Source organism: Hemiscyllium ocellatum, unplaced genomic scaffold (assembly GCF_020745735.1).
Source record: "Hemiscyllium ocellatum isolate sHemOce1 unplaced genomic scaffold, sHemOce1.pat.X.cur. scaffold_1181_pat_ctg1, whole genome shotgun sequence".
Classification (NCBI taxonomy): domain Eukaryota; kingdom Metazoa; phylum Chordata; class Chondrichthyes; order Orectolobiformes; family Hemiscylliidae; genus Hemiscyllium; species Hemiscyllium ocellatum.
In genome coordinates this window covers 1,349-125,338 of record NW_026867696.1, presented here as the reverse complement: position 1 = coordinate 125,338, position 123,990 = coordinate 1,349, and the positions used below count along the sequence as shown (strand labels likewise).

General features: G+C 49.0%; 3 protein-coding genes, 4 long non-coding RNA genes and 2 pseudogenes across 18 annotated transcripts; 6 read left to right on the top strand and 3 right to left on the bottom strand.

The window, feature by feature from the left end:
• Positions 1-3,129: 3,129 nt before the first annotated feature.
• On the bottom strand, positions 3,130-66,351 carry LOC132809410 (zinc finger protein 850-like; annotated as a pseudogene).
• Positions 26,107-30,540, top strand: LOC132809407 (gastrula zinc finger protein XlCGF26.1-like; annotated as a pseudogene).
• On the top strand, positions 34,100-40,707 carry LOC132809413 (uncharacterized). Its single transcript, XR_009642304.1, has 2 exons — positions 34,100-34,387; positions 39,869-40,707. It is a non-coding gene; the product is annotated as an uncharacterized LOC132809413 (long non-coding RNA).
• On the bottom strand, positions 43,944-47,645 carry LOC132809411 (uncharacterized). Its single transcript, XR_009642302.1, has 3 exons — positions 47,470-47,645; positions 44,369-44,473; positions 43,944-44,256 (listed from the first exon to the last, which is right to left on the bottom strand). It is a non-coding gene; the product is annotated as an uncharacterized LOC132809411 (long non-coding RNA).
• Positions 47,966-56,916, top strand: LOC132809414 (uncharacterized). The gene is made up of 3 exons (XR_009642305.1): positions 47,966-48,054; positions 55,006-55,134; positions 55,513-56,916. It is a non-coding gene; the product is annotated as an uncharacterized LOC132809414 (long non-coding RNA).
• A 5,242-nt stretch (positions 66,352-71,593) lies between the features above and the next one.
• Positions 71,594-78,491, top strand: LOC132809412 (uncharacterized). Its single transcript, XR_009642303.1, has 2 exons — positions 71,594-71,888; positions 77,653-78,491. It is a non-coding gene; the product is annotated as an uncharacterized LOC132809412 (long non-coding RNA).
• On the bottom strand, positions 72,327-91,645 carry LOC132809408 (gastrula zinc finger protein XlCGF49.1-like). 9 transcript variants are annotated; one of them, XR_009642299.1, is made up of 4 exons: positions 85,267-85,553; positions 82,127-82,231; positions 80,375-80,663; positions 72,327-73,349 (listed from the first exon to the last, which is right to left on the bottom strand). XR_009642299.1 is itself a non-coding variant. In XM_060822553.1 (2 exons), exon 2 carries the CDS (start codon positions 90,527-90,529, stop codon positions 89,762-89,764), a length of 768 nt encoding a protein of 255 aa, XP_060678536.1. In that variant the 5' UTR covers positions 90,530-90,779; positions 91,559-91,645; the 3' UTR covers positions 87,011-89,761. The 9 variants fall into 9 exon arrangements, 2 of the variants coding, with proteins under 2 accessions (XP_060678536.1, XP_060678537.1); XR_009642300.1 differs by lacking the exon at positions 72,327-73,349 and adding an exon at positions 76,657-76,931; XR_009642297.1 differs by lacking the exon at positions 80,375-80,663.
• Positions 91,646-91,887: 242 nt separating this feature from the next.
• On the top strand, positions 91,888-95,990 carry LOC132809406 (zinc finger protein 722-like). Its single transcript, XM_060822552.1, has 2 exons — positions 91,888-91,961; positions 95,335-95,990. Exon 2 carries the CDS (start codon positions 95,658-95,660, stop codon positions 95,949-95,951), a length of 294 nt encoding a protein of 97 aa, XP_060678535.1. The 5' UTR covers positions 91,888-91,961; positions 95,335-95,657; the 3' UTR covers positions 95,952-95,990.
• A 10,845-nt stretch (positions 95,991-106,835) lies between these two features.
• On the top strand, positions 106,836-117,302 carry LOC132809404 (zinc finger protein 239-like). Of its 4 annotated transcripts, none has more exons than XR_009642292.1 (3): positions 106,842-106,945; positions 117,025-117,129; positions 117,240-117,302. XR_009642292.1 is itself a non-coding variant. In XM_060822551.1 (2 exons), the coding sequence occupies exon 2, from the start codon at positions 107,993-107,995 to the stop codon at positions 108,758-108,760; it is 768 nt and encodes a 255-aa protein (XP_060678534.1). In that variant the 5' UTR covers positions 106,836-106,945; positions 107,743-107,992; the 3' UTR covers positions 108,761-111,516. The 4 variants fall into 4 exon arrangements, 1 of the variants encoding a protein (XP_060678534.1); XR_009642294.1 differs by lacking the exon at positions 106,842-106,945 and adding an exon at positions 112,207-112,818; XR_009642293.1 differs by lacking the exon at positions 106,842-106,945 and adding an exon at positions 113,719-114,023.
• The last annotated feature ends 6,688 nt before the right edge of the window (positions 117,303-123,990 follow it).

Below are 123,990 nucleotides of genomic sequence, written 5' to 3'. Positions count from 1 at the left end.
GGGGATCGAGACGTATTGGGAGAAAGCAGGTGAATGGGGTTGACAAACCGATCAGCCACGATTGAATGGTATGAGCAGACCGACCCGATGTGGTGAATGGCCCAAATATCTGCTCCTGTCTTATGGTCTCTTATCTTCCTGGACAAAGTGAGAGAGTTGGGAGCAGGAGTAGGTCATTTGGTTTTTCGAGCCTGCACCAGCTTTGAACAGATCATAACTGGAATTAATCTACCTACATCTAGGTGGATAGGCTGGGATGTTTTCAATGGAACACAGGAAGTGGAGATGCGACATTATAGGAGAATTATAAAATCATGAGGGCATAGATGAGGTGAAATGGCAGGTGTTGTTTCAAGATTAGGAGCAAATTTTAAAGGTGCGAGGGTGAAAAGATTTTAAAAGAGATATATGAGGAGCACCTTTTTCCTTGAGAGAGTGGTTTGTGTGTGGAATGAATGTCCAGAGGAAATGGTGGATGCAGGTACAGTAACAGCGTTTAAAGATGTTTGGATAAGGACATGAATAGGAAAGGTTCAGAGGGAGGTAAAAACAATGACTGCAGATGCTGGAAACCAGATTCTGGATTCGTGGTGCTGGAAGAGCACAGCAGTTCAGGCAGCATCCAAGGAGCAGCAAAAGCCGGAAGGTTCGGAGGGATATGGACCAAACACAGGCAGGTGGAATGAGTTTAGTTTGTAAACATAGTCAGCACGGACTAGTTGGACTGAAGGGTCTGTTTCTGTGCCGTCCGACTTGTAATTGTTCTATACTGGCCTTGAAACCATTTTCTTGTGTTCCCCCAGAAACATCCACCTCTTTGTTGTTCAAAAATCAGATGAGTTCAGCCTTGAATATATTTAATGACCCCCGAACTGCAGGAAGACATCCCCACTTCTGAACTTAATTCCTCTTGCTAATATACCACTTGCCTTGCTGATTGCTTGCTGCACCTGTCTGACAACAGGCAGTGACTGGTGTAGGAGGACGCTGAGGCCCCTTTGTCCATCCACACATCATTCCTGATGAAGGGCTCGGGCCTGAAACTTCAACTCTCCTGCTCCTTGGAAGCTGCCTGAATGCTGTGCTTTTCCAGTGCTACACTTTTTGACTCTGATCTTCAACACCTGCAGTCCTCCCCTTCCCCACATTCCCATATATCACCAATTAAACAATGCACTTCCTTTCTGCTGTTTTCTTCCCCACAGCAAAGGCTATAACTTCACACTGTGGGACTGTTTGCCAATTGAGACGCAGACCTGGATCAACATTTCCTGAGACTGCTCCTCCCTGGATTCACTGCCTTTACATTCAGTTGCTGCGAGTCAACAATTGAAGCCCACAATGAAATAAGAAATTGAAAAGAGAGTGCCGTACTCCCAGATGTTAAACAGAGGAAGGAGGTTGCACTCTGGAGTGAAGCTCAATCTTCATTCAAAGAGAGAGGTGCAGCAGCAGCTTCAGAAGCTCATGGGACAACTTCCGCATTCAGACAATAGGGGATGTTCTCATTGGCAGGAGGACTACTCTCCGTTCGGTCCTCCAAGGCTCCCCATTGGCTTCTAAAGAAGATCGCCCCCGTTGCAGCGGACAGCTAGGAGCATGCGCCGTTCTTGCTGACACCGAGGAGCATGCGCCGTACACTCGGTGGCAATGCTGCGATTACTGACAAATTTAAGTCTCCAAATGCCAATAGGAGAAAAAGAAACGGTAGAACCAATATTTCTTTTCCCCCGTGACTCGACCTAACCAAACATGCTCCTCACTATTTTTGCTAGTCACCTTGCCTGCACCCCTCATTATTTTACAAATCTCAATAAGGTCACCCCTCAACCTCCTCCACTCCAGAGAATAAAGTCTCAGCCTCTCCTTATAACTCAAACCCTTCAGTCCTGGCAACATCCTGGTAACTCTTTACCGAACCCTCTCTAATAGTATTCTTCCCAGAACAGAGCCACCAGAACTGTACTCTGTTGTAAAAGTGGCCTCACCAACATCCTGTACAATTTCAAAACGATGTCCCAACTCCAACATTCAACGGTGTGTACAATGAAGGCAAGTGGGCTAAACAACTCTTAACCACTTAGTCTACCAGTGATGCAACTTTCAAAGAACTATGTACCTGAACCATACCTCCATGTCTCTGTTCTACAACATAACCCAGGGCCCTGCCAGTAACTGCAATTCCTCCCCTTCTTTTTTTAAGCAAAATACAATTCCTCACTTTTATCTATACCTCTCTCCCGTACACATGCTCTCTCTCAAACACAGACACACACCACTCAACACTCTCACAGGTTTATACTCCTCATACATTACCATGCATGCACACAGGCAAACATATACTCTTAGGCAAACTCTCACACACAAAGTCACACACACACACACACTCTGATGCATGCACAGACACACACAGGTCAATGGGGTAAATTTGCATTTGCAGATACATTCAATTTTGATCAAAAAAAGCACACAATCGGCAGGCAGTCAATCCATGTAATATTTTGTACATTCCTACTTTGGAAATTCAAGATTGGGATACAGACAGAGTCAAACCTCACATTCTTCATTTACTGAGCTGAGATGTCACTGATTTTTATAAAACCTTAAGTCATCTCAAGAATGTGACTCAAAAGTACTTCTGAGCTTTACATATTAATTACAAAACCCACAACCCATTCTAGAAGATGAAAGACTAAACCACAATCTTGATTTGTTCAATATATCCTATCAGTAGTATGACACTGATCGGTTGCGATATGTTCCTGCTCCATAGCTACCCGATGAAAGAGCAGCACTAGGAAAGCTACTGCTTCCAAATAAATCTGTTGGATGATAATCTGGTGCTGTGTAATTTTTTCCACTTTATCCACTCCAGTCCAACACCGGCACTTCCACATCGTTCCCAGTGAATACAGCCCACAGCTCCTGGTGCTGCCAGGAAACCTTACAATGCCGATGACACGGTGCACTCTGTACTCCTGAAAAAATTCTAACGATACTGGCTCCTCATTCACTGCTCCATCTGATACACGACATTGGAAACTCTGCATGAGGCTGAAAGAAATGAGCAGCTTTAAAACCAAAACCTCTTGGAGCTCAAAGCCTTCAATGAGAGTCTGAGCCAGGGGGTAAGTTCAGGTAACCCTTTATTGTGACCCAACTTTGTTACAGCTTCAGATTCTCTCCAGCAAAAAGGCAGAGAAAGCATAGCAGATTTTTAAAAAACAAAACACCTTAAGATCAAAGTGCACACAGACCCCCGCCTCCCCTTTCTTTAATATTGGCCAGCACGAAATTGTCTCTTTGTAATTGGATCCTCATTACAACCATAACCCGGAGGAAGTATTGCCTCACTCAGCAATTTCAACCCATATCCTGTGTCCAAGTAAGTTTCTCCTCGCCCATTTGCCAGGGGCTTTGGGGGGGGGCGGGGGGGGGGGGGAATAAGCCACACTGCTGTGGGTCTGGAGTCACATACAGGCCAGACCGGGTAAAGGGTGCAGCTGGGGCGACTGAGTGAATCAGATGGGGGTTTCTCCACCCCCACACCCCTAAAATGGTTTCACCGTTAGATTCTGAACTCCAGATTTCTGACCAAATTCCAATTCCACCATCTGTCGCGGTGGGAATTGAACCCGGAATCCCTGGAACTGGGTTGATCATCCAGTCGATAATGGCACTTGGCCGTCACTCCTTCAATCCCCCTGCGATGGCACGTGAACTCGCTGGTGGCTCCGGAGGTGGGAAGAGCGGGTGAAGCCTTTCCCGCATTCGAGGCAACTGAAGGGCCTCTCCCCCGTGTGGATCCGCCGGTGGGTCAGCAGGTTGGAGGACCGGGCAAAGCTTTTCCCGCACTCGGGGCAGTCGAAGGGCCTTTCCCCCGTGTGGACTCGCCGATGCTTCACCAGGGCAGAGGAATCGCTGAAGGCCTTCCCGCACTCGGGGCAGCTGAAGGGCTTCTGCCCTGTGTGGACCCTTTGGTGCTTCAGCAGGTCGGAGGAATCGCTGAAGCCTTTCCCGCACTCGGGGCAACTGAAGGGCCTCTCCCCGGTGTGGACGCGCTGATGCTTCAGCAGGTCGGAGGAATAGCTGAAGGCCTTCCCACATTCGGGGCAGCTGAAGGGCTTCTCCCCAGTGTGGACCCTCTGGTGCGTACGCAAGTTGCCCACCTGACTGAATCCCTTCCCACACTCGGGGCAGGAGAACGGCCTCTCCCCAGTGTGGATCCGCCGGTGGGTCAGCAGGATGGACGCCTGTGTAAAGGCCTTCCCGCACTCAGGGCAGCTGAAGGGCCTCTCCCCCGTGTGGACCCGCCGGTGCTTCAGCAGGATGGAGGAATTGCTAAAGATCTTGCCGCACTCAGTGCAGGGGAACGGCCTCTCCCCTGTGTGGACCTGCTGGTGGGCCTGCAGGGCGGAGGAATTGCTGAAGGCCTTCCTGCACTCAGGGCAGAAGAACGGCCTCTCTCCGGTGTGACTGCGCCGATGAATCTCCAGGGCAGACGGAGCACGGAAGCCTTTCCCACAGTCACCACACTTCCATGGTTTCTCCAAGGGGCGGGATTCCTCGGGTTTCTCCATGGCCAAAGCTTCAGTCGCGCACAAACACGTCGAGAATTCCTCTTTCCAGGCCGTATAGCTGCTACACACTCCTCATTCAGTGCGCTGCAACAGTTGGGTCTCTCATCCAATCCCACTGATGCTGAAAATGTACTCAAATGGGAACCAAAAAGCTTTCCTCCTTCTCACAGACTCATAGTTGAAAACTGTTGCGTTCCTGATGGACTGAGTGACTGTCAGACAGTGACATCAAAGTGAAAACTGTAGATGCTGGAGAGTCAGAGTCGAAAAGTCAGGCAGCATCCGAGGAGCAGGAGAGTCAACGTTTCGGGCATAAGCCCTTCATCTGTTGATCTTGAAACTTCCCGTCTTCAAATCTTCAAATACTCTGTAAAAAGAAAGAGATTACAAAGGTAGAAATTCTAAACAAGCAATTCTACTTTCTGCAGAATACTTTTTTTTATTCCACAAAACTGAAAGCACCATCTCACTCCGCTCTAACTAATTCTCCTGAAGGATCTTCCAGGGGCTGAAAAGCAAAAAAGCCAAGACTGACATCTCCGCATTTTGGATAACTCCACCTGGAAGTTAATATCTTTCACAACACTGGGATATTGCTGAGAGTGAGCAGGTCTGATTTTGGGAAGCAAAAAAAAGTGCCAATTCAGGGTGAACCTGCAATGCAGCTTCTTGAGGAAGGACCAGACACAAAATGGTTAACGACCCCGGGAAGGGGGGAACAAAATGAGACATCGAGGCATTAACACTGACACCAGAGAAAAACTGAACATACAGACGTGGCAAACTTCGTTGGAAAGCCAGGGTCATAGAGACATAGAGACATACAGCACAGAAACACCCTGTGGTCCAACACGCCTGTACCAAACAGTAAAAAGACATCTGGGTGTTGTTGTACACCAGTCAATGAAGGTAAGCATGCAGGTACAGCAGGTAGTAAAGAAGGCTAATAGCATGCTGGCCTTCATAACAAGAGGGATTGAGTATAGAAGCAAAGAGGTTCTTCTGCAGCTGTACAGGGCCCTGGTGAGACCACACCTGGAGTACTGTGTGCAGTTCTGGTCTCCAAATTTGAGGAAAGACATTCTGGCTATTGAGGAAGTGCAGCATAGGTTCACGAGGTCAATTCCTGGAATGGCGGGACTACCTTACGCTGAAAGACTGGAGCGACTGAGCTTGTATACCCTAGAGTTTAGAAAACTGAGAGGGGATCTGATTGAGACATATAAGAATATTAAAGGATTGGACACGCTAGAGCCAGGAAACATGCTTCCGCTGATGGGTGAGTGCCAAACCAGAGGACATAGCTTAAAAATACAGTGTAGACCATTTAGGACAGAGATGAGGAGAAACTTCTTCAGCAGGGAGTGGTGGCTGTGTGGAATGCTCTGCCCTAGAGGGCAGTGGAGGTCCAGTCTTTGGATTCATTTGAGAAAGAGTTGGATAGAGCTCTCAAGGATAGTGGAATCAAGGGTTATTGAGATAAGGCAGGAACAGGATACTGATTAAGGATGATCAGCCATGATCATATTGAATGGTGGTGCAGGCTCAAAGGGCAGAATGGCCTACTCCTGCACCTATTGTCTATGTTCCAAATCATTCAAATCCCATTTGCCAGCATTAGCCATTTTCCATTTAAACCCTTCCTATTCATATCCCCATTCAGATGCCTTTTTAAATGTTGTAATTGTACTTTCCTCCACCACTTGTGCCATCCTCTGGGTTAATAAATTGCCCTTTTGGTCAGTTTTACACCTGCCCCTCTCCCCCACCCTGAACCAATTACCCTCCCATTCTGGACTCCCCCACCCCAGGGAAAAGACCTTGCCTATTTACCCTATCCATGCTCTTCATGATTTTATAAACCTCTATAAGGTCACACTTCAGCCTCCGACGCTCCAGGGAAAACAGCCCCAGCCTGTTGAGCCTCTTTCTATAGCACAAATCCTCCAACCCTGGCAACATCCTAGCAAATCGTTTCTGAACCCTTTCATGTTTACAACATCCTTCCAATAGGAGGGAGACACAATATTGCAGAAGTGGCTGTGGTTCTGTTGGATAATGGTGGTTTAATTCCAAAGTGTTAATTCCTCCATGAGAAGGGAATAATCAGCAATGTAGCTGTGAGAGGCCCCTTGTAGAAGAGTGAAGAACTGAGTGAGAGAACATTCCATTCAGATGAAGAGGAACAGAGTTGATTCAGAGACTGGGGACTTCAATCTAAAGCAATGGCAGAAACAAGAACAGGCTGCAACAAATGAGGGAACATTATTGAAAGAAATGACAAACATTTAAATAGCACCAGAAGGAACAGTTGTTCCATCCTGTCTGACAAAATAAAACACGATAAGTGGCCTAGCCACAGCTTACAAGGGACATTAAGGATCGCATTTAGAGGGCGGCACGGTGGCACAGTGGTTAGCACTGCTGCCTCACAGCGCCTGTAGACCCGGGTTCAATTCCGACTCAGGCGACTGACTGTGTGGAGTTTGCACGTTCTCCCCGTGTCTGCGTGGGTTTCCTCCGGGTGCTCCGGTTTCCTCCCACAGTCACAAAGATGTGTGGGTCAGGTGAATTGGCCAAGCTAAATTGCCCGTAGTGTTAGGTAAGGGGTAAATGTAGGGGTAAGGGTGGGTTGCGCTTCGGCGGGTCGGTGTGGACTTGTTGGGCCGAAGGGCCTGTTTCCACACTGTAAGTCTAATCTAATCTAATCTAATCAAAGAAGTGGCGTACGAATTGGCTAAAAATAAAGTAGCAGATCTGAAGACTGGGAGCAGTTCAGGTTTCAGCAAAAGGATTGATGAGAAGGGGAAATGGGGTAAGTGAAGAGGCAAAAAAAGCATTAGTGAAAACAATTACACTTAGAAACAGGCAAAGGTCTCATGTGGAATAAAGAGATGGCAGACCAATTCACCACATACGTTGCTCTGATCCTCACAAAGGAGGACACAAGTAACATCCCCAAAATGTTGGGGAACACATGGTCCATTGAGAGCAGAACTGAAGGAAATGAGCAGTTGTGTATAAATGGTGTTGGGGGAAATTGATGGGATTAAAAGTTTACAAATCCCCAGCATCTGGTGATCCAAACGCCAGACTATGGCCCAAGTCATCCAATTGTCAAATCTTGAGCTGACCTTAGCAGGACTTATACACTTAATGGTAAGGTCCCAGGGAGTGTTGCTGAACAAAGTGACCTTGGAGTGCAGGTGTATAGCTCCTTGAAAGTGGAGTTGCAGGTAGATAGGATAGTGAAGGTGTTTGACATGCTTTCCTTTATTAGTTGGAGTATTAATTAATGGAGTTAGGATGTCAGGTTGTGGCTGTACAGGACATTGGTTAGGCCACTTTTGGAATATTGCATGCAATTCTGGTCTCCTTCCTATCGGAAGGATGTTGTGAAACTTGAAAGGGTTCAGAAAAGGTTTACAAAAATGTTGCTACGTTTGGAGGATTTGAGCTATAGGGTGAAGTTGAATAGGCTGGGGCTGTTTTCCCTGAAGCATTGGAGACTGACCTTATAGAGAGGTTTATAAAATCATAATCATGGATAGGATAAATAGACAAAGTCTTTTCCCTGGGGTGGGGACATCCAGAACTAAAGGGCATAGGCTTAGGGTGAGAGGGGAAAGATATAAAAGAGACCCAAGGGACAACTTTTTCACTCAGAGGATGGTGCATGTGTGGAATGAGCTGCCAGAGGAAGTGGTAGAGGCTAGTACAATTGCAACATGTAAAAGGCATCTGGATGGGTATATGACTAGGAAGGGTTCAGAGGGATATGGGCTAGCTGCTGGCAAGTGGATTTAGATTAGGTTGGGATATATGGTTAGCATGGATGAGTTGGACTGAAGGGTCTGTTTCCATGCTATGATGTTTGTCTTGAGTTTCCCATCTGAAACTTGCATCATCCTATAAAAGAAATGTCCAAAAGACATCACTGTGCGCACAAGATGGAAAAAAGACTGAGGGGACAGTTCAACTTTCTACAGAACACTTTTCCTATCCACTTGCTAAATGTATTAAATTCGAATCCTACATATTATCCCTCCCCCTGCATTGAAATTCAAATCCATCCTCATGTCTTTCCTCCACTCCTGGTGTTCGCCCTTTTCTCTTGTCTACAAACTGAAACTAACACCAACACGTCAATGCCCTCCTGGTCATTGCCATCTCGGAAACACCCACATCCTGTTCCAGTGGCACAAATTATCACATTAATTCACCTCAAATTCACAACCCATCTAAGTATTGTTTTTTTCTGGACCTGTCTCCCACTTCCTTTTCCTGTTTTAAGGGCACACAGACCGAGCTCAGGGCCAGGTCTCCCAGAGAGTGAGATGAGGAAATTCTCATTGACACAAAGGATGCCCGAGGTTGGAATTACCTCCCGGAAATGACGGCGAACGGTGCCTTCACCAAGATGGCCGCCCGCCAGCCCGGCCCAAAGACAACTTCCGCCTGACCCTCACAAAGATGGCCGTCGGTTGCCCGGGCAACCCGAGGGGTCCTTCGCCGGTGAAGTAAACAGTGGGCCTGGGCGGCTTTTATTGGAGACCCGAGGAGTTTATAAATCCCACCCCCCTCCCCCGGTTCCCAATCCTACCCTGTCTCACCATCTCTCCCCGGGGGCAGGAGCCAGGTCTTGGCGCTTGGGCCTGGTGACCTCCCCCGGGATGTCTCTGAGACCTGTCCGTGTTCTGAAGAAGGATCCCCGGACCCGGAACGCGCTGCTGGACCCAGCGGTTTCGGTCCTTGTTCCTTCGGCCGCCGTCCGGCTGCGGGAGCTACACTGCACATGCGCCAGCTCGTATAGGGGCGGGGTCATAAAGAGTGACGTCTTCGCCAGTTTAGGGGGCGTGGTTGGAGGAGTCCTCCAAGAATTCGGACACAATAGGGGGCGGGGCGATAGTTGTGCCCGCCCCCGCCCCTAAAAGTTGGGTTTCTTTTGGGTTCGAAGGTAGTTTTTTTTATTCAATTTTCAGCCTGTTCAGAAGTGAGCAGAATGGATTCTTTCTTGATTACAATGTTTTATTAAAATGCCTATTAAATTTTAAAATTTATTAAAAGTGATAAGTGCTAACTTAGCCTGGAGTGCGTCTTTTTAAGAGCAAAAAGAAATTGTTGTTATCTGGGTCTGCAGATTTTGGATGAGCAAAAATGGCCTTTAGTATAGCGATATATTCTTCCTGTCGGAAATGAGAGATTAGGGAGAGTTTCCATGTTACTGAGGATTGTCTGCAGCAAGTGTCCTTGGTCACGAATCCTATCAGATCGACTGGATCTGTTGGAGCAAAAGTTCGAGGCAATGAGGAATTCACAAGAGCTAGGGGGTGTAATAGATACTTATAGGAAGTGAGAAAAGCTGCAGATACAGTCAGATAGATGGAGTAACACCAGGAAAGGTAGGAGAGGTAAACAGTTAGTGCAGGAATCTTCTGTGGCTATACCCGTTTCAAACAAGTATACTGGTTTGGAAAATGTATGGGGTGATGGACTCCCAGCGGAACGTGGCATGAACAGCCAAGTTTCTGGTATTGAGACAGGCTCTAATGTAATGAGGGGCATGCTGGGGTCCAAGTGTTCGATTGTGACAGGGGACCCTCTAGTCAGATGCACAGACAGACATTTCTGCAGCCAGCAGCGAATAATCGAATGGTGTGTTGCCTCCCTCGTGCCAGGATCAAGGATGTCTCGGAGAGGGTGCAGAATATTCCAAAAGGGGAGAGGGACAAGCAGGTCGTCATTGTACACACTGGAACCAATGACATCGGAAGGGAAAAAGATGAGATTCTGAAGGGTCAAAGAAAATTAGGCAGGAATTGAAATAAGAAGGTCCTCGAGGGTCGTAATACCTGGGTTACTCTCGGTGCTATAAGCTAGTGAGGGTAGGAATAGGAGAATAGAGAAGATGAATATATGATTGAGGACCTTGTTCAGGGGAGAAGGGCTCACATTTTTGGATTGTTGGATTCTCTTCTGGGGTAGAAGTGATGTGTACAAGAAGGACAGATTGCACCTGAATTGGAAGGGGACTAATATACTGACAGGGAGATTTGTGAGAGCTGCTCATGAGGTTTTAAACTAGTTAGGTGGGAATAGTGAGGAAAGAGATCAATCTGAGACTGGTACAATTGGGAAAAGGAGTGAGTCAAGCAGTCAGGGTAGGTAGGGACAAAGCAGAGAACAAGTTAGGATTGGTAAATTGAACTGAATTTACTTCAATGCAAGAGGCCTAACATGAAATGCAGATGAAGTCAGGGCATGGGATATGACAGCAATCACAGAAACGTGGCTCAGTGATGGACAGGACTGGCAGCTTAATGTTCCACAATACAAATGCTATAGGAAGGGTAGAAAAGGGGGCAAGCGAGGTGGGGAGTGGTGTTTTTGATAAGGGTTGGTATTACAGCTGTATTTAAGCAGAATATTCTTGGGAATACATCCAGGAAAGTTATTTGGGTGGAACTGAAATGAGAGGGATAATCACCTTATTGGGATGGTATTATATACCCCCCTAAGAGTCAGCGGGAAATTGAGAAACAGATTTGTAAGGAGATTTCAGTTATCAGTAAGAATAATACGGTGGTTATGGTGGGGGACTTTACATCTTTGTCCCCTCACATTAAACTAATGTCCTCTAGTTCTTGACTCCCCCGCCCCAGGAAAATACTTTGTCTAATTTACCCTGTCCATGATTTTATAAACTTCTACACAGTTACCCCTTAGCCTCTGATGCTCCAGAGAAAATAGCTCCATCCTCTTCAGCCTCTCCCTATAGCTCAAACCTTGTTCATCTTTTCTGAACCCTTTCAAGTTTCACAACATCCTTCCAAAAGGAAGGAGACCAGAATTGCATGCAATATTCCACAAGTGACTTAACCGAGGTGTGATACAGCTGAAACATGACCTCCCAACTCCTATACTCAACACTCTGACCAATAAAGGAAAGCATACCTTCTTCACTATCCTATCTACCTGCAACTCCACTTTTAAGGAGCTATGAACCTGCACTCCAAGATCTCTTTGTTCAGTAACACTCCCCTGAACCTTACCATTAAATGTATAAGTCCTGCTCTGATTTGCTTTTCCAAAAATGCAGCCCCTCACATTTATCTAAATTGAACTCCATCTGCCACTCCTCAGCCATTGGCCCATCTGATCAAGATCCCGTTGTAAATTTGAGGTAACCTTGCTCGCTGTCCACTATACCTCCAATTTTGGTGTCATCTGCAAACTCACTAACTATACCTCCTATGTTCACATCAAAATAATTTACGTAAATTATGAAAAGTAGTGAATCCAGCACCGATCCTTGTGGCACTCCACTGGTCACAGTCCTCAAGTCTGAAAACCTACCCTCCACCACCACCCTCTGCCTTTTACCTTTGAGCAAGTTCTCCTTGTGTTCCATGAGATCTAACCTCGAACACCTTACTGAAGTCCACATAGATCACATCCACCACTCTATCCTCATCAATCCTCTTTGTTACTTCTTCAAAAAACTCAATCAAGTTCATGAGACATGATTTCCCATGCACAAAGCCATGTTGACTATCCCTAATCAGTCCTTGCCTTTCCAAATGTGTAAATACTGTCCCTCAGGATTCCTTCCAACAACTTGTCCACCACCGACATCAGTCTTATTGGTCTATAGTTCCCTGGCTTGTCCTTACTGCCCTTCTTAAACAGTGGCACCATGTTAGCCAACCTAAGTCTTCTGGCACCTCACCTGTGACTATCAATGATACAAATATCTCAGCAACTTCCCTCGCTTCCCACAGAGTTCTCGGGTACACATGATCAGGTCCTGGGGATTTATGCATTTCAAGACATCCAGCACCACATCCTTTCTAATATGAACATTTTTCAAGATGTCACCATCTATTTGACTACATTCTATATCTTCCATGTCCTTCTCCACAGTAAACACTGATGCAAAATACTCATTTATTATCTCCCCCATCTCCTGCGGATCCACAGAAAGGCCACCTTGCTGATCTTGGAGGGGGCCTATTCTCTCCCTAGTTACCCTTTTGCCCTTAATGTATTTGTAAAACCCTTTGGATTCTCCTTCACCATATGCGCCAAAGCTGTGTCTTTTTGCCCTCCAGGAGTACAGGAGTTGGGAGATTGTGTTTCTGCTCCTATGTCTGATGGTCTCTTGCTGTCCTGGACACAGAGTGAGAATTGGGAGCAGTAGTAGGCTATTTGGTCTTTCAAGCCTGCACCAGCATTGAACAGATGATAAATGGATATGGATCTCCCTACATAGCGGTGCAGAGGCTGGGACTACTTTCACTTGAGCACAGGTAACCTTACAGAGGTTTATAAAATCATGAGGGGTGTAGATGAGGTGAACATTTAAAAGATATTTGGATAAGTACATGAATAGGAAAGGTTCAGAAGGGATACGGGTCAAACACAGGCAGCTGGGACTAGTTTAGTTTGTGAATATAGTCAGCATGGACTAGTTGGGCTGAAGGGGTCTGTTTCTGTGCTCGGCGAAAGTGAGGACTGCAGATGTGGGAGATCAGAGCCATGATTAGAGTGGTGCTGGAAAAGCACAACAAGTCAGGCAGCATCCGAGGAGCAGGAAAATCAACATTTCGGGCAGGAGGGGCTGCCTCATTGAATGACCCCCTAACGTGGGTGGCAAGGTGGCACAGTGGTTTGCACTGCTGCCTCACAGCGCCAGAGAGCTGGGTTCAATTCCTGCCTCAGGTGACTCTCTATGTGGAGTTTGCACGTTCTCCCCGTGTCTGCGTGGGTTTCTTCGCACAATCCAAAAATGTGCTGGTTAGGTGAATTGGCCATGCCTGAAGAAGGGCTCGTGGCTGAAACATCAACTCTCTTGCTCCTCGGATGCTGCCTGACCTGCTGTACTTTTCCAGCACCACTCTTTTCGACTGAACTGCACTGGGAAACATTGGGCGAGATAGAAGGATATTGTATGGAGGAAAAAAGTTGAGAGAAAGAGAGAGAGAAGGAAAGAGAGAGACTCAAGGTCCAACTTTCGCATTCAGACAATAAGGCGACTCTGATTGGCAGGAGGACCCATCCCCTTCCGGTCCTCCAGGTCGTCCTATTGGTTCGTCAAAAGAAGGTCGCGCGCCCTTTCTGCGGTCAGCGAGAAGCATGTGCAGTGCTTGCTGACACCGAAGATCATGCGCAGTATTCCCTGTGGAGATGCTAGTGTTACTGACAGATTTTAAGTGTCCAAATGCTAATAGGAGTTCAAAAGTCATTTTTTTTTATTCCCCCATTGGCTCAACATTGTATTCTTTTCGCATTTTAATGGCTACTCAACTTTTGTATGTCTTTTCCCCAGGGTAGGGAGAGTTCAGAACTAGAGGGCATAGATTTAGGGTGAGACCAGAAAGATTTATGAGACACCTAAGGGACAACCTTTTAACACAGAGGGTTTACTTCTGTTGATGTAAATATTGTTGTAAATCTTAGCTGGGTAATTTAACCTGAAGTTTATCTATTCAAAATGCTATTTATTTTTATTTTGAAACTTATTTTACAATTCCAAACCTATTTTAATATTCTAAAAGGAAGCCCAGCCAGTTCTGAAGAGGAGTAACACTGGACTCAAACTCTCTCTCTCCCCACAGAACAGTTCTTCCTAGCCCTATCAGAGATTAAAGACAGTAAGTACCAAAAACTTTCATGTACTTACCCCCACACTCGTGGCCCCTCAACTATTCCAGAATCTTCCACAGGCCTGTCGGACGCCATTACACATGTGGCCTCCACAGCGCCCGCGGCACCAAAGGCCGCCGCCGACCGTGATGTCACTTCCGCCCCCACCGACCTCGGAGCCCCGCGATCGCCGCCCCTACAACTGCCCCGGTGACCACCACACACACAACCGCTTCCACGATCGCCGACGGACCCGCGACCCACGCGGCCACCGGGAATGACCACCACTCCTCCGTCGCCGCAACCATTTCCGCCCCTCCGGTTGCCGTCGACGCAGCCACTTCCGCCCCCACTGACATCACTAACCTGCAGGAGCACAAATCCTCAGGTTTCCCCGCCCCCACGCCGTCTTTCGTCACTACGCATAACCCCGCCCCCACGCCATCTCCCGTCGCTTCACGTAACCCCGCCCCCACGCTTATTTCCGTCACGACGCATGACCCCGCCCCCACGTCGAGCAACGTCACCACGTCCAACTCCGCCCCTACTTCGATCTCTGTCCCCGCCCCTAACCCCGCCCCCAGCTCCAGCTCCAGCTCCAGTCCCACACCAGGTCCTAGCTCCCAGCCTTGCCGGATTTTCACCATCCCTCCAGATCTCCCCCTCTCTGAGGATGAAAGATCAGTCCTCAGCAGGGGCCTCACCTTCGTTCCCCTACGCCCTCGGATTAATGAGTTCAACACGCGGCGAGATATTGAACAATTCTTCCGCCGCCTTCGCCTCCGTGCCTACTTTCACAACCAAGACTCCCGCCCACCCTCTGACGACCCCTTCTCCCGCCTCCAACACACCCCATCCACCTGGACACCCCGTGCAGGCCTCCTACCCGCCCTCGACCTCTTTATAGCCAACTGCCGCCGTGACATCAACCGACTCAACCTGTCCACCCCTCTCACCCACTCCAACCTCTCACCCTCAGAACGTGCAGCCCTCCACTCCCTCCGCTCCAATCCCAACCTCACCATCAAACCCGCAGACAAGGGAGGCGCGGTGGTAGTTTGGCGCACTGACCTGTATACCGCTGAAGCCAAACGCCAGCTCGCGGACACCTCCTCTTATCGCCCCCCTTGACCATGACCCCACCTCCCACCACCAAACCATCATCTCCCAGACCATCCAGGACCTCATCACCTCAGGGGATCTCCCATCCACCGCCTCCAACCTCATAGTCCCACAACCCCGCACCGCCCGTTTCTACCTCCTGCCCAAAATCCACAAACCTGCCTGCCCCGGCCGACCCATTGTCTCAGCCTGCTCCTGCCCCACCGAACTCATCTCCCAATACCTCGACACGGTCCTGTCCCCTTTAGTCCCAGAACTCCCCACCTACGTTCGGGACACCACCCACGCCCTCCACCTCCTCCAGGATTTTCGCTTCCCCGGTCCCCAACGCCTTATTTTCACTATGGACATCCAGTCCCTGTACACCTCCATCCCCCATCACGAAGGACTCAAAGCCCTCCGCTTCTTCCTTTCCCGCCGCACCAACCAGTACCCTTCCACTGACACCCTCCTTCGACTGACTGAACTGGTCCTCACCCTGAATAACTTCTCTTTTCAATCCTCCCACTTCCTCCAAACTAAAGGAGTTGCCATGGGCACCCGCATGGGCCCCAGCTATGCCTGCCTCTTCGTAGGATATGTGGAACAGTCCATCTTCCGCAACTACACTGGCACCACCCCCCCACCTTTTCCTCCGCTACATCGATGACTGTATCGGCGCTGCCTCGTGCTCCCACGAGGAGGTTGAACAGTTCATCAACTTTACTAACACCTTCCATCCCGACCTGAAATTCACCTGGACTGTCTCAGCCTCCTCCCTCCCCTTCCTAGACCTTTCCATTTCTATCTCGGGCGACCGACTCAACACAGACGTCTATTATAAACCGACTGACTCCCACAGCTACCTGGACTACACCTCCTCCCACCCTGCCCCCTGTAAAAACGCCATCCCATATTCCCAATTCCTTCGTCTCCGCCGCATCTGCTCCCAGGAGGACCAATTCCAACACCGCACAGCCCAGATGGCCTCCTTCTTCAAGGACCGCAGATTCCCCCCAGACGTGATCGACGATGCCCTCCACCGCATCTCCTCCACTTCCCGCTCCTCCGCCCTTGAGCCCCGCTCCTCCAACCGCCACCAAGACAGAACCCCACTGGTTCTCACCTACCACCCCACCAACCTGCGCATACAACGTATTATCCGCCGCCATTTCCGCCACCTCCAAACGGACCCCACCACCAAGGATATATTTCCCTCCCCTCCCCTATCAGCGTTCCGCAAGGACCACTCCCTTCGTGACTCCCTTGTCAGATCCACACCCCCCACCAACCCAACCTCCACCCCCGGCACCTTCCCCTGCAACCGCAGGAAATGTAAAACTTGCGCCCACACCTCCACACTCACTTCCCTCCAAGGCCCCAAGGGATCCTTCCATATCCGCCACAAGTTCACCTGTACCTCCACACACATCATCTATTGCATCCGCTGCACCCGATGTGGCCTCCTCTATATTGGTGAGACAGGCCGCTTACTTGCGGAACGCTTCAGAGAACACCTCTGGGCCGCCCGAACCAACCAACCCAATCACCCCGTGGCTCAACACTTTAACTCCCCCTCCCACTCCACCGAGGACATGCAGGTCCTTGGACTCCTCCACCGGCAGAACACAACTACACGACGGCTGGAGGAGGAGCGCCTCATCTTCCGCCTGGGAACCCTCCAACGACAAGGTATGAATTCAGATTTCTCCAGCTTCCTCATTTCCCCTCCCCCCACCTTGTCTCAGTCGGTTCCCTCAACTCAGCACCGCCCTCCTAACCTGCAATCCTCTTCCTGACCTCTCCGCCCCCACCCCACTCCGGCCTATCACCCTCACCTTGACCTCCTTCCACCTATCCCACCTCCATCGCCCCTCCCCCTAGTCCCTCCTCCCTACCTTTTATCTCAGCCTGCTTGGCTCTCTCTCTCTTATTCCTGATGAAGGGCTTATGCTCGAAACGTCGAATTCTCTATTCCTGAGATGCTGCCTAACCTGCTGTGCTTTGACCAGCAACACATTTGCAACTAATAGTTAGATGGCAGGGAGAGAGAATTCCTCAAGTAGGGCACCATAAGAATCCTGAGAGTGTCCTATTTCTGGTTTACTTCTTCATGAACAAACATTAAACACGAGCACCTATTTATTTTGAATTTGGTTTCATTTTTCTTGTTTGATTCCCTGCTATGACTACACTCTGTGTCTGGATGGTTGACAGGCTGGGAGATTGTGGGTTGGGTCTCAATGTTTTACTCTTCTGGAAGGTGTAAAAGGGGGGTCAAAACTTCAGCAGAGTTGAGAACAGACCAACATCATACTCCGGGGGAACAGGGAGGTCAACAGAGGACAAAGAAATCAGGACCTGAAACCTGAGCTGACACCAGACTATCCTGTGATCAGTGTTTGGATTTGCAATGCCAACCCTCTACCTTTACCTCGCTTCCCATTTGACTACCCCCTCGCTATTGAGGATCCAATCCTTGTCATCCTGAAGCCGTGTCTCTGTAAGGAGTCTCAGATCATAATTATTCACTTCAATGTGTGCAGACAATTTATTCACTTTTGTTACAATGCAGCACACATTCAGACACCATTTTTAGTTTCAATTTTGGTGATCTTTAAAGTCCAGTTTTGATTGCTGGTACATTTACTCTCCTTGTCCCTTTTCTATCACTCTCTGATGTTCATTTTCCACATCACCTCACTGCTCACCAGGCCTGATTTGGATTGGCCGTGCTAAATTGACCAGAGCGTCCAGGGATGTACAGGTTAGGTGGGTTAGCCATGGGAAATGCAGGGTTATAGTTTCATAGTAATAGAAGCAGGAGTAGGCCATTTGGCCCATCCAGCCTGCTCCGCCATTCATTAAGGTCATGGTTGATCGATCCATTGTCTAAGCTCCTCCTCCCTGCATTGTCCCAACCACCCTTCATTCCCCTACCATTGCAAATACCCATTCAACTGTGTCTTGAATATATTTAATGAAGCTGCCTCTACTGCTTCCTTGACCAGAGAATTCCATAGATTCACTACTCTCCGGGATAAGCAAATTGTCCTCATCTCTGTCCGAAATCCACTCCCTCTGACCTTGAGGCCTAGTTTCACCCACCAGCAGAAATGACTCGATAGGGTAGGGCTTCATCTCCACAGTGCAATCAATTCCCACTTTCCAACAAAATCCCAGATGTCCTCACTCACTCAGTTGCTGGCTCACAAATGAAAGATTTCATTTTAACTTCTTCTGATCCCATTAAAGGCAAAATATCCTTGAAAGCTGCTCTGCAAGTCCAGTCTTCACAACCACATTTCTGCTTTCACCAAAGATGATTAGAGTCATATGGCACAGAAACAGATCAGTCATCCCAACTCGTCTATGCCGACCAAATATCCTAAATTAATCGCGTCCCATTTGCCAGCATTTGGCCCACATCCCTCTTAACCCTTCCTAGTCACGGACCCAGCCAGGTGCCTTTTAAATGTTGTCATTGCACCAGCCTCCACCACTTCCTCTGGCAGCTTGTTCCATACATTCACCACCCTCTGTGTGAAGAAGTTGCCCCTCACTTCCCTTTCCCCATTTACCTTAAACCTGTGCCCATCTTAGTTCTGGACTCCCATAAGCTGGGGAAAAGACCTTGGGTGTTCACCCCATAAACCTGTTAGGTCACCATTCAGCCTCCGATGTGCCAAGAATATATCCTGGTCTATTCAGATTCTTCCTGTAGCTCAAACCCTCCTACTCTGGCAACAGACTCACAAATCTTTACCAATCCCTTTCAAAGTTGCACAACACATTTCCTGTAGCAGGGAGACCAGAACTGAATGCAGTATTCCAAAGATGGTCCAAATAATGACCTGTACAGCCGCAACATGAGCACCCAACTCATCTACTCAATGCTTTGACTAATAAAAGAAAGCATCCCAAATGCCTTCTTCACTATCCTGTCTACCTGTGACTCCACTCTCAAGGAACTATGAACCTGCACTCCAAGGTCTCTGTGTTCTGCCACACTCCCCTTAACGGTGTCAGTTCTGCCTGGATTGTTTGACCAAAATGCAAACCTGACATTTCTCCAAATTCAACTCCATCTGTCACTCCTTGGCCCATCAGCCCATCCAGTCAATTCTAATTTATAGTGAACTCACTTTCCTCTCTTATTCCCCAGAAGCTGAAAATCTCCATCCCACACACACTCCGTCCATTCTCACTTTGCTGACCCTAATCCCTGCTGTACCTCATCCTGAAGGGTCTGGTTCATGCTGATTAACAGGCCCACACTCAGGAGGGGGGAGGGTCTAATTGAAACATACAGAATCTTGAACAGCCTGGACAGAGTGGAAGTTGGGAAGATATTTCCATTGGTTGGAGGGACTAGAACCAGTGGGCACAGCCTTAGAGTAAAGGGAAGATCTTTCAGAATGGACGTAAGGAGAAACTTCTGCAGCCAGAGAGTGGTGAATCTATGGAATTCACTGCCACAGAAGGCTGTGGAGGCCAGGTCACTGAGGATATTTAAGACTGAGATAGAGATGTTCTTGAGTATCAAGGCAATGGAGGGTTACGGGGACAAAGTGGGAGAATGTGATTGAGAAACTTATCAGTCATGATTGAATGATGGAGCAGACCTGATGGGCTGAATGGCCTAAATTTCTGCTCCAATGTCTTATGTTCTCTTGCTGTTCTGGACAGTGAGAGAGAATTGGAAGCAGGAGTAGGCCATCTGGTCTTACAAATCTGCACCAACATTCAAAGGATTAGTTGTGATTCTGCCAACATCTATATGAATAGGTTGGGACTTGTTCAATGGACCACAGGAGGTTGAAAGGTGACCGTACAGAGGTTTATAAAATCATGAGGGGGATAGATGAGGTGACCGCCAGGTATTGTTTCCCTAGGGTGGGTGGTTCAAGATTAGGCAGCAGATTTGAAGGCGAGAGGAGAAAGATTTCAAAAAGGCAGGAGGGGCACCTTTTTTTCAACACAGAGAGTAGTTAGTGTGTGGAGTAAATGTCCAAAGGAAGTGGTGGATGCAGGTACAGTAACAATATTTAAAAGACATTTGGATAAGTACATGAATAGGAAAGGTTCAAAGGGAATTGGGCCAATCTAGGTGGGACTAGTTTAGTTTGTGAATAAGGTCAGCATTGGCTAGATGGGCTGAATGGTCTGTTTCTGTGCTGTATGACCCTATAACTGTTCTGTACTGGTCTTAAAATCATTTTAGATTAGATTAAGATTAATTACAGTGTGGAAACAGGCCGTTCGGCCCAACATGTCCACACCGACCCGCCAAAGCGCAACCCACCCATTCCCCTACATTTACCCCTTATCTAACACTACGGGCAATTTAGCATGGCCAATTCACCTGACCTGCACATTTTTGGACTGTGGGAGGAAACCGGAGCACCCGGAGGAAACCCACGCTGACACGGGGAGAATGTGCAAACTCCACACAGTCAGTCACCTGAGTCAGGAACTGAACCCGGGTCTCTGGCGCTGTGAGGCAGCAGTGCTAACCACTGTGCCACCATGCCGCCCACTTTTCTTGCTTTCCCCCATAAACATCCACTTCTTTGTTGTTCTAAAATCAGATGAATTCAGCCTTGAATATATTCAATGACCCCCAAACTGCAGAGAGACATTCTCACTTCTGAGCTCAAGTCCTTTTGCTAATATAACACTTGCCGTGCTGATTGCTTGCTGCACCTGTCTGACAACTGGCAGTGACTGGTGTAGGAGGACGCTGAGGCCCCTTGGTATGTCCACACATCATTCCTAATAAAGGGCTCGTGCCCGAAATGTCAACTCTGCTGCTCCTTGGATACTACCTGACCTACTGTGCTTTTCCAGTACCACACTTTGACTCTGGTCTCCACCATCTGCAGTTCTCACTTTCTCCACATCCCACTCCATCACCAATTAAACAATATACCGCCTTTCTGCTTTTATTTCCACAGAAAGGCTCTAACTTCACATTGTGGTACTGCATTTGCCATGTGTTTGTCAATGGTGGTCTTCTCTACATCGGGGAGACTGAGCATAAACTCGGGGAACGGTTCACCGAGCATCGCAGCTGGGTCCACAGAGTCCAACCGGACCTCCCAGTCACCATCCATTTTAATTCCCCTTCCCACTCCATTCCTGACATGACCATCTTTGGCCTCCTCCGTTGCCACACCAGACCAAACCACAACTTGGAGGAACAACACCTCATCTCCCGCCTGTGCAACCTACAGCTCGAAGGACTCAACATTGAGTTCTCCAATTTCAAATAACTTCACTTCCCATCCCCAACTACCTTCAAAGCCCCGACCCCTCATTTCCAATCCTCCCTGCCACCAACCAGTTTCCTTCATCCCCTTGACCAACCAGGTCATACCCTCGGCCTGTCTTCACCTATCCTCACTTCACCACACTGCCCCTTACACCCCCTTTATCTGCATCTCCCCCTACACCCATTCCCAGTCCTGAAGAAGGGTTACAGCCGAAACGTCGACTTCTCCATCTCCTGATGCTGCCTGGCTTGCTGTGTTCTTCCAGCCTCCTGCCTGTCTATTTTGCCAATTGAGTCACAGACTCAGACCAATGTTTCCAGACTCTGTCTCCTCCCGGTTTCACTCCCTTTGCTTTCAGTTGCTGCAAGTCAACAATTGAACACCACAGTGGAAAAAGAAATGGAAAAGGGGGCAAGAAAAGAGAGTGCCGTGCTCACAGATCTTGGACAGAGGAAGGAATTTACAGTCAGGGTGAAGCTCAATCTTCATTCAGAGACAGGAGCAGAAATAGCAGCTTCAGAAGCTCATGGTCCAACCTCCGCATTGAGACAATAGGAGGGCTCTGATTGGCAGGAAGACCAGGCTCCTTCCGGTCCTTCAGGGTTTCCCAAAGGTTCGTCTCCCTGTCCATCAGAGCGACGAGGGGCGGGGCCCCAAATCGATTTCACACATGCGCACCATCAACACTGCTCACGGCCAATAGAACGGTTTAATGATCGCATGGGATTGTGGGTGCTACATCAGCCATTAAAGAGATGAACTCAAGTGTCCCATATGCCCTCTTAACCGTCCTTTTTCGTATGTTGGTGACGTATACGTCAGGAACTAATCTTTAATCGATATTAGATTGATACACTGAGTGAAACACTGTAGGCATTCAACTCTAAACACTATTTCCAATTTGGTGTCAGTGCAGCACTCTTTATTTGTCCTCACATCAGGACAGAATCAAAGCCCTATATCTGTTCCACCTGAACCTCGATTTTTGTTTAGTTTGTGGGTTCCAAATCTCTGTTTCAATCATTTATTAAAAGTTACTCATGGTACATGTACATCGCTGGCTGGCCAGCATTTAGTTCCCTTGAGAAGGTGGTGGTGACCCGCCTTCTTCAACTGCTGTGATCCATAATGGAACGGTGAACCACAATGTCCTTGGGTGGGAATTCCAAGATATAGACCCAGGGACACTGAAGGAACAGCAATATGTTTCCCAAGTCAAGATGGTGAGTGGATTGGAGGGGTACTTGCAAGAGGTTGTGTTCCCAAGTATTTGTGGGCGGCACGGTGGTTAGCACTGCTGCCTCACAGCGTCAGAGACCCGCGTTCAATTCCCGCCTCAGGCGACCCACTCTGTGGAGTCTCCCCGTGTCTGCGTGGGTTTCCTTCGGGTGCTCCGGTTTCCTCTCACAGTCCAAAGATATGCTGGTCATGCTAAATTGCCCGTAGTGTTAGGTAAGGGGTAAACGTAGGAGTACGGGTGGGTTGCGCTTCGGTGTGGACTTGTTGGGCCAAAGGGCCTGTTTCCACCCTGTAAGTAATCTAATCTATCTGTTATCTGTTCTTTGGTGAATTTCCATGGTACATCTTGTACACCGTACATATTCCTGCTTCTTAACAGTGGGCAGAGGGAGTGGATGTATGTGGAGATGGTGCCAATCAAGCAGGAAACTTTGTTCTGGATGGTATCAAGCTTTTTGAATGTTGTTGAAGCTGCACCCATCCAAGCTGGTGGGAGAGTAGTCCATTACACTGCTGACTTGTGTTTTGTAGAAGATGGACAGGGTTTGGGGAGTCAGAAGGTGAGTGACTCGCCACAGTATTCCTGACCTGTTGCCTGTTCTTGTTGCCATTGTGTCTGTGATTAGTCTAGTTGAGTTTCTGGTCAATGGCAAACCCCAAGGATGTTGATAGTGGGGTGTTTAGTGACAGTAACACTGTTGAATATCACGGGGCAGTGGTCAGATTATCTCTTTTGGGGATGAGTCATTGTTTGGCATTGGGGTGGCATTCATGTTACTTGCCATTCATCAGCCCATTGGATATTGTTAAGATCTTGTTGCATTTCAAACTGAACTGCTTCAGTTTGTGAGGAGTTGTGAACTGTGCTGCACATTGTGCAATTATTGGCGAATATCTCCATCTCTGACCTTATGATGGAGGAAGGTCATTGATGAAGATGGTTGAGCCTAAGACACTACCCTATGAATTCCTGCAGAGTTGTCCTGGAACTGAGATGACTGACCTCCAACAACCAAAGCCATCTCTCTATATGCCAGATATACCTTAACACTTAAGATACACAATAATATCCCCCATTCTCTCTCCTATCCCCCATTCTCTCTCCCCTCCCCCATTCTCTCTCCCCTTCCCCATTCTCTCCCATTCCCCCATTCTCTCTCCCCTTCCCCATTCTCTCTCCCCTTCCCCCATTCTCCCTCCTCTTTCCCCCATTCTCTTTCCCTTTCCCCCATTCACTCTCCCCTCCCCATTCTCTCTCCCCTCCCCATTCTCTCCCCCTCTCCCCATTCTCTCTCCCCTCTCCCCATTCTCTCTCCCCTCCCCATTCTCTCTCCCCGTTCCCCATTCTCTCCACCCTCTCCCCCATTCTCTCTCCCCTCCCCCATTCTCTCCCCCTCTCCCCATTCTCTCTCCCCTCTCCCCATTCTCTCTCCCCTCCCCATTCTCACTCCCCTTTCCCCCATTCTCTGCACCCTCTCCCCCATTCTCTCTCCCCGCCCCCAATCTCTTTCCCTTTCCCCCATTCTCTCTCCCCTCTCCCCATTCTCTCTCAACATGGATAGGGTGAATACCCAAGTTACTTTCACCAAAGTAGAAAAGTCCAAAACTAGAAAGCACATGTTTGAGGTGAGGGGGAATTTTAAAAGGCATTTGGATGGGTACATGAAAAGGAAGGTTTTGAGAGACATGAGCCACATGCAGGCAAATTGGAAGTAGATTAATTTAGGATATCTGTTTGGCCGAACAACTTGGATCAAACAGTCTGTTACTGTGCTGTATGACTCTAATCTTCTTCGGTGAAAGCAGAGGTGTGATTGTGAAGGCTAGAGTTTCAGAGCAGCTTTCAAAGATGTTTTGCCCTTAATGGGAGCAGAAGACGTTACAATGAAATCCTGCATTTGGCGCGCATTTCTGCTTGATTGCAAAAGTGTCCGGTACTTGCAAGATTGTAATAAATTGTTCTTGTTTCCAAGGCTTTGTCTCAGGCTGATTGATTTGGGAGTGAGTTCTGTTTCTCACATTTTTACCTATGTCGTTGGTACCTATGTGGACCATGACTTGGAGCTGGAAACCCTCTCCCTTCAGGACCCCAAAGATACGATCCAAGACATCACGCACCCTGACACCTGGGAGGCAACACACCAACCGCGAGTCGTGTTCGTTCCCAACAAACCCTCTACCTGACCCTCTAACTATCAAGTCCCCAATGACTAACATTCTCCTCCTTTCCCTCCTTCCCTTCTGGTGCAACAGGGACAGGCTCTGTGCCAGAGCCCTGGGCCCCAGTGCATACCCCTGGTAGGTCGTTTTCCCCCCTCAACAGTACACACTGATTTATACAGCAGGAAGGAAATAAAAATAAGTCGTCCCTCCTCTCCCAGGAACCTCTGCTCTCCGACTACAAATTTAAAACCTCAAATCAGTGACTCCCCGCTCCTGGGTTGCTGCTGCTGCTGCCGCTGAAAAACAGAAAATGTCACCTTTTTTTGTGGTTAGCACTGCTGCCTCACAGCGCCAGAGATCCGGGTTCAATTCCCCTCCCACGTCCGTGTATGTTTCCACCCACAGTCCAAAGACCTGCAGGTTAGGGAGAATTGGCCACGCTAAGTTACCCCGTAGTGTTAGGTGACAGGGAATGGGGCTGGGTGTTTTGCTCTTCGGCGGGTCGGTGTGGACGTGTTGGGCCGAAGGGCCTGTTTCCACACTGTAGGGAATCTGATCTAAAGTTCTGGAATTGATATATTGATGAACTGAAACCCGCAACCATTCTAAAAGACTCAGCAGCGGTCCAGGTTTGTTCACAATATTGCAATTTGCAATTAATTCTGTGTCTTATGATCTTGCAGCACAGCTCCCGGCAGAAGGAGCAGCGCTGCAGGAGCTAGTGCTTCCAAATACACCTGGGGAGGCGGGGTTTACCAGGAGGGGCGGGGTTTAGCCTGGGTCGGTTTTTAGCGGGAGGGCGGGGCGTGTCTCGTGAGAGGGTCGCGCGCTAGTTGGCGGGGCGAGGCTCAGCGGGCAGTGCGGTGCGTGTAGCCTGAAGGTGCGTGACTTTGTGGGCGGTTGCGCGAGGGGGAAGGGGGCGTGGTTTTGACTCGCGGGGGGATCGCGGCGAAGTGGCGGGGTTTGGTGCTCGGAGGGAGAAAAAGGTTTGTTTCCATGAGGCGGGACTTTGTCCCGAAGGGGCGGGGCTTACGTGCAGCGTTTGGAAGGGGCGGGGCTTACGTGCCGCGTTAGGAAGGGGCGGGGTTTATGTGTCGCGGCGGAGGGGGCGTGGCCATCCCCGAAACCGGAAGTGTGCCCGCGGCCTGTTTCCTCAGCAAGTAAGGTAAAGCTTTATCAATATTTCCTTTTACAGAGTTGGTATTTAATAACCAGTAATGGCTACTCAATATCATCATAACGTCCCAAAATGCAATTCATTTCAATCCATTGCAGATAAGCACTAAGGGTTAATTTTCAATGGGATTCAACAGCCTCAGCACTAAAATGGTCTCACAAGGGAACGGCTGTGAATGTTATTACTTGGTGTCCTGTTCACACAGATTCACCGATGCTGAGGCAAACCTTCTTAATTACCTTACAGCATCCTGGTGTCCCTATCTTTAAGTTCTCTCCTCTTTCTGAGCCTTCCTGCCTGTTTATTTTCTGGTGCAGTAAATGTATTCAACAATTGAGCATTACATTTTAGTCTGAATGTTTAATGACAAGTTTTAAGGCTATAGACTTTATCACCCAGATACCCACACCCTCATTCCTCCCTTTGATTGCATCGTGATCACTTAAAGAGAAGGCTAGTCCAAACAAATGCCCTTCAAGGTGGTCCAGCCATCAACATCCTGTAGAGCGGCACCACCATCTTCGCAGCTAATCTGGTCATATTTATCATCGCCATCAACACATGTGGGTGAGCCATCGGATTGCAAAAGGAACATCTTCTGGGGCAAATCTATATCACTAAGGGACCTCATAATCTTAGCAATTAAACACCTAGCAAGAGCAATACCGACAAACAGAAGAAAAGTATTCTACCATACATAGCTAAATTGATCAGCCAATTGGACCATGAGCCCAACTGCAGTTTCCCCAACCGGTCCCTTCAGTAATTCTGTCAAGGAATACCTGGATCTCCTTCTTGTATCTTGTTGTGGTTCTGTTCGCCGAGCTGGGAATTTGTGTTGCAAACGTTTCGTCCCCTGTCTAGGTGACATCCTCAGTGCTTGGGAGCCTCCACATCGCTTCTGTGATGTTTCCTCCGGCATTTATAGTGGTTTGTCTCTGCTGCTTCCGGTTGTCAGTTCCAGCTGTCTGCTGCAGTGGCCGGTATATTGGGTCCAGGTCAATGTGTTTGTTGATAGAATCTGTGGATGAGTGGCATAAATGATATCTGGGCAGGTTGAGACAAAGGGTCTGTTTTCGTGCTGTGTGACTCTAATTGTCTTCAGTGAAAGCAGAAGTGTGGTTGTGAAGGCTGGACTTTCAGAGCATGTTTTGCCCTGACTGGTAGCAGAAGAGTTTGACTGAAGTGTGTTGGTGTTAATGCCTTGTTGTTTCATTTTGCTCCCACCTTCCTGGGGTCGTTAACCATTTTGTGTCTGGTCCTTCCTCAAGAAGCTACATTGCAGGTTTACCCTGAATTGACACACTTTTTTTTGCTTCTCAGAATCAGACCTGCTCACTCTCAGCAGGATCCCAGTGTTGTGGAAGATACTAACTTTCAGGTGGAGGTATCCAAAATTCAGAGAGTTGTCAGTTTTGATCTTTTTGCTTTTTCTGCCCCTGTAAGATCCTGAATCAGCACCTTCAGGGGAATTAGTTAGAGCGGAGTGAGAACAGAGGGAGAGAGAGAGGGATGGTGCTTTCAATTTTGTGGAACAACAAAAGAATATTCCACAGAAAATAGAGTTGCTTGTTCTGAATTTCTACCCTGCACTGATAGTGATGACTTTTGTAATCTCTTTTTGCAGAGTATTTGAAAATCTGAAGACTGAAGTTTCAAAATCAATGGATGAAGGGCTTATGCCCGAAACATTGACTCTCCTGCTCCTCGGATGCTGCCTGACCTGCTGTGCTTTGCCAGTGCCACATTTTTCGACTGACTCTCCAGTGTCTGCAGTCCTCACTTTGATGTCAATATCTGACAGTCACTCAATCCATCGGGACAGTAACGATTTTTGATTGTGATTTCTGTGAGAGGGATCAACGCTTTTTGGTATCTGTTTGAGGACATTTTCAGCATCAGTGGGACTGGACGAGAGACCCCACTTTTGCAGCGCACTGTGTGTGGAGCCTGAAACAGTTATACGGCCTGGAAAGGTGATTTCACGGCAGGGAGGGGCTCTACACATGTTTGTATGCAGCTGAAGCTGTAGCCATGGAGAAACCTGAGGATTCCCGCCCTGTGGAGGAACCGTGGAAACGTGGTGACTGTGGGAAAGGCTTCCGTGTCCCGTCTGCCCTGGAGATTCATCGGCGCAGTCACACCGGGGAGAGGCCATTCTCCTGTCCTGTCTGCGGGAAGGCCTTCAAACATTCCTCCCACCTGTTGGCCCACCAGCAGAACCACACGGGGGAAAGGCCCTTCAGCTGCCCAGAGTGCGGGAAGGCCTTCAGCACATCCTCCCATCTGCTGACCCACCAGCGGGTCCACATGGGGGAAGAGGCCCTTCAGCTGCCCCGAGTGCGGGAAGGCCTTTACCCAGGCTTCCACCCTGCTGACCCACCAGCGGGTCCACACGGGGGAGAGGCCCTTCAGCTGCCCCGAGTGCGGGAAGGCCTTTACCCAGGCTTCCTCCCTGCTGAGGCACCAGCGTGTCCACACGGGGGAAAGGCCCTTCAGCTGCCCTGAGTGTGGGAAGGGCTTCAGACATTCCTCCACCCTACTGACCCACCAACGGGTCCACACGGGGGAGAGGCCGTTTACTTGCTCTCAGTGCGGGAAGGGTTTCACCTGCTCCTCCCATCTGCTGACCCACCAGCAGGTCCACATGGGGGAGACGCCCTTCACCTGCTCTCAGTGCGGGAAGGGCTTCAGGTATTCCTCCCACCTGCTGAGGCACCAGCGAGTCCACACAGGGGAGAGACCATTCAGCTGCCCCGAGTGTGGGAAGGCCTTCAGCAATTTCTCCACCCTGTTGGCCCACCAGCGGGTCCAAATGGGGGAGAGACCATTCACCTGCTCTCAGTGCGGGAAAGGCTTCACCTGCTCCTCCGCCCTGCGGAGCCACCAGCATGTCCACACGGGGGAGAGACCCTTCAGCTGCCCAGAGTGTGGGAAGGCCTTCAGCAATTCCTCCCACCTGCTGACCCACCGACGGGTCCACACAGGGGAAAGGCCCTTAAGCTGCCCTGAGTGTGGGAGGGCTTTTAGCGATTCCTCCTCCCTGCGGAGGCACCAGCGGGTCCACATGGGGGAGAGGCCGTTCACCTGCTCTCAGTGTGGGAAGGCCTTCAGTGATTCCTCCCACCTGCTGACCCACCAGCGGGTCCACACCGGGGAGAGGCCCTTCAGCTGCCCTGAGTGTGGGAAGGCCTTCAGGAATTCCTCCACCCTGTTGACCCACCAGCAGATCCACACGGGGGAGAGGCCATTCACCTGCTCTCAGTGCGGGAAGGGCTTCACCTGCTCCTCCGCCCTGCTGAGGCACCAGCGGGTCCACACGGGGGAGAGGCCCTTCAGCTGCCCTGATTGTGGGAAGGCCTTTACACAGGCCTCCACCCTGCTGAGGCACCAGCGTATCCACATGGGGGAGAGGCAGTTCAGCTGCTCTCAATGCAGGAAGAGCTTCAACTGCTCCTCCCACCTGCTGACCCACCAGCAGGTCCACAAGGGGGAGAGGCCCTTCACCTGCTCTCAGTGCGGGAAGGACTTTAGGTATTCCTCCCATCTGCTGACCCACCGGCGGGTCCACACGGGAGAGAGGCCCTTCAGCTGCCCCGAGTGCGGGAAGGCCTTCAGGTATTCCTCCCATCTGCTGACCCATCAGCGGATCCACACGGGAGAGAGGCCCTTCAGCTGCCCCAAGTGCGGAAAGGGCTTCAGCACATCCTCCACCCTGCTGAGGCATCAATGGATCCACACCGGGGAGAGGCCGTTCACCTGCTCTCAGTGCGGGAAGGGCTTCACCTACTCCTCCCAGCTGCGGAAGCACCAGCGAGTTCACGTGCCATCGCAGGGGGATTGAAGGAGTGAAGGCTGAGTGCCATTATCGATTGGACTACCAACCCATTTCCGGGGACTCCCGGGTTTGAATCCCGCCATGACAGATGGCAGAATTGGTATTCAGTCAGAAATGTGGAGTTCGAAATTTAACAATGAGACCGTTTCAGGGAGGGGGTGGTGCAGGGGAGAAAGCCCCTGATTCCGTCTCTCCCTTGTTAGGGAAGGGAACCGCCATTGTGGGAAAGGATTCACTCAGTCGTTCCAGGGGAGAAACTTACTTGGAGACAGAGTATGCGTTGAAATTGCTGAGTGAGGCAATACTTCCTCCGGGTTACGGCGGTACCAAGGATCCAGTTACAAAGGGACAACTTGGTGCTGGCCAATATTAAAGACAGTGGGGGGACGGGGGAAACAGGGGAGGTGTGGTGTGTGCACTTTCACCTTGAGCTCAAAAAGCAACTTCTTTTTCTCTGCCTTTTTGCTGGGGGGATCCAAAGCTGTAACAAAGTTGGGTTGCAATAAAGGATACCTGAACTTACCACCGGGCTCAGACTCTCATTGGAAGCTTTGAGCTCCAAGAGGTTTTTGTTTTAAAGCTGCTTATTTCTTTCAGCCTCCTGCAGTAAGTTTAGAACATAGAACAATCCAGCGCAGAACAGGCCTTTCGGCCCTCGATGTTACGCCGACCTGTGAACTATTCTCAGCTCGTTCCCCTACACTATCCCAAAATCATCCATGCGCTTATCTAAGGATTGTTTAAATCTCCCTAATGTGGCTGAGTTGACTACCTTAGCAGGTAGGGCATTCCACTCCCTTACCACTCTCCGTGTAAAGAACTTGCCTCTGACATCTGTCTGAAAGCTATCACCCCTCAATTTGTAGTTATGCCCTCTCTTGAACAAGGGCACAACATTTGCAATCCTCCAGTTCTCAGGTACTAAACCCGTCGATAATGATGACTCAAATATCAAAGCCAAAGGCTCTGCTATCTCCTCCCTCACTTCCCAGAGAATCCTCGGATAAATCCCATCCAGCCCAGGGGACTTGTCTACTTTCACTCCTTCTCAAATTGATAACACCTGTGCGTAACTAACCTCAATCCTTTCGAGTCTAATGTCTCATATCTCATTCTTTTCCTGAGTGAACACCAATGAGAAATGTTCATTTAGCACCTCTCCGATCTCTACAGTGTCCACACTCAACTTCCCACTTCTGTCTTTGACTGGCCCTATTCCTACCCTAATCATCTGGGCAGCACGGTGGCACAGTGGTTAGCACTGCTGCCTCACAGCACCAGAGACCCGGGTTCAATTCCCGACTCAGGCGACTGACTGTGGAGTTTGCACGTTCTCCCCGTGTCTGCGTGGGTTTCCTCCGGGTGCTCCGGTTTCCTCCCACAGTCCAAAGATGTGCGGGTCAGGTGAATTGGCCATGCTAAATTGCTCGTAGTGTTAGCTAAGGGGTAAATGTAGGGGTATGGGTGGGTTGCGCTTCGGCGGGTCGGTGTGGACTTGTTGGGCCGAAGGGCCTGTTTCCACACTGTAAGTAATCTAATCTAATCTAATCCTTTTATTCCTCACAGACCTATAGAAAGCTTTAGGGTTCTCCTTTATTCTATTTGATAAAGACTGCTCGTGTCCTCTCTTTGCTCTTCTTAACTCTCTCTTTCAATCCTTCCTCGGTGATCTGTAATTCTCTTATCGCCTCATCTGTACCATCTTGCCTCATCAACACATAAGCCTCATGGAACAGCATCATAAGACACAGAACTTGTATCAAAAGATCAGTGTCATGCAACTGATCGAATATATTGAACAAACTGAGATAGTCTTCATCTCTTAGAATGGGTGCGGACTTTGGTTCATTAATATGTAACAGTGTTTTTGAGATGACTTAAGCTTTTATAAAAAACAGACATCTCTGCTCAGACAATGCAATGAAGGTGTGAGATTTGAGTCTGTCAGTATTCCAACCTTGAATCAGACTTGTTCTGTTTCCAAAGTCGGAATTTGTAAAATATTATATGCATTGACTGCCTGCAGTTTGTGTGCTTTTTGAATAAAATTGAATGTATCTGCAAATATAATTTTGCCAATACAATTTCACCCCATAAAGTAGTGTGTGTGTGTGCATGAAAGAGTGTGCATGTGAGTTTGTGTGTGTGTGCACAGAAGTGTGTGTGTGTATGCTTGGAAAGTGAGAGTGTGATGGAGTATGAGGCTGCGAGTGTGAGAGAGTGTTGAGGGGTGTGTGTCTGTGTCTGTCTGAGAGGTAGAGTATGTGTGTGAGGGAGAGGCTTAATCAAAGCAAGGGGTTGCATTTTTGCTAAAACAAGGACTTGTACAGTTGGGCCATGGGTCGTGTTAGAGAACAGACAGACATGGGGGGTGGGGGAGCAGAGGTGGGGGCTGTTCAGGTACATAGTTCTTTGGAAGTTGCATCATTGCTCGACAGGGTGGTTAAGGCGGCATTTCGCAACATTGCCTTCATTGTTCACACCATTGAGTATAGGAGTTGGGACATCATGTTGAGGTTGTACAGGATGTTGGTGAGGCCACTTTCAGAGTACTGAGTACAGTTCCGGTGGCCCTGTATTAGGAAGAATAATATTAGTGAGGGTTTAATAAAGATTTACCAGGATGTTGTAAGGACTGGAGGGTTTGAGTTATAAGGAGAGGCTGGGACTTTATTCATTGGAGCACAGGAGGTTGGGGGGGGGGGAGGTGACCTCATTGAGATTAATAAATTCATGAGGAGTGGAGGTAAGGTGAATAGCAAATGGCTCTTGCTTAGCGTAGGGGAACTCAAAACTAGGGGGCATTTTTTTAAATGTCAGGAGAGAGATTTAAAAGGAAGCGGAGGGGCAACATTTTGAAAGAGGGTGATTTGCATGTGGAATGAACTTGCTGAGGATGTGGTCGATGCAGGTACAGTTACAACATTGAAACAGCATTTGGATGGGTACATGAATAGAAAGGTTTAGAGGGATATGGGCCAAATGCAGGCAAGTGGGACTGGTTTGTATCGGGTTGTGAGTTCATGGAATGCCCTGCCCGTATCAGTGGTGAACTCTCCTTTATGGTCATTTAAGCGGGCATTGGATAGGCATTTGGAAGTTATTGGGCTAGTACAGGTTAGGGAGGATTCGGTCGGCGCAACATCGAGGGCCGAAGGGCCTGTACTGCACTGTATCCTTCTATGTTCTATGTTTAGTTTGGAATCCTGGTCGACATGGACGAATTGGACCGAAGTGTCTGTTTCTGTGCTGTATACCTCTATTGAAACTAATAGAATTCTGAAAGGGGCTTGACAGGATAGATGCAGATGAAATGCTCCTTTGTGGGGAGGGTCATCGAATTCCGACAATGTGGAAGCAGGCCATTCAGCCCATCTATTTCACTCTGGCCCTCTGAACAGTATCCCACCCATACCCAACCCCTTACTCCATATTTCCCATGGCCAAGCCACTCTAACCTGTACATCCCTGGTCACTATGGGTAACTTAGCACGGCCAATTCTCCCTAACCTACACTCTAATCTATAAATTACCTTCTCAAGAATGTAATTTAAGTGCAGAGCTTTTCTAAGAAAAATGTCAGTCAGACTCAACATTGGGACACAGACAGAATTCACACCTATTGTCTCTGCTTATAAACAGGGCAACGTCTCTTCGAAATGTAGATTCATTTAGGTATAACTGCGTCACTTTACATATGAAGATATCCCTTTGAATGTGCCACATCCCTTTGAAATGTAATCTCGTCCATTTGCATCTCTTTATTTGCAAAAATACCCCGTTAAAATGTCCATGTTACTTTAATGTCCATGCACATTACCCCCTTTAGATTATGAGGCCGTTCCGTTAGATGTCGGAATATCTGTTTAAATGGAGCCGTGAGCTTTCCCAATGTAGACAGGGCTCCTCGAAACGTGGCAGTGTCCCCCCCTGCAGCTGCAGAGCGAGACAGGAGAGTTTGTTTTTGTGAATGAGCAGTTGTAGCGCGAGGTGGCTGTTGCTTGGTGACGGTGAGGCTCCCCCGGCCCCGCCCATTCCCCCGTGCAGACGTCACGCGGGGGTGAAGGCGGTTGGGAGGAGAAGTCGCTCGAGCGGGGAAGCGGCGGTCGTTAGGAAAATGGCGCCGTGCGGCCCGGGGCAGACCCCCGTCACTGGTCACCGCCGCCTTCCTGGCGCAGCTGCTGTGTCACGGTCACACCGGCCGGCTGTACAGCAGGCAGGAGCCGGTGACCATTCTGGAGGCGGATGGGGTTAAGGGCCTGCTTGGGAACTGGTCGGCCGCCTGGGTGGTGGAGTTCTACTGGTCGTGGGGCGGCCCCTGTGTCAACTATGGGGCCACCTGGAAGGTACTGGGCCCGGGAGGTGAAAGGTGAGGCAGGTTGTGGGGGGGACGGAGGGGAAGGAATGTGGGGCCTGTCCTGTCATAGTCACATTTTACACTCACTTTCCATCTGCTTTTACTGGCGCTTGTGCTGTTTACCCCTCACTGTGTTTTAATCCTTGTGCTGTTTACCCCTCACTGTTACTTGTACAATTGTTGAGGGTAGTGTGTAAATACTAGTGAAGGATACTATGCACCAGCATGTATATGTTCCTCAGTTATTGAAGGGGCAGGACCTGTTGAGAATGGTTAGTAAAGTATGTGGTGCACTAAGCCTTGTTAACTTGGAGATAGTTTGGTATTTGTAAAAATATACTTTTTTATTATTTAGAATCATAAAGATGTACAGCACATGAACACACCCATTTGGTCCAACCTGTCCATGCCAACCAGATATCCTAAATTAATCTAGTCCCATTTGTCACCACTTGGTTCATATACCCATCCAGATGCCTTTTAAATGCTGTAATTATATCGGCCTCCACTACTTCCTCTCACAGCTCATTCCATACGTGCACCATCCTCTGCATGGAAAAGTTGCCCCTTAGGTACCTTTAATATCTTTCTGCTCTCACCCTAAACCTATGCCGTCTAGTTGTGAACCTCACCCCTATTCTGGGGAAAAGACATTTAAAAAAATGTTGAGCAGCCAGACAAAAGCGATAAAATGTTGAGCCACATGGGGAAAAAGAACTGTGGCTCTACCCTTTATTTCTCCTCTTGGCATTTGAACATTTAACATCTGTCAATAACACCAGCATCGCCACAGAGCACATTGTGTCTGCTCCTCGGTGTGAACAACAGCGCACCTGCTCGCTGGTGTCACCAGTACATTGTCCATGCTCCTCGCTGTCGGCAGAAAAGGAGACATCGCTTATCTCTGTTCCTAAAGGTCTTCCCTTTATTCTTAAAGCTGTGTCCTCTGGTCCTAGTCTCTCCTACCAATGAAAACATCTTCCCAATGTCATTGCACTGTGGGGATGAAGCCCTAGCCTGTCCAGTAATTTCTGGTGGGTGAGACGAGGCCTCAAGGTTAGAGGGAGTAGCTTTCAGACAGAGATGAGGAGGAACTGCTTTTCCCAGAGGGTCGTGAATCTATGGAATAGTCTAGATTAGAGTGGTGCTGGAAAAGCACAGCAGGTCAGGCAGCATCCAGAGAGCAGGAAAATCGATGTTTCGGGCAAAAGCCCTTCATCAAAATCTAGGGAATACTCTGGCTAAGGAAGCAATAGAGGCAGCTTCATTAAGTATATTCAAGATACAGTTGGGTGGGATTTGGCCTGGTTGGGGAATTAAGGGGTTCCTTGTGACAGTGCAGGGAGGAGAAGATGAAACGATGGATAGATCAGCCATGATCTTAATGAATGACGGAGCAGGCTCACTTGCAGCAACTGGAGTGAATCCAGCGAGGGAGCAGACTTTGGGACCTCAGGTATGTGTCTTGGTTACCCGGGTGAGGAGAGACAGAAGTTCAGGTTGGGACTTTTTTCCGTAGCTTGCCAGAGTCTGAGGAGTGACCTTATACACTTTTATATCATCATGAGGGGCATGGATAGGGTAAATAAACATGGTATTTTCCTTTGGATGGGGCAGTCCAGAAGTAGAGGGTAATAAGTTTAGGATCGAGCGTGTGGTGCAGCAACAAGTCAGGCAGCATCCGAGGAGCAGGAAAATTGACGTTTCAGGGAAACTCCCTTCAGGGAAGTGTGTGTGTGTGTGTGTGGGTGTGTGTGTGTTTGTGCGCTGTGAGTATGTTTTTGCATGTGTGCCTGCTTGATAAAGTGTGATTGTGATGGAGTATGAGTCTGCGAGAGGGTGAGAGTTTTGAGGGGGTGGTGTGTGTGTATGTCTGAGAGAGAGCGTGTGTGTATGAGAGGGATATGGATATAAGTGAGGGGTTGCATTTGCTAAAATAAAGGAGGGCAAGACTTGAACAGGTAATGGTAGGGCCCTGGGTCATGTTGTAGAACAGAGACATGGAGGTGTTCAGGTTCATTGTTCTTGAAAGTTACATCACTGGTAGAGGGGGGTGAAGAAGGTGTTCAACACACTAGCCTTCATGGTTCACATGCTGAGTACAGGAGTTGGGACATCATGTTGGAGATGCACACAGAAAGTACGTTACTCAGAGGGTGATAGGTGCCTGGAACGCATTGCCAGCAGAGGTAGGGACGGTAGATTCATTCAAGGTGCATCCGAGCAGTAGGACAGTCGAAGTTTCGGGCACAAGCCCTTCATCAGGAATGATACGTGGATGTTCAGAGGGGCATCAGTGTCCTTCTATGCCAGTTGTCAGACAGGTGCAGCAGGCAATGAGCAAGGCAAGTGGTGTGTTAGCAAGAGGAATTGAGTTCAGAGATGGGAATGTCATCCTGCAGTTAGGGGGTCATTTGAATAAATTCAAGGTTGAGTTAATCTGATTTTTGAACAAGAAAGAAGTGGATGTTTATTGCGGAAGGCAAGAAAATGGTTTTAAGCCCACTTTAGAACAGTTCGAGTCAGACAACACAGAAACAGACCCTTCAGTCCAACTAAACCGTGCTGACTGTGTTCACAAACTAAACTAGTCCCACCTGTGTGTATTTGGCCCATATCCCTCTGAACCTTTCCTATTCACGTACTTATCCAAATGTCTTTTAAACCTTGTTACTGTACCTACATCCACCACCGTGTCTGGACATTGATTCCACACACAAACTACTCTCAAAAAAAAGGCGCTACTCCAGTCTTTTGAAAATCTTTCTTCACTCACCTTCCTCATTTGCTCCCTAATCTTGAAACCCCCATCCTAGGGAAAGGACACCTGCGGTTCACCTCATCTACCCTCCATGATTTTATGAACCTCCTTTTAAGGTCACATCTCAACCTCATGTGTTCCAGTGAAAAAAGTCCCAGCCTATCCACCCAGCTGTAGGTATATTCATATCCAGTTATGAATTGTTCAATGCTGGTGCTGACTCGAAAGACCGAATGGCCTAGTCTTGCTCCCAACTCTCTCACTCTGTGTCCAGGACAGCAAGAGGCCCTAAGTCAGAGGAGCAGAAATTAGGCCATTCAGTCCATCAGGTCTAATCACCCCATTCAATCGTGGCTGCTAGGTTTCTCAACCCCATTCTCCTTTAACCCTTGATACTCAAGAACCTATCTGTCTCAGTTTTAAATATTCCCAGTGACCTGGCCTCCACAGCCTTCTATGGAAATAGATTCCACAGATTCACTGCTCTCTGGCTGAAGAAGTTTCTCCTTTCTAAAAGGACTTCCCTTTACTTGAAGCGCTGCCCTCTGGTCTGAGTCTGTCCTACCAATGGAAACATCTTAGCAACATCCACTCTGTCTGGGCTGTTCAGGATTATGTATGTTTCAATTAGAACCCCCTCCCCCCCCCCCCCCCGAGTGTGGGTCTTTTAATCAGCATGAACCAGACCATTCAGGATGAGGTACACCAGGGATTGGGGTCAGCAAAATGAGAATGGAGGGAGAGTGTGTGGATTGGAGATTTTCAGCTTGGGAATGAGAGAGAAAAGAGGGTTTGCTATAAATTAGAATTGATCGGATGGGCCAAAGTGTGGTAGATGGAATTAAATTTTGAGAAATTCGAGTTGTTGCATTTTGGTCAAGCAATTCAGGCAGGACTGACAGAGTTAAGGGGAGTGTTGCAGAACAAAGAGACCTTGGAGTGCAGGTTCCATAGTTCCTTGAAAGTGGAGTCTCAGGTAGACAGGATAATGAATGAGGCATTTGGTAGGATGGCCTTTATTGGTCAGAGCATCGAGTAGATGAGTTGGGAGGTCATGTTGTGGCTGTCCAGGATGTTGGTTAAGCCAATTTTGGAATACTGCGTTCAGTTCTGGTCTCCCTACTGTAGGAAAGATGTTATGAAACTTTGAAAGGGGTCAGAAAAGATTTGAGCTATAGGGAGAGGCTGAATAGGCCAGGGATATTTTCCATGGAGCATCAGAGGCTGAGGGGTAAACTTATAGACCTTTGTAATGGGCATGGATAGGGGAGGAAACCTAAGGTCTTTTCCCCAGGGTAGGGGAGTCCAAGAAAACTAGAAGACATATGTTTGAGGTGAGAGCAGAATGATTTAACAGGGGTCTGAGGGGCAATCTTTTCACATAGAGGGTGGTGCATGTATGGCACGAACTGCCAGAGGAAGTGGTGGAGACTGGCACAATTACAACATTTAAAAGGCATATGGATGTCAGTCTGTTCTCAGCTCTGCTGGATTTCTGTTGAAGCTTTGACACCCCCCCCAACAACTATCTTTACACCTTCTGGGACAATAAAACATTCAGTCAATCAAGTCCCAATGCACAATCTCCCAGCCTGTGAACCATCCAGGCACAGTGTAGTCACAGAAGGGAATCAAACAAGAAAAATGAAACAACATTAGAAATAAATAGGTGCTCGCGTTTAATGTTTATTCATTAGGAAGTAAACCAGAAATAAGGCTCTATTTGTATTTGCAGAATGATATTTGCAGATACATTGTGTATTTTGCTCAAAAAATACACAATCAGTAAGCAGTCAATCCATGTAATATTTTGTAAATTCCACTTTGGAAATAGAACCAGTCTGACTCAAGACTGGGACACAGACAGACTCTGACCTCACACCTTTAATGCATTATGTGAACTGAGATGTCACATTTTGCTATAAAACCTCGAGTTATCTTGATAAGGTGCCTTGCAAGAAGGTCTGGGATTTACATGTGAATGATAGCTGCAATCCAGTCTAAAAGATAAAAGACTTGACAGTCCAGGTTTGTTCAACATATCATTTCGGTGGCAGAACGCGATAATGTTTTTCTATAAGTTATGTCTTAAGATCTTATTCTCCACAACCACCTGAAGGATCAGCGCTCTGAAAGCGAGTCATTCCAAATAAACCTGTTGAACACTCACCTGGTGGTGTGATTTTTAACTTTGTCCAGGTTAGGATGGATTGACCATGCCCAGAGATGTGCAGGTTAGGTGCATTAATCAGGGAGTAAAAGTTGAGCAATAGGGGTAGGGGAATAGGTGTGGGTCTGTTACCCTTTAGGGGGTCGGTATGGATTTGTGGGGCTGAGTGGCCTGCTTTCACACTCTGGGGATTCTCTGAAGGGAAGGGATTGGCACAAACTCATTATTTTTTTTTGCTTCCCAAAATCAGACCTCCTCACCTCCCAGCAGTATCCCAATGTTGTGAAAGATATTAACTTTCAGGTGGAGTTATCCAAAATTCAGAGAGATGTCAGTCTTGACGTTTTTGCTTTTCTGCCCCTGGAAGATCCTGAATCAGCACCTTCAGGGGAATTAGTTAGATCAGAGTGAGAACAGAGGTGGGGAGAGAGAGTGGGATGGTGCTTTCAATTTTGTGAAATAACAAAAGAAAAGAACTTTCCGCAGAAAGTAGAATTGCTTGTTCAGAATTTCTACCCTGCACTGACAGTGATGACTTTTGTAATCTCTTTTTACATTTCAGGATCTGAAGATGGAAGTTTCAAAATCAACAGATGAAGGCCTAATGCCCAAAACGTTGACTCTCCTGCTCCTCGGATGCTGCCTGACCTGCTGTGCTTTTCCAGCGCCGCACTTTCTGACTCTGACTCTCCAGCGTCTGCAGTCCTTACTTTGACGTCCATGTCTGACAGTCATTCAATCCAATCCATCGGGACCGCAACAGTTTGCAACTATGATTCCGTGAGGAGCAAAGCTGTTTGGTTCCTGTTTGGGTATGTTTTCAGCATCAGTGGGACTGGATGAGAGACCCTACCATTGCAGTGCACTGAGTGAGGAGCGTGTAACAGCTATACGGTTTGGAAAGAGGAATTCACGGTGGAGAGAAGCTCCACATGCGTTTGTGCGGCTGAAGCTTCGGCCATGGAGAAACCCGAGGAATCCCGCCCCGTAGAGAAACCACGGAAGTGTGGTGACTGTTCGAAAGGCTTGTTTCCCGTCTGCCCTGGAGACTCATTGGCGCAGTCACACTGGGGAGAGGCCGTTCCCCTGCCCTGACTGCAGGAAGGACTTCAGCGATTCCTCCAACCTCCAGACCCACCAGTGGATCCACATGGGGGAGAGGCCCTTAAGCTGCCCCGAGTGCGGGAAGGCCGTTACCCAGGCTGCCTCCTTGCTGACCAACCAGCGGGATCACGTGGCATTGCAGGAGGATTGAAAGAAAGACGGCCGAGTGCCTTTACCAACTGGACTATCAACCCAGTTCCAGTGGCTCCCGAGTTCGATTCCCACAACAGATGGCGGAATTGGAATTTGGTCAGAAATCTGGAGTTCAGAATCTAACGGTGAAACTATTGTCGGTGGGGTGGGGGTGGAAAAAAAACCCCCTTCTGATTCACTCAGTTCTTTTTTAGGGAAGACTTGAGCAGTTATTAGAGCAGTCGTCCCAGCTGCATCCTTTACCCGCTCTGGCCTACACGTGACTCCAGACCCACAATAGTCTGGTTGACTCTATGCTGCTCATCCAACTTACTTGGATACAGGTTGAAATTGCTGAGTGAGGCAGTACTTCCTCCAGGTTAAGGCTACACCAAGGATCCAATTACAAAGGGACAACTCGGTGGTGACCAATAATGAAGAAAGTGAGGAGTTGCACTTTGACCTTGAGCTGTTTTTAAAAAATTGCTACTTTTTCTACACCTTTCTGCTGGGAGATTCTGAAGCTGTAACAAAGTTGGGTCACAATAAAGATTACCTGAACTTCACACTGAGCTCAAACTCTCAATGAGAGCTTTAAACTGCAACAGGTTTTTGGTTTAAAACTGCTGATTTCTTACAGGAGAAAGTTAGAACTGCAGATGCTGGAGATCAGGGTCAAGATTAGAGTGGTGCTGGCAAAGTACTGCAGGTCAGGCAGCGTCCGAGGAGCAGGAAAATCGACATTTCGGGTTTGCTCCAGACTCCACCCTCCTTACTGTGTCAACCATCTGTGAGTAGGGTACTCTCTTCACAACTCCTTTTCCATTTATTTCATTCTGGGCTTCAATTTATGACTTGCAGCAACTGAAAGGAAAGAGAATGAATCCATGGAATGGACAGAATTGGGAAAAGTTTGTTTATAACAGAGTGTTTCATGTATTGAGTGAATGTAAAGAGGAAGTGGTGGATACATGTTCAGATGCAACGTTTAAAAGATATGTGGATAAGTACATGAATAGGGAAGGTGTGGAGGTATATGGGCCAAACACTGGCAAGTGGCACTAGTTTAGTTTGAGAACATAGTCAGCATGGAATAGTTGGACTGAAGGGTCTGTTTCTGTGCTGTCTGACCATAACTGTTCTGTCGTGGTCTTAAAACCATTTTCTTGCCTTCCACTTTAAAAATGTCTACTCTTCCTGTATCCAAAACATAAACCACAAAAAAAACACACCTCATCCACACAACATAAAAATCCACACTTTGTTGTTCAAAAATCAGATGAACTCAGCCTTGAATAAATTCAATGACTCCCTAACTGCAGGAAGACATCCCCATTTCTAATCTCAGTTCAGCCTGCTAATATACCACTTGCCTTGCTGCACCTGTCTGACAACTGGCATTGACTGATGTAGAAGGATGCCTCTAATCAAAGCACTGATCACAGGGTGGTCTGGTTTCAGGACCTGATTTCTCTATCCTCTGTTGATCTCCCTGTTCCCACAGACTAAGATGTCGGTCTGTTCTCAGCTCTGCTGGATTTCTGCTAAAGCTTTGACCCCGCCTTTTATAACTTCTGGAACGATAAAATATTCAATCAAGACCCAAGCCACAATCTCCCAGCCTGTCAACTATCCTAATACAAGGTGTAGTCATAGCAGGGAATCAAACAAGAAAAATAAAACAAAATCGTAAATAAATAGGTACACGTGCTTAATGTTTGTTCATGAGGAAGTAAACCAGAAATAGGGGTCTCCCAGGAATCTTCCAGTGCCCTACTTGAGGAATTCTGTCACCCTTACACCTATGAGGATCCAGCTATGAATTACAACAACATTTACACCAACAGAAATAAAGCAACGGTTATCAAATAGAGATAAACAGCACGGAAATAGACTGTTTCTCTATCTCATGCACACACGAGATAGATCATCCATGGGGGTGGGTTTGTATTTGCAGCATGATGTTTGCAAATACATTCTACTTTGCAAGGTTTGTAGCTCAGGTTGAGGATTAGGGTGTAGGTTTGCTCGCTGAGCTGTAGGTTTGATATCCAGACGTTTCATTACCTGGCTCGGGAACGTCATCAGTGGCGACCTCCAAATGAAGCGACGCTGTTGTCTCCTGCTTTCGATTTATATGTTTGGCCTGGATAGGGTTCCTGGGGTTTGTGGTGATGTCATTTCCTGTTCATTTTCTGAGGGGTTGATAGATGGTATCTAGATCTATGTGTTTGTTTATGGTGTTGTGATTGGAGTGCCAGGCCTCTAGGAATTCTCTGGCATGTCGTTGCTTAGCCTGTCCCAGGATAGATGTCCCAGTCGAAGTGGTGTTTTTTTTTCATCCGTATGTTGGGCTACGAGGGATAGAAGGTCGTGTCTTTTTGTGGCTAGCTGGTGTTCGTGTATCCAGGTGGCTAACTTTCTTCCTGTTTGTCCTATGTAGTGTTTGTGGCAGTCCTTGCAAACTCCCGGAGTATGGGTCTGGGTGATATATGCGTTGGCAGGTCGGTGTGGACTTGTTGGGCCGAAGGGCCTGTTTCCACACTAAGTAATCTAATCTAATCTAATCTAAAAAGATTTACAAGGATGTCGCCAAGACTGGAGGATTTGAGCTATAGGGAGAGACAGAACAGGCTGCGGCTATTTTCCCTGGAGCGTCAGAGGCTGAGGGGTGACCTAATAGAGGTTTATAAAATCATGAGGGGCATGGATAGGATAGATAGACAAAGTCTTTTCTATGGGATGGGAGAGTCCAGAACTACAGGGCATAGGTTTTCGGGTGAGAGAGGAAAGATATGAAAGAGATCTAAGGGGCAACCTTCTCATTTAGAGGGTGGTACGTGTATGGAATGAGCTGCCAGAGGAAGTGGTGGAGGCTGATACAATTGCAACATTTAAAAGGCAACTGGGGGGATATGGGCCCTGTGCTGGCAGGTGGGACTAGATTGGGTTGGGATATCTGGTTGGCATATACGAGTTGTCCAGGTTCAGGTGGATTGACAGTACTGAAATACCCATAGTGCCCAGGGATGTGCAGGTTAGGTGCATTAGTCAGGGGTAAATGTTGAGCAATAGGGGTAGGGGAATTGCATGGTGGGTTACCCTTTGGAGGATCGGTGTGTAGTCTTTGGGTCGAGTGGCCAGCTTCCACACTGTGGGGAGTCTCTGAAGGGGAAGGGATATTTGTAAACTGTGCAAGGCAACGCAGGCGTAGTGCGGGGGCCTGCCGTTGGCCTTGCCCTGCCCCTTGCCCCTCCCCCTGTTGTTGAGCTGTCTAAAACACAGCTACTCTTTCTCTGCCCTTTTGCTGGGGGCATCTGCAGCTGTAACAATGTTGGGCCACAATAAAGGTAACCAGAACATACTGCTGGGCTCAGGCTCTCATTGAAAGCTCCAAGCGGTTTTTGTTTTAAAGCTGCTCATTTCTTGCAGCCTCCTGCACTAAGTTTCCAAAGTCGTGTATCAGGTGGAGCAGTGAATGAGTAGCTGGTTTCGTTAGAAATTATAAACTTTTCAGGAGTGCAGGCACTGCATCATTTCATCGGCAGTTTACTGGCAGCACTGGGAGGTATGGGCTGTGTTCATTAGAAAGGAGGTGGAGGTGCTGCTGTTGGACTAGGTGGGACAAGGTTGAAAAATCACAACAGTGGGTTATAGTCCAACAGATTTATTTGGAAGCACTAGCTTTCGGTGTGCTGCTCCTTCATCGGGTAGCTGCGGAGCAGGATCATAAGACGCAGAGTTAAGAGCAAAAGGTCACAGTGTCATGCAACTGATATGATATATTGACAAATGTAGATTGATGTTAAACATTCAGCACACTTACCTTAATTGTTCACACCATTGAATAAAGGAGTTGGGACATCATGTTGAAGGTGTACAGGATGTTGGTGAAGTCACTTGTAAAGTACTGAGAAGGCTTCTGGTGGCCCTGTAATAGGAAGAATACTATTACAGAGAGTTCAGTAAAGATTTACCAGGATGTTGCCAGGACTGGAGAGTTTGAGTTATAAGGAGAAGCTGAGACTGTCTTCACTGGAGCACAGGAGGTTGAGGGGTGACCTCATTGAGATTGATATGATCATGAGGGTTCTAAGTAACATGAACATCAAATAGCGAGGAACCTGCACGGTTATGTCAAGTGAGTGGGGGAGAAATTGTGGCATTTGGACATTTTAAATCCATCAAAAACAGCATCTCCATAGAGCATACTGTGCATGTCAGGTGAGGTGCCAGAAGACTGGAGGTTGGCTAACGTGGTGCCACTGTTTAAGAAGGGTGGTAAGGACAAGCCAGGGAACTATAGATCAGTGTGCCTGACATCAGTGGTGGGCACGTTGTTGGAGGGAATCCTAAGGGACAGGATTCTACCTTCATCTAGGTGGATGGGCTGGGACTTTTTCACTGGAGCATTGGAAGTGGAGATGTGACCTTATCAACGTTTATAAAATCATGAGGGGAGAGATGAGGTGAACAAAGGGTGTCCTTCCCCCTAGGGTTGGGGTTTCAAGATTAGGGAGCAAATTTTGACGGTGACAGGAGAAGGATTTTAAAAAGATTTGAAGGGCACAATTTTTTTTTACACAGTAGTTCACGTGAGGACTAAATGTCTAGAGGATGTGGTGGATGCAGGTACAGTAACGTCATGAATAGGAAAGGTTTGGAGGGATATGGGCCAAAACACTGCCAGGTGGGACTGGTTTAGTTTGAGAACATAGTCAGCATTGACTAGTTGTACTGAAGGGTCTGTTTCTGTGCTGTCTGACTCTGGAACTGTCTAAAAACTGGATACTGGTCTTACAACCATTTCTTTGCCTTCCCCCACAAGCATCCACATAAAAATCACGTGAACTCAGCCTTGAATATATTCTATGACCTCCTAACTGCTGGAAGACATTCCCACTTCTGAACTTAATTCCTCTTGCTAATATGCCACTTGCCTTGCTCATTGCCTGCTGCACCTGTCTGACAACTGGCACAGAAGGACGCTGATGCCCCTCTGAACATCCACGCATCATTCCTGATGAAGAGCTTGTGCCTCAAACTACGACTGTCCTACTGCTCGACCCACTGTGCTTTGCCAGTTATGGTCTTCTCTACGTCAGGAAGACCAACCGTAAACTTGGGGAATGGTTTGCCGAGCATCACAGCCGGGTCCGCAGAGGCTTTGCGGACTTCCCAGTCTCCACCCATTTTAATGCCCCTTCCCACTCCCCTTCTGACAAATTGGAGGAACAAAACCTCATCTTGTCTGAGCAGTCCACAGCCCGGAGGACTCGACACTGAGTTCTCCAATTTCAAATAATCTCCCATCCCATCCCCCAACTCACTTCCCAGCCCTTTCCACTCTTCCCTTCCAACTGGATTCCTTCCTCCCATTCACCAACCAGGTTGTGGGGATAATGCAGGAACAGGATACTGATTGAGGATGATCAGCCACGATCATAATGAATGGTGGTGCTGGCTCAAAGGGCAGAAGAGCTGACTCCTGCACCTATTGTCTATTGTACCTTCTACCTGTCTCCACCTATCCTCGCTTCATCACCCTGCCCCCAGCACACCCTTGTTCCACAGCTCTCCCTATACCCACCCCCAATCCTGAACAAGGGTTCCACCAGATACCTCAACTCTTCCACCTACTGATACTGCCTGGCTTGCTGCATTCTTCCAGTCTCCTGCCTGTCTATTTTGTCAATTGAGACAAAGGCTTGGACTATTTTTTCCAGAGTCTGTCCCCTCACTGGATTCACTCCCATTCCTTTCAGTTGCACCAAGTCAACAATTGAACCCCAGAATGAAACGTTAATGGAAAAGGGGGTGAGAAAAGAGAGTGCTGTACTCACAGATGTTGGACAGAGGAAGGAAGCTGCAGTCTGAGTGAAGCTCAATCTTCATTGAGAGAGGGGAGGGGCAGGAACTTCAGAACCTCATGGCCCAACTTCCGCATTCACCAATAGGGGAGCTCCGAATGGCAGGAGGACAAGTCTCCTTCTGGTCCTCCAGTGAGCCTTTTTGTCCATCAAAAGTAGGTTTCGCCCCTTTTCTGCTGACAGCGAGGAACACGCCCAATGTTTTGGTGACACTGGCAAACATGTGCCCTGCTTGTTGACACCGAGGAGTGTACACAATATGCTCTGTAGCAATGCTGGTGTTATTGACAGATTTTCAGTTTCCAAATGTCTATTGGAGATCAAAAATGGCAGAGCGATATTTTTTCCCCCATGTGGCTCGATATTTGAGCAGCCAAACAAATGCAAAAGCAATCAATATTTTTAAGACTTTTCCTCAGTGTTGGGGTGACCTTCACAACTAGAGGACATAGGTTTAGGGTGAGGCCACAAAGATATAAAAGATACCTGAAGGGCAATGTTTCCATGCAGAGGGTGGTGTGTGTATGGAATGAGCTGCCAGAGGAAGTGGTGGAGGCCGGTATAATTACAGCCTTTAAAAAGTATCTGGATGGGTATATGAATAGGAATGGTGTAGAGGGATATAGTGCTGGCAATGGGGACTAGATTAATGTAGGATATCTGGTTGGCGTGGACAGGTTGGACTGAGGGGATCTGTTTCCGTGCTGAAAATCTCTACGACTCTAAATAATAAAAAGTCAACTTTTCCAATGAACATATCCATGTTAACAAGACTTAGTGCACAACCTGCTTTACTAACCGTTCTCAACAGGTCCTGCCCCTTCAATGACTGAGGAACATATACATGCTGGTGCATAGTATCCTTCACTAGTATTTACACACTACCCTCAGCAATTGCACAAGTAACAGTGAGGGGTAAACAGCACAAGGACTAAAACAGTGAGGGGTAAACAGCACAAGCGCCAGTAAAAGCAGATGGAAAGTGAGTGTAAAATGTGACTATGACAGGACAGGCCCCACATTCCTTCCCCTCCGTCCCCCCCACAACCTGCCTCACCTTTCACCTCCCGGGCCCAGTACCTTCCAGGTGGCCCCATAGTTAACACAGGGGCCGCCCCACGACCAGTAGAACTCCACCACCCAGGCGGCCGACCAGTTCCCAAACAGGCCCTTAACCCCATCCGCCTCCAGAATGGTCACCGGCTCCTGCCTGCTGTACAGCCGGCCGGTGTGGCCGTGACACAGCAGCTGCACCAGGAAGGCGGCGGTGACCAGTGACGGGGGTCTGCCCCGGGCCGCACGGCGCCATTTTCCTAACGGCCGCCGCTTCCCCGCTCGAGCGACTTCTCCTCCCAACCGCCTTCACCCCCGCGTGACGTCTGCACGGGGGGATGGGCGGGGCCGGGGGAGCCTCACCGTCACCAAGCAACAGCCACCTCGCGCTACAACTGCTCATTCACAAAAACAAACTCTCCTGTCTCGCTCTGCAGCTGCAGGGGGGACACTGCCACGTTTCGAGGAGCCCTGTCTACATTGGGAAAGCTCACGGCTCCATTTAAACAGATATTCCGACATCTAACGGAACGGCCTCATATCTAAAGGGGGCAATCTGCATTTTAAAGGGACGTGGACATTTTAACAGGTATTTCCGCAAATACAGAGATGTAAATGGACGAGATTACATTTCAAAGGGATGTGGCACATTCAAAGGGATGTCTTAATATGTAAAGTGACGCAGTTATATCTAAATGAATCTACATTTCGAAGAGACGTTGCCCTATTTATAAGTAGAGACAATCGGTGTGAATTCTGTCTGTGTCCCAATGTTGAGTCAGACTGACATTTTTCTTAGAAAAGCTCTGCACTTAAATTACATTCTTGAGAAGGTAATTTATAGATTAGAGTGTAGGTTAGGGAGAATTGGCCGTGCTAAGTTACCCATAGTGACCAGGGATGTACAGGTTAGGGTGGATTGGCCATGGAAAATACGGAGTCAGGGGTTGGATATAGGTGGGATACTGTTCAGAGGCCAGAGTGAAATAGATGGGCTGAATGGCCTGCTTCCACATTGTCAGGATTCTGTGACCCTCCCCTCAAAGGGGCATTTTATCTGCATCTATCCTGTCAAGCCCCTTTCAGAATTCTACTGGTTTCAATAGAGGTATACAGCACAGAAACAGACACTTCGGTCCAATTCGTCCATGCCGACCAGGATTGCAAACTAATCTAGTCCCACTTGCCTGCATTTGGCCCATATCCCTCTACACCTTTCTATTCATGTACCCATCTAAATGCTGTTTCAATGTTGTAATTGTATCTGCATCTACCACATCCTCAGCAAGTTCATTCCACATGCAAATCACCCTCTTTCAAAATGTTGCCCCTCCGGTTCCTTTTAAATCTCTCTCCTCATATTAAAAAAAAGTCCCCCGAGTTTTGAGTTCCCCTACGCTAAACAAGAGCCATTTTCTATTCACTTACCTCCACTCCTCATGAATTTATCAATCTCAATGAGGTCACCCCCCAACTTCCTGTGCTCCAGTGAATAAAGTCTCCTTATAACTCAAACCCTCCAATCCTTACAACATCCTGGTAAATCTTTATTAAACCCTCTCTAATAGTATTCTCCTATTACAGGGCCACCAGAACTGTACTCAGTACTCTGAAAGTGACCTCACCAACATCCTGTACAACCTCAACATGATGTCCCAATCCCTATACTCAATGGTGTGAACAATGAAGGGAATGTTGCGAAATGCTGCCTTAACCACCCTGTCGAGCAGTGATGCAACTTCCACAGAACTATGTACCTGAACACCACGACCCCCCATCTCCCCCATGTCTGTCTGTTCTCTAACACAACTCATGGCCCGATCATTATCTGAAAACCACGACCCCCCACCTCCCCCATGTCTGTCTGTTCTCTAATACGATTCATGGCCCGATCATTATCTGTACAAGTCCTTGTTTTAACAAAAATGCAACCCCTTGCTTTGATTAAGGCTCTCTCTCACACACATACTCTATCTCTCAGATAGACACACACACACACACCCCTCAACACTCTCTCACACTCGCAGCCTCATACTCCATCACACTTCCCTTTCCCAAGCATGCACACGCACACTTCTGTGCACACTCACACACAAACTCACATGCACACACTCTCACTCTCTCATGCACACACACACACACACTCTTTGGGGTGAAATTGTATTGGCAGAATTATATTTGCAGATACATTCAATTTTGTTCAAAAAGCACACAATCTGCAGGCAGTCAATGCATCTAATATTTTACAAATTCCGACTTTGGAAACAGAACCAGTCTGATTCAAGATTGGAATACTGACAGGTTCAAATCTCACACCTTTAATGCATTGTCTGAGCGGAGATGTCTTTTTTTATAAAACCTTATGTCATCTCAAGAACATTGTTACATATTAATGAACCAAAGCCCGCACGCATTCTAAGAGATGAAGACTATCTCAGTTTGTTCAATATATTCTATTAATTGCATGACACTGATCTTTTGATATAAGTTCTGTGTTTTATGATGCTGTTCCATGAGGCTTATGTGTTGATGAGGCAAGATGGTACAGATGAGATGATAGAGAATTTCAGATCACCGAGGAAGGATTGAAAGAGAGAGTTAAGAAGAGCAAAGAGAGGACACGAGCAGTCTTTAGCAAATCGAATAAAGGAGAACCCTAAAGCTTCCCATTGGCATGTGAGGAATAAAAGGATGATTAGGGCAGGAATAGGGCCAGTCAAAGACAGAAGTGGGAAGTTGAGTGTGGACACTGTAGAGATCGGAGAGGTGCTAAATGAACATTTCTCATCAGTGTTCACTCAGGAAAAGAATGAGGTACGAGATATTAGACTCAAAAGTATCAAGGTTAGTTACACACAGGTGTTATCGATTCGAGAAGGAGTGAAAGTAGACAAGTCCCCTGGGCTGGATGGGATTTATCCGAGGATTCTCTGGGAAGCTAGGGAGGAGATAGCAGAGCCTTTGGCTTTGATATTTGAGTCGTCATTGTCAACGGATTTAGTATCTGAGGACTGGAGGATTGCAAATGTTGTCCCCTTATTCAAGAGAGGGCATAACTACAAACTGAGGGGTGATAGCTTTAAGACAGATGTCAGAGGCAAGTTCTTTACACAGAGAGTGGTAAGGGAGTGGAATGCCCTACCTGCTAAGGTAGTCAACTCAGCCACATTAGAGAGATTTAAACAATCCTTAGATAAGCGCATGGATGATTTTGGGATAGTGTAGGGGAACGAGCTGAGAATAGTTCACAGGTTGGCACAACATCGAGGGCCGAAAGGCCTGTTCTGAGCTGGATTGTTCTATGTTCTAAACTTAGTGCAGGAGGCTGAAAGAAATGAACAGCTTTAAAACAAAAACCTCTTGGAGCTCAAAGCTTTCAATGAGAGTCTGAGCCCGGTGGTAAGTTCAGGTAACCTTTATTGCAACCCAACTTTGTTACAGCTTCAGATCCCCCCAGCAAAAAGGCAGAGAAAAAGTAGTTGCTTTTTGAACAGCTCAAGGTGAAAGTGCACACACCACACCTCCCCTGTTTCCTCACCCCCCCCCCCCACCTCACTGTCTTTACTATTGGTCAGCACTAAGTTGTCCCTTTGTAACTGGATCCTTAGTACAGCCGTAACCTGGAGGAAGTATTGCCTCACTCAGCAATTTCAACCCATACTCTGTCTCCAAGTAAGTTTCTCCCCGCTCCTTTGCCAGTGGAGGGAGGGCAGTGTAGAGTCAACCAGACTGCTGTGGGTCTGGAGTCACGTGTAGGCCAGACCGGGTAAAGGATGCAGCAGGAACGACTGAGCGTATCCTTTCCCACAATGGCGGTTCCCTTCCCTAACGAGGGAGAGAGTGAATCAGATGATGGCTTTCTCCCCTGCACCACCCCCTCCCTGAAACAGTCTCATCGTTAGATTCCGAACTCCACATTTCTGACTGAATACCAATTCTGCCATCTGTCGTGGCGGGATTCAAACCCGGGAGTCCCCGGAACCGGGTTGATTGTCCAATCGATAATGGCACTCGGCCGTCACTCCTTCAATCCCCCTGCGATGGCACGTGAACTCGCTGGTGGCTCCGCAGGTTGGATGAATAGGTGAAGCCCTTCCCGCACTGAGAGCAGGTGTACGGCCTCTCCCCGGTGTGGATCCGCTGGTGGCTCCGCAGGTGGGAGGATGTGCTGAAGGCCTTCCCGCACTGAGAGCAGGTGTACGGTCTCTCCCTGGTGTGGACACGCTGGTGGATCAGCAGTGTGGAGGAACTGCTGAAGGCCTTCCCGCACTGAGAGCAGGTGTACGGTCTCTCCCCTGTGTGGATCCGCTGGTGGATCAGCAGGGTGGAGGAATAGCTGAAGGCCTTCCCGCACTCAGGGCAGGTGAAGGGCCTCTCCCCGGTGTGGACCCGCTGGTGGCTCCGCAAGGCAGAGACGTGGGTAAAGGCCTTCCCACACTCAGGGCAGCTGAAGGGCCTCTCCCCTGTGTGGATCCGCTGGTGGCTCCGCAGGTGGGGGGAGCAGTTGAAGCCCTTCCCGCATTCAGGGCAGCTGAAGGGCCTCTCCCCCGTGTGGATCCGCTGGTGGGTCAGCAGGGTGGAGGAATCGCGAAAGGCCTTCCCACACTCAGGGCAGCTGAAGGGCCTCTCCCCCGTGTGGATCCGCTGGTGGGTCTGGAGGTTGGAGGAGCTGGTGAAGCCCTTCCCGCACTGAGGGCAGGTGTACGGTCTCTCCCCGGTGTGGACCCGCTGATGGGTCAGCAGGGAGGAGGAATAGCTGAAGGCCTTCCCGCACTCGGGGCAGCTGAAGGGCCTCTCCCCCGTGTGGATCCGTTGGTGCCTCATCAGGGAGGAGATGTCAGTAAAGGTCTTCCCACATTCGGGGCAGCTAAAGGGCCTCTTCCCGGTGTGGACACGCTGGTGGCTCCGCAGGGCAGAGACGTGGGTAAAGGCCTTCCCACACTCGGAGCAGCTGAAGGGCCTCTCCCCTGTGTGGACACGCTGGTGTCTCCCCAGGGCGGAGAGGTCGGTAAAGGCCTTCTTGCACTCGGGGCAGCTGAAGGGCCTCTCCCCCGTGTGGACACGCCGGTGGCTCTGCAGGTTGTAGGAATTGCTGAAGGCCTTCCCACACTCAGGGCAGCTGAACGGCCTGTCTCCCGTGTGGACCCGCCGGTGGACCAACAGGACAGAGAAAAATATGAAGGCCTTCCCGCACTCGGGGCAGCTGAAGGGCCTCTCCCCCGTGTGGCCCCGCTGGTGGGCCAGCAGATGGGAGTAATCTCTGAAGGCCTTCCCGCAGTCGGAGCAGGGGAATGGCCTCTCCCCGGTGTGACTGCGCCGATGAGTCTCCAGGGCAGACGGGGAACGGAAGCCTTTCCCACAGTCCCCACACTTCCATCGTTTCTCCACAGGGCGGGATTCCTCACGTTTCTCCATGGCCACAGCTTCAGCTGCACACAAACATGTGTAGAGCCCCTCCCTGCCGTGAAATCCCCTTTCCAGGCCGTATAACTGTTTCAGGCTCCACACACAGTGAGCTCTAACAGTGGGGTCTCTCGTCCAGTCCCACTGATGCTGAAAACGTCCTCAAACAGGAACCAAAAGGTGTTGATCCCTCTCACAGAAATCACAGTCAAAAATTGTTTTGTCCCGATGGATTGAGTGACTGTCAGACATTGACATCAAAGTGAGGACTGCAGACGCTGGAGAGTCAGTCAAAAAATGTGGCGCTGGCAAAACAGCAGGTCAGGCAGCATCCGAGGAGCAGGAGAGTCAATGTTTCAGACATAAGTCCTTCATCCATTGATTTTGAAGCTTCAGTCTTCAGATTTTCAAATACTCTGCAAAAAGAGATTACAAAAGTCATCACTATCAGTGCAGGGTAGAAATTCAGAACAAGCAACTCTACTTTCTGTGGAATATTCTTTTGCTGTTCCACAAAATTGAAAGCACTATCCCACTCTCCCTTCCCCTCTGTTCTCACTCTGCTCTAACTAATTCCCCTGAAAGTGCTGATTCAGGATCTTACAGGGGCAGAAAAGCAAAAATGTCAAGACTGACATCTCTCTGAATTTTGGATACCTCCACCTGAAAGTTAATATCTTTCACAACACTGGGATCCTGCGGAGAGTGAGCAGGTCTGATTTTGGGAAGCAAAAAAAAAGTGTCAATTCAGGGTGAAAAAGCAATGCAGCTTCTTGAGGAAGGATCAGACACAAAATGGTTAACGACCCCAGGAAGGTGGGAGCAAAATGAGACATCAAGGCATTAACACCGATACACTTCAGTCAAACTCTTCTGCTCCCAGTCAGGGCAAAACATGCCCTGAAAGTCCAGCCTTCACAACCACACTTCTGCTTTCACTGAAGACAGTTAGTGTCACACAGCACGGAAACAGACCCTTTGGCCCAACCTGCCCAGATATCCTAAATTAATCTAGTCACGTTTGCCATCACTTGGCCCCTATATGGGCCGGGTGCTGGCAGCTGGGACTAAATTGGGTTGGCTATCTTGTCAGCAAGGACGAGTCGGACCGAAGGGTCTGTTTCTGTGCTGTACATCTCTATGACTCCAGTCGCATTTGCATTCACTTGGCCCTGACCCATCTGAACTCTTCATATTCAGATGCCCATCCAGGAGCCTTTTAACTTGTCATCGTACCAGCACCCACCACTGATAACACCCACTCCACAGCGACTCCACGTTGAAAGCGTCTGGTCTGGTGCACCAGATGACATCAGAATAATCTCAGATCGTTCCAGATCACATCGATAGTCAGTCAGTGGCTTTCCTGATCAGGATGTTGTACGTGATCAAACAGGTCTGTGGGTAGGCGATCCCCCACCTCTTAGTTCAAGTATCTCTACGAGAACTCCCTTGCTGGAGGGTCCCTTGGAGACACTTCAACTGGACTTCATTGAGTTGTAGAAATGAGTTGAGTTGCTATAAATATGTTTTGCTTATTGTTGATGTCTTTTCGAAGTGGACTGAAGCCTACCCTCCTCCTAACGCTACTGCTGAGACTGTGGTGAAGATTTTGTTGAAGGAAATAATTCCCCGCTTCAGTATACCTGCGTGCATTAGCTCGGACAATGGACCACACTTTGTAGGTAATATTAACAGAAAACTCTGTTCCCAGCTTTGTATTTGTCGGCAACTGCATGGTGCTTATCATCCTCAGGCGGTGAATGTTTTAACCAGAGTCAAGACGAAACTTGCCAAATTAATGGCTGAGTAAAAAGTGAGGTCTGCAGATGCTGGAGATCAGAGCTGAAAATGTGTAGCTGGTTAAAGCACAGCAGGTTAGGCAGCATCCAAGGAACAGGAAATTCGACGTTTCGGGCCAGAGCCCTTCATCAGGAATGAGGAGAGTGTGCCAGGCAGGCTAAGATAAAGGTAGGGAGGAGGGACTTGGGGGAGGGCGATGGAGATGTGATAGGTGGAAGGAGGTCAAGGTGAGGGTGATAGGCTGGAGTGGGGTGGGGGCAGAGAGGTCAGGAAGGAGATTGCAGGCTGAGTCTGGCCTTTCCTGGTTATGCTAATCCCTGTGGCCTTATTTCAGATGCGATCCATGTCTGCGGGCAGGACACGACTGTCTCCAGGAGAGAGTCTCTCTGGTCACCCCGTCCATACTCCTTGGAATGATTCGGCTCCCTACTCAGTCCACATCCACTACATGACCGAAGCAATGGTTGGTAATATTCTTGCTCTAATTAGTGTCACGTGTGCCTTTCAATCCCAGGAGCGTGCGGCCAACAGCGATGTTCCCTCCCTTTCAGCCTTGTCACGGGTAGAGCCTGGTTCATTGGTGCTCGTCAAGACCTGGACTGGCAAAGGTCTCCAACCTCGTTGGGATGGCCCCTTCCAGGTTTTACTTCCCACCCCTACGACAGTCAAAGTCGCTGGGCTCTCGGCTTGGGTCCAACTGCACCATTGTAATTTGATTGCTCGCACCAATCAAAATTGGGGAAAGAGGAGGAGAGAATACTGGAATCCCAACAAAAGGAGTGGACCATGTCTATTTGGGTTTTTGAATTTTGCTGTTGTTCTAATGTTAACCTTATTACAGATACTTGAACTAAGAGGAGGGACATGTGGGGGATCGCCTATCACTTCATCTTTCTGATCATGTACAACATCCTGATGGGGAAAGCCACTAAGTATGGATGCGACCAGGAATGATCAGAGATTATCCACCACCCATGCTGAGGAGATGTCGTCCAGTGCACCGGAACAGACGCCTTTGACGTGTGGGACGTGATGAAGATTGATTATTGCAATGGACTCTTACATCAGAAAGACCAGATGGTCCATCTGGACAGTAGAAATCAGTGGCAGTTACCATGTTGTTACCATTTTTAAAAATTTTACCTGCAGACACAAGCCTAGTGAGGATAAAAATGATCAACCCCGTTATTATGGTAAATATTTTAAGGGCGCCCAGGAATACCATCCCTTTTTGCAGGACGGGCCGACTCGAGAAAAGAGAAGCCTGATAGGGGAAACTCCACAATCCACAAACAACTGATTTATACAGGCCCACAGAACGCTCTTCACCCCAGAGGCAGTAGTATGTTACTCCTCTCTATCGGGAGATGACTTACTTGCCCTGTCCCCAGTCCCCGATTCCATTCTATTCGTCAGACTTGCTACTGCCGACCCTGTGAAGAGAAATATCACTTTCCAATAGCTCCGGTCTGTGTATACAAACAGCTGGTGTAACACTAGCTGGGGTACAGCAGGCCTTATGTGGCACATGGATCTGGAACAGACTGGGTGACAATACAGGACACCCAATAGGATGCAGAATCCAGAATACCTTGAGGTTGGAAGGTTCGGCAGGGGTGACAAGTCAAAAGAACCGCAATTCCCTCTTTTGTGGCCTGACCATTCGAGAAAATAAGACTAAAGAGGCTCTGGAACAGAGTAAAGTGGGATTATCAGACCTGTGTCTTTACTCTATGCAGAATCGGTATGCCTTAGACTATATACTCGCCCGGGAGGGTGAGGTCTGCACCATTGTCCAAGATAAATGCACTATGGGCATTCCTGATCTCACTGGCAATATTACTAAGATACAAGAAGAGATCTAGGTATTCCTTGACAGAATGACTGAAGAGACCAGTTGGGGAAACTGCAGATTGGGCTCATGGTACAATTGGCTTATCAATTTAGCCATGTATGGTAGAATACTTTTCCTCTGTTTGTCAGTATTGCTCTTGTTAGGTGTTTAATTGTTAAACTTATGAGGTCCCTTAGTGATATAGATTTGTCCCAGAAGATGCTCCTTTTGCGTTCCGATGGCTCACCCACACATGTCGATGGTGATGATAAATATGACCAGATGAGCTGCGAAGATGGTGGTGCCGCTCTACAGGATGTTGATGGCTGGACCACCTTGAAGGGCATTCATTTGGACTAGCCTTCTCTTTCAGTGATCGCGGTGCAATCAAATGCAGGAATGAGGGTGTGGGCATCTGGGTGATAAAGTCTCCAGCCTTAAAACTTGTCATTAAACATTCAGACTATAATGTAATGCTGAATTATTGAATACATTTACTGCACTAGAAAATAAACAGGCAGGAAGGCTCAGAAAGAGGAGAGAACTTAAAGATAGGGACACCTGGGCTCACCAAGTGATAACAGGATACTGTAAGGCAATTAAGAAGGTTTGTCTCAGCATCGGTGAATCTGTGTGAACAGGACACCAAGTAATAACATTCACAGCCGTTCCCTTGTGAGACCATTTTAGTGCTGAGGCTGTTGAATCCCGTAGAAAATTAACTCTTAGTGTTTATCTGCAATGGATTGAAATGAATGGCATTTTGGGACCTTATGATGATATTGAGTAGCCATTACTGGTTATTGAATACAAACTCTGTAAAAGGAAATATTGATAAAGCTTTACCTTACTTGCTGCAGCCGAGACTCCAGCGGAGGCAATAGGCCGCGGACACAGTTCCGTCTTCGGGATGGCCACGCCCCCTCCGGCGCCAATGAAACACGTAAACCCCACCCCTTCGGAAGGCTGCTCGTAAACCCCGCCCTTCCGAACAGTGGACGTAAACCCCGCCCCTTCGAGTAAAAAATGAGGTCTGCAGATGCTGGAGATCACAGCTGCAAATGTGTTGCTGGTCAAAGCACAGCAGGCCAGGCAGCATCTCAGGAATAGAGAATTCGACGTTTCGAGCATAAGCCCTTCATCAGGAATAAGAGAGAGAGAGCCAAGCCGGCTGAGATAAAAGGTAGGGAGGAGGGACTAGGGGGAGGGGCGATGGAGGTGGGATAGGTGGAAGGAGGTCAAGGTGAGGGTGATAGGCCGGAGTGGGGTGGGGGCGGAGAGGTCAGGAAGAGGATTGCAGGTTAGGAGGGCGGTGCTGAGTTGAGGGAACCGACTGAGACAAGGTGGGGGGAGGGGAAATGAGGAAGCTGGAGAAATCTGAATTCATACCTTGTGGTTGGAGGGTTCCCAGGCGGAAGATGAGGCGCTCCTCCAGCCGTCGTGTAGTTGTGTTCTGCCGGTGGAGGAGTCCAAGGACCTGCATGTCCTCGGTGGAGTGGGAGGGGGAGTTAAAGTGTTGAGCCACGGGGTGATTGGGTTGGTTGGTTCGGGCGGCCCAGAGGTGTTCTCTGAAGCGTTCCGCAAGTAAGCGGCCTGTCTCACCAATATAGAGGAGGCCACATCGGGTGCAGCGGATGCAATAGATGATGTGTGTGGAGGTACAGGTGAACTTGTGGCGGATATGGAAGGATCCCTTGGGGCCTTGGAGGGAAGTGAGTGTGGAGGTGTGGGCGCAAGTTTTACATTTCCTGCGGTTGCAGGGGAAGGTGCCGGGGGTGGAGGTTGGGTTGGTGGGGGGTGTGGATCTGACAAGGGAGTCACGAAGGGAGTGGTCCTTGCGGAACGCTGATAGGGGAGGGGAGGGAAATATATCCTTGGTGGTGGGGTCCGTTTGGAGGTGGCGGAAATGGCGGCGGATAATACGTTGTATGCGCAGGTTGGTGGGGTGGTAGGTGAGAACCAGTGGGGTTCTGTCTTGGTGGCGGTTGGAGGAGCGGGGCTCAAGGGCGGAGGAGCGGGAAGTGGAGGAGATGCGGTGGAGGGCATCGTCGATCACGTCTGGGGGGAATCTGCGGTCCTTGAAGAAGGAGGCCATCTGGGTTGTGCGGTGTTGGAATTGGTCCTCCTGGGAGCAGATGCGGCGGAGACGAAGGAATTGGGAATATGGGATGGCGTTTTTACAGGGGGCAGGGTGGGAGGAGGTGTAGTCCAGGTAGCTGTGGGAGTCAGTCGGTTTATAATAGATGTCTGTGTTGAGTCGGTCGCCCGAGATAGAAATGGAAAGGTCTAGGAAGGGGAGGGAGGAGTCTGAGACAGTCCAGGTGAATTTCAGGTCGGGATGGAAGGTGTTAGTAAAGTTGATGAACTGTTCAACCTCCTCGTGGGAGCACGAGGCAGCGCCGATACAGTCATCGATGTAGCGGAGGAAAAGGTGGGGGGTGGTGCCAGTGTAGTTGCGGAAGATGGACTGTTCCACATATCCTACAAAGAGGCAGGCATAGCTGGGGCCCATGCGGGTGCCCATGGCAACTCCTTTAGGTTGGAGGAAGTGGGAGGATTGAAAAGAGAAGTTATTCAGGGTGAGGACCAGTTCAGTCAGTCGAAGGAGGGTGTCAGTGGAAGGGTACTGGTTAGTGCGGCGGGAAAGGAAGAAGCGGAGGGCTTTGAGTCCTTCGTGATGGGGGATGGAGGTGTACAGGGACTGGATGTCCATAGTGAAAATAAGGCGTTGGGGACCGGGGAAGCGAAAATCCTGGAGGAGGTGGAGGGCGTGGGTGGTGTCCCGAACGTAGGTGGGGAGTTCTTGGACTAAAGGGGACAGGACCGTGTCGAGGTATTGGGAGATGAGTTCGGTGGGGCAGGAGCAGGCTGAGACAATGGGTCGGCCGGGGCAGGCAGGTTTGTGGATTTTGGGCAGGAGGTAGAAACGGGCGGTGCGGGGTTGTGGGACTATGAGGTTGGAGGCGGTGGATGGGAGATCCCCTGAGGTGATGAGGTCCTGGATGGTCTGTGAGATGATGGTTTGGTGGTGGGAGGTGGGGTCGTGGTCAAGGGGGCGATAAGAGGAGGCGTCCGCGAGCTGGCGTTTGGCTTCAGCGGTGTACAGGTCAGTGCGCCAAACTACCACCGCGCCTCCCTTGTCTGCGGGTTTGATGGTGAGGTTGGGATTGGAGCGGAGGGAGTGGAGGGCTGCACGTTCTGAGGGTGAGAGGTTGGAGTGGGTGAGAGGGGTGGACAGGTTGAGTCGGTTGATGTCACGGCGGCAGTTGGCTATAAAGAGGTCGAGGGCGGGTAGGAGGCCTGCACGGGGTGTCCAGGTGGATGGGGTGTGTTGGAGGCGGGAGAAGGGGTCGTCAGAGGGTGGGCGGGAGTCTTGGTTGTGAAAGTAGGCACGGAGGCGAAGGCGGCGGAAGAATTGTTCAATATCTCGCCGCGTGTTGAACTCATTAATCCGAGGGCGTAGGGGAACGAAGGTGAGGCCCCTGCTGAGGACTGATCTTTCATCCTCAGAGAGGGGGAGATCTGGAGGGATGGTGAAAATCCGGCAAGGCTGGGAGCTAGGACCTGGTGTGGGACTGGAGCTGGAGCTGGAGCTGGGGGCGGGGACAGAGATCGAAGTAGGGGCGGAGTTAGATGTGGTGACGTTGCTCGACGTGGGGGCGGGGTCATGCGTCGTGACGGAAATAAGCGTGGGGGCAAGTCCCGCCTCTTGGAACCAAACCTCTTTCCCCCTCGCACCAATCCCCGCCCCTTCGCCGCGTTCCACGCGCGATGTCTAAACCACGCCCTCTTCCCCCACGCGCAACCGCCCACAAAGCCGTCGCCTCCAGGATCGACGCGCCGCTCTACCGCTGAGCCTCGCCCCGCCTACTAACTCGCGACCCTCTCACGAGACATGCCCCGCCAATGAGCACGCCCTCCCGCTAAAACCCGCCTCTCCGTAAACCCCGCCCACCCAGGTGTATTTGGAAGCACTAGCTTCTGCAGCGCTGCTCCTTCTGCGGGGAGCTGTGCTGCAGGATCATAAGACACAGAATTAATAGCAAAAGATCACAGTGTCATGCAACCGATGCAATATTTCGAACAAACCTGGACTGCTACTGAGTCCTTCATCTTTTGGAATGGGTTGCAGGTTTCAGTTCATCAATATATAAATTCCAGAACTTTAGAGCAGATTCCCCACAGTGTGGAAACAGGCCCTTCGGCCCAACAGGTCCACACCGACCCGCCGAAGAGCAAAACACCCAGCCCCATTCCCTGTCACCTAACATTACGGGGCAATTTATCGTGGCCAATCACCCTAACCCGCACGTCTTTGGACTGTGGGAGGATACCCACGCAGATGTGGGGGAATGAATTGAACCCGGGGCTCTGGCGCTGTGAGGCAGCAGTGCTAACCACAAAAAAAGGTGACATTTTCTATTTTTCAGCAGCAGCAACCCAGGAGCGGGGAGTCACTGATTTGAGATTTTAAATTTGAAGTCAGAGAGCAGAAGTTCCTTGGAGAGGAGGGACGATTTATTTTTATTTCCTTCCTGCTGTATAAGTCAGTGGGTACTGTTGAGGGGGGAAAACGACCTACCGGGGGTATGCACTGGGACTGAGGTCGCTGGCACAGAGCCTGTCCCTGTTGCACCAGAAGGGAAGGAGGTAAAGGAGAAAAGTGTTAGTCATTGGGGACTTGATAGTTAGAGGGTCAGGTAGAGGGTTTGTTGGGAACGAACAAGACTCACGGTTGGTGTGTTGCCTCCCAGGTGGCAGGGTGCATGATGTCTCAGATCATTTCTTTGGGGTCCTGAAGGGAGAGAGTGTCCAACCCCAAGACATGGTCCATGTAGGTACCAACGACATAGGGTAGAAAGCGGGATAGGGATGTAAGGCAGGATTTCAGGGAGGTAGGGTGGAAGCTGAGGGCTAAAACAAACAGATTGGTTATCTCTGGTTTGTTAACCGTGCCACGTGATAGCGAGTCAAGGAATAGGGAGAGATATCAGCTGAACACGTGGCTGCAAGGATGGTGCAGGAGGGAGGGTTTCAAACTTTTGGATAATTGGGGCTCATTCTGGGGAGGGTGGGTCTTGTACAAACAGGACAGTCTTCACTTAAACCAGAGGGGTACTAATATCCTGGGTGGGAAATTTGCTGGTGCTATTCGGGTGGGTTTAAACTAGCTCAGCAGGGGGATGGGAACCGGGGGTGTAGCTGCAGTGCCCAGGAGGATGAGAGTAGGGAGGACAGGGACAGGATTTCAGGGTCACAGGAATGTGCTGGCAGACAGCGAAGTGGTTTGAAGTGTGTCTACTTCAACGCCAGAGTATCTGCAATAAGGTCGGTGAGCTTACAGCACGGCTAAGTACCTGGGACTTGGATGTTGTGGCCATTTCGGAGACACGGATAGAGCAGGGTGAGGAATGGATGTTGCAGGTACCAGGGTTTTGATCTTTCATTAAGAACAGGCAAGGCAGTAAAAGAGGGAGAGGCATGGCCTTGTTAGTCAAGGATAGTATAACGGTGGCTGACAGAACTTTTGATGAGGACTCGTCTACTGAGGTAATGTGGGCTGAGGTTAGAAACAGGAGAGGAGAGGTCACACTGCTTGGAGTTTTTTTTTTAAAATAGGCCTCCGTAGAGTTCCAGGGAGGTGGAAGAGAGGATTAGCAAAAGTATTCTGGGTAGGAATGAAAGGAACAGGGTGGTCATTTTGGGGGACTTTAACTTCCCAAACATTGACTGGAAATGCTTTCACTCTAGTACGTCATACGGATCAGTTTTTGTCCAGTGTGTGCAGGAGGGTTTTCTGACACAGTATGTCGAAGGGCCGACAAGAGGGGAGGTCACACTGGATCTGGTGCTTGGTAATGAACCAGGCCAGGTGTTTGATTTAGTGGTAGGTGAGCACTTTGGAGAGAGTGACAATAATTCAGTTAGGTTTCATTTAGCGATGTAAAGGGATACGACCATGCCAAAGGTCAAGAGTTATCGATGGGGCAGGGGCAATTATAATGCAATTAGGCAAGACTTAGGATGCATAGAATAAGGTAGCAAAATGCAGGGAATGGGGACAATTGAAATGTGGAGCTGGTTTAAGGAACAGATATTGCGTGTCCTTGATCGGTATGTCCCTGTCAGGCAGGGAGGAAGTGATAAGGTAAGGGAACCGTGGTTTACAACAGAAATTGCATCTCTTGTTACAAAGAAGAAGGAGGCTGATGTGTTGATGAGGCAAGATGGTTCAGATGAGACGATGGAGAGTTCCAGATCACCGAGGAGGGATTTAAAGAGAGAGTTAAGAGCAAAGAGAGGACATGAGCAGTCTTTAACACATAGAATAAAGGAGAACCCTAAAGCTTGCTCTAGGTATCTGAGGAATAAAAGGATGATTAGGGTAGGAATAGGGTCAATCAAAGACAGAAGTGGGAAAGTGAATGTGGGCCCTGTGGAGCTTGGAGAGGTGCTAATGAATATCTCTCATCGGTCTTCACTCAGGAAAAGGAGAATATTGGAGAGGAAAAGAATGAGGTACAAGATATTAGACTGAAAAGGATCGAGGTTAGTTGCACACAGGTATTATCAATTCTAGAAGGAGTGAAAGTAGACAAGTGCTCTGGGCCGGATGGGATTTATCCGAGGATTCTCTGGGAAGCGAGGGAGGAGATAGCAGAGCCTTTGGCTTTGGTATTTGAGTCGTCATTGTCTACGGGTTTAGTACCAGAGTGGAGGATTGCAAATGTTGTGCCCTTGTTCAAGAAGGGCAGCAGAGATGACCCAGGTAAGTATAGACCAGTGAGCCTTACTTCGGTTGAAGGAAAGCTTTTGGAAAGGAATATTAGAGATAGGATTTATAATCATCTAGCAAGCAACAATTTGATTTCAGATAGTCAACATGGTTTCATCAATGGCAGGTCATGTCTCACAAACCCCTGAGTTTTTTGAGAAGGTGACCAAGCATGTAGATGAGGGTAGGGCAGTTGACGTGGTTTACATGGACCTCAGTAAAGCCTTTGATTAGGTTGCACATGGCAGGCTGTTGGAGAAAATGCAGAGGCATGGGATTGAGGGTGATTTAGCAGTTTGTATTAGAAACTGGCTTTCTGAAAGAAGGCAGCGAGTGGTGGTTTATGGAAAATATTCAGCCTGGAGTCCGGTTACTCGTGGTGTGCCACAAGGATCTGTTTTGGGACTACTGCGGTTTGTCATTTTTATAAATGACTTAGACGCAGGCATAGGTGGATGGATTAGTAAATTTGCAGACAACACTAAAGTCGGTGGAGTACTGGACAGTTTGGAAGAATGTTACAGGTTGCACGGGGACTTGGATAAACTGCAGAATTGGGCTGAGAGGTGGCAAATGGAGTTCAATGCAGCTATATGTGAGGTGATTCATTTTGGGAATAATAACAGGAAGGCAGTGATCTTGGAGTCCACATGCATAGATTCCTGAAAATTGCCACCCAGGTGGATAGTGCTGTTAAGAACGCATACGGTATGTTAGGTTTCATTCGTAGAGGGATTGAGTTCCGGAACCGCAATATCATGCTGCAACTATACAAAACACTGGTGCAGCCACCCTTGGAATATTGTGCATAGTTCTGGTCCCCATATTTCAGGAAGGATGTGGGAAGCATTGGAAAAAGTGCAGTGGAGATTTACCAGGTTGTTGCCTGGTCTGGAGGGAGGGTCTTATGAGGAAAGGCTGAGACACTTGTATCTGTTCTTATTGGAAAGAAGAAGGCTAAGGGGGGATTTGATAGAGACATTAAAGATGATCAGAGGATTAGATAGGGTAGACAGAGAAAGGCTTTTTCCTAGGATGATGATGTCAGCTTGTACGAGAGGGCATAACTACAAATTGAGGGGCGAGAGCTTTAAGACAGATGTCACAGGCAAGTTCTTTACCCAGAGAGTGGTAAGGGCGTGGAATGCCCTACCTGCTAAGGTAGTCAACTCAGTCACATTAGGGAGATTTAAACAATCCTTAGATAATGCGCATGGATGATTTTGGGATAGTGTCGGGGAATGAGCTGAGAATAGTTCACAGGTCAACGCAACATCGAGGGTCGAAGGGCCTGTTCTGCGCTGGATTGTTCTATGTTCTAAACTTAGTGCAAGAGGCTGAAAGAAATGAGCAGCTTTAAAACAAAAACCTCTTGGAGCTCAAAGCTTTCAATGAGAGTCTGAGCCTGGTGGTAAGTTCAGGTAACCTTTATTGCAACCCAACTTTGTTACAGCTTCAGATCCCCCCAGCAAAAAGTAGTTGCTTTTTTAACAGCTCAAGGTGAAAGTCCACACACCACACCTCCCCTGTGCCCCCCCTCACTGTCTTTACTATTGATCAGCACCAAGTTGTCCCTTTGTAATTGAATCCTTGGTACAGCCATAACCCGAAGGAAGTATTGCCTCACTCAGCAATTTCAACCCATACCCTGTCTCCAAGTAAGTTTCTCCCCGCTCCTTTGCCAGGAAGGGGCAGTGTAGAGTCAACCAGACTGCTGTGGGTCTGGAGTCACGTGTAGGCCAGACCGGGTAAAGGATGCAGCTGGAACGACTGAGTGTATCCTTTCCCACAATGGCGGTTCCCTTCCCTAACAAGGGAGAGAGGGAATCAGATGGGGGCTTTCTCCCCTGCACCACCCCCTCCCTGAAACGGTCTCATCGTTAGATTCCGAACTCCACATTTCTGACCGAATACCAATTCTGCCATCTGTCGTGGCGGGATTCAAACCCGGGAGTCCCCGGAACCGGGTTGATAGTCCAATCGATAATGGGTCTCGCTGTCACTCCTTCAATCCCCCTGTGAAGGCACGTGAACTCGCTGGTGCCTCCGCAGTTGGGAGGAGTAGGTGAAGCCCTTCCCGCACTGAGAGCAGATGAACGGCCTCTCCCTGGTGTGGATCCGCTGGTGCCTCAGCAGGATGGAGGAATCGCGAAAGGCCTTCCCACACTCGGGGCAGCTGAAGGGCCTCTCCCCCGTGTGGATCCGCTGGTGGCTGTGAGGTTGGAGGAGCAGGTGAAGCTCTTCCCACACTGAGAGCAGGTGTACGGTCTCTCCCCCGTGTGGACCCGCTGGTGGGTCAGCAGGTGGGAGGAATCGCTGAAGGCCTTCCCGCACTGAGAGCAGCTAAAGGGCCTCTCCCCGGTGTGGACACGCTGGTGGCACCGCAGGGCAGAGACGTGGGTAAAGGCCTTCCCACACTCGGGGCAACTGAAGGGTCTCTCCCCTGTATGGATCCGCTGGTGGCACCGCAGGGCAGAGACGTGGGTAAACGCCATCCCACACTCGGGGCAGCTGAAGGGCCTCTGCCCTGTGTGGACGCGCCGGTGGCTCTGCAGGTTGGAGGAATACCTGAAGGCCTTCCCGCACTCGGGGCAGCTGATGGGCTTTTCCCCAGTGTGGATCCGCTCGTGCCTCATCAGGGAGGAGGTGTTGGTAAAGGCCTTTCCGCACTCTGGGCAGCTGAAGGGCCTTTCCCCAGTGTGGACCCGCTGGTGGGCCAGCAGGTGGGAGGAATGTCTGAAGGCCTTCCCGCACTCGGTGCAGGGGAATGGCCTCTCCCCGGTGCGACTGCGCCGATGAGTCTCCGGGGCAGAGGGGACACGGAAGCCTTTCCCACAGTCACCACACTTCCACGGTTTCTCCACAGGGCGGGATTCCTCAGCTTTCTCCATGGCAACAGCTTCAGCTGCACACAAACACGTGTAGAGCCCCTCCCTGCCGTGAAATCCCCTTCCCAGGCCGTATAACTGTTTCAGGCTCCACACACACTGCGCTGCAACAGTGGGGTCTCTCGCCCAGTCCCACCTGATGCTGAAAACGTCCTCAAAACAGGAACCAAAAAGCGTTGATCCCTCTCACAGAAATCACACAGTCAAAAATTGTTGTGGTCCCGATGGATTGAGTGACTGTCAGACATTGACATCAAAGTGAGGACTGCAGACGCTGGAGAATCAGTCAAAAAATGTGGCGCTGGAAAAACAGCAGGTCAGGCAGCATCCGAGGAGCAGGAGAGTCAACGTTTCAGACATAAGCCCTTCATCTGCTGATTTTGAAACTTCAGGTCTTCAGATTTTCAAATACTCTGCAAAAAGATTACAAAAGTCATCACTATCAGTGCAGGGTAGAAATTCAGAACAAGCAATTCTACTTTCTGTGGAATATTCTTTTGCTGTTCCACAAAATTGAAAGCACCATCCCACTCTCTCCCTCTGTTCTCACTCCGCTCTAACTAATTCCCCTGAAGGTGCTGATTCAGGATCTTACAGGGACAGAAAAAGCAAAAACTTCAAGACTGACATCTCTCTGAATTTTTGATGCCTCCACCTGAAAGTTAATATCTTTCACCACACTGGGATACTGTTAAGAGTGAGCAGGTCTGATTTTGGGAAGCAAAAAAAAGTCAATTCAGGGTGAACCTGCAATGCAGCTTCTTGAGGAAGGACCAGACACAAAATGGTTAACGACCCCAGGAAGGTGGGAGCAAAATGAGACATCAAGGCATTAACACCAATACACTTCAGTCAAACTCTTCTGCTCCCAGTCAGGAGAAAGGGAGGACTGCAGGGCTCACGCTTGAAATGTCGATTCTCCTGCTCCTTGGATGCTGCCTGACCTCCTGCACTTTTCCAGCAACACATTTTCAGCTGCTTCCAGTCAGGGCAAAACATGCTCTGAAAGTCCAGCCTTCACAACCACACTTCTGCTTTCACTGAAGACAATTAGAGTCACACAGCACAGAATCAGACCCTTTAGCTCAATCTGTCCGAGTTGACCAGATATCCTAAATTAATCTAGTCACGTTTGCCATCACTTGGCCCCTATATGGGCCGGGTGCTGGCAGCTGGGACTAAATTGGGTTGGCTATCATGTGCAATAGAGCTAAGGGAGAGCCTAATGGGAACAGAATTTTGAGGACCATTGTCTACCAGATGTACAGCACAGAAATCGTCCCTTCGGTCCAACTCATCCATGCCAATCAGATATCCTAAATCAATCTAGTCCCATTTGACAGCACATGGCCCACATCCCTCTAAACCCTTTCTATTCATATACCCAGCGAGATGCCTTTTAAATGCTGTAATTGTACCAGCCTCCACCACTTCCTCTGGCACCTCATTCCTTACATACACCACCCTCTGAATATAAGAGTAGCCCCTTAGGGCCCTTTTAAATCTCCCCCAACCCTAAACCTATTACCCTCTAGTTCTGGACTCCCCCATTCCAGGGAAATGCCTTGTCTATTTATCCTATCCATGCCACTCATGATTTTATAGTAATCTGTAGGGTCACCCCTCAGCCTCTGGTACTCAAGGGAAAACAGCCCCATCCTGTTCAGCTCAAACCCTGACAACATTCTTGCCAATCTTTTCTGAACCCTTTCAAGTTTCACAACATCCATGACATCCTTCCTACAGCAGAGAGACCAGTACTGCACACAATATTCCAAATGTGGCCTAACCAATGTCGTGTAAAAAATGAGGTCTGCAGATGCTGGAGATCACAGCTGCAAATGTGTTGCTGGTCAAAGCACAGCAGGCCAGGCAGCATCTCAGGAATAGAGAATTCGACGTTTCGAGCATAAGCCCTTCATCAGGAATAAGAGAGAGAGAGCCAAGCAGGCTAAGATAAAAGGTAGGGAGGAGGGACTAGGGGGAGGGGCGATGGAGGTGGGATCCTTCCATATCCGCCACAAGTTCACCTGTACCTCCACACACATCATCTATTGCATCCGCTGCACCCGATGTGGCCTCCTCTATATTGGTGAGACAGGCCGCTTACTTGCGGAACGCTTCAGAGCACACCTCCGGGCCGCCCGAACCAACCAACCAACCCAATCACCCCGTGGCTCAACACTTTAACTCTCCCTCCCACTCCACCGAGGACATGCAGGTCCTTGGACTCCTCCACCGGCAGAACACAACTACACGACGGCTGGAGGAGGAGCGCCTCATCTTCCGCCTGGGAACCCTCCAACCACAAGGTATGAATTCAGATTTCTCCAGTTTCCTCATTTCCCCTCCCCCCACCTTGTCTCAGTCGGTTCCCTCAACTCAGCACCGCCCTCCTAACCTGCAATCCTCTTCCTGACCTCTCCGCCCCCACCCCACTCCGGCCTATCACCCTCACCTTGACCTCCTTCCACCTATCCCACCTCCATCGCCCCTCCCCCTAGTCCCTCCTCCCTACCTTTTATCTTAGCCTGCTTGGCTCTCTCTCTCTTATTCCTGATGAAGGGCTTATGCTCGAAACGTCGAATTCTCTATTCCTGAGATGCTGCCTGGCCTGCTGTGCTTTGACCAGCAACACATTTGTAACCAATGTCGTGGACAGCTACAACGTAATCTCCCAAATTCTGTACTCAGACGATTGGGAAAGTTTTCAAAACCCACAAACGACAACCGGGAAAACATTGAGGTATCAACACCGGGGGGCAGTGGAGAAGGGAAAGGAAGCCAAAAGTGCTGGAGCCAAGGCAGAAGAAGAACACAGGATGCACAGCCAGCTTGAAGCTGCATGTGCTGTTGCATTTACTTGTGGAAATCGGGTGCATTTTGAAAAGGAAAACAGAAAAGATATGTACTCCTCCCAATCTGTCCTCCTCACCTGGTAATTAAGTCCTATACCTGAGTTGACAGGATCTGCTCCCTCGCTGGATTCACTCCCGTTGCTACAAGTGAACAGATTTTCCCAGACGGAGGGATTTTCATTCATTGTCACTTCCGCGTTGTGACGTCACGAAAGGAGCGGGTGGGCGTGGCCAAGCCGGGCGCACGCACTGCGCCTGCGTTGTCCTGCACCGTTTGCTCATATCCATTCGCTTCAGAGAATCCCCACAGAGTGGGAGCAGACCACTCGGCCCATCGAGTCCACACTCTCTTTAAATCCTTCCTCGGTGATCTATAATTCTCCATCGCCTCATCTGTACCATCTTGCCTCGTCAACACATAAGCCTCATGGAACAGCATCATAAGACACAGAACTTGTATCAAAAGATCAAGTGTCATGCAACTGATAGAATAATCGAACAAACTCAGATTGTCTTCATCTCTTAGAATGGGTGCGGGTTTTGGTTCATTAATATGTAACAATGTTCTTGAGATGACTTAAGGTTTTATATTAAAAAAAACTCCGCTCAGACAATGCATTAAAGGTGTGAGATTTGAGTCTGTCAGTATTACAATCTTGAATCAGACCGGTTCTGTTTCCAAAGTCGGAATTTGTAGAATATTACATGCATTGACTGCCTGCAGATTGTGTGCTTTTTGAACAAAATTGAATGTATCTGCAAATATAATTCTGCCAATACAATTTCACCCCAAAGAGTAGTGTGTGCATGAGAAAGTGAGTGTGTGTGCATTTGAGTTTGTGTGTGAGAGTGCACAGAAGCTTGTGTGTGCATGCTTGGGAAAGTGAGAGTGTGATGGAGTATGAGGCTGCGAGTGTGAGAGAGTGTTGAGGGGTGTGTGTCTGTCTGTCTGAGATAGAGTATGTGTGTGAGAGAGACGCTTAATAAAGGCAAGGGTTTGTACAGATAATGGTTGGGCCATGAGTCGTGTTGTAGAACAGACAGACATGTTTGTGGGGGGGTGTTCAGATACATAGTTCTTTGGAAGTTGCATCACTGCTAGACAGAATGGTTTTCAGACGGCATCTCGCAACATTGCCTTCATTGTTCACACCACTGAGTATAGGGGTTGGGACATCATGTTGAGGTTGTACAGGATGTTGGTGAGGCCACTTTCAGAGTACTGAGTACAGTTCTGGTGGCACTGTAATAGGAAGAATACTATTAGTGAGTGTTTAATAAAGATTTACCAGGATGTTGTAAGGACTGGAAGGTTTGAGTTACAAGGAGAGGCTGGGACTTTATTCACTGGAGCAGAGGAGGTTGGTGGGGTGACCTCATTGAGATTGATAAAATCATGAATGGAGGTAAGATGAATAGCAAATGGCTCTTGCTTCGCGGCGGGGAGCTCAAAACTCGGGGGGCATTTTTTTTAAATGTGAGGAGAGAGATTTAAAAGGAACTGGAGGGGCAACATTTTGAAAAAGGGTGATTTGCATGTGGAATGAACTTACTGAGGATGTGGTAGTTGCAGGTACAGTTACAACATTGTGATAGATGCAGGTAGAGTTACAACATTGAAACAGCATTTGGATGGGTAGATGAATAGAAAGGTTTAGAGGGAAATGGGCCAAATGCAGGCAAGTGGGACTGGTTTAGTTTGGAATCCTGGTGGGCATGAACGAATTGGACCGAAGTGTCTGTTTCTGTGCTGTATACCTCTATTGAAACCAGTCAAATTCTGAAAGGGACTTGACAGGATAGATGCAGATAAAATGCCCCTTTGTGGGGAGGGTCTCGAATTCCGACAATGTGGAAGCAGGCCATTCAGCCCATCTATTTCACTCTGGCCCTCTGAACAGTATCCCACCCATACCCAACCCCTTACTCCGTATTTCCCATGGCCAATCCACCCTAACCTGTACATCCCTGGTCACTATGGGTAACTTAGCACGGCCAATCCTCCCTAACCTACACTCTAATGTGTAAATTACCTTCTGAAGAATGTAATTTAAGTGCAGAGCTTTTCTAAGAAAATTGTCAGTTTGACTCAACATTGGGACACAGACAGAATTCACAACTATTGTCTCTGCTTATAAACAGGGCAACGTCTCTTCGAAATGTAGATTCATTTAGATATAACTGCGTCACTTTACATATTAAGATATCCCTTTGAATGTGCCACATCCCTTTGAAATGGAATCTCGTCTGTTTAAATCTCTTTATTTGCAGATATACCCGTTAAAATGTCCATGTCCCTTTAAAATGCAGATTGCCCCCTTTAGATATGAGGCCGTTCCGTTAGATGTCGGAATATCTGTTTAAATGGAGCCGTGAGCTTTCCCAACGTAGACAGGGCTCCTCGAAACGTGGCAGTGTCCCCCCTGCAGCTGCAGAGCGAGACAGGAGAGTTTGTTTTTGTGAATGAGCAGTTGTAGCGCGAGGTGGCTGTTGCTTGGTGACGGTGAGGCTCCCCCGGCCCCGCCCATCCCCCCGTGCAGACGTCACGCGGGGGTGAAGGCGGTTGGGAGGAGAAGTCGCTCGAGCGGGGAAGCGGCGGCCGTTAGGAAAATGGCGCCGTGCGGCCCGGGGCAGACCCCCGTCACTGGTCACCGCCGCCTTCCTGGTGCAGCTGCTGTGTCACGGCCACACCGGCCGGCTGTACAGCAGGCAGGAGCCGGTGACCATTCTGGAGGCGGATGGGGTTAAGGACCTGTTTGGGAACTGGTCGGGCGCCTGGGTGGTGGAGTTCTACTGGTCGTGGGGCGGCCCCTGTGTCAACTATGGGGCCACCTGGAAGGTACTGGGCCCGGGAGGTGAAAGGTGAGGCAGGTTGTGGGGGGGACGGAGGGGAAGGAATGTGGGGCCTGTCCTGTCATAGTCACATTTTACACTCACTTTCCATCTGCTTTTACTGGCGCTTGTGCTGTTTACCCCTCACTGTTTTATTAATCCTTGTGCTGTTTGCCCCTCACTGTTACTTGTGCAATTGCTGAGGGTAGTGTGTAAAAAGTAGTGAAAGATACTATGCACCAGCATGTATATGTTCCTCAGTTATTGAAGGGGCAGGACCTGTTGAGAACGGTTAGTAAAGCATATCGTGCACTAAGCCTTGTTAACATGGAGAGTTTGGTATTTGGAAAAATATACTTTTTTTATTATTTAGAATCATAAAGATGTACAGCACATGAACTCACCCATTTGGTCCAACCTGTCCATGCCAACCAGATATCCTAAATTAATCTAGTCCCATTTGTCAGCACTTGGTTCATATACCCATCCTGATGCCTTTTAAATGCTGTAATTATATCGGCCTCCACTACTTCCTCTCGCAGCTCATTCCATACATGCACCATCCTCTGCATGGAAAAGTTGCCCCTTAGGTACCTTTAATATCTTTCTGCTCTCACCCTAAACCTATGCCCTGTAGTTGTGAACCTCACCCCTATTCTGGGGAAAAGACATTAAAAAAAATGTTGAGCAGCCAGACAAAAGCGATAAAATGTTAAGCCACATGGGGAAAAAGAACTGTGGCTCTACCCTTTATTTCTCCTCTTGGCATTTGAACATTTAACATCTGTCAATAACACCAGCATCGCCACAGAGCACGTTGTGTCTGCTCCTCGGTGTGAACAACAGCGCACCTGCTCGCTGGTGTCACCAGTACATTGTCCATGCTCCTCACTGTCGGCAGAAAAGGAGACATCGCTTATCTCTGTTCCTAAAGGTCTTCCCTTTATTCTTAAAGCTGTGTCCTCTGGTCCTAGTCTCTCCTACCAATGGAAACATCTTCCCAATGTCATTGCACTGTGGGGATGAAGCCCTACCCTGTCCAGTAATTTCTGGTGGGTGAGACGAGGCCTCAAGGTTAGAGGGAGTAGCTTTCAGACAGAGATGAGGAGGAACTGCTTTTCCCAGAGGGTTGTGAATCTATGGAATAGTCTAGATTAGAGTGGTGCTGGAAAAGCACAGCAGGTCAGGCAGCATCCGGAGAGTAGGAAAATCGATGTTTCGGGCAAAAGCCCTTCATCAAAATCTAGGGAATACACTGGCTAAGGAAGCAATAGAGGCAGCTTCATTAAGTATATTCAAGATACAGTTGGGTGGGATTTGGCCTGGTTGGGGAATTAAGGGGTTTCTTGTGACAGTGCAGGGAGGAGAAGATGAAACGATGGATAGATCAGCCATGATCTTAATGAATGACGGAGCAGGCTCACTTGTAGCAACTGGAGTGAATCCAGCGAGGGAGCAGACTTTGGGACCTCAGGTATGTGTCTTGGTTACCTGGGTGAGGAGAGACAGAAGTTCAGATTAGATTACTTACAGTGTGGAAACAGGCCCTTCGGCCCAACAAGTCCACACTGACCCGCTGAAGCGCAACCCACCCATACCCTTACATTTACCCCTTACCTAACACTACGGGCAATTTAGCATGGCCAATTCACCTGACCCGCACATCTTTGGACTGTGGGAGGAAACCGGAGCACCCGGAGGAAACCCACGCAGACACGGGGAGAATGTGCAAACTCCACACAGTCAGTCGCCTGAGTCGGGAGTTGAACCCGGGTCTCAGGCGCTGTGAGGCAGCAGTGCTAACCACTGTGCCACCATGCCGCCCATGGACTTTTTTCCATAGCTTGCCAGAGTCTGAGGAGTGACCTTATACACTTTTATATCATCATGAGGGGCATGGATAGGGTAAATAAACATGGTATTTTCCTTTGGATGGGGCAGTCCAGAACTAGAGGGTAATAAGTTTAGGATCGAGCGTGTGGTGCAGCAGCAAGTCAGGCAGCATCTGAGGAGCAGGAAAATTGACGTTTCAGGGAAACTCCCTTCAGGGAAGTGTGTGTGTGTGTGTTTGTGCGCTGTGAGTGTGTTTTTGCATGTGTGCCTGCTTGATAAAGTGTGATTGTGATGGAGTATGAGTCTGCGAGAGGGTGAGAGTTTTGAGGGGGTGGTGTGTGTGTATGTCTGAGGGAGCGCGTGTGTGTATGAGAGAGGAATGGATATAAGTGAGGGGTTGCATTTGCTAAAATAAAGGAGGGCAAGAGTTGAACAGGTAATGGTAGGACCCTGGGTCATGTTGTAGAACAGAGACATGGAGGTGTTCAGGTTCATTGTTCTTGAAAGTTACATCACTGGTAGAAGGGGGTGAAGAAGGTGTTCAGCACACTTGCCTTCATGGTTCACATGCTGAGTTCAGGAGTTGGGACATCATGTTGGAGATGCACACAGAAAGTACGTTACTCAGAGGGTGATAGGTGCCTGGAACGCATTGCCAGCAGAGGTAGGGACGGTAGATTCATTCAAGGTGCATCCGAGCAGTAGGACAGTCGAAGTTTCGGGCACAAGCCCTTCATCAGGAATGATGCGTGGATGTTCAGAGGGGCATCAGCGTCCTTCTGTGCCAGTTGTCAGACAGGTGCAGCAAGCAATGAGCAAGGCAAGTGGTGTGTTAGCAAGAGGAATTGAGTTCAGAGATGGGAATGTCATCCTGCAGTTAGGGGGTCATTTGAATAAATTCAAGGTTGAGTTAATCTGATTTTTGAACAAGAAAGAAGTGGATGTTTATTGCGGAAGGCAAGAAAATGGTTTTAAGCCCAGTTTAGAACAGTTCCGGAGTCAGACAACACAGAAACAGATCCTTCAGTCCAACTAAACCGTGCTGACTGTGTCCACAAACTAAACTAGTCCCACCTGTGTGTATTTGGCCCATATCCCTCTGAACCTTTCCTATTCACGTACTTATCCAAATGTCTTTTAAACCTTGTTACTGTACCTACATCCACCACCGTGTCTGGACATTGATTCCACACACAAACTACTCTCAAAAAAAAGGCGCTACTCCAGTCTTTTGAAAATCTTTCTTCACTCACCTTCCTCATTTGCTCCCTAATCTTGAAACCCCCATCCTAGGGAAAGGACACCTGCGGTTCACCTCATCTACCTTCCATGATTTTATGAGCCTCCTTTTACGGTCACATCTCAACCTCATGTGTTCCAGTGAAAAAAGTCCCAGCCTATCCACCCAGCTGTAGGTATATTCATATCCAGTTATGAATTGTTCAATGCTGGTGCTGACTTGAAAGACCGAATGGCCTAGTCTTGCTCCCAATTCTCTCACTCTGTGTCCAGGACAGCAAGAGGCCCTAAGTCAGAGGAGCAGAAATTAGGCCATTCAGTCCATCAGGTCGAATCACCCCATTCAATCGTGGCTGCTAGGTTTCTCAACCCCATTCTCCTTTAACCCTTGATCCCCTTGATACTCAAGAACCTATCTGTCTCAGTTTTAAATATCCCCAGTGACCTGGCCTCCACAGCCTTCTATGGAAATAGATTCCACAGATTCACCGCTCTCTGGCTGAAGAAGTTTCTCCTTTCTAAAAGGACTTCCCTTTACTCGAAGCGCTGCCCTCTGGTCTGAGTCTGTCCTACCAATGGAAACATCTTCGCAACATCCACTCTGTCTGGGCTGTTCAGGATTATGTATGTTTCAATTAGACCGACCCCCCCCCCACATTGTGGGTCTTTTAATCAGCATGAACCAGACCATTCAGGATGAGGTACAGCAGGGATTGGGGTCAGCAAAATGAGAATGTAGGGAGAGTGTGTGGATTGGAGATTTTCAGCTTGGGAATGAGAGAGAAAAGAGGGTTTGCTATAAATTAGAATTGATCGGATGGGCCAAAGTGTGGTAGATGGAATTAAATTTTGAGAAATTCGAGTTGTTGCATTTTGGTCAAGCAATTCAGGCAGGACTGACAGAGTTAAGGGGAGTGTTGCAGAACAAAGAGACCTTGGAGTGCAGGTTCCATAGTTCCTTGAAAGTGGAGTCTCAGGTAGACAGGATAATGAATGAGGCATTTGGTAGGATGGCCTTTATTGGTCAGAGCATCGAGTAGATGAGTTGGGAGGTCATGTTGTGGCTGTCCAGGATGTTGGTTAAGCCAATTTTGGAATACTGCGTTCAGTTCTGGTCTCCCTACTGTAGGAAAGATGTTATGAAACTTTGAAAGGGGTCAGAAAAGATTTGAGCTATAGGGAGAGGCTGAATAGGCCAGGGATATTTTCCATGGAGCATCAGAGGCTGAGGGGTAAACTTACAGACCTTTGTAATGGGCATGGATAGGGGGGGAAACCTAAGGTCTTTTCCCCAGGGTAGGGGAGTCCAAGAAAACTAGAAGGCATATGTTTGAGGTGAGAGCAGAATGATTTAACAGGGGTCTGAGGGGCAATCTTTTCACAGAGGGTGGTGCATGTATGGCACGAACTGCCAGAGGAAGTGGTGGAGACTGGCACAATTACAACATTTAAAAGGCGTATGGATGTCGGTCTGTTCTCAGCTCTGCTGGATTTGTGTTGAAGCTTTGCCACCCCCCCCCCACCAAAACTGTCTTTACACCATCTGGGACAATAAAACATTCAGTCAATCAAGTCCCAATGCACAATCTCCCAGCCTGTGAACCATCCAGACACAGTGTAGTCACAGCAGGGAATCAAACAAGAAAAATGAAACAACATTAGAAATAAATAGGTGCTCGCGTTTAATGTTTATTCATTAGGAAGTAAACCAGAAATAAGGCTCTATTTGTATTTGCAGAATGATATTTGCAGATACATTCTATTTTGCTCAAAAAATACACAATCAGTAAGCAGTCAATCCATGTAATTTACAAAATATTACACTTTGGAAATAGAACCAGTCTGACTCAAGACTGGGACACAGACAGACTCTGACCTCACACCTTTAATGCATTATGTGAACTGAGATGTCACATTTTGCTATAAAACCTCGAGTTATCTTGATAAGGTGCCTTGCAAGAAGGTCTGGGATTTACATGTGAATGATAGCTGCAATCCAGTCTAAAAGATAAAAGACTTGACAGTCCAGGTTTGTTCAATATATCATTTCGGTGGCAGAACGCGATAATGTTTTTCTATAAGTTATGTCTTAAGATCTTATTCTCCACAACCACCTGAAGGATCAGTGAGTCATTCCAAATAAACCTGTTGAACACTCACCTGGTGGTGTGATTTTTAACTTTTGACCAGGTTAGGATGGATTGACCATGCCCAGAGATGTGCAGGTTAGGTGCACCAATCAGGGAGTAAAAGTTGAGCAATAGGGGGTAGGGGAATAGGTGCGGGCCTGTTACCCTTTAGAGGGTCGGTATGGATTTGTGGGGCTGAGTGGCCTGCTTTCACACTCTGGGGATTCTCTGAAGGGAAGGGATTGGCACAAACTCATTATTTTTTTTTACTTCCCAAAATCAGACCTCCACCCCTCTCAGCAGTATCCCAATGCTGTGAAAGATATTAACTTTCAGGTGGAGTTATCCAAAATTCAGAGAGATGTCAGTCTTGACGTTTTTGCTTTTCTGCCCCTGGAAGATCCTGAATCAGCACCTTCGGGGGAATTAGTTAGATCAGAGTGAGAACAGAGGGGGAGAGAGAGTGGGATGGTGCTTTCAATTTTGTGAAATAACAAAAGAAAAGAACTTTCCGCAGAAAGTAGAATTGCTTGTTCAGAATTTCTACCCTGCACTGACAGTGATGACTTTTGTAATCTCTTTTTACATTTCAGGATCAGAAGATGGAAGTTTCAAAATCAACAGACGAAGGCCTAATGCCCAAAACGTTGACTCTCCTGCTCCTCGGATGCTGCCTGACCTGCTGTGCTTTTCCAGCGCCGCATTTTCTGACTCTGACTCTCCAGCGTCTGCAGTCCTTACTTTGACATCCATGTCTGACAGTCATTCAATCCAATCCATCGGGACCGCAACAGTTTGCAACTATGATTCTGTGAGGAGCAAAGCTGTTTGGTTCCTGTTTGGGTACGTTTTCAGCATCAGTGGGACTGGATGAGAGACCCTACCATTACAGTGCACTGAGTGAGGAGCGTGCAACAGCTCTACGGTTTGGAAAGAGGAATTCACGGTGGACAGAAGCTCCACATGCGTTTGTGCGGCTGAAGCTTCGGCCATGGAGAAACCCGAGGAATCCCGCCCCGTGGAGAAACCATGGAAGTGTGACGACTGTGGGAAAGGCTTGTTTCCCGTCTGCCCTGGAGACTCATTGGCGCAGTCACACTGGGGAGAGGCCGTTCCCCTGCCCTGACTGCAGGAAGGACTTAAGCGATTCCTCCAACCTCCAGACCCACCAGTGGATCCACATGGGGGAGAGGCCCTTAAGCTGCCCCGAGTGCGGGAAGGCCTTTACCCAGGCCGCCTCCTTGCTGACCTACCAGCGGGATCACATGGCATTGCAGGAGGATTGAAAGAAAGACGGCCGAGTGCCTTTACCAACTGGACTATCAACCCAGTTCCAGTGGCGCCCGAGTTCGATTCCCACAACAGATGGCGGAATTGGAATTTGGTCAGAAATCTGGAGTTCAGAATCTAACGGTGAAACTATTGTCGGTGGGGTGGGGGTGGGAAAAAAACCCCTTCTTTAGGGAAGACTTGAGCAGTTATTAGAGCAGTCGTCCCAGCTGCATCCTTTACCCACTCTGGCCTACACATGACTCCAGACCCACAATAGTCTGGTTGACTCTATGCTGCTCATCCAACTTACTTGGATACAGGTTGAAATTGCTGAGTGAGGCAATACTTCCTCCAGGTTAAGGCGATATCAAGGATCCAATTACAAAGGGACAACTCAGTGGTGACCAATAATGAAGAAAGTGAGGAGTTGCACTTTGACCTTGAGCTGTTTTTAAAAAATTGCTACTTTTTCTACACCTTTCTGCTGGGAGATTCTGAAGCTGTAACAAAGTTGGGTCACAATAAAGATTACCTGAACTTCACACTGAGCTCATGCTCTCAATGAGAGCTTTAAACTGCAACAGGTTTTTGGTTTAAAACTGCTGATTTCTTACAGGAGAAAGTTAGAACTGCAGATGCTGGAGATCAGGGTCAAGATTAGAGTGGTGCTGGCAAAGTACTGCAGGTCAGGCAGCATCCGAGGAGCAGGAAAATCGACATTTCGGGTTTGCTCCAGACTCCACCCTCCTTACTGTGTCAACCATCTGTGAGTAGGGTACTCTCTTCACAACTCCTTTTCCATTTATTTCATTCTGGGCTTCAATTTATGACTTGCAGCAACTGAAAGGAAAGAGAATGAATCCATGGAATGGACAGAATTGGGAAAAGTTTGTTTATAACAGAGTGTTTCATGTATTGAGTGAATGTAAAGAGGAAGTGGTGGATACATGTTCAGATGCAACGTTTAAAATTCATGTGGATAAGTACATGAATAGGGAAGGTGTGGAGGTATATGGGCCAAACACTGGCAAGTGGCACTAGTTTAGTTTGAGAACATAGTCAGCATGGAATAGTTGGACTGAAGGGTCTGTTTCTGTGCTGTCTGACCGTAACTGTTCTGTCGTGGTCTTAAAACCATTTTCTTGCCTTCCACTTTAAAAATGTCTACTCTTCCTGTATCCAAAACATAAACCACAAAAAAAACACACCTCATCCACACAACATAAAAATCCACACTTTGTTGTTCAAAAATCAGATGAACTCAGCCTTGAATAAATTCAATGACTCCCTAACTGCAGGAAGACATCCCCATTTCTAATCTCAGTTCAGCCTGCTAATATACCACTTGCCTTGCTGCACCTGTCTGACAACTGGCATTGACTGATGTAGAAGGATGCCTCTAATCAAAGCACTGATCACAGGGTGGTCTGGTTTCAGGACCTGATTTCTCTATCCTCTGTTGATCTCCCTGTTCCCACAGACTAAGATGTCGGTCTGTTCTCAGCTCTGCTGGATTTCTGCTAAAGCTTTGACCCCGCCTTTTATAACTTCTGGAACGATAAAATATTCAATCAAGACCCAAGCCACAATCTCCCAGCCTGTCAACTATCCTAATACAAGGTGTAGTCATAGCAGGGAATCGAACAAGAAAAATAAAACAAAATCGTAAATAAATAGGTACACGTGCTTAATGTTTGTTCATGAGGAAGTAAACCAGAAATAGGGGTCTCCCAGGAATCTTCCAGTGCCCTACTTGAGGAATTCTGTCACCCTTACACCTATGAGGATCCAGCTATGAATTACAACAACATTTACACCAACAGAAATAAAGCAACGGTTATCAAATAGAGATAAACAGCACGGAAATAGACTGTTTCTCTATCTCATGCACACACGAGATAGATCATCCATGGGGGTGGGTTTGTATTTGCAGCATGATGTTTGCAAATACATTCTACTTTGCAAGGTTTGTAGCTCAGGTTGAGGATTAGGGTGTAGGTTTGCTCGCTGAGCTGTAGGTTTGATATCCAGACGTTTCATTACCTGGCTCGGGAACATCATCAGTGGCGACCTCCAAGTGAAGCGAAGCTGTTGTCTCCTGCTTTCGATTTATATGTTTGGCCTGGATGGGGTTCCTGGGGTTTGTGGTGATGTCATTTCCTGTTCATTTTCTGAGGGGTTGATAGATGGTATCTAGATCTATGTGTTTGTTTATGGTGTTGTGATTGGAGTGCCAGGCCTCTAGGAATTCTCTGGCATGTCTTTGCTTAGCCTGTCCCAGGATAGATGTTGTCCCAGTTGAAGTGATGTTTTCTTTCATCCGTATGTTGGGCTACAAGGGATAGAAGATCATGTCTTTTTATGGCTAGCTGGTGTGCGTGTATCCTGGTGGCTAACTTTCTTCCTGTTTGTCCTACGTACTGTTTGTGGCAGTCCTTGCAAACCCCCGGAGTATGGGTCTGGGTGATATACGCGTCGGCAGGTCGGTGTGGACTTGTTGGGCCGAAGGGCCTGTTTCCACACTAAGTGATCTAATCTAATCTAAAAAGATTTACAAGGATGTCGCCAAGACTGGAGGATTTGAGCTATAGGGAGAGACAGAACAGGCTGGGGCTATTTTCCCTGGAGCGTCAGAGGCTGAGGGGTGACCTTATAGAGGTTTATAAAATCATGAGGGGCATGGATAGGATAGATAGACAAAGTCTTTTCTATGGGATGGGAGAGTCCAGAACTACAGGGCATAGGTTTAGGGTGAGAGGGGAAAGATATGAAAGAGACCTAAGGGGCAACCTTCTCATTTAGAGGGTGGTACGTGTATGGAATGAGCTGCCAGAGGAAGTGGTGGAGGCTGATACAATTGCAACATTTAAAAGGCAACTGGGGGGATATGGGCCCCGTGCTGGCAGGTGGGACTAGATTGGGTTGGGATATCTGGTTGGCATATACGAGTTGTCCAGGTTCAGGTGGATTGACAGTACTGAAATACCCATAGTGCCTAGGGATGTGCAGGTTAGGTGCATTAGTCAGGGGTAAATGTTGAGCAATGGGGTAGGGGAATTGCATGGTGGGTTACCCTTTGGAGGATCGGTGTGTAGTCTTTGGGTCGAGTGGCCAGCTTCCACACTGGGGAGTCTCTGAAGGGGAAGGGATTTTTGTAAACTGTGCAAGGCAACGCAGGCGTAGTGCGGGGGCCTGCTGTTGGCCTTGCCCTGCCCCTTGCACCTCCCCCTGTTGTTGAGCTGTCTAAAACACAGCTACTCTTTCTCTGCCCTTTTGCTGGGGGCATCTGCAGCTGTAACAATGTTGGGCCACAATAAAGGTAACCAGAACGTACTGCTGGGCTCAGGCTCTCATTGAAAGCTCCAAGCGGTTTTTGTTTTAAAGCTGCTCATTTCTTGCAGCCTCCTGCACTAAGTTTCCAAAGTCGTGTATCAGATGGAGCAGTGAATGAGTAGCTGGTTTCGTTAGAAATTATAAACTTTTCAGGAGTGCAGGCACTGCATCATTTCATCGGCAGTTTACTGGCAGCACTGGGAGGTATGGGCTGTGTTCATTAGAAAGGAGGTGGAGGTGCTGCTGTTGGACTAGGTGGGACAAGGTTGAAAAATCACAACAGTGGGTTATAGTCCAACAGATTTATTTGGAAGCACTAGCTTTCAGTGCGCTGCTCCTTCATCGGGTAGCTGTGGAGCAGGATCATAAGACGCAGAGTTAAGAGCAAAAGGTCACAGTGTCATGCAACTGATATGATATATTGACAAATGTAGATTGATGTTAAACATTCAGCACACTTACCTTAATTGTTCACACCATTGAACAAAGGAGTTGGGACATCATGTTGAAGGTGTACAGGATGTTGGTGAAGTCACTTGTAGAGTACTGAGAAGGCTTCTGGTGGCCCTGTAATAGGAAGAATACTATTACAGAGAGTCCAGTAAAGATTTACCAGGATGTTGCCAGGACTGGAGGGTTTGAGTTATAAGGAGAAGCTGAGACTGTCTTCACTGGAGCACAGGAGGTTGAGAGGTGACCTCATTGAGATTGATATGATCATGAGGGTTCTAAGTAACATGAACATCAAATAGCGAGGAGCCTACACGGTTATGTCAAGTGAGTGGGGGAGAAATTGTGGCATTTGGACACTTTAAATCCATCAAAAACAGCATCTCCATAGAGCATACTGTGCATGTCAGGTGAGGTGCCAGAAGACTGGAGGTTGGCTAACGTGGTGCCACTGTTTAAGAAGGGTGGTAAGGACAAGCCAGGGAACTATAGATCAGTGTGCCTGACATCAGTGGTGGGCACATTGTTGGAGGGAATCCTGAGGGACAGGATTCTACCTTCATCTAGGTGGATGGGCTGGGACTTTTTCACTGGAGCATTGGAAGTGGAGATGTGACCTTATCAACGTTTATAAAATCATGAGGGGAGAGATGAGGTGAACAAAGGGTGTCCTTCCCCTAGGGTTGGGGTTTCAAGATTAGGGAGCAAATTTTGACGGTGACAGGAGAAGGATTTTAAAAAGACTTGAAGGGCACAATTTTTTTTTACACAGTAGTTCACGTGAGGACTAAATGTCTAGAGGATGTGGTGGATGCAGGTACAGTAACGTCATGAATAGGAAAGGTTTGGAGGGATATGGGCCAAAACACTGCCAGGTGGGACTGGTTTAGTTTGAGAACATAGTCAGCATTGACTAGTTGTACTGAAGGGTCTGTTTCTGTGCTGTCTGACTCTGGAACTGTCTAAAAACTGGATACTGGTCTTAGAACCATTTTTTTGCCTTCCCCCACAAGCATCCACATAAAAATCACGTGAACTCAGCCTTGAATATATTCTATGACCTCCTAACTGCTGGAAGACATTCCCACTTCTGAACTTAATTCCTCTTGCTAATATGCCACTTGCCTTGCTCATTGCCTGCTGCACCTGTCTGACAACTGGCACAGAAGGACGCTGATGCCCCTCTGAACATCCACGCATCATTCCTGATGAAGGGCTTGTGCCTCAAACTACGACTGTCCTACTGCTCGACCCACTGTGCTTTGCCAGTTATGGTCTTCTCTACGTCAGGAAGACCGAGCGTAAACTTGGGGAATGGTTTACGGACCATCACAGCCAGGTCCACAGAGGCTGAGCGGACTTCCCAGTCTCCACCCATTTTAATGCCCCTTCCCACTCCCCTTCTGACAAATTGGAGGAACAAAACCTCATCTTGTCTGAGCAGTCCACAGCCCGGAGGACTCGACACGAAGTTCTCCAATTTCAAATAATCTCCCATCCCATCCCCCAACTCACTTCCCAGCCCTTTCCACTCTTCCCTGCCAACTAGATTCCTTCCTCCCATTCACCAACCAGGTTATGGGGATAATGCAGGAACAGGATACTGATTGAGGATGATCAGCCACGCTCGTAATGAATGGTGGTGCTGGCTCAAAGGGCAGAAGAGCTGACTCCTGCACCTATTGTCTATTGTACCTTCTACCTGTCTCCACCTATCCTCACTTCATCACCCTGCCCCCAGCACACCCTTGTTCCACAGCTCTTGCTATACCCACCCCCAATCCTGAACAAGGGTTCCACCAGATACCTCAACTCTTCCACCTACTGATACTGCCTGGCTTGCTGCATTCTTCCAGTCTCCTGCCTGTCTATTTTGTCAATTGAGACAAAGGCTTGGACTATTTTTTCCAGAGTCTGTCCCCTCACTGGATTCACTCCCATTCCTTTCAGTTGCTCCAAGTCAACAATTGAACCCCAGAATGAAACGTAAATGGAAAAGGGGGTGAGAAAAGAGAGTGCTGTACACACAGATGTTGGACAGAGGAAGGAAGCTGCAGTCTGAGTGAAGCTCAATCTTCATTGACAGAGGGGAGGGGCAGGAACTTCAGAACCTCATGGCCCAACTTCCGCGTTCACCAATAGGGGAGCTCCGAATGGCAGGAGGACAAGTCTCCTTCTGGTCCTCCAGTGAGCCTTATTTGTCCATCAAAAGTAGGTTTTGCCCCTTTTCTGCCGACAATGAAGAACACGCCCAATGTTTTGATGACACTGGCAAACATGTGCCCTGCTTGTTGACACCGAGGAGTGTACACAATATGCTCTGTAGCAATGCTGGTGTTATTGACAGATTTTCAGTTTCCAAATGTCTATTGGAGATCAAAAAGGGCAGAGCGATATTTTTTCCCCCATGTGGCTTGATATTTGATTGCTTTTGCATTTGTTTGGCTGCTCAATGTTTTTAAGTCTTTTCCTCCGTGTTGGGGTGACCTTCACAACTAGAGGACATAGGTTTAGGGTGAGGCCACACATATAAAAGATACCTGAAGGGCAATGTTTCCATGCAGAGAGTGGTGTGTGTATGGAATGAGCTGCCAGAGGAAGTGGTGGAGGCCGGTATAATTACAGTCTTTAAAAAGTATCTGGATGGGTATATGAATAGGAATGGTGTAGAGGGATATAGTGCTGGCAATGGGGACTAGATTAATGTAGGATATCTGGTTGGCGTGGACAGGTTGGACTGAGGGGATCTGTTTCCGTGCTGAAAATCTCTACGACTCCAAATAATAAAAAGTCAACTTTTCCAATGAACATATCCATGTTAACAAGGCTTAGTGCACAACCTGCTTTACGAACCGTTCTCAACAGGTCCTGCCCCTTCAATAACTGAGGAACATATACATGCTGGTGCATAGTATCCTTCACTAGTATTTACACACTACCCTCAGCAATTGCACAAGTAACAGTGAGGGGTAAACAGCACAAGGATTAATAAAACAGTGAGGGGTAAACAGCACAAGGATTAAAACACAGTGAGGGGTAAACAGCACAAGCGCCAGTAAAAGCAGATGGAAAGTGAGTGTAAAATGTGACTATGACAGGACAGGACAGGCCCCACATTCCTTCCCCTCCGTCCCCCCCACAACCTGCCTCACCTTTCACCTCCCGGGCCCAGTACCTTCCAGGTGGCCCCATAGTTGACACAGGGGCCGCCCCACGACCAGTAGAACTCCACCACCCAGGCGGCCGACCAGTTCCCAAACAGGGCCTTAACCCCATCCGCCTCCAGAATGGTCACCGGCTCCTGCCTGCTGTACAGCCGGCCGGTGTGGCCGTGACACAGCAGCTGCACCAGGAAGGCGGCGGTGACCAGTGACGGGGGTCTGCCCCGGGCCGCACGGCGCCATTTTCCTAACGGCCGCCGCTTCCCCGCTCGAGCGACTTCTCCTCCCAACCGCCTTCACCCCCGCGTGACGTCTGCACGGGGGGATGGGCGGGGCCGGGGGAGCCTCACCGTCACCAAGCAACAGCCACCTCGCGCTACAACTGCTCATTCACAAAAACAAACTCTCCTGTCTCGCTCTGCAGCTGCAGGGGGGACACTGCCACGTTTCGAGGAGCCCTGTCTACATTGGGAAAGCTCACGGCTCCATTTAAACAGATATTCCGACATCTAATACAACTATGTTAACTTTCAACTGCGTTCAGGGAACATGTATTTTGCTCTAAGTCTATTGAGTTTAACTGCAGCATGGCTGTAGTTTTAAACTTGTTTGCTTTCCTGAACAGCTAGGTTTAAATGTTTTATTCGTTAGAAGAACCAAAATTAGTGATAGTTCACATATCCACCCTGAAATGGGGTGGGTAACTGGATTGAGTGGGTAGGCGCCCTGCTAAGTTTAACTTTGGGGACAGCCTTTGAGCTGCATATGAACAAACTGCTTACATGTTGCACTTATCGACTGCTAAATATCGGCTCTTGTTATCTTAACACTTAGCCTTCTGATTGGACATTGCAAAGGTTCACCTCCCGCCCACACCCCGCCAGCACCCTTCCCAAGGGTCAGACCCTCCCTCTCTCCAAAGTTTCGGCTGATCAGTTCAAGCACAGGGTCGCAGCCTTTTCTTGCTAAGCTCAGCTGGCTTAAACGTTAGCAACGCCTCTGGTTCCTGTTGGGATTTACGCTCCCGAGCGCAGACCTGGCCCGCAGCCTCTAGTCCCACAGTTCCTGCTGACTGCAAACTGTCCTTCTGTCAGCAAAAATACAAACACGACGGGGACAGTGTTCATTTCGCTATTCTCAATGTCAACTCTGACCCCACGAAAGGTTCTCTTTTCAGGGGCGGGCATGTCAATTGCCTACTTGGGGTTTGGTGAAATGTCTCAACAAGTGTTTCGGTTTGTCTATATTTACAAGAATTCTAACCCCAACTAGACATTTACATGTAAAATCTAAGAATTATACAACGTGACACATGAAAGCATGATGAGGAGCATCTCCTGTGTCCTCTCTCAGCTCAGAAAAGACTTAAACCCCGCTCCCCCCTGTAACATTCATCCAGGTGACAAAAGGATCTTAACGCAGGCGGATTATAAGGGGTTGCTTAGTGGGCACAGCGCCAAGGGACCCGGGTTCAATTCCAGCCTCAGGGGCGACTGTCCCTATGGAGTTTGCACATTTCCAGCCTGCGTCTGCGAGGGTTTTCCCCGGGTGCACCGGCTTCCTCCCACAATCCAAAGATGCGTAGGTGAGGGTGGATTGGCTATGCTAAATTACCCATAGTACCTAGGGATGTGTAGGTGAGGGTGGATTGGCCATGCTAAATTACCCATAGTACTGTTAGGATGGAATTTGTCCTTGCATGTTCGTTTTAGGAGGAGAGACAACAGACGCTCAATTGTTTGGCACAAGCAGGCTTTATTGCAGAATCGTAGCTGATACAGTGAATCACCATACATTCACTGGAGAAGGCGCGTTCTGCCTTCCCCTCCCAAATCTGCTCCTGATATACTCTTTGCTGAGCAGAGCTTCGCGGAGCTACTAAGCATTGCCTTATTAGGACATTTCGCGTTTGCTAGGCGTTTCCTGTTATTGAGCTGATTTGGGCGTTGGCAGCTGAGCTAGCCACGTAAGCAACAGTTTCGATTCCCCAAACAGCAGCTATAGCTCCACCCTCCCTTGACCTATTTTATCCTAACAGTACCCAGGGATGTGTAGGATTAGGTAATTTAGCATGGCCAATCGACCCTAACCTACACATCCCTGGGTACTATGGGTAATTTAGCATGGCCAATCCACCCTTAGTGTAGGATTGGCCAGGCTAAATTGTCCTATAGTATCCAGGGATGTGCAGGTTTGGGTGGACTGGCCGTGCTAAATTACATAGTGTTTGGGATGTGCAGGTTAGGGGGCATTGGCCGTGCTAAATTACCCATAGTGCCGTGCAGGTTAGGGTGCATTAGCTGTGCTAAATTACCCATAGTGCCCAGGGATGTGTAGGCTAGGTGGGTTAGTCAATGGGAATTGCAGGGTTACGGGCAGAGGTCTGGGTGAGGGAGGGTTGGTGTGGGTTGGATGGGCTGAAGGGCCTGCTCCTACACTGCATGGGTTCTAAGCGTGAGATGAGGTGCTTGACGGAAACGATGGGGAAGAGGCAGTGAAAACACAACGAGACCGTTTGAAAGTGGGAGCATGACAGGAGGGGGTGGGTAAATGGGATGTGGTGAGGGAGGGGGCTTAGGAGAGAAAGAGACACAGAAAGAGAGGGTCACACACAGATACAACTGGTGAAAGTGGGGAAGATTGTGATAGGTTCAGATAAGGTGGAGGAAGAAAAGCTGTTCCCTATTCACTGATAGTGACAAGGTCAGGGGCGGCCTGAAGTTCAGGGGTTTGAGCAGGAGAGAGAGGGGGAAAACAGAGGAAAAACAGGTTTACCCAGCAAGCAGCAATATGCTGGAATCCGCTGTCACCTCAGAGAGACAGACAGACGCAGAGCCAGAGAGGTAATTAGATGAAAGGCCTCCCTGTGCTGTGAGATCCAAAAGGAGCACGCGAGCAGCTGCCCCAGTGTCTGGCGGTCTGAGGCATCTCCCCCTTGCCCCATTACCGGTACCACTCTCCCGTCCCATTGGCACCCTCCCGGTGAACGGCCCACTCTCCAACTGCACTCAAGCTGCCCCTTCCCCCGGGGGCTGGAAGAGGACGGAACAGCCCGTTCCAGAGCGGGGCTCGGGAACGCTGCCCATGTCCGCGAGGTCCTTTCCGAGAAAGGAAACAAAAAGGACAACAGACAGGGGACCACCCGCATCAACGGGAATGACAACATTTCACCCTCAGACAAGGCCTTGTCAAGAGATGTACAGCACGGAAACAGACCCTTCGGTCTAACCCGTCCATACCGACCAAATATCCCAACCCAAACTAGTCCCACCTGCCAGCACCCGGCTCATATCCCTCCAAACCCTTCCTATTCATATACCCATCCAAATGCCTCTTAAATGTTGTAATTGTACCAGCCTCCACCACATCCTCTGGCAGCTCATTCCGTACACACACCACCTTCTGTATGAAAACGTTGCCCTGTAGGTCTCTTTTATATCTTCCCCTCTCACCCTAAACCTATGCCCTCTAGTTCTGGATTCCCCAACCCCAGGGAAAAGACTTTGCCTATTTATCCTATCCATGCCGGTCATAATTTTGTAAACCTCTATAAGGTCATCCCTCAGCCTCCGACGCTCCAGGGAAAACAGCCCCAGCCTGTTCAGCCTCTCCCTGTAGCTCAGACCCTCCAACCCTGGCAACATCCTTGTAAATCTTTTCTGAACCCTTCCAAGTTTCGCAACAGCGGGGAGACCCAGAAATGGAAAAGACTGAAGGGGGAAGTCAGCGGTAAATCTTTTGAAGAGGTTACAAAGGAGAGACTTCTGTCTGCAGCGGGAATGACCCCCACAGTAGCAGGTCGAGGTGGACGGCATTTAAGGAGAAGCTGGATACAGACGTCAGGGAGAAAGGAACTGAAGGGAATGCTGCTGTAAGGGAAATCAAGTGTGAGCAAGTGAAGGGGAGGTGCGTAGAGGCTCACATGGGTCAGAAATACTGAGAGAGACCAGTTGAGCTGAAGGACCTGACTGGAGACTCAATGGGACAGAGAGTGAAATCTTGGATCCACCTGCAAGAGAAGGAGAAACACGTGATTTACCTCCCAGGATTAAGCAAGTCCCGCAGATTCTGCAGATCACTTTATTGGTCACAGCACTGAGTATAGGGGTTGGGGTCTGGACAGGACGTTGGTTAGGCCACTTTTGGAATACACAGGAACCTCGATTATCCAAAGGACACATGCAGAGTGTATTTCAGTCGCTTGACGATTAGATCCCTTACAGTGTGGAAACAGGCCCAACCAGTCCACACTGACCCTCTGAAGAGTAACCCACCCAGACCTATTTCCCTCTGACTAATGTACCTAACACTACGGGCAATTTAGCATGGCCAATTTACCCTGACCTGCACATCTTTGGACTGTGGGACGGAACCGGAGCACGAGGAGGAAACCCACGCAGACGCGGGGAGAATGTGCAAACTCCACACAGTCTGTCGCCTGAGGCAGGAATGAAACCCGGGTCCCTGGTACTGTGAGGTAGCAGCGCTAACCACTGAGCCACCGTGCTGGTTCATCTAATTCTGGATAATCGAAGTTTCTCTGTATTATGTGCACTTCTGGTCTATCGGAAGGATGTTCCCCCGTGTGGACCCGCTGGTGGATCTGGAGGCCGGACGAGTGGGGGAAGCCCTTGCCACAGACGGAGCAGGTGAAGGCCCCCTCGCCGGTGTGCACCTGCTGGTGCCGCAGCAGGCTGGACGAGTGAGAGAAGCCCTTGCCGCAGACGGAGCAGGTGAAGGCCCCCTCGCCGGTGTGGACCTGCTGGTGCCACAGCAGGCTGGACGAGTGAGAGAAGCTCTTGCCACAGACAGAGCAGCTGAACGGCCTCTCCCCGGTGTGGACCCGCTGGTGGGTCAGCAGGTGCGACGAGCGGGTGAAGCCCTTGCCGCAGACGGTGCAGGTGAAGGGCCGCTCCCCGGTGTGGACCTGCTGGTGCTTGAGCAGGCTGGACGAGTGAGGGAAGCCCTTGCCGCACACCGAGCAGGTGAAGGGCCGCTCCCCGGTGTGGACCCGCTGGTGCTTGAGCAGGCTGGACGATTCGCTGAAGTCCTTCCCGCACTCAGAGCAAGCGAACGGCCGCTCCCCGGTGTGGACCCGCTGGTGGGACAGCAGGTGGGGCGACTGGGTGAAGCCCTTGCCGCAGACGGAGCAGGTGAAGGGCCGCTCCCCGGTGTGGACACGGCGGTGGATCTCCAGCATGGAGGGATAGTGGAATCCTTTCCCGCAATCCCCACACTTCCACGGTTTCTCCATGGCTCGCAGAATGCCTCCTGAGACTTCCTTTCCCCACAGTGGGCAAACTGGCTCAGGCACGTGCCCCTGTGGTTCAGGTAAAGATGATACTTTAAGAGCCTACTGAAGCAGACAAAAACGTTCAAAGAATTTTCCCCTTCTGGACTGAAAGAGGGACGTCTCTCCTGTCCCACGAATCAAGGGGCTCTGTCAGACCTTCACATGGTACTCAGTTGGGAAGCTCTACCTGCAAAGCTGCTCTTCTCATATCCTGTGAAAAGGGGATTACAAAAGTCATTGCTGCCTGCACATGACAGGAATTCAGAACAGATCATTCTAGTTTCTGTAGAACTTCCCTAAAACAACCAAGTTACAATATGCAGATGCCAGTGTTGGGCTGGGGTGTACAAACATAAAAAAAATCACACATCACCAGGTTGTAGTCCATTAGATTTGTTTAGAAGTTCGAACTTTCAGAGCTCTGCACCTTCATCAGGTAGCTAGTAAAACCTCCAGGCGAAAAAGACAGCAGATGCTGGAGATCAGTGTGGTGCTGGAAAAGCACAGCAGGTCAGGCAGCATCCGCGGAGCAGGGAAAAAAAAAATCGACATTTCGGGCAAAAGCCCTTCATCAGGAATGAGGAAAGAATGAGGACACTTTCCTCATTCCTGAAGACGGGCTCATGCCCGAAACCTCGATTCTCCTGTTCCTTGGATGCTGCCTGACCTGCTGAGCTTTTCCAGCAACACATTTCCAGCTCTGATCTCCAGCATCTGCAGACCTCATTTTCTCCTATAACCTAGAGTTGTGTGATTTTTAACTTTAAAAAGTGTTGCAAATCTCCACCACACACACACTTTTCTTCAATTCTCACTCTGCTGTTTCTGATATTACCCATCCCCCAGTATTGTCCAGAAAGGGTCTTATTACCTAAAAAAGCTGTAAAACTCCATCCCACACACTCTTTAACTCTTGCTGTACCTAATATCCCACCTCCCCCCATGCTCCAGCAGGGTCTGACTGATGCTCATTGACTGAGCCACACTCACCTCTTCCTGGACACAGCGACCCTCCAGACCAACACAACATCAGCTACCCATAACCCCCCCGCAACGGCGCATGTGCAGGAGCATCCGGTCACGTGAATCGAGGGACCGCTGTCGTCACAAAGGCCGCGCGTTCATTGGACGAAGTGCCCGTCCGTGCGGCGGCGCTGGTCTTTGTGACGCCCACGTGACCTCTCTCCTCCTCCACCACCCACGCGCCCCTCCCTTCACCTCGACACGGGGAGGCATGACCAATGGGGAGCCTTGGAGGACCGGAAGGAAGGCTGGTCCTCCTACCAATCAGAGCATCCCCTCATTGTCTGAATGCGGAAGTTGGATCATGAGCTCCTGCTGCTCTCTCTCTCTGAATGAAGATTGAGTGTTACCCCAGACTGCACCAACCTCTGTGAGTACAGCACCCTCTCTTCTCACCCCTCCTACTCCATTTCTTTTCTCATTTTGGGATTAAACTGTTGGTTTGTAGGAAGTGAAGTGAAAGGAGGTGAACTCAGGAAAGGTGCATATGCTGGATGCATTGGTCTAGATCGCTGTCTCTGTCCCTGTGTGTCTCTCTCTGTGTCTGTGTCTGTTTGTCTTTGTTCCTCTGTGTCTGTGTCTCTCTCTCTCTGTCTCTGTCTCTCTCGTGTCCTTCATCAGGAATTGCGGAGGGGGAGGGGTGGAAAGGGTGCTGAGAGATAAATAGGAAGATGGGAGTGGGGCTGGGGGTAAGGTAGATGCAGGTTGCGGGGGGTGGTGATGGCAACAGGGTGGAGCAGATTGGTGGGAAGGAAGATGGACAGGTGGGACAGTTCAAGAGGGTGGTGCTGAGTTGGAGGGTTGGAGCTGGGGTGGGAGGGGGGAGGGAATGTGAGGAAACTGGTGATATCGATGTTGATGCCATGTGGTTTCAGGGTCCTAGGCCACCTGATACCTGGAGGAAGAATGCTTCTGCATTGGGACCCTCCAACCATACGGGATCAATATTGATTTCACCAGTTTCCTCATTCCTCCCCCTCCCGGCCCCTGCCCAATCCCAGATACAACCCTCGAACTTGGGACTGCTCTTTTGAACTGTCCCACCTGTCCATCTGCCTTCCCATCTATCTGCTCCACCCTCCTCTCTGACCTGTCACCTTCTTCCCCCGCTTTCATCTACCCATAGCATTCTCAGCTCCCTTCCCCCAGTCCCACCTCCCTCCCATTTATCTCTCAGTCCCTTTGGGCCTACCCCACATTCCTAATCAAGGGGTTATGCCAAAAAACGTCAAACCTCCTGCTCCTCAGATGCTGGCTGACCTGCTGTACTCTTGCAGCACCAGACATTTTGGTGCTTATTTGTCTGGATGTTCTGATGTGACCCATTCGCAGATGTGAAGTCACATTCGAGAAAAACTCCTCCATGGAATGTGGGCTTTCTTTTTGGCAAGGCCAACAATGTTTTTGTCACTAACTGCCCTTCAGACAAGAGGATTGCCAGACTTTAGGGGGCATTTTAAAAGTCAAGCACGTGAGCCATCATATGCAGGCAGCACCAAGTTAACGCTGACGGATTTCCTTCCCTGCAGAGCGTTATTGAATCAAATGGGTTTTCAGAAAAGTTTCATTCTCTCAATGACTGAGACTAGTTTTCAATTCAGATTTTTAAAAAAATTTAAATTTAATTTCCCCAATGTTTGTTTTTACTGGTATTTGAACCCATGAGCCCAGATTATTTGCCTGGTGCCTCTGGATTGCTGGTCCAGTGTTGTTGTTATAACATCACTGACTCGCCTGGATAGCATTGAGAGTCATACAGATGTATAGCACACAAAGAGACCCTATGTGCAACTGGTGCATGCCGAGCACATAGCCAAAATTGATCTAGTCCGATGTGCCAGCACGTCCCTCCAAACCCTTCCCATTCATATTCCCATCCAGATGCCTTTCAAATGTTGCAATTGTCCCAGCCTCCACCACTTCCTCTGGCAGCTCATTCCATACACGCACCACCCTCTGACTGACAAAGTTGCCCCTTAGGTCCTTTTTATGTCTTTTCCCCTCTCACCTCTAGTTCTGGACTCTCCCGCCCCAGGGAAAAGACCTTGTCTATTCACCGTATCCATGCCCCTCATCATTTTATAAACCTCAATAAGGTCACCCCTCAGCCTCCGATGCTCCAGGGAAAACAGCCCCAGCTTATTTAGCCACTCCCTATAGCTCAAACCCTGGCAACATCTTTGTAAACATTTTCTGAACCCTTTCAAGTTTCGTTTAACTGCACAGTAAAAATCATACTGGACTTGGATATATCTCGTGTTACTCTGCAATATGTATTTATTTATGGTTGTATAAATTTGATTTATAATTTATTTCTAGTTATATCATAGAGTGTTGTAGCCATGTTATGTGTTCAAAGTTTGGGAGAAGATAGTAGTGTTATGGATGCGGATCATTAGCTGTTTTCCTGTTTGTCCTATGTAGTGTTTTGTGCAGTCCTTATTGTGTACAAAATCCCATGCAAGGACTGCACAAAACACTACATAGGACAAACAGGAAGACAGCTAACGATCCGCATCCATGAATACCAACTAGCCACGAAACGACACGACCAGCTATCCTTGGTAGCCATACACGCAGATGACAATCAACATGAATTCGAAAGGGACAACACTAGTATTATAGGACAAGCCAAACCGAGAACAGCCAGGGAATTCCTAGAGGCATGGCACTCATCCACAGATTCAATCAATAAGCACATCGACCAGACCCAATATACCGACCACTGCAGCGGACAGCTGGAACTGACAACCGGAAGTGGGCAGAGACAAACCACTATAAATGCCGGAGGAAAGATCACAGAAGCGCTTCACAGGAGGCTCCCAAGCACTGAGGATGTCACCTAGACAGGGGACGAAGCGTCTGCAATACAAACTCCCAGTTCGGCGAACAGAACCACAACATGTCATGTATTTCCAGTCATACCTGTTACAGGACAGGAGAATACTGGGCTCAATGCTGACTCTGTAGATGAATCTAGTCAGACTCATTCCTCTCTATATCCAGAGAGTCCTGTAAGTGTATTCCTCTATAGGGTCCCTCCAGTCTCACTTGGGTGTTGAGCGACTCCACTACAGTCATCCTCAGGGCGAGCATGTTCTAGGTCTTGTTACCAAAGCAAAGTTCTTGCTCTGATTCTCTTCCCCCCCCCCCCCCATCTTGGTCTGTCAATATGGTAGAAAGAGAGGCGGGGGGGGGGCAGATAACTAGGTTAGCAAACTGCATGAGGGTGGCATGGTGGCTCAGTACGTAGCACCGATGCCTCATAGTGCCAGGGACCTGGGTTCAATTCCAGCCTCGGGCGACTCTCCGTGTGGGTTTCCCCCGAGTGCTCCGGTTTCCTCCCACAGTCCAACCTTGTACAGGTGAGGGTGGGTTGGCCGTGCTAAATTGCCCAGAGTGTTCAGGGATGTGTAGCTTAGGTGCACGTGTCGGGGTAAATATAGGGGAATGGGTCTGGGTGGGATACTCATCACAGGGTCGGTCTGGACTTGTTGGGCCGAAGGGCCTGTTTCCACACTGTAGGGGTTCTAATTCTTAACTTTTCTTGGAGCTAGATCTGCCAAATGTCAGGAATCAGAAAAATTGGGAGGGAGCGTATTAGGTACGGCAGTAGGGAGAGTGTGTGGGATGGAGACTCACAGGTTTTGGGTTATGGGCGTGGAATGAATATTCCGTGAAATCGATCTGTTAAACTCTGAGATTCTACGTGATACTGACAGCGATGACTTTCTAATTGACAGGCTTTCACAGGAGGATTTACCTGCATATCTTGAACTAATTGCCTCAGCCAGCTTGACTCATTGGGACTGGAATTTTATCGATCTTTTGAGTGGAGAAGGAGGATTGTCCCGCCTGCTTCCAGAGATCTGACTGGTAAAGCACTGAGATGCCGCTGTTCGAGGGTGGAGGGAGCTTTACCGGAGCGGAGAGTTAGCCAGCCGGCCCCCCGCAGCAGAGTGGGACGTCAGAGGGAGCGTCGAACCTGGAGGGAGGCCGCGCCGTGGGGAAACCGTGGAAGTGTGGGGAATGCGGGAAGGGGTTTCGAGTCCCCTCTGAGCTGGAGATGCACCGGCGCGGTCACACCGGGGACAGGCCGTTCTCCTGCCCCGAGTCCGGCAAGGCCTTCATTGGGTCCTCCAAGCTGCTGAGGCACCGGCGGGTCCACACCGGGGACAGGCCGTACCCCTGCCCCGAGTGTGGCAAGGCCCTTCACCCAGCTGTCCCACCTGCAGACGCACCGGCGCCTCCACACACCAGGGAGAGGCCTCTCACCTGCCCCGGGGGCGGCAAGGCCTTCAATCGATCGCCGACCCTGCGGACGCACAGGCGCCTTCCCAACGTGACCGCACGGAGTTGAAGTCTGCAGCGAATCCCACCCAGGACTGGGGGGGGATCGTGCCCCGTTCGAAGACAGTGGGTGAAGCGGGAAGGGAGCGAGGCTTCCTTTCTGCCGGACTGGCCGCTCTCGCTCCCTTTGCTTCCCGTGGGACCGATGCTGTTTGAGGCTGGGACTGCACGTTCCCCGGGCCAAAGATCTGCAGGAGCTGAGGAAGTGCACTCCTTTCACACCGGATGGTAAATCATGTTTGTCCCATCTATTTCAGTCTTAAATACCCTCCGTGACCTGGCCTCCCAGCCTCCTGTGGCAGTGAATTCCACAGATTCCCCACTCTCTGTCTGAAGAGGTTTCTCCTTATCTCCGTTCTAAAAGGGCTAAGGCTGTGCCCTCGGCTCCTGGTCTCTCCTACCAATGGAAACATCTTCCCAATGGCCACAGATAGATCAAAGTCAAATACAATAGCCTCTATTCCATTGAGTGTCCAGCACATTTTATAACACTTTGTAAAATCAGGAGGGCCATTGATGAGGTGAGTGGCAGGTGTCTTTTCCCGATAGAATAAAGAATATTCCAGCACAGGAACAGGCCCTTCGGCCCTCCAAGCCTACACCGATCCAGATCCTCTATCTAAACCTGCTGCCTATTTTCTCAGGATCTGTATCCCTCTGCTCCCTGCCCTTTCAGGTATCTGTTGAGATACATCTTAAATGACGCCATTGTTCCCGTCCCGACCATCTCCGCTGGCAACACATTCCGGGTACCCAGCACCCTCAGCGTAAAGAACTTTCCATACATATCTTAAATCTTTCCCCTCTCACTTTGAACTCATGACCCCAGGTAACTGAGTCCTCCACTCTGGGGAAAAACATTTCTTGCTATCCACCCTGTCTATACCTCTCATGATTTTGTTGGCCTCAATCAGGTCCCTCCTCAACCTCCGTCTTTCCAATGAAAATAATCCTGATCTATTCAACCTCTCTTCATAGTTAGCATCCTCCATACCAGGTAACATCCTGGTGAACCTCCTGTGCACCCTCTCCAAAGCATCCACATCCATTTGGTAATGTGGCGACCAGAACTGTACGTGGTATTCCAAATCTGGCCGAAACAAAGTCTTGTATAACTGTAACATGACCTGCCAACTCTTGTACACAATACTCTGTCCGATGAAGGAAAGTGTGCCATATGCCGCCTTGACCACTCTACTGACCTGCATTGCCATCTTCAGGGAACAATGGGCCTGAACACACAGATCTCTCTCTACATCAGTTTTCCCCAGGACTTTTCCCATATTACCTCACTGCTCGAGTCCTTCGTAGTGCATTCCTTCAGCACAGCTGTGATAGCTTCTCTGACCAGTAATACCACTCCTTCACCTCTTTTACCTCCCTCTCTATCCCATCTGAAGCATCGATATCCTGGGATATTTACTTGCCAATCTTGTTCTTTCCTCAACCAAGTCTCAGTATTAGCAATATCATCCTCCCAGGTACGACTCCAAGCCCTAAGTTCAGCTGCCTTACCTACTACACTTATTGCATTAAAACAAATGCACCTCAGACCACCTGTCCCTTTGCGTTCATCATCTGTTCCCTGTGACTCTTCCCCTTTGTCACACTGACTTTATTATCTCGCTCCTTACAGGCTTTAGTTACTACCTCCTTCCTGACCAGGAACCTCCTCATTTGTTTCCCATCCCCCGCCACATTAGTTTAAACCCTCCCCAGCAGCGTTAGCAAAAGCACCCCCAAGGACATTGGTTCCAGTCTGGCCCGGGTGTAGCTCATCTGATTTGTAATAGTCCCTCCACCCCCAGCACTGGCCCCAATGTCCCAAAAATCTGAACCCAACCCTCCTGGAATTTTATCGGTTCCCATGCGATTCCCCATCATTGTGTTCAAACCTATTGAATTCATTGCCAATCGACTCGATCCCTCCTGATCCATGAATCCTCTCCTCTCAGGAATCAATTTGATGAACATTTGTTATCTTCCGTGTATCGAAGAACTTCTCTTTTCAATCCTCCCACTTCCTCCAAACTAAAGGAGTTGCCATGGGCACCCACATGGGCCCCAGCTATGCCTGCCTCTTCGTAGGATATGTGGAACAGTCCATCTTCCGCAACTACACTGGCACCACCCCCCACCTTTTCCTCCGCTATATCGATGACTGTATCGACGCTGCCTTGTGCTCCCACGAGGAGATTGAACAGTTCATCAACTTTACTAACACCTTCCATCCCGACCTCAAATTCACCTGGACTGTCTCAGACTCCTCCCTCCCCTTCCTAGACCTTTCCATCTCTATCTCGGGCGACCGACTCAACACAGACATCTACTATAAACCGACTGACTCCCACAGCTACCTGGACTACACCTCCTCCCACCCTGCCCCCTGTAAAAACTCCATCCCATATTCCCAATTCCTTCGTCTCCGCCGCATCTGCTCCCAGGAGGACCAGTTCCAACACCGCACAGCCCAGATGGCCTCCTTCTTCAAGGACCATAGATTTCCCCCCAGACGTGATTGACGATGCCCTCCACCGCATCTCCTCCACTTCCCGCTCCTCCGCCCTTGAGCCCCGCTCCTCCAACCGCCACCAAGACAGAACCCCACTGGTTCTCACCTACCACCCCACCAACCTCCGCATACAACCTATCATCCGCCGTCATTTCCGCCACCTCCAAACGGACCCCACCACCAGGGATATATTTCCCTCCCCTCCCCTATCAGCGTTCCGCAAGGACCACTCCCTTCGTGACTCCCTCGTCAGGTCCACACCCCCCACCAACCCAACCTCCACTCCCGGCACCTTCCCCTGCAACCGCAGGAAATGTAAAACTTGCGCCCACACTTCCACACTCACTTCCCTCCAAGGCCCCAAGGGATCCTTCCATATCCGCCACAAGTTCACCTGTACCTCCACACACACCATCTATTGCATCCGCTGCACCCGATGTGGCCTCCTCTATATTGGGGAGACAGGCCGCTTACTTGCTGAACGCTTCAGAGAACACCTCTGGGACGCCCGGACCAACCAACCCAACCACCCCGTGGCTCAACACTTTAACTCTCCCTCCCACTCCACCGAGGACATGCAGGTCCTTGGACTCCTGCACCGGCAGAACATAACAACACGACGGCTGGAGGAGGATGGGAACCCTCCAACCACAAGGAATGAACTCGGATTTCTCCAGTTTCCTCTTTTCCCCTCCCCCCACCTTGTCTCAGTCGGTTCCCTCAACTCAGCACCGCCCTCCTAACCTGCAATCTCCTTCCTGACCTCTCCGCCCCCACCCCACTCCGGCCTATCACCCTCACCTTGACCTCCTTCCACCTATCACATCTCCATCGCCCCTCCCCCAAGTCCCTCCTCCCTACCTTTTATCTTAGCCTGCTTGGCAAACTCGCCTCATTCCTGATGAAGGGCTTATGCTCGAAACGTCGAATTTCCTATTCCTTAGATGCTGCCTAACCTGCTGTGCTTTAACCAGCAACACATTTTCAGCAGAGCTCAGAAATACGAAGGGTGCAGTAACAATGTTGGGGTTATACTACAATAGTGAGCGTAAGATTGAGGTACAAATATGCCAACAGATCATGGAAAGATGTAGGATAGGTGGTGGTGAGAGGAGATTTTAATTTTCCCAACATTGACTGGGATTCACTTACTGTTAGAGGAGCAGAATTTGTAAGGAGAATCCAGGAGGGTTTCCAGAGTAGTATGTAAATAGTTCAACTCGGGAAGGGGCCATATTGGACCTGGTGTTGGGGAATGAACCCGGCCAGGTGGGTGAAGTTTCAGGTGGGGATTACGTTGGGGATAGGGATCACAATTCCGTAAGGTTTAGAATACTCATGGACAAAGACGAGAGTGGTCCGAAAGGAAGAGTGCTTATTGGGGAAAGGCCAACTATCCCCAAATTCAGCAGGAGCTGGGGAAGTGTGGATTGGGAGCAGCTTTTTGAAGGAAAATCCATATTCGATATTTGGGAGGCTCTTAAAGAGAATTGATTCGAGTTCAGGAGAGAGATGTCTCTGTGAAAATGAGGGATGGAATTGGCAAGATTAGGGAACCATGGATGACAGGTGAAATTGTGAGACTTGCTGAGAGGAAAAAGGAAGCATACATAAGGTCTAGGCGACTGAAGACAGACAAAGCTTTGGTCCTACTTTCCCGATATTCTTCCAATCTAAAATGAGGAATTAAGAGGGTTAAAAGGGGCGATGAGATATCCTTAGCGAGCAAGATTAAGGACAACCCCAAAGCCTTTTATTCATATAGAAGGAGCAAGAGGGTAACTAGAGAAAGGGTGGGCCCACTCAAGGACGAAGGAGGAAAGATGTGTGTGGAGTCAGAGAAAATGGGCAAGATTCTTAATGAGTACTTTGTGTCAGGATTCACCGAGGAGAGGGACATGGTGGATGTTGACGTTAGGGATAGATCTTTGAATACTCTAGGGCAAGTCGGCATAAGGAGGAGGAAGTGATGTGTATTCTAAAAAGGCATTAAGGTGGTCAAAGTCCCCAGGTCCTGATGGGATCTATCCCAGGTTACTGAGGGAAGCGAGAGAGGAAATAGCTTGGGCCTTAACAGATATCTTTGCAGCTTCCTTGAACACAGGTGAGGTCCCAGAGGACTGGAGAATTGATAATGTTTTCCCCTTGTTTCAGAAGGGTCGCAGGGATAATCCAGGTAATTACAGACCTGTGAGCTGGATGTCAGTGGTAGGGAAGCTGCTGGAGAAGATACTGAGGGATAAGATCTGTTTACATTTGGAAGAAAATGAGCTTATGAGTGATAGGCAGCATGGTTTTGTTCAGGGAAGGTCATGTCTTAGCAACTCAATACAATTCTACAAGGAAATGACAAAATTGATTGATGAGGGAAAGGCTGCAGATGTCATAGACATGGACTTTACTTGGGCATTTGACAAGGTTCCCCACGGTAGGCTGATGGAAAAGGTGAAATCACATGGGGTCCAGGGTATTCTAGCTAGATGGATAGAGAACTGGTTGGGAAACAGGAGACAGGGAGTAGTATTGGAAGGGAGTTTCTCAAAACTGAGACGGTGACCAGTGGTGTTCCACAGGGCTCCGTGCTGGGAACACTGCTGTTTGTGATATATCTAAATGATTTGGAGGAAGGTGTAGGTTGCCTCATTAGCAAGTTTGCAGTTGACACTAAGATTGGTGGAGTAGCAGATAGTGAAGAGGACTGTCAGAGAATACAGCAGAATGGAGAATAGACTGGAGAGTTGGGCAGAGAAATGGCAGATGGAGTTCAATCCGGACAAATGTGAGGTGATGCATTTTGGAAGATCCAATTCTAGAGCGAACTATACAGTAAATGGAAAAGTCCTGGGGAAGACTGATGTAGAGAGAGATCTGGGTGTTCAGGCCCATTGTTCCCTGAAGATGGCAATGCAGGTCAGTAGAGTGGTCAAGGCGGCATATGGCACACTTTCCTTCATCGGACAGAGTATTGAGTACAAGAGTTGGCAGGTCATGTTACAGTTATACGAGACTTTGTTTCGGCCAGATTTGGAATACCACGTACAGTTCTGGTCGCCACATTACCAAATGGATGTGGATGCTTTGGAGAGGGTGCACAGGAGGTTCACCAGGATGTTACCTGGTATGGAGGATGCTAACTATGAAGAGAGGTTGAATAGATCAGGATTATTTTCATTGGAAAGACGGAGGTTGAGAGGGGACCAGATTGAGGCCAACAAAATCATGACAGGGTGGAAAGCAAGAAATGTTTTTCCCCAGAGTGGAGGACTCAGTTACCTGGGGTCATGAGTTCAAAGTGAGAGGGGAAAGATTTAAGATATCTATGGAAAGTTCTTTACGCAGAGGGTGCTGGGTACCTGGAATGTGTTGCCAGCGGAGATGGTAGGGACGGGAACGATGGTGTCATTTAAGATGTATCTCAACAGATACATGAAAGGGCAGGGAGCAGAGGGATACAGATCCTGAGAAAATAGGCAGCAGGTTTAGATAGAGGATCTGGATCGGTGTAGGCTTGGAGGGCCGAAGGGCCTGTTCCTGTGCTGGAATATTCTTTATTCTATCGGGAAAAGACACCTGCCACTCACCTCATCAATGGCCCTCCTGATTTTACAAAGTGTTATAAAATGTGCTGGACACTCAATGGAATAGAGGCTATTGTATTTGACTTTGATCTATCTGTGGCCATTGGGAAGATGTTTCCATTGGTAGGAGAGACCAGGAGCCGAGGGCACAGCCTTAGCCCTTTTAGAACGGAGATAAGGAGAAACCTCTTCAGACAGAGAGTGGGGAATCTGTGGAATTCACTGCCACAGGAGGCTGGGAGGCCAGGTCACGGAGGGTATTTAAGACTGAAATAGATGGGACAAACATGATTTACCATCCGGTGTGAAAGGAGTGCACTTCCTCAGCTCCTGCAGATCTTTGGCCCGGGGAACGTGCAGTCCCAGCCTCAAACAGCATCGGTCCCACGGGAAGCAAAGGGAGCGAGAGCGGCCAGTCTGGCAGAAAGGAAGCCTCGCTCCCTTCCCGCTTCACCCACTGTCTTCGAACGGGGCACAATCCCCCCACGGGGCACGATCCCCCCCAGTCCTGGGTGGGATTCGCTGCAGACTTCAACTCCGTGCGATCACGTTGGGAAGGCGCCTGTGCGTCCGCAGGGTCGGCGATCGATTGAAGGCCTTGCCGCCCCCGGGGCAGGTGAGAGGCCTCTCCCTGGTGTGTGGAGGCGCCGGTGCGTCTGCAGGTGGGACAGCTGGGTGAAGGGCCTTGCCACACTCGGGGCAGGGGTACGGCCTGTCCCCGGTGTGGACCCGCCGGTGCCTCAGCAGCTTGGAGGACCCAATGAAGGCCTTGCCGGACTCGGGGCAGGAGAACGGCCTGTCCCCGGTGTGACCGCGCCGGTGGATCTCCAGCTCAGAGGGGACTCGAAACCCCTTCCCGCATTCCCCACACTTCCACAGTTTCCCCACGGCGCGGGCTCCCTCCAGGTTCGACGCTCCCTCTGACGTCCCACTCTGCTGCGGGGGGCCGGCTGGCTAACTCTCCGCTCCGGTAAAGCTCCCTCCACCCTCGAACAGCGGCATCTCAGTGCTTTACCAGTCAGATCTCTGGAAGCAGGCGGGACAATCCTCCTTCTCCACTCAAAAGATCGATAAAATTCCAGTCCCAATGAGTCAAGCTGGCTGAGGCAATTAGTTCAAGATATGCAGGTAAATCCTCCTGTGAAAGCCTGTCAATTAGAAAGTCATCGCTGTCAGTATCACGTAGAATCTCAGAGTTTAACAGATCGATTTCACGGAATATTCATTCCACGCCCATAACCCAAAATCTGTGAGTCTCCATCCCCCACACTCTCCCTACTGCCGTACCTAATACGCTCCCTCCCAATTTTTCTGATTCCTGACATTTGGCAGATCTAGCTCCAAGAAAAGTGAATTAGAACCCCTACAGTGTGGAAACAGGCCCTTTGGCCCAACAAGTCCATACCGACCCAACAAGTCCAGACCGACCCTGTGATGAGTATCCCACCCAGACCCATTCCCCTATATTTACCCCTGACACGTGCACCTAAGCTACACATCCCTGAACACTCTGGGCAATTTAGCATGGCCAACCCACCCTCACCTGCACAAGGTTGGACTGTGGGAGGAAACCGGCGCACTCGGGGGAAACCCACACGGAGAGTCGCCCGAGGCTGGAATTGAACCCAGGTCCCTGGCACTGAGGCATCGGTGCTACCTACTGAGCCACCATGCCACCCTCATGCAGTTTGCTAACCTAGTTATCTGCCCCCCCCCGCCTCTCTTTCTACCATATTGACAGACCAAGATGTGGGGGGGTGGAGAAAGAGAATCAGAGCAAGAACTTTGCTTTGGTAACAAGACCTAGAACATGCTCGCTCTGAGGATGACTGTAGTGGAGTCACTCAATACCCAAGTGAGACTGGAGGGACCCTATAGCGGAATACACTTACAGGACTCTCTGGATATAGAGAGGAATGAGTCTGACTAGATTCATCTACAGAGTCAGCATTGAGCCCAGTATTCTCCTGTCCTGTAACGGGTATGACTGGAAATACATGACATGTTGTGGTTCTGTTCGCCGAACTGGGAGTTTGTATTGCAGACGTTTCGTCCCCTGTCTAGGTGACATCCTCAGTGCTTGGGAGCCTCCTGTGAAGCGCTTCTGTGATCTTTCCTCCGGCATTTATAGTGGTTTGTCTCTGCCCACTTCCGGTTGTCAGTTCCAGCTGTCCGCTGCAGTGGTCGGTATATTGGGTCTGGTCGATGTGCTTATTGATTGAATCTGTGGATGAGTGCCATGCCTCTAGGAATTCCCTGGCTGTTCTCGGTTTGGCTTGTCCTATAATACTAGTGTTGTCCCAGTCGAATTCATGTTGATTTGTCATCTGCGTGTATGGCTACCAAGGATAGCTGGTCCTGTCGTTTCGTGGCTAGTTGGTATTCATGGATGCGGATCGTTAGCTGTCTTCCTGTTTGTCCTATGTAGTGTTTTGTGCAGTCCTTGCATGGGATTTTGTACACAATAAGGACTGCACAAAACACTACATAGGACAAACAGGAAAACAGCTAATGATCCGCATCCATAACACTACTATCTTCTCCCAAACTTTGAACACATAACATGGCTACAACACTCTATGATATAACTAGAAATAAATTATAAATCAAATTTATACAACCATAAATAAATACATATTGCAGAGTAACACGAGATATATCCAAGTCCAGTATGATTTTTACTGTGCAGTTAAACGAAACTTGAAAGGGTTCAGAAAATGTTTACAAAGATGTTGCCAGGGTTTGAGCTATAGGGAGTGGCTAAATAAGCTGGGGCTGTTTTCCCTGGAGCATCGGAGGCTGAGGGGTGACCTTATTGAGGTTTATAAAATGATGAGGGGCATGGATAGGGTGAATAGACAAGGTCTTTTCCCTGGGGCGGGAGAGTCCAGAACTAGAGGTGAGAGGGGAAAAGACATAAAAAGGACCTAAGGGGCAACTTTGTCAGTCAGAGGGTGGTGCGTGTATGGAATGAGCTGCCAGAGGAAGTGGTGGAGGCTGGGACAATTGCAACATTTAAAAGGCATCTGGATGGGAATATGAATGGGAAGGGTTTGGAGGGACGTGCTGGCACATCGGACTAGATCAATTTTGGCTATGTGCTCGGCATGCACCAGTTGCACATAGGGTCTCTTTGTGTACTATACATCTGTATGACTCTCAATGCTGTCCAGGCGAGTCAGTGATGTTACAACAACACTGGACCAGCAATCCAGAGGCACCAGGCAAATAATCTGGGCTCATGGGTTCAAATACCAGTAAAAACAAACATTGGGGAAATTAAATTTAAATTTTTTTAAAAATCTGAATTGAAAACTAGTCTCAGTCATTGAGAGAATGAAACTTTTCTGAAAACCCATTTGATTCAATAACGCTCTTCAGGGAAGGAAATCCGTCAGCGTTAACTTGGTGCTGCCTGCATATGACGGCTCACGTGCTTGACTTTTAAAATGCCCCCTAAAGTCTGGCAATCCTCTTGTCTGAAGGGCAGTTAGTGACAAAAACATTGTTGGCCTTGCCAAAAAGAAAGCCCACATTCCATGGAGGAGTTTTTCTCGAATGTGACTTCACATCTGCGAATGGGTCACATCAGAACATCCAGACAAATAAGCACCAAAATGTCTGGTGCTGCAAGAGTACAGCAGGTCAGCCAGCATTTGAGGAGCAGGAGGTTTGATGTTTTTGGCATAACCCCTTGATTAGGAATGTGGGGTGGGCCCAAAGGGACTGAGAGATAAATGGGAGGGAGGTGGGACTGGGGGAAGGGAGCTGAGAATGCTATGGGTAGATGAAAGCGGGGGAAGAAGGTGACAGGTCAGAGAGGAGGGTGGAGCAGATAGATGGGAAGGCAGATGGACAGGTGGGATAGTTCAAAAGAGCAGTCCCAAGTTCGAGGGTTGTATCTGGGATTGGGCAGGGGCCGGGAGGAATGAGGAAACTGGTGAAATCAATATTGATCCTGTATGGTTGGAGGGTCCCAATGCAGAGGCATTCTTCCTCCAGGTATCAGGTGGCCTAGGACCCTGAAACCACATGGCATCAACATCGATATCACCAGTTTCCTCACATTCCCTCCCCCTCCCACCCCAGCTCCAACCCTCCAACTCAGCACCACCCTCTTGAACTGTCCCACCTGTCCATCTTCCTTCCCACCAATCTGCTCCACCCTGTTGCCATCACCTCCCACCCAACCTGCATCTACCTTACCCCCAGCCCCACTCCCACCTTCCTATTTATCTCTCCGCACCCTTTCCACCCCTCCCCCTCCGCAATTCCTGATGAAGGACACGAGAGAGACAGAGACAGAGAGAGAGAGAGACACAGACACAGAGGAGCAAAGACAAACAGACACAGAGGGACAGAGACAGCGATCTAGACCAATGCATCCAGCATATGCACCTTTCCTGAGTTCACCTCCTTTCACTTCACTTCCTACAAACCAACAGTTTAATCCCAAAATGAGAAAAGAAATGGAATAGGAGGGGTGAGAAGAGAGGGTGCTGTACTCACAGAGGTTGGTGCAGTCTGGGGTAACACTCAATCTTCATTCAGAGAGAGAGAGAGCAGCAGGAGCTCATGCTACAACTTCCGCATTCAGACAATGAGGGGATGCTCTGATTGGTAGGAGGACCAGCCTTCCTTCCGGTCCTCCAAAGCTCCCCATTGGTCATGCCTCCCCGTGTCGAGGTGAAGGGAGGGGCGCGTGGGGGTTGGTGGAGGAGAGAGGTCACGTGGGCGTCACAAAGACCAGCGCCGCCGCACGGACGGGCACTTCGTCCAATGAACGCGCGGTCTTTGTGACGACGGCGGTCCCTCGATTCACGTGACCGGATGCTCCTGCACATGCGCCGTTGCGGGGGGGTTATGGGGAGCTGATGTTGTGTTGGTCTGGAGGGTCCCTGTGTCCAGGAAGAGGTGAGTGTGGCTCAGTCAATGAGCATCAGTCAGACCCTGCTGGAGCATGGGGAGGGAGGTGGAATATTAGGTACAGCAAGAGTTAAAGAGTGTGTGGGATGGAGTTTTACAGCTTTTTTAGGTAATAAGTCCCTTTCTGGACAATACTGGGGGATGGGTAATATCAGAAACAGCAGAGTGAGAATTGAAGAAAAGTGTGTGTGTCTGTGTGTGTGTGGGGTGGAGATTTGCAACACTTTTTAAAGTTAAAAATCACAACTCTAGGTTATAGGAGAAAATGAGGTCTGCAGATGCTGGAGATCAGAGCTGGAAATGTGTTGCTGGAAAAGCTCAGCAGGTCAGGCAGCATCCAAGGAACAGGAGAATCGAGGTTTCGGGCATGAGCCCGTCTTCAGGAATGAGGAAAGTGTCCTCATTCTTTCCTCATTCCTGATGAAGGGCTTTTGCCCGAAATGTCGATTTTTTTATTTTTTCCCTGCTCCTCGGATGCTGCCTGACCTGCGGTGCTTTTCCAGCACCACACTGATCTCCAGCATCTGCTGTCTTTTTCGCCTGGAGGTTTTACTAGCTACCTGATGAAGGTGCAGAGCTCTGAAAGCTTGAACTTCTAAACAAATCTAATGGACTACAACCTGGTGATGTGTGATTTTTTTTACCTTTGTACACCCCAGCCCAACACTGGCATCTGCATATTGTAACTTGGTTGTTTTAGGGAAGTTCTACAGAAACTAGAATGATCTGTTCTGAATTCCTGTCATGTGCAGGCAGCAATGACTTTTGTAATCCCCTTTTCACAGGATATGAGAAGAGCAGCTTTGCAGGTAGAGCTCCCCAAATGAGTACCATGTGAAGGTCTGACAGAGCCCCTTGATTCGTGGGACAGGAGAGACGTCCCTCTTTCAGTCCAGAAGGGGAAAATTCTTTGAACGTTTTTGTCTGCTTCAGTAGGCTCTTAAAGTATCATCTTTACCTGAACCACAGGGGCACGTGCCTGAGCCAGTTTGCCCACTGTGGGGAAAGGAAGTCTCAGGAGGCATTCCGCGCGCCATGGAGAAACCGTGGAAGTGTGGGGATTGCGGGAAAGGATTCCGCTATCCCTCCATGCTGGAGATCCACCACCGTGTCCACACCGGGGAGCGGCCCTTCACCTGCTCCGTCTGCGGCAAGGGCTTCACCCAGTCGCCCCACCTGCTGTCCCACCAGCGGGTCCACACCGGGGAGCGGCCGTTCGCTTGCTCTGAGTGCGGGAAGGACTTCAGCGAATCGTCCAGCCTGCTCAAGCACCAGCGGGTCCATACCGGGGAGCGGCCCTTCACCTGCTTGGTGTGCAGCAAGGGCTTCCCTCACTCGTCCAGCCTGCTCAAGCACCAGCAGGTCCACACCGGGGAGCGGCCCTTCACCTGCACCGTCTGCGGCAAGGGCTTCACCCGCTCGTCGCACCTGCTGACCCACCAGCGGGTCCACACCGGGGAGAGGCCGTTCAGCTGCTCCGTCTGTGGCAAGAGCTTCTCTCACTCGTCCAGCCTGCTGCGGCACCAGCAGGTCCACACCGCGGAGCGGTCCTTCATCTGCTCCGTCTGCGGCAAGGGCTTCTCTCACTCGTCCAGCCTGCTGCGGCACCAGCAGGTGCACACCGGCGAGGGTGCCTTCACCTGCTCCATCTGTGGCAAGGGCTTCCCCCACTCATCCGGCCTCCAGATCCACCAGCGGGTCCACACGGGGGAACATCCTTCCGATAGACCAGAAGTGCACATAATACAGAGGAACTTCAATTATCCAGAATTAGATGAACCAGCACGGTGGCTCAGTGGTTAGCGCTGCTACCTCACAGTACCAGGGACCCGGGTTTCATTCCTGCCTCAGGCGACAGACTGTGTGGAGTTTGCACATTCTCCCCGCGTCTGCGTGGGTTTCCTCCTCGTGCTCCGGTTCCGTCCCACAGTCCAAAGATGTGCAGGTCAGGGTGAATTGGCCATGCTAAATTGCCCGTAGTGTTAGTTACATTAGTCAGAGGGAAATGGGTCTGGGTGGGTTACTCTTCAGAGGGTCAGTGTGGACTGGTTGGGCCTGTTTCCACACTGGAAGGGATCTAATCGTCAAGCGACTGAAATACACCCTGCATGTGTCCTTTGGATAATCGAGGTTCCTGTGTATTCCAAAAGTGGCCTAACCAACGTCCTGTCCAGACCCCAACCCCTATACTCAGTGCTGTGACCGATAAAGTGATCTGCAGAATCTGCGGGACTTGCTTAATCCTGGGAGGTAAATCACGTGTTTCTCCTTCTCTTGCAGGTGGATCCAAGATTTCACTCTCTGTCCCATTGAGTCTCCAGTCAGGTCCTTCAGCTCAACTGGTCTCTCTCAGTATTTCTGACCCATGTGAGCCTCTACGCACCTCCCCTTCACTCGCTCACATTTGATTTCCCTTACAGCAGCATTCCCTTCAGTTCCTTTCTCCCTGACGTCTGTATCCAGCTTCTCCTTAAACGCCGTCCACCTCGACCTGCTACTGTGGGGGTCATTCCCGCTGCAGACAGAGGTCTCTCCTTTGTAACCTCTTCAAAAGATTCACCGCTGACTTCTCCCTTCAGTCTTTTCCATTTCTGGGTCTCCCCGCTGTTGCGAAACTTGGAAGGGTTCAGAAAAGATTTACAAGGATGTTGCCAGGGTTGGAGGATCTGAGCTACAGGGAGAGGCTGAACAGGCTGGGGCTGTTTCCCCTGGAGCGTCGGAGGCTGAGGGATGACCTTATCGAGGTTTACAAAATTATGAGGGGCATGGATAGGATAAATAGGCAAAGTCTTTTCCCTGGGGTTGGGGAATCCAGAACTAGAGGGCATAGGTTTAGGGTGAGAGGGGAAGATATAAAAGAGACCTACAGGGCAACGTTTTCATACAGAAGGTGGTGTGTGTATGGAATGAGCTGCCAGAGGAAGTGGTGGAGGCTGGTACAATTGCAACATTTAAGAGGCATTTGGATGGGTATATGAATAGGAAGGGTTTGGAGGGATATGGGCCGGGTGCTGGCAGGTGGGACTTGTTTGGGTTGGGATATTTGGTCGGTATGGACGGGTTAGACCGAAGGGTCTGTTTCCGTGCTGTACGTCTCTTGACAAAGCCTTGTCTGAGGGTGAAATGTTGTCATTCCCGTTGATGCGGGTGGTCCCCTGTCTGTTGTCCTTTTTGTTTCCTTTCTCAGAAAGGACCTCGCGGACATGGGCAGCGTTCCCGAGCCCCGCTCCGGAACGGGCTGTTCCGTCCTCTTCCAGCCCCCGGGGGAAGGGGCAGCTTGAGTGCAGTTGGAGAGTGGGCCGTTCACCGGGAGGGTGCCAATGGGACGGGAGAGCGGTACCGGTAATGGGGCGAGGGGGAGATGCCTCAGACCGCCAGACACTGGGGCAGCTGCTCACGTGCTCCTTTTGGATCTCACAGCACAGGGAGGCCATTCATCTGATTACCTCTCTGCCTCTGCGTCTGTCTGTCTCTCTGAGGTGACAGCGGATTCCAGCATATTGCTGCTTGCTGGGTAAACCTGTTTTTCCTCTGTTTTCCCCCTCTCTCTCCTGCTCAAACCCCTGAACTTCAGGCCGCCCCTGACCTTGTCACTATCAGTGAATAGGGAACAGCTTTTCTTCCTCCACCTTATCTGAACCTATCACAATCTTCCCCACTTTCACCAGTTGTATCTGTGTGTGACCCTCTCTTTCTGTGTCTCTTTCTCTCCTAAGCCCCCTCCCTCACCACATCCCATTTACCCACCCCCTCCTGTCATGCTCCCACTTTCAAACGGTCTCGTTGTGTTTTCACTGCCTCTTCCCCATCGTTTCCGTCAAGCACCTCATCTCACGCTTAGAACCCATGCAGTGTAGGAGCAGGCCCTTCAGCCCATCCAATTCACACCAACCCTCCCTCACCCAGACCTCTGCCCATAACCCTGCAATTCCCATTGGCTAACCCACCTAGCCTACACATCCCTGGGCACTATGGGTAATTTAGCACAGCCAATGCACCCTAACCTGCACAGCCCTAGGCACTATGGGTAATTTAGCATGGCCAATGCCCCCTAACCTGCACATCCCCAAACACTATGTAATTTAGCACGGCCACTCCACCCAAACCTGCACATCCCTGGATACTATAGGACAATTTAGCCTGGCCAATCCTACACTAAGGGTGGATTGGCCATGCTAAATTACGCATAGTACCCAGGGATGTGTAGGTTAGGGTCGATTGGCCATGCTAAATTACCCAATCCTACACATCCCTGGGTACTGTTAGGATAAAATAGGTCAAGGGAGGGTGGAGCTATAGCTGCTGTTTGGGGAATCGAAACTGTTGCTTACGTGGCCAGCTCAGCTGCCAACGCCCAAATGAGCCCAACAGGAAACACCTCGCAAACGCGAAATGTCCTAATAAGGCAATGCTTAGTAGCTCCGCGAAGCTCTGCTTAGCAAAGAGTATATCAGGAGCAGATTTGGGAGGGGAAGGCAGAACGCGCCTTCTCCAGTGAATGCATGGTGATTCACTGTATCAGCTACGATTCTGCACTAAAGCCTGCTTGTGCCAAACAATTGAGCGTCTGTTGTCTCTCCTCCTAAAACGAACATGCAAGGACAGATTCCGGCCTTACAGTACTATGGGTAATTTAGCATAGCCAATCCACCCTCACGTACACATCCCTAGGTACTATGGGTAATTTAGCCTGACCAATCCACCCTAACCTACACATCTCTGAGCACTATGGGTAATTTAGCATAGCCAATCCACCCTCACCTACGCATCTTTGGATTGTGGGAGGAAGCCGGTGCACCCGGAGAAAACCCTCGCAGACGCATGCTGGAAACGTGCAAACTCCATAGGGACAGTCGCCCCTGAGGCTGGAATTGAACCCGGGTCCCTTGGCGCTGTGCCCACTGAGCAACCCCTTATAATCCGCCTGCGTTAAGATCCTTTTGTCACCTGGAGGAATGTTACGGGGGGAGCGGGGTTTAAGTACGGTGGCACAGTGGTTAGCACTGCTGCCTCACAGCGCTGAAGACCCGGGTTCAATTCCCGACTCAGGCGACTGACTGTGTGGAGTTTGCACGTTCTCCCCGTGTCTGCGTGGGTTTCCTCCGGGTGCTCCGGTTTCCTCCCACAGTCCAAAGATGTGCGGGTCAGGTGAATTGGCCATGCTAAATTGCCCGTAGTGTTAGGTAAGGGGTAATGTAGGGGTATGGGTGGGTTTCGCTTCGGCGGGTCGGTGTGGACTTGTTGGGCCGAAGGGCCTGTTTCCACACTGTAAGTCTAAGTCTAAGTCTTCTCTGAGCTGAGAGAGGACACAGGAGATGCTCCTCATCATGCTTTCATGTGTCACGTTGTATAATTCTTAGATTTTACATGTAAATGTCTAGTTGGGGTTAGAATTCTTGTAAATATAGACAAACGGAAACACTTGTTGAGACATTTCACCAAACCCCAAGTAGGCAATTGACATGCCCGCCCCTGAAAAGAGAACCTTTCGTGGGGTCAGAGTTGACATTGAGAATAGCGAAATGAACACTGTCCCCGTCGTGTTTGTATTTTTGCTGACAGAAGGGCAGTTTGCAGTCAGCAGGACCTGTGGGACTACAGGCTTCGGGCCAGGTCTGCGCTCGGGAGCGTAAATCCCAACGGGAACCAGAGGCGTTGCTAACGTTTAAGCCAGCTGAGCTTAGCAAGAAAAGGCTGCGACCCTGTGCTTGAACTGATCAGCCGAAACTTTGGGCGTAGCCAAGGAGATCTGAAGGCGAAGCTAACGGGAGGGTCTCCTTTCTCAAAAAAACCGGAAAACATGAGGGATACCAGGAAGAATTCCGCTGAATTCCAGAGAGCTGTGGCATGCTGTTGATTTGGTACAATGAGTTTTTAATGTGAACTCTCACGAGGGAGTGCAAACGAACTCAAGTTGAAATGTAGCTCCGTAAAGTGTGTAACAGTCAGAGCGTTGACCGTTGTTGAACGTTTTGATGCGGTCCAGTTTTTCTTTTGTTTTTTAAAGATGAGATGATGTTTTGTGGTTTTTGGATGGGTTGGGTACAGAGTGGGAGGTAGGGTGGGCTGGGATCTTCCATGTTGATGGGATTTGACAGTGAATTTTGCTTCGTCAATTATTCAGACTGTGTGCCTGGAGAGAGGGAGGGTCTGACCCTTGGGAAGGGTGCTGGCGGGGTGTGGGCGGGAGGTGAACCTTTGCAATGTCCAATCAGAAGGCTAAGTGTTAAGATAACAAGAGCCGATATTTAGCAGTCGATAAGTGCAACATGTAAGCAGTTTGTTCAAATGCAGCTCAAAGGCTGTCCCCAAAGTTAAACTTAGTATGGCGCCTACCCACTCAATCCAGTTACCCACCCCATTTCAGGGTGGATATGTGAACTATCACTAATTTTGGTTCTTCTAACGAATAAAACATTTAAACCTAGCTGTTCAGGAAAGCAAACAAGTTTAAAACTACAGCCATGCTGCAGTTAAACTCAATAGACTTACTCAGAGCAAAATACATGTTCCCTGAACGCAGTTGAAAGTTAACATAGTTGTATTAGATGTCGGAATATCTGTTTAAATGGAGCCGTGAGCTTTCCCAATGTAGACAGGGCTCCTCGAAACGTGGCAGTGTCCCCCCCTGCAGCTGCAGAGCGAGACAGGAGAGTTTGTTTTTGTGAATGAGCAGTTGTAGCGCGAGGTGGCTGTTGCTTGGTGACGGTGAGGCTCCTCCGGCCCCGCCCATCCCCCGTGCAGACGTCACGCGGGGGCGAAGGCGGTTGGGAGGAGAAGTCGCTCGAGCGGGGAAGCGGCGGCCGTTAGGAAAATGGCGCCGTGCGGCCCGGGGCAGACCCCCGTCATTGGTCACCGCCGCCTTCCTGGTGCAGCTGCTGTGTCACGGCCACACCGGCCGGCTGTACAGCAGGCAGGAGCCGGTGACCATTCTGGAGGCGGATGGGGTTAAGGGCCTGTTTGGGAACTGGTCGGGCGCCTGGGTGGTGGAGTTCTACTGGTCGTGGGGCGGCCCCTGTGTCAACTATGGGGCCACCTGGAAGGTACTGGGCCCGGGAGGTGAAAGGTGAGGCAGGTTGTGGGGGGGACGGAGGGGAAGGAATGTGGGGCCTGTCCTGTCATAGTCACATTTTACACTCACTTTCCATCTGCTTTTACTGGCGCTTGTGCTGTTTACCCCTCACTGTTTTTTAATCCTTGTGCTGTTTACCCTTTGCTGTTACTTGTGCAATTGCTGAGGGTAGTGTGTAAATACTAGTGAAGGATACTATGCACCAGCATGTATATGTTCCTCAGTTATTGAAGGGGCAGGACCTGTTGAGAACGGTTAGTAAAGCAGGGTGTGCACTAAGCCTTGTTAACATGGAGATGTTCATTGGAAAAGTTGACTTTTTATTATTTAGAGTCGTAGAGATTTTCAGCACGGAAACAGATCCCCTCAGTCCAACCTGTCCACGCCAACCAGATATCCTACATTAATCTAGTCCCCATTGCCAGCACTATATCCCTCTACACCATTCCTATTCCTATACCCATCCAGATACTTTTTAAAGGCTGTAATTATACCGGCCTCCACCACTTCCTCTGGCAGCTCATTCCATACACACACCACCCTCTGCAGGGAAACATTGCCCTTCAAGTATCTTTTATATCTTTGTGGCCTCACCCTAAACCTATGTCCTCTAGTTGTGAAGGTCACCCCAACACGGAGGAAAAGACTTAAAAACATTGAGCAGCCAAACAAATGCAAAAGCAATCAAATATCGAGCCACATGGGGGAAAAAACATCGCTCTGCCCTTTTTGATCTCCAATAGACATTTGGAAACTGAAAATCTGTTAATAACACCAGCATTGCTACAGAGCATATTGTGTACACTCCTCGGTGTCAACAAGCAGGGCACATGTTTGCCAGTGTCACCAAAACATTGGGCGTGTTCCTCGCTGTCAGCAGAAAAGGGGCGAAACCTACTTTTGATGGACAAAAAGGCTCACTGGAGGACCAGAAGGAGACTTGTCCTCCTGCCATTCGGAGCTCCCCTATTGGTGAACGCGGAAGTTGGGCCATGAGGTTCTGAAGTTCCTGCCCCTCCCCTCTCTCAATGAAGATTGAGCTTCACTCAGACTGCAGCTTCCTTCCGCTGTCCAACATCTGTGTGTACAGCATTCTCTTTTCTCACCGCCTTTTCCATTTACGTTTCATTCTGGGGTTCAATTGTTGACTTGGAGCAACTGAAAGGAATGGGAGTGAATCCAGTGAGGGGACAGATTCTGGAAAAATTAGTCCAAGCCTTTGTCTCAATTGACAAAATAGACAGGCAGGAGACTGGAAGAATGCAGCAAGCCAGGCAGTATCAGTAGGTGGAAGAGTTGAGGTATCTGGTGGAACCCTTGTTCAGGATTGGGGGTGGGTATAGGGAGAGCTGTGGAACAAGGGTGTGCTGGGGGCAGGGTGATGAAGTGAGGATAGGTGGAGACAGGTAGAAGGTACAATAGACAATAGGTGCAGGAGTCAGCTCTTCTGCCCTTTGAGCCAGCACCACCATTCATTATGAGCGTGGCTGATCATCCTCAATCAGTATCCTGTTCCTGCATTATCCCCATAACCTGGTTGGTGAATGGGAGGAAGGAATCTAGTTGGCAAGGAAGAGTGGAAAGGGCTGGGAAGTGAGTTGGGGGATGGGATGGGAGATTATTTGAAATTGGAGAACTCAGTGTCGAGTCCTCCGGGCTGTGGACTGCTCAGACAAGATGAGGTTTTGTTCCTCCAATTTGTCAGAAGGGGAGTGGGAAGGGGCATTAAAATGGGTGGAGACTGGCAAGTCCGCTCAGCCTCTGTGGACCTGGCTGTGATGCTCGGCAAACCATTCCCCAAGTTTACGCTTGGTCTTCCTGACGTAGAGAAGACCATAACTGGCAAAGCACAGTGAGTCGAGCAGTAGGACAGTCGTAGTTTTAGGCACAAGCTCTTCATCAGGAATGATGCGTGGATGTTCAGAGGGGCATCAGCGTCCTTCTGTGCCAGTTGTCAGACAGGTGCAGCAGGCAATGAGCAAGGCAAGTGGTGTGTTAGCAAGAGGAATTAAGTTCAGAAGTGGGAATGTCTTCCAGCAGTTAGGGGGTCATTGAATATATTCAAGGCTGAGTTCGCATGATTTTTATGTGGATGCTTGTGGGGGGAAGGCAAAAAAATGGTTGTAAGACCAGTATCCAGTTTTAAGACAGTTCCAGAGTCAGACAGCACAGAAACAGACCCTTCAGTACAACTAGTCAATGCTGACTATGTTCTCAAACTAAACCAGTCCCACCTGGCAGTGTTTTGGCCCATATCCCTCCACACCTTTCCTATTCATGACGTTACTGTACCTGCATCCACCACTTCCTCTAGACATTCAGTCCTCACATGAACTACTCTGTGTAAAAAAAAAATTGTGCCCTTCAAGTCTTTTTAAAATCGTTCTCCTGTCACCGTCAAAATTTGCTCCCTAATTTTGAAACCCCAACCCTAGGGGAAGGACACCCTTCGTTCACCTCATCTCTCCCCTCATGATTTTATAAACGTTGATAAGGTCACATCTCCACTTCCAATGCTCCAGTGAAAAAGTCCCAGCCCATCCACCTAGATGAAGGTAGAATCCTGTCCCTCAGGATTCCCTCCAACAATGTGCCCACCACTGATGTCAGGCACACTGATCTATAGTTCCCTGGCTTGTCCTTACCACCCTTCTTAAACAGTGGCACCACGTTAGCCAACCTCCAGTCTTCTGGCACCTCACCTGACATGCACAGTATGCTCTATGGAGATGCTGTTTTTGATGGATTTAAAGTGTCCAAATGCCACAATTTCTCCCCCACTCACTTGACATAACCGTGCAGGCTCCTCGCTATTTGATGTTCATGTTACTTAGAACCCTCATGATCATATCAATCTCAATGAGGTCACCCCTCAACCTCCTGTGCTCCAGTGAAGACAGTCTCAGCTTCTCCTTATAACTCAAACCCTCCAGTCCTGGCAACATCCTGGTAAATCTTTACTGAACTCTCTGTAATAGTATTCTTCGTATTACAGGGCCACCACAAGCCTTCTCAGTACTCTACAAGTGACTTCACCAACATCCTGTACACCTTCAACATGATGTCCCAACTCCTTTATTCAATGGTGTGAACAATTAAGGTAAGTGTGCTGAATGTTTAACATCAATCTACATTTGTCAATATATCATATCAGTTGCATGACACTGTGACCTTGCTCTTAACTCTGCGTCTTATGATCCTGCTCCACAGCTACCCGATGAAGGAGCAGCGCACCGAAAGCTAGTGCTTCCAAATAAATCTGTTGGACTATAACCCACTTGTGATTTTTCAACCTTGTCCCACCTAGTCCAACAGCAGCACCTCCACCTCCTTTCTAATGAACACAGCCCATACCTCCCAGTGCTGCCAGTAAACTGCCGATGAAATGATGCAGTGCCTGCACTCCTGAAAAGTTTATAATTTCTAACGAAACCAGCTACTCATTCACTGCTCCATCTGATACACGACTTTGGAAACTTAGTGCAGGAGGCTGCAAGAAATGAGCAGCTTTAAAACAAAAACCGCTTGGAGCTTTCAATGAGAGCCTGAGCCCAGCAGTACGTTCTGGTTACCTTTATTGTGGCCCAACATTGTTACAGCTGCAGATGCCCCCAGCAAAAGGGCAGAGAAAGAGTAGCTGTGTTTTAGACAGCTCAACAACAGGGGGAGGTGCAAGGTGCAAGGGGCAGGGCAAGGCCAACAGCAGGCCCCCGCACTACGCCTGCGTTGCCTTGCACAGTTTACAAAAATCCCTTCCCCTTCAGAGACTCCCCACAGTGTGGAAGCTGGCCACTCGACCCAAAGACTACACACCGATCCTCCAAAGGGTAACCCACCATGCAATTCCCCTACCCCTATTGCTCAACATTTACCCCTGACTAATGCACCTAACCTGCACATCCCTGGGCACTATGGGTATTTCAGTACTGTCAATCCACCTGAACCTGGACAACTCGTATATGCCAACCAGATATCCCAACCCAATCTAGTCCCACCTGCCAGCACGGGGCCCATATTCCCCCCATTTGCCTTTTAAATGTTGCAATTGTATCAGCCTCCACCACTTCCTCTGGCAGCTCATTCCATACACGTACCACCCTCTAAATGAGAAGGTTGCCCCTTAGGTCTCTTTCATATCTTTCCCCTCTCACCCTAAACCTATGCCCTGTAGTTCTGGACTCTCCCATCCCATAGAAAAGACTTTGTCTATCTATCCTATCCATGCCCCTCATGATTTTATAAACCTCTATAAGGTCACCCCTCAGCCTCTGACGCTCCAGGGAAAATAGCCCCAGCCTGTTCTGTCTCTCCCTATAGCTCAAATCCTCCAGTCTTGGCGACATCCTTGTAAATCTTTTTAGATTAGATTAGATTACTTAGTGTGGAAACAGGCCCTTCGGCCCAAGTCCACACCGACCTGCCGACGCGTATATCACCCAGACCCATACTCCGGGGGTTTGCAAGGACTGCCACAAACACTACGTAGGACAAACAGGAAGAAAGTTAGCCACCAGGATACACGAACACCAGCTAGCCACAAAAAGACACGACCTTCTATCCCTCGTAGCGCAACATATGGATGAAAGAAAACACCACTTCGACTGGGACAACATCTATCCTGGGACAGGCTAAGCAAAGACATGCCAGAGAATTCCTAGAGGCCTGGCACTCCAATCACAACACCATAAACAAACACATAGATCTAGATACCATCTATCAACCCCTCAGAAAATGAACAGGAAATGACATCACCACAAACCCCAGGAACCCTATCCAGGACAAACATATAAATCGAAAGCAGGAGACAACAGCTTCACTTCATTTGGAGGTCGCCACTGATGATGTTCCCGAGCCAGGTAATGAAACGTCTGGATATCAAACCTACAGCTCAGCGAGCAAACCTACACCCTAATCCTCAACCTGAGCTACAAACCTTGCAAAGTAGAATGTATTTGCAAACATCATGCTGCAAATACAAACCCACCCCCATGGATGATCTATCTCGTGTGTGCATGAGATAGAGAAACAGTCTATTTCCGTGCTGTTTATCTCTATTTGATAACCATTGCTTTATTTCTGTTGGTGTAAATGTTGTTGTAATTCATAGCTGGATCCTCATAGATGTAAGGGTGACAGAATTCCTCAAGTAGGGCACTGGAAGATTCCTGGGAGACCCCTATTTCTGGTTTACTTCCTCATGAACAAACATTAAGCACGTGTACCTATTTATTTACGATTTTTGTTTTATTTTTCTTGTTGATTCCCTGCTATGACTACACCTTGTATTAGGATAGTTGACAGGCTGGGAGATTGTGGCTTGGGTCTTGATTGAATATTTTATCGTTCCAGAAGTTATAAAAGGCGGGGTCAAAGCTTTAGCAGAAATCCAGCAGAGCTGAGAACAGACCGACATCTTAGTCTGTGGGAACAGGGAGATCAACAGAGGATAGAGAAATCAGGTCCTGAAACCAGACCACCCTGTGATCAGTGCTTTGATTAGAGGCATCCTTCTACATCAGTCAATGCCAGTTGTCAGACAGGTGCAGCAAGGCAAGTGGTATATTAGCAGGCTGAACTGAGATTAGAAGTGGGGATGTCTTCCTGCAGTTAGGGAGTCATTGAATTTATTCAAGGCTGAGTTCATCTGATTTTTGAACAACAAAGTGTGGATTTTTATGTTGTGTGGATGAGGTGTATTTTTTTGTGGTTTATGTTTTGGATACAGGAAGAGTAGACATTTTTAAAGTGAAAGGCAAGAAAATGGTTTTAAGACCACGACAGAACAGTTACGGTCAGACAGCACAGAAACAGACCCTTCAGTCCAACTATTCCATGCTGACTATGTTCTCAAACTAAACTAGTGCCACTTGCCAGTGTTTGGCCCATATACCTCCACACCTTCCCTATTCATGTACTTATCCACATGTCTTTTAAACATTGCATCTGAACATGTATCCACCACTTCCTCTTTACATTCACTCAATACATGAAACACTCTGTTATAAACAAACTTTTCCCAAATCTGTCCATTCCATGGATTTATTCTCTTTCCTTTCAGTTGCTGCAAGTCATAAATTGAAGCCAGAATGAAATAAATGGAAAAGGAGTTGTGAAGAGAGTACCCTACTCACAGATGGTTGACACAGTAAGGAGGGTGGAGTCTGGAGCAACCCGAAATGTCGATTTTCCTGCTCCTCGGAAGCTGCCTGACCTGCAGTACTTTGCCAGCACCACTCTAATCTTGACCCTGATCTCCAGCATCTGCAGTTCTAACTTTCTCCTGTAAGAAATCAGCAGTTTTAAACCAAAAACCTGTTGCAGTTTAAAGCTCTCATTGAGAGTATGAGCTCAGTGTGAAGTTCAGGTAATCTTTATTGTGACCCAACTTTGTTACAGCTTCAGAATCTCCCAGCAGAAAGGTGCAGAAAAAGTAGCAATTTTTTAAAAACAGCTCAAGGTCAAAGTGCAACTCCTCACTTTCTTCATTATTGGTCACCACTGAGTTGTCCCTTTGTAATTGGATCCTTGGTGTAGCCTTAATCTGGAGGAAGTAATGCCTCACTCAGCAATTTCAACCTGTATCCAAGTAAGTTGGATGAGCAGCATAGAGTCAACCAGACTATTGTGGGTCTGGAATCACGTGTAGGCCAGAGCGGGTAAAGGATGCAGCTGGGACGACTGCTCTAATAATGGCTCAAGTCTTCCCTAAAAAGGAACTGAGTGAATCAGAAGGGGGTTTTTTTCCACCCCCACCCCACCGACAATAGTTTCACCGTTAGATTCTGAACTCCAGATTTCTGACCAAATTCCAATTCCGCCATCTGTTGTGGGAATCGAACTCGGGAGCCACTGGAACTGGTTGATAGTCCAGTTGGTAAAGGCACTCGGCCGTCTTTCTTTCAATCCTCCTGCAATGCCACGTGATCCCGCTGGTAGGTCAGCAAGGAGGCGGCCTGGGTAAAGGCCTTCCCGCACTGGGGCAGCTTAAGGGCCTCTCCCCCATGTGGATCCACTGGTGGGGTCTGGAGGTTGGAGGAATCGCTGAAGTCCTTCCTGCAGTCAGGAAGGGGAACGGCCTCTCCCCAGTGTGACTGCGCCAATGAGTTCCAGGGCAGACGGGAAACAAGCCTTTCCCACAGTTGCCACACTTCCATGGTTTCTCACGGGGCGGGATTCCTCGGGTTTCTCCATGGCGAAGCTTCAGCCGCACAAACGCATGTGGAGCTTCTCTCCACCGTGAATTCCTCTTTCCAAACCGTATAGCTGTTGCACGCTCCTCACTCAGTGCACTGCAATGGTAGGTCTCTCATCAGTCCCACTGATGCTGAAAACGTACCCAAACAGCTTTGCTCCTCACAGAATCATAGTTGCAAACTGTTGCGGTCCCGATGGATTGGATTGACCATGACTGTCCAGACATGGACGTCAAAAGTAAGGACTGCAGACGCTGGAGAGTCAGAGTCAGAAAGTGCGGTGCTGGAAAAGCACAGCAGGTCAGGCAGCATCCAAGGAGGAGAGTCAACATTTTGGGCATTAGGCCTTCATCTGTTGATTTTGAACTTCCATCTTCAGATCCTGAAATGTTAAAAAGAGATTACAAAAGTCATCACGGTCAGTGCAGGGTAGAAATGCTGAACAAGCAATTCTACTTTCTGCGGAAAGTTCTTTTCTTTTGTTATTTCACAAAATTGGAAGCACCATCCCACTCTCTCTCCCCTATGTTCTCACTCTGATCTAACTAATTCCCCTGACAGGCTGATTCAGGATCTTCCGGGGCAGAAAAGCCAAAAACGTCAAGGACTGACATCTCTCTGAATTTTGGATAACTCCACCTGAAAGTTAATATCTTTCAAACATTGGGATACTGCTGAGGGTGAGGAGGTCTGATTTTGGGAAGAAATAAAATAATGAGTTTGTGCCAATCCCTTCCCTTCAGAGAATCCCCAGAGTGTGAAAGCAGGCCACTCAGCCCCACAAATCCATACCGACCCTCTAAAGGGTAACAGACCCACACCTATTCCCTACCCCCTATTGCTCAACTTTTACTCCCTGATTAATGCACCTAACCTGCACATCTCTGGGCATGGTCAATCCATCCTAACCGGACAAAGTTAAAAATCACACCACCAGGTGAGTGTTCAACAGGTTTATTTGGAATGACTCGCTTTCAGAGCGCTGATCCTTCAGGTGGTTGTGGAGAATAAGATCTTAAGACATAACTTATAGAAAAATATTATCGCGTTCTGCCACCGAAATGATATATTGAACAAACCTGGACTGTCAAGTCTTTTATCTTTTAGACTGGATTGCAGCTATCATTCACATGTAAATCCCAGACCTTCTTGCAAGGCACCTTATCAAGATAACTCGAGGTTTTATAGCAAAATGTGACATCTCAGTTCACATAATGCATTAAAGGTGTGAGGTCAGAGTCTGTCTGTGTCCCAGTCTTGAATCAGACTGGTTCTATTTCCAAAGTGTAATATTTTGTAAATTCCATGGATTGACTGCTTACTGATTGTGTATTTTTTGAGCAAAATAGAATGTATCTGCAAATATCATTCTGCAAATACAAATAGAGCATTATTTCTGGTTTACTTCCTAATGAATAAACATTAAACGCGAGCACCTATTTATTTCTAATGTTGTTTCATTTTTCTTGTTTGATTCCCTGCTGTGACTGCACTGTGCCTGGATGGTTCACAGGCTGGGAGATTGTGCATTGGGACTTGATTGACTGAATGTTTTATTGTCCCAGAAGGTAAAGACAGTTGGGTGTGGGGGGAGGGTCAAAGCTTCAACAGAAATCCAGCAGAGCTGAGAACAGACCGACATCCATATGCCTTTTAAATGTTGTAATTGTGCCAGTCTCCACCACTTCCTCTGGCAGTTCGTGCCATACATGCACCACCCTCTATGTGAAAAGATTGCCCCTCAGACCCCTGTTAAATCATTATGCTCTCACCTCAAACATATGCCTTCTAGTTTTCTTGGACTCCCCTACCCTGGGGAAAAGACCTTAGGTTTCCCCCCGCTATCCATGCCCATTACAAAGGTCTATAAGTTTACCCCTCAGCCTCTGATGCTCCATGTAAAATATCCCTGGCCTACAGGGGCGGCACGGTGGCACAGTGGTTAGCACTGCTGCCTCACAGCGCCAGGGACCTGGGTTCAATTCCTGCCTCAGGCGACTGACTGTGGGGGAGTTTGCACGTTCTCCCCGTGTCTGCGTGGGTTTCCTCCGGGTGCTCCGGTTTCCTCCCACAGTCCAAAGATGTGCGGGTCAGGTGAATTGGCCATGCTAAATTGGCCATAGTGTTAGGTAAGGGGTAAATGTAGGGGTATGGGTGGCTTGCGCTTCGGCGGGTCGGTGTGGACTTGTTGGGCCGAAGGCCTGTTTCCACACTGTAAGTAATCTAAGTATTCAGCCTCTCCCTATAGCTCAAATCTTTTCTGACCCTTTTCAAAGTTTCATAACATCTTTCCTACAGTCGGGAGAACCAGAACTGAACGCAGTATTCCAAAATTGGCTTAACCAACATCCTGGACAGCCACAACATGACCTCCCAACTCATCTACTCGATGCTCTGACCAATAAAGGCCATCCTACCAAATGCCTCATTCATTATCCTGTCTACCTGAGACTCCACTTTCAAGGAACTATGGAACCTGCACTCCAAGGTCTCTTTGTTCTGCAACACTCCCCTTAACTCTGTCAGTCCTGCCTGAATTGCTTGACCAAAATGCAACAACTCGAATTTCTCAAAATTTAATTCCATCCACCACACTTTGGCCCATCCGATCAATTCTAATTTATAGCAAACCCTCTTTTCTCTCTCATTCCCAAGCTGAAATCTCCATCCCACAACTCGCTCCCTCCATTCTCATTGTGCTGACCCCAATCCCTGCTGTACCTCATCCTGAATGGTCTGGTTCATGCTGATTAAAAGACCCACACTCG

Excerpts from the sequence above, each read along its gene's own strand:
- LOC132809408 (XM_060822553.1), bottom strand. The coding sequence starts at position 90,529 with ATGGAGAAACCGTGGAAGTGTGGGGATTGCGGGAAAGGATTCCACTAT.
- LOC132809406 (XM_060822552.1), top strand. The coding sequence starts at position 95,658 with ATGCACCGGCGCGGTCACACCGGGGACAGGCCGTTCTCCTGCCCCGAG.
- LOC132809404 (XM_060822551.1), top strand. The coding sequence starts at position 107,993 with ATGGAGAAACCGTGGAAGTGTGGGGATTGCGGGAAAGGATTCCGCTAT.